The 144,179-nt window shown below is 46.1% G+C and overlaps 1 protein-coding gene across 6 annotated transcripts; it reads right to left on the bottom strand.

Moving 5' to 3' along the window:
• Nucleotides 1–80,057: 80,057 nt before the first annotated feature.
• Nucleotides 80,058–140,165, bottom strand: LOC134966191 (uncharacterized). 6 transcript variants are annotated; one of them, XM_063942753.1, is made up of 5 exons: nt 139,862–140,165; nt 101,521–101,881; nt 96,115–96,173; nt 91,638–92,655; nt 80,058–83,305 (listed from the first exon to the last, which is right to left on the bottom strand). In XM_063942753.1, the coding sequence occupies exons 2-5, from the start codon at nt 101,846–101,848 to the stop codon at nt 80,430–80,432; spliced, it is 4,281 nt and encodes a 1,426-aa protein (XP_063798823.1). In that variant the 5' UTR covers nt 101,849–101,881; nt 139,862–140,165; the 3' UTR covers nt 80,058–80,429. The 6 variants fall into 6 exon arrangements, with proteins under 6 accessions (XP_063798823.1, XP_063798825.1, XP_063798824.1 ...); XM_063942755.1 differs by lacking the exon at nt 139,862–140,165 and adding an exon at nt 139,575–139,823; XM_063942754.1 differs by lacking the exon at nt 139,862–140,165 and adding an exon at nt 108,399–108,517.
• Nucleotides 140,166–144,179: the final 4,014 nt, after the last annotated feature.

Here is a 144,179-nt window from a genome sequence, read left to right as displayed (position 1 = left end):
TATTCCATGTTATACGGTGTGAATGGTGTGGCTGGTATGAATCTTGCCCTTGGATTTCCAAAATCCTTTCCTCGTACTGTACGTCTCCTCTGGGCACAGTTTCTCTGAGGTCTGGAGGAGGGGCATAGAGGGAGGAGCCAGTGCACACCCATACCTAAAGTTCTTTTTTAGTGCCCATGTCTCCTGCGGAGTCCGTCTATTCCCCATGGTCCTTACGGAGTCCCCAGCATCCTCTACGGACTAGGAGAAAAAGATTTACCGGTAGCTTTAAAATCTTATTATAACCGCTAAGTGGTGTATATAAGTTGCGTATACATGCCGACACGTTATGCGCACAGTGGGGGTAATTCTGAGTTGATCGCAACAGCAAGTTTGTTAGCAATTGGGCAAAACCATGTGCACTACAGGGGGGGGGGGGCAGATATAACATTTGCAGAGAGAGTAAGATTTGGGTGGGTTATTTTGTTTCTGTGCAGGGTAAATACTGGCTGCTTTATTTTTACACTGCAATTTAGATTTCAGTTTGAACACACCCCACCCAAATCTAACTCTCTCTGCACATGTTATATCTGTCCCCCCTGCAGTGCACATGGTTTTGCCCAATTGCTAACAAACTTGCTGCTGTGATCAACTCAATAGGCAGTGGGCATACTTTTGCACCTCATTTTGCAGAGCAGAGCAAAAACAAGTTTATAATTAGTGGAGTGGAATTATTTTTTTGAGAATAGGGGTGGAGATTCCTCATTTCAAGGGGTCATTCCTAGTCTGTAAAAGGATTTAACATCATGCAATTGTGCCTTGACTTACTATATTCTTTTAATAAGAATCTACACCTGCATTTTGCACTTTGTATTTACATTACAATACAGAGTATTGCAAATACATACATCTCTTACGAAAATGCAACTGTTATAAAGACTGCATGTTTATATATAAATGGACAACATGTCCCCCAAATATTCAGACAAGGAGTCTGTGATCTCTGTGCCATACTGAAAGCCAGCTTCGAGTTGGTTAACACATGAGTGGTCCCTCTCTGCTGAGGGGTGGTGGTAACAAAAACATTATTCCCGTCCCAAGGGCTACGTAAAAAAAAAAAATAACCATCCCTTTGATTTGGTCCCATTATAATTGACATCGGTCCACAAGATTTCATACCATTATCCCAAAAGGATTTAAAAGATCCAGATGCTCAGAATGCAGATGGATCCCAGTAAGTATTTTAACCCTACTCCTAACCCACCCTTAATGCAGCCTAACCCTTTAACCTCCAACCCTCCCCCCCCCTACAGCCTAACCCTAACCATGCCCTCTTGCAGCCCAACCCTAACCGTTCCCCCAAAGTCTAACCCTCCCCCCCTAGTGCCTAAGACTAACCCTAATCCAAACCCTAATACTCACCTAGGACAGCTGTTGGCATTATGAGGATCGGTATGCTGACCATTGGGATCCTGACTATATCCCCAAGGACAGTCCTGGCGCTTGTCACATAGCGTTATTCATTGTATGTTGACAGGCTTGGCAAAGGGTATGGTCTCCGTTTTATAATGGAAATCATGCTAGACCGTTTACCCTAGGGGTTGTTTGACAATTTGTGGATGGAGGCACAGTTAGGAAAGGAAACAAACAGTTGTCAATTTTGAAACGTTGGGATGAATGGGGACTGCCTTTATTTCACGTGCTAATTTTGCATGTGATGTATTACATTACTTGATGCATGCCTGGAAATGTAATGTTTAGGGACAAAGTAACAACTAATGTAACAAAAAGTTTTGCAAAAGTGAGACATAAATTAAAATTAGTCCAGAAGTCCATTTGGTCATGGGTTGTATAGGGCCTTGTTCGGAGGTGGGAGTAAAGAAAAAAAAAACACCTTTGCAAAACAACGCTGTACTGCAGTTGGGGCAGATGTAACATGTGCAGAGAGATTTAGATTTGAGAGGGTGTGTCCAAGCCAACTTTATGTTTCTCCTCTCCGGCAGAAGTCCAGAAAAGAGATCCACCTAACCACATCAGGGGTGTGGATGGGCACCCTGTTATTAGGCCTGACCTTATGTGATTCACATAACTTTAGCCCTACCCTCTCTAAAATGTGGGCACATGCGCAGGTCGGGTGCTGAGCATGCGCCCGTATCTTTTTCTCAAAAATTGCGGTTGGATCACTTACTGCGATCCAACCTGAATTAGGCCCGATATACTCACTATTCTGGACAGGTTCCGGGGTAGTAGGTAAGTATGGCACAAACTCAAATCTAAATTGCTGTGTAAAAATAAGCTGCCCAGCATTTGTGGTCTGCATGCAAATATAGCCAGCAATTTTCCTGCCTGCAAAAAAATTAATAAATGTACACTGTATTTGCTCCCTGTGAATTGCAAAATGGTTTATCCAGGTGCAAAGCTAGTTGTTCTGTTTTGCTTTAATCCCACCCCAGAATCTGGTCCATAGTCAGAAATGAAGATAAATGAAGAAGTATATCTTAAGAGAAAAAAATAATAATTTGATACAATTAAAAGGTGAGGTTGTAGGCTGGCTTTTGATGTCATGATTATACCTGGCTGCCAGGTTTACGTTTACTTGCAGAAGTTGCTCTTTGTTTAAAGACTCTGAGTATTCCTAGATTTGTCTGGGGTGACCCAAGGTTTTTCTGGGGTACATTGGATGCATTTCATCAAACAATATATTCTTTTAAATTTATTAAATAAATGTAAATATTAAATTTCAAAACAAAATGTGAACCAAAACATATTAATTCATATTTCTAATTTACTATACTGTGACTGCAATATTAAAATAATTACGTCTATTGAGAATCACTGACTAGTTATTCAATTAAAATGTTAGCTCGAGGCTTGACTTAACATTCTATCAGACCAGACTGGTACAGTACTTTACTTTCCTGAATGCAATATGCTAGCAGTTGGTGTCTGAGCACTTACAACTGTAGAGGAGTGTGTGCTGCTTTTCATTGGTCCTCCTGCTCACAACCCCTGTCTCCCACTCAGTGGCATAGCTAGAGAGGGTGCAAGGGATGCAATTGCTGTGGGGCCCGGCCAAGCAGGGGGCCCCGTCAGCCTAGAAAACAACCCCACTTCACCATTTTTTTTTTATTTTTTTATATAACATTACGCTGTTAACACTGCGGAAGGGGGAGTGTCACCAGGACTCTACAGTCATTCCCTTTCTGCCCGGAGCCGCCTGGAGACTGGAAGTAACTGCAGCAACACGGATCCTGGGGGCAGAAGTATTAACTTGGAGAAGGCATAAGGAGGTGATAAACCAGTGATAAGTGCAAGGTGATAAACGAACCAGCCAATCAGCTCCAATATGTAAATTAACAGTTAGGAGCTGATTGGCTGGTTCCGGGAAGCCCTGGAGGACCAGCAGTTGGATAGACCTGCACTAATGTATATTGTGGGCCTCAGAGCAGATTTCCATTCTGTGTGTACCCACTGAGACATAGAATAATTTTCCTGTATGTGTATATCTACATAAGAATCTCACCTACTTATTTATTGTCTGTGTCTAGCAGGAATCAGTTTCAAATGCTGGCGCTTGGGATCCCGGCGGTCAGAAGACTGTCGCCGGGATCCCGGAGGTTGTAATGCCGAATGGGGTGAGTAGGGGGCATTCTCCTCTAGCCACTAACCCTAGCCCTCCCTTCCCGCAGCCTAACCCTAACCTCCCCCTATAATGCCTAACCCTAACCTTCCAGCTGCGTGGCCTTTACCTAACCCCCTCTTGCTGCTGCCTAAATCAAACCCCCCCTTTCCTGCAGCCTAACCCTAAACCTCCCCGTAAATGCCTAACCCTAAACCCACCCCCTCCCCGCAGCCTGACCCTAACCTCCCCTCCCCCTGCAGCCTAACTAGAACTTCTCTGGGAAACGGCTAAACTAACCCCCCGGCCTAAACCTAACGCTGGCGCTATACTTACATAGGTCGGGATGCCGCCGACGGTCTCCTAACCAATTCGGGGTGGGATTCTATCAGCAAGGATCTCGACTGTCGTAAATTAACCGCAACCCATCTAGCATACCCCAGTGAAAGTGAGCCATATCACAGTGACTTAAGTGTCTGGGGTGCAATCCTGTCCTCAGGCTCTCTACCTGCACCCTCCAACCCCTGGTGTCATTCTACCCTGTACCCTTGCATCACTCTGCCCTGTATCCTGCTTCCCTACTGCCACTCTGCCCTGTATCCTGCTTCCCTACTGCCACTCAGCCCTGTACCCTGCTCCCCCTACTGCCACTCTACCCTGTACCCTGCTTCCCTACTGACACCCTTCCCTGTAACCTACTCCCCATACTGCCACTCTGCCCTGTACCCTGCGCCCCCTGCTGCCACTCTCCCCTGTACCCTGCACCCCCTACTGCCACTCTGCCCTTTACCCTGCTCCCACTACCGTCACTCTTCCCTTTACCCTGCTTTCATTCTGCCCTGTACCCTGCTTCCCTACTGCCACTCTGCCCTGTAACCTGCTCCCACTACTGCACTCTGTCCTGTACCCTGCTTCCCTACTGCCACTCTGCCCTGTACCCTACTGCTACTCTGCTCTGCACCCTGCTCCTGATGCTGCCACTCTACCCTGTATCCTGCTGCCACTCTGCCCGGCAAGTGGTTTCCAAACTGTCTTAAATGGCAGCTCTGAAATTTTTTTATGGCACCCCTAGGTGAAATGTTTCCCCACATTATATCCTCAGAGCTCCAAACATACCGTGTACAATGGTCATCAGACCCCTCTCAGACTTCTCCATACGCCATTTATGTGATCATCAGACCAGCGAGTATCAGGTAGAGCACCACGTTGTCATCCCATCACTCTCACAGAGTGCAGAGGTGGGGGTGGGTGTGTGGGTGGGGGTGCCACAAAGGGACCCACAAAGGTCTAGTTACGCCCCTGCTCCCGCTACAGCATTACAAGGCCCCTATTTTCAGTCATGCCTCTGAGGTGAATTACTGTACAAAGAGCTGCACTGGCAAGCACCAGTTGAAAGTTGCTTCTCAAATATTCATAATGGATTCCAAACAGTTGCTTTAAGAGAGTGTTAACCACTTAACTGGCAAATTTTCCCCCCGAAAACTGTTCAGAAATTCTTGGGTTTTTTTTATGATTGAATTAGGTTAAGAACATATATTTAAAACTTGAGATACAAAAAATAAGAGATAACCCCTGCGCACTCAAGAGCTGCTACTATAGATGTTCATGTGAATGTGTCGCCGTACACGAACTCAAATACAAACAACAAATAATGATGGTCAACACCCTCCGTTGCGCTCTTAAATCAACACAACACTACCAAATGGTGGTCAATGTCCATTCCAAGCTTTTGTCCACAGTTGTTTAGTCCTTTCGTTCTCGTGAAGCATTAGGAAACAATAAGACAAAAAAAAGCTGTTTTTAGTTCCTAATTCTGATATAATAATGCCAACAGCAATATAATGTTCCACAGTTCAAAAGAATTCATCCAGATGATGGGTAGTGTTGGTTTTTATTCAAATTTAAAGGTTCACCCTGGTGTTGTCAGAACGGAAAGGGATGCTCACACTCTGCTTACATGCATCTATATAGTGGTACACATATAAAGGTTTCACTTTTATGCTTACATATGCATGGAGGATTTAAAGCACATAAAGGTATCTTTAGCTACGCCTTCCTTTTGGTCCCCAATAATCAGCTGAGACCCTTGTTGCAAGGAAACAATAAAGAGATGTCATGTGTTAATCCTACGTGGTCATAAAAACCTCAAAATTCTTTCACTCCTGTATTCTGCCCCTATAGTACTTATGGGATGTGTAGTAGTACTATTTAAAGGGTCACCCTTAGTGAAGTTCAATCAACTTTCTCACATGTATGCTTACAGGTGGGATAGTAGTGCCTTGTGTATAAAAGTATCTTTGTGTATATGAAAGCAGACCAAATTACACCGCCACCCAAAATCTTCTGATGCTCACTTTATGAAAGAAGATGCCAGGGAAGTCCTGGATGGGCGGCAGCCATGACAAATAGGCCACTGCCCCCAGGGTGAAGGTGCTGCACAATAACATATTAAAACATTGTTTTTTATTTTATTTTAATATTTCTTTTACAGGGAGCCTATAGGTACCAGCAGGCCCTTAATGCCCCGCATGCTGGTAGTTGTGGTTCTCCAAGTACCAGCATGCAAGGGATCTTGCTGGGACCTGTAATCCTCCTGTAAATGACAATATTGTATTCTTAACTATTGGACTATCAACTCGACACCCACAGCCCAGGGGTGCTGGGGATAGCCCGGGGCTTCAACCCTGGAGAGGGGGGACCCCTTTATTTGGGGGTTCCCACTTCCCCAGGAATTGCCGCCCAGTGGTACAGGGGAAACCCCCGGTGGGTCCTATCTTTTCCTCGAGGGATCAGGTGAATTATACATATCTTACATTGTATTGCACATGACTATGGTGTATTTTCTACAGGGCATTGCTGTTATTAATCTAGTACACTGTCATGCATGCTCTAGTAGTGTGTACTATATATATTTATCAAGGGGCCAAGACCATTCACTCACTAATGGTTTGGCAAACTAATGTGGCTGCTGGCCACACCCCCCTCTGGAGACTGTCCACACCCCTAAACATGGGCCCCTACCAATGCATTCACCTGGTGGGCTGTAGATGCCCGAGTCCGACACTGTGTGGATGCTTCAGCCACGGGCCCCCTTCAAGTGTGTTACCTGGCTTTGCAGAGGTGGATTTAGGGGACTGGCCATCCCTAGGCACAACATTATTGGCCTAGGGGTGATTTTAAAAAGCGACATCTGGTGGATGATCTTAGATATTACACTCAAAGGTAACGCCAAACGATCTGTGCGCCTCCCTTCGACTAGGCGCGCCTCCTTGCGCCCAGGCATGCTGCGTATGCCTGATCGCAACTAACGCCTCAGTCACCCAAGATAATGGAGGACCCATCTGGCACACACATGCACACACCTATTACCACATATAGCAGCAGCACACTGGTGCACACACACCTATAATCACATATATCAGCAGCACACTGGTGCACGCACACACACACACACACACACACACACACACCTATTACTACAGTACATATAGCAGCAGCACACTGGCATACACACACACCTATTACCACATATAGCAGCAGCACACTAGCATACACACACGCACACACCTATTACCACATATAGTAGCAGCACACTGGTGCACGCAAATACACACACCTATTACCACATACAGCAGCAACACACTAGTGCACGCACACACACACTTATTACCACATACAACAGCAGCACACTGGCGCACGCACACACATCCACGCATCTCTTACCACATAAAGTAGCAGCACGCTGGCGCATGCACACACCTCTTACCACATATAGCAACACACACACAAATCAGATAATGATGAGTGACGGCAAGTATAGGTGCACAGTGCAGTGGTCACAAGACACACCCTGCAGAGTATCATAGCATGGACATTCCATAGAGCAGTGATCCCAAGACATGCTCTGCAGAGCATCACACCTTGAACATTCATCAGAGCAGATACTGTGACACACAGGTCTGCAGAGCATCATACCTGGGTCATTCTGCAAAGATGACATAACAGAATCTGCCTCTCTGTGCCCAGTGAATCACAGGGAACAGTATACTAATACACTGGGTGGGATCTGTAGTATAGAGCCACACTGCACCCATTACACTAAAGTAAAAGAGACATGTCACAGCCCAGAACATATCACTGTCACATATGGTCCTTCCTTACCAGTCCTAGGCAGCTACTATCCATTTAGTCCCCAGCAGCTAAAATTTCAGCCAGTCCAAGACTAGTTCCCAACCCAACAAGTCCCTGGCAACTCAGATTCAAACCAGTCCAAGATCTGCTGCCATCAAAGCCATTCCCAAAGCAGCTGCCATCCATCCCATCCAGCACACTGGCGCACACACACACACACACACACACACACACACACACACACACACACACACACACTGAACTCACATGCTGTCCTGCTCCAGCGGCGGACATCTTTATAGTGTGCAATGCATCATGGGATTTGTAGTTTTTTTTTTTTTTAACTGCTCAGTGTCTGAGCAGTAAAATTGAAAGTACAAATCCCATACCACCCCTCTTCATTCTGTGCATGGGCAGGGCTGTGTGGCGCGGTGACCGTTGGCGGATGGGATGGGGGAATCTGTGGTGGACGGGGGTGTGGATGGTGCAGATACAATGCTGTGGGTGGCTGTGTTGGCAGGCGGGAGCCAGGGGCAGTCAGCAGCATCTGTGGGTGACTGGTCATTTTCTGCGAGTGGTAGCTGGGAGGATTTGCTGTGACACCCCCAGGAGGTGCTGCCCATAGGCACGTGCCTAGTGGGAAATCCAGCACTGTGGCTGTGGCATTACTCCCCTGCTAGTGGAGCCTGGTGCTGATTCTGAAAATATAGGGGACCCCTACTCATTTTGTTCCCCTTTTTTTTAAAACTAGGGCCAACTCCAAGAACCCACTGCTGGTTCATTAAATCATTAAATACAGGGGACCAGTACTGTTCTGGGCTGGTTATGCATTTTTGGGGACACACATATATATATATACTGTATATATATATATATATATATATATACTGTATATATATATATATATATATATACATACATACATACATATACTGTGTATATATATATATATATATATATACACACTTTTTTTTTTTAAAGGAACATTAAAATGCTCTCACCATCCCCCCATGACCATTATAATTAATGACATGCCTCATTATCCCACAGCTGAATTCATTTTTTCAGCAGAATTGGTCAAGTGTGGTCAAGTGTGTAGCGAGGATTGGCTGTAGAAGGTCTGCATTAGGATTGTATAAACAGTCTGATCTGCCGAGGACTGGACAACTGTGTACCCAAACCCTAACCCCCACTCCCAGCAGCCTAAACCCCCGGGTGGTGTCTAAACCTATTCTCGCCCCCCGCACAATAAACCTAAACCGCCTGCTATACATATGTTCGGGATGGCAGCTCTCTGGATTTCGTTGTCGGTCTACTGACCCTTATTGGGTTTCAGACGTCAGCATTCGGAAGGGTGTCAGGATTTTCTTGTCGTATTCTGACTGCTGGGATCTCAACAGCCGATATCTTAACCGGATCCCAGCTAAGCACATATAAATGAATAGCTATTAATTGTGAATATATGAGCTTAGTATGATGTACAAGCTAAGGTATGCATATCTACTGAATATATCTTTTTCAAATATAAAGAGTAAAAAACTGAAATGCAAGTATACATTTTTTTTTACTATCAGTCCCAGGATAACATTTTTACGTACAGTATATAGAGCTCCTTTTGCACTTAAACATATAGAACTGGTATGGCAAATGCGGCACTAAAGGTGGTAAATGAATAAGTGAAAAATTAGGAATTGAAAGTCCCGGTAATTGAATAATGTAAATATAGTAGTGTTCACAGACTTACAGTGTCACATGAGAGGGGTCGACTTTACCAGTATAAACCGGCTATATTTATTGACTTTTTGATAAAGATTCCAGGAAAGAGGCAAAACCTGTCAGAGTTGATGACATGTATTTTGCCCATGCATTGGAGCCGCTACTTGGATTAACTTCTCCACATTTTGCAGCCAATTTGGGACATTCTCTGTCGAACTCTCTAGCCTTGTTTAGTAATGTACCAACAGCTTCTGCTGCTGCAACTCTGAAACCAGAATTTTAGCACTTGCCTTATAGTTCATACAGCCATTCATAGCACACAGTCGGCAGTGCATTATACCCTGCTCAGCAGCCACAGTTTACCAGATGCACCACAGGACTCCAGTGAGTATAGGCGGATTATACTGGTAAAGTGGACCCCTCTCATATGACAAGTCTGTGAACACTATTTACATTAATCAGTTACCGGGACTTTACAGGACTTTATGGGGGGTATTCAATTGTTTGAAAAGTCAGTGGTGTCTGTTTTTCCCTATGTAATAGACAGGAAAAAAATAGGATTTTAATTACCTACCGGTAAATCCTTTTCTCATAGTCCGTAGAAGATGCTGGGGTCCATATTAGTACCATGGGGTATAGATGGGTCCACCAGGAGCCATTGGCACTTTAAGAGTTTAACAGTGTGGGCTGGCTCATCCCTCTATGCCCCTGCTACCAGACTCAGTCTAGAAACTGTGCCCGAGGAAACGACATATTTCGAGAGAAGGAAATACACAGATAGTGGCGAGATTCATACCAGCTCACACAAGGCAAATCCGGCCAACAGGCTGGAGAACAGCAATAGCTGAAACAGTACTGAAACAGGAACGAACACAGAACTTACCTAGGAACCAGGTAGTACTGAACCAAAGAACCACTGCGGGATAAAGAAGCGTTGGGCGGGCACCCAGCATCCTCTATGGACTACGAGAAAAGGATTTACCGTTAGGTAATTAAAATCCTATTTTCTCTTATGTCCTAGAGGATGCTGGGGTCCATATTAGTACCATGGGGATGTACCAAAGCTCCCAGAACGGGAGGGAGAGCGCGCAGGCTCCTGCAGAACTGCTTGACCAAACTTGAGGTCATCAGAGGCCAAAGTATCGAACTTTTAAAACTTAGCAAACGTGTTCAAACCAGACCAAGTAGCTGCTCGGCAAAGCTGTAAGGCCGAGACACCTCGGGCAGCCGCCCAGGAAGAACCCAATTTACGAGTAGAGTGGGCCTTAACCGATCTTGGACACGGCACTCCTGCCGTAGAATATGCATGCTGGATGGTGAACCTGATCCAGCGAGAAATCAACTGCTTAGAAGCAGGACACCCAATTTTCTTGGGTTCATAGAGGAAAAACAAGGAGTCAGATTTCCTGAGACGAGCAGTCCTCTTCACATAAATCTTCAAAGTCCTCACAACATCCAAGGCCTTTGAAGCAATTGAGGAGTCAGTAGCCACTGGCACCACAATAGGTTGGATGATATGAAAAGCCGACACAACCTTAGGAAGGAACTGTGGACGAGTCCTGAGTTCCGTCCTATCTTCATGGAAGACCAGATAGGGACTTTTACAGGACAAAGCCCCCAATTCCGACACAAGTCGAGCTGAAACCAAGGCCAACAAAGTTACCACCTTCCATGTGAGAAACTTGATTTCAGCCTCCTGTAGAGGCTCAAACCAATCCGATTGCAGGAACTGCAACACCACATCAAGATCCCATGGTGCCGTTGGCGCCACAAAAGGGGGCTGGATGTGCAGAACCCCTTTCAAAAACGTCTGAACCTCAGGGAGGATAGCCAATTGTTTCTGGAAGAAAATGGATAAGGCCGAAATCTGGACCTTAATGGAGCCCAATCTCAGGCCTAAATCCACACCTGCTTGCAGAAAAAAGAGAAACCGTCCAAGTTTAAACTCCGCCGCAGGAAACTTCTTGGATTCACACCAAGACACATATTTTTTCCAAATTCGATAGTAATGTTTAGACGTTACCCCCTTCCTAGCCTGTATCAGGGTAGGAATAACCTTGCTCGGACTACCCTTCTGAGCTAAGATCTGGCGCTCAACCGCCATGCCGTCAAATGTAGCCGTGGTAAGTCTTGATAAGCGAACGCTCCCTGTAGTAGAAGATCCTCCCGAAAAGGCCTTGGATCTTCCAGCAGTAGATCCAGCAGATCCGCGTAACAAGCCCTCCTTGGCCAGTCCGGAGCAATGAGGATTGCCAGAACCCCTGTTCTTTTTACAAGTTGTAGAACTCTTGGGAGGGAACACATACACCGACGTGAACACCAATGGTGTTACTAGTGAGTCCACCGCAACTGCCTGTGGGTCTCTCGACCTAGAACAGTACCTCCTCAGCTTCTTGTTGAGGCGGGAGGCCATCATGTCTATGTGAGGAACCCCCCACCAACCGGTTACCTCCTCGAACACCTCCGGGTGGAGGCCCCACTCTCCTGCATGGAGATCGTGTCTGCTGAGGAAGTCCGCTTCCCAGTTGTCTACTCCCAGAATGAAGATTGTTGACATCACTACAGCGTGCCTTTCTGCCCAGAGGAGGATCCTTGTCACCCCTGACATAGCAGCCCTGGTCTTCGTTCCGCCTTGTCGGTTTATGTAGGCCACTGTGGTCACATTGTCCGACTGCACCTGAACAGCCCGACCCTGTAGAAGGTGTGCCGCTTGAAGAAGCCGTTGTATACGGCTCTTAGTGTTACGATTCCTGTACTCCAGACTGGAGAAGATCTTATGGCAGAGATCTGAGTACAGGAATGAAATACAGGTTGTGGGAGCTGGAGAGCCTAGTAACCCCTGGCGCCCTAACTCCGTTGTCTCGCCCGTGTTATCAGAAATCCCCTGCGAGACTATGGTTGCTTGAGCCCATGGCAGCCGCGTTCGAAGGGCGGATTATGTCTGCCCAACCCCGATGCCCCCGCAGGTCTTAATGGGAGACAAGGGGAAGTCCGAGACAGGGAGATAACAAGGGGCCCTCTGACTAAGCAACCAAGCCAGGGGTTACAAGCTAACTTAACTAAATCAAAAGGTATGTGCGGACTAGCCGCCAGGGAAAAGGACAACCAAGGATCCACGGATCCGACACTCCTATCCGGCACCGCTGGACACCAGAGTGGATCTTGTGGAAGCGGAATCCTCCGCAAAGCTCCAGAACTCAAAATAAACACAATAATAAATAGTAGCGGACAAGCCGCAACACACGGCTGCGCCGCGACTCACGAACACCACCAGATGTTAAAGGTGCTCGGTCAGACTCCAGGAACAGATGGTAACTTCCGAGTACTGGATCACTGAGAACAGGAACAAACGAACAGACCGGGACTGGGAACTCTCTCTGCAGCAGAATCAGGCAAACAGGAAGCTATCACCGGCGTCTGTGAGGAGTCCTGGGAGTGCTTTTAACAGAGAGTCTTCCAATCAGCTGTTTGGAGGCTGATTGGATTAAATGCCATGCAGCTGACAAGCTGCATGGCCAGGGAAACAGATGAGTGATAATTACAACATGCCGTGCAGCTGCATGCTACACAGCCAGGAAACCAGTGATGATATAAACTTAGACCCAGCAACGGGGAACACGATCCGACAGTGGCGTCCCCGTTGCTAGGCGCCGGCCGCACTGACGAGCGGACCCTCGGCGCCTAACAGTACCCCCCCCTTGAGGAGGGGTCAAGGAACCCCTAAATCCGGGTTTCTGAGGAAATTCTTGAAAAAATGCCCTTTTGAGCCTTGGGGCATGAAGGTCTTCATCTAGGACCCACGACCTTTCCTCAGGACCATAACCTTTCCAATGCACCAAAAAATAAAGCCGACCCCGGGACAGCTTGGAATCGAGAACCTTCTCAACCACGAACTCCTGCTGACCCTGTACATTAACTGGTGATCTCCCCTGAGGTTTTTTACGAGGAAATCTGCTAGATGAAACATATGGTTTGAGCAAAGAGCAATGGAAGGTATTTCCGATTCGTAACGTTTTTGGTAGCTGTAACCGGAAAGCAACTGGATTGACTTTTTTGATAATGAGAAATGGTCCAATAAATCTAGGACCAAATCTGGCTGAGGTTTGTCGAAGTTTGATATTGCGAGTCGACAGCCACACCCTGTCTCCTACTCTAAAAGTGCACGGCCGCCGGAACCTGTCCGAAAAATCTTTTTCCTTGAAAGCTGCTTTTCTGAGAGCTATGTGCACTTTTTTCCAAATAAGTTTAAGATGAGAGGTCAGGGCCAGAGAGGAGACAGAGGAATGTTGGAAAAATGAATTAGCTCTGGGGTGGAAACCAAAAACTGCAAAAAATGGAGACACATTGGTGGAGGAATGACAGGCATTATTATAAGCAAACTCTGCCAATGGAAGAAACTCAGACCAGTCATTTTGGAGTTTGGCCGAGTACAAACGCAAATATTGTTTTAAGGATTGGTTCACTCGCTCAGTCTGTCCATTTGATTGTGGATGATAACCGGAGGTTAATGATAATTTCATTTTTAACGAAGCACAAAAAGACTTCCAAAACTGTGCAATGAATTGTGGACCCCTGTCAGAAACAATATCAGTGGGTAACCCATGGAGTCTGAAAACATGACGGAGGAACAAGACTGCCAATCCCTGGGCAGATGGCAATCGGGGAAGACCAATAAAATGAGCCATCTTACTAAAACGGTCCACTACCACCCATATGACTGTGCATCCAGCTGACAGAGGGAGATCCACCACAAAATCCATGGAGATATGCGACCATGGTCTAAGAGGAACATTCAATGGCATAAGTTGACCAATAGGCAAAGAACGGGGAACTTTATGCTGTGCACAGACCTGACACGAAAAAACAAACTCTTTAATGTCTTTAGAAAGACCAGGCCACCACACTGAGCGGGATACCAATTCAAAAGTTTTAGCGACTCCCAGATGCCCTGCAACTTTGCTATCATGAAATTCCTCCAAAACAGTTGCTCTCAAAAACTCAGGAACAAAAAGACGACCAGCAGGAGTATTTCCCGGAGCTTGATGTTGAAGCAGCTTCAATTGAGAAAAAACATCCTGTGTGAGACCTGCCTGAATGACTGAAGGCGGAAGTATGAGAGTAACAGGACTGTTGTCTTGAGCGGGAAGAAAACTGCGTGAGAGGGCATCTGCCTTGGTATTCTTGGAACCAGGTCTGAAGGTGATAATGAATTTGAAACGAGTGAAAAATAAAGCCCAACGAGCCTGTCGGGCATTCAGTCGCTTAGCTGATTCAATGTATTGAAGATTTTTGTGATCTGTCAAAACAGAAATGGTATGGGTCGCTCCTTCAAGCCAATGTCTCCACTCCTCAAAAGCCCATTTAATAGCCAGCAACTCCCGATTACCAACATCGTAGTTGGATTCAGCAGATGAGAATTTCCTGGACATAAAGGCACAAGGATGTAACTCAAGGGAATCTGGATCCTTCTGAGAAAGGATAGCCCCTACACCAACCTCCGAGGCATCTACCTCAACGATGAAAGGCAATTCTGGGTTGGGATGTCTAAGGACAGGGGCTGAGACAAAGGCTTGTTTCAAGGCCTGAAAAGATACTTTAGCTTCACATGACCAATTGGTAGGATCTGCTCCCTTCTTAGTGAGTGCCACAATGGGAGCAACTATGTCAGAGAAAGAGTGAATAAACCTTCTGTAGTAGTTTGCAAACCCTAAAAAGCGCTGAATTGCTTTTAAGTTGGTGGGTTGCGCCCAACTCAGGATGGCTTGGAGCTTCTTAGGTTCCATTCGGAATCCCCGAGGGGAAATAATGTACCCTAAAAAGGATACCTCCGTGACGTGAAATTCACACTTCTCCGGTTTGGCATACAAGTGATTTTCACGTAATTTCTTAAGTACCTGACGCACCTGGGTAACATGTTGTTCTATAGAGTCAGAATAAATCAAAATGTCGTCTAAATAGACCACAACGAATCTTCCCAGAAACTCACGGAGCACATCATTAATGAGATCCTGAAAGACTGCCGGAGCGTTAGATAGGCCGAAAGGCATGACCAGATACTCATAGTGACCTGATTGAGTACTGAATGCCGTTTTCCACTCATCCCCCGATCTGATTCTAATGAGATTATATGCTCCTCTCAGGTCAATCTTGGAAAAAATAACAGCCGAACGTAGCTGATCAAAGAGGACAGAGATCAGAGGCAGAGGGTAAGTATTCTTTACTGAGATTTTATTCAGGGCTCGAAAGTCAATGCAGGGTCTGAGGGAACCATCCTTCTTCTCTACGAAGAAAAAACCTGCACTTAAAGGGGATTTAGATGGCCTGATAAACCCTTTCTCAAGACTTTCTTTCACATACTCATTCATGGCCACAGTTTCAGGACCAGACAATGCATATAACCTTCCTTTAGGCAACGTGGCACCAGGAATTAACTCAATGGTACAATCATAAGGCCTATGGGGAGGCAAAATATCCGCATTGCCCTTGGAAAACACATCCAAAAAATCTTGGTACTCTCCAGGAATATGTGCGGACCTGGCAGCAGCTACTCGGATAGGAAGTGTAATACATTCTTTATCACAGATGGTACTCCATTGTAGAATCTCCCCAGACTGCCAATCTATGATGGGATTATGAAAGGCCAGCCAAGGGTGACCCAGAACCACAGGAACTGCTGGACAATGGGTAAGAAAAAACTCAATCTTTTCAGAATGTAGAGCTCCCACCGAGAGCAAAACAGGAGGTGTACATAGAGAAATAACCCCATTGGATAAGGGACTCCCATCTAAACCATGCATGGTGATACACCTACTTAAGGTTAACTGAGGAATACCTAAGGCCTTGGCCCATGTTAAGTCCATAAAGTTTCCTGCAGCTCCACTGTCCACAAAAGCAGAGACCGAGGAACAGAGGCTGTCATAAGAAACTTTAGCAGGAACCAATAGTGAATTATTTGAGGAGATGAGCTGTAGACCAAAGTGAACCCCCTCACTATTCACTTGGTCAGGAAGTTTCCCGACTTGTTTGGGCAACTACGGGCAAAATGTCCCTTACCTCCGCAGTACAAACACAGACCAGAATTTTGCCTCCTGGTTCTTTCTTCCGGAGACAATTTGGAGAGACCAATCTGCATAGGCTCCTCCATGTCTATCGGAACGGAAGAAACACAGGGAAAAGAAACTACAGATGCCCCTTTCTCAGTCCTCCGCTCTCTGAGCCGACGATCTATTTTAATAGAGAGCTCCATGAGTTTATCAAGGTTCTCAGGAGCGGGATACTGAAGGAGGCTGTCTTTTATAGATTCAGATAAGCCGAGGCGAAACTGACTGCGCAGGGCAGGATCATTCCAGCCACAGTCGTTCGACCAACGGCGAAACTCCGTACAATAATTCTCTGCAGGATTCCTACCCTGTCTTAGAGCACGCAACTGACTTTCTGCGGATGCCTCTCTATCAGGGTCGTCATACAATAGCCCTAAAGATTTCAAAAAAGCGTCTACAGACGATAAGGCCGGATCGTCTGTCTTTAAACCAAAAGCCCAGGTCTGAGGATCCCCCTGAAGCAGAGAAATTATAATTCCAACCCGCTGAGCCTCCGTACCTGAGGAAACTGGTCTTAAACGAAAATACAGTTTACAAGACTCTTTAAAATTAAAAAACTGTTTTCTATCCCCAGAAAAACGGTCAGGCAGATGCATTTTTGGTTCAGGGATGACCCTCGGGGAAGTCCGTAACAGATCTTCCTGTGAGCTCACCCGGAGGGACAGATCCTGAACCATCTGGGTAAGTTCCTGAATCTGACTAACAAAAAACTGGCCAGGATTTGGCCCAACACCGGTGGGATTCATGAGGCCGACAAAATTCTCCCTACTGGATAAGTGAAAAAATTAACTCCTGTTGAAATTTTTTCTTTTGTCTGGCCGGTGATAATGTTACGATTCCTGTACTCCAGACTGGAGAAGATCTTATGGCAGAGATCTGAGTACAGGAATGAAATACAGGTTGTGGGAGCTGGAGAGCCTAGTAACCCCTGGCGCCCTAACTCCGTTGTCTCGCCCGTGTTATCAGAAATCCCCTGCGAGACTATGGTTGCTTGAGCCCATGGCAGCCGCGTTCGAAGGGCGGATTATGTCTGCCCAACCCCGATGCCCCCGCAGGTCTTAATGGGAGACAAGGGGAAGTCCGAGACAGGGAGATAACAAGGGGCCCTCTGACTAAGCAACCAAGCCAGGGGTTACAAGCTAACTTAACTAAATCAAAAGGTATGTGCGGACTAGCCGCCAGGGAAAAGGACAACCAAGGATCCACGGATCCGACACTCCTATCCGGCACCGCTGGACACCAGAGTGGATCTTGTGGAAGCGGAATCCTCCGCAAAGCTCCAGAACTCAAAATAAACACAATAATAAATAGTAGCGGACAAGCCGCAACACACGGCTGCGCCGCGACTCACGAACACCACCAGATGTTAAAGGTGCTCGGTCAGACTCCAGGAACAGATGGTAACTTCCGAGTACTGGATCACTGAGAACAGGAACAAACGAACAGACCGGGACTGGGAACTCTCTCTGCAGCAGAATCAGGCAAACAGGAAGCTATCACCGGCGTCTGTGAGGAGTCCTGGGAGTGCTTTTAACAGAGAGTCTTCCAATCAGCTGTTTGGAGGCTGATTGGATTAAATGCCATGCAGCTGACAAGCTGCATGGCCAGGGAAACAGATGAGTGATAATTACAACATGCCGTGCAGCTGCATGCTACACAGCCAGGAAACCAGTGATGATATAAACTTAGACCCAGCAACGGGGAACACGATCCGACAGTGGCGTCCCCGTTGCTAGGCGCCGGCCGCACTGACGAGCGGACCCTCGGCGCCTAACACTTAGCTCCAGGATGTTTATCAGAAGATTTTAAACTAGGAGCCTGGGGGGAGGGTTTAGCTAGAAACTACGGGTCATGCAGTGAGAATAGTGGGGATGGCGGTAGTAAACGAAATGGGGGAGAAGTTGGGGGGAGGGTAAGAGCAGGTGGTAAGGTTACTAACATGGGTACAAAAAGAGATTTTACCAAAGCACTAACCAATGACGATTACAGGTCGTCATTGCTACATAAGTTGAAAGATGTCCCTAACGCAAGGGAAAATACTTATCTTAGTTGTATGTATGTAAACGCCAGAAGCATTACTGGTAAAAAGGGTGAACTAGAAATACTTGCAGCAAGCAAACAGTATGATATTATAGGTATTACTGAAACTTGGTGGGACGAATCTCATGATTGGACAGTCAATCTAGAGGGCTATACACTGTTTAGGAGAGACAGACTAAATAAAAAGGGTGGAGGGGTGTGTCTTTACGTAAAGCCGTTTTTAAAACCTGATATACGGGAAGATATTCAGGAGGGGACTGTAGACACTGTCGAGACATTATGGGTAGAAATTGCATGCGGGGAAAAAGGAATAAAAAAGTTAGTATTGGGTGTATGCTATAGGCCGCCTGGTATCAACGCATCTGATGAGGAATTGTTACTAAAGCAAATTGAAAGAGCAGCAGGAGTAGGAGACATAGTAGTGATGGGAGATTTTAACTATCCAGAGATAAACTGGAAAAACGATTCATGTGATACTGCTAGGGGCAATATGTTTTTAAACACACTTAATGATAACTACTTAGTTCAACTAATTGAGGAACCAACTAGGTACAATGCAATCTTAAACCTGGTATTAACAAACAATGGGGATTTGGTATCAGGTATTATAGTAGGGGAACCCATAGGAAACAGCGACCACAATATGGTCACATTCAATATCAGTTTCCATAAACAGCCCTATACTGGCTCAACTAGGACTCTAAACTTTAGCAAAGCAAATTTTGATAAGATGAGGGTATTTTTCAGGGATATTGAATGGGAAGGTTTGTTTTTAGGAAAAAATACTACGGAGAAATGGGAGATACTAAAATTCCTGCTAGCTAAAAATACACTCAAATTTATTCCTACGAGCAGCAAAAAAAGGAATAAAAATCATAAACCGATGTGGCTTAACAAAAAGATTAAGGAATTTATGGGCAAGAAAAGGCGAGCATTTAAAAAATACAAATCTGACGGGGAAGCAGAGTCATTTCAGCACTATAAGGAATGTAACAAAATATGCAAAAAGGAAATAAGAGCGGCTAAAGTAGAAACTGAAAAACTAGTAGCAAAGGAAAGCAAAGCGAATCCCAAAAAATTCTTTAAATACATTAATAGCAAGAGATTAAAGAAGGAGAATATAGGCCCTTTAAAAGACAAGTTGGGAGTCTTAAGCAAAAATGATAATGACATAGCGGACACACTAAATGAGTTTTTTTTCAACAGTATTTACTAGAGAGGACCCAATTCAGGGACTAACATATAATCTCAATAATGAGAATATCCCACTGATAGGTACTTATTTAAGCGAGCAAGTAGTCTGTGACCGATTAAAACATTTAAAGATTAATAAGTCACCAGGTCCCGATGGTATTCACCCAAGGGTTCTAATGGAGCTTCATTCTGAACTTGCAAAGCCGCTATTTTTGATCTTTAAGGATTCAGTAATATCAGGTATGGTTCCCAAAGACTGGCGTATAGCAGAAGTAGTGCCTATATTCAAAAAGGGAAGTAAAGCTGAACCAGGTAATTATAGACCAGTTAGTCTTACATCTATAGTGGGGAAAGTATTGGAAGGTATTCTAAGAGATAGTATTCAGAAGTTCCTTTAAGTCAATAAGGTCATTAAAAGGAATCAACATGGGTTTATGAAGGACAGATCCTGTCAAACCAACTTACTTGGCTTTTATGAAACAGTAAGCGCAAACCTAGATCAGGGTAAAGAGGTGAATGTAATCTTTTTAGATTTTGACAAAGCGTTCGATACTGTACCACACATGAGACTTATCTACAAGCTACAAGAATCAGGGCTCGGAAGCACAATATGCACTTGGGTCAAAAACTGGTTAGATAATAGGGAGCAGCGCGTTGTGGTTAATGGATCTTTTTCAACTTGGACTGAAGTGCTAAGTGGTGTGCCGCAAGGCTCAGTATTAGGACCGCTATTGTTCAATATTTTCATTAACGACCTAACAGAAGGTCTAGAGAGCATGGTGTCAATTTTTGCAGATGATACCAAATTGTGTAAAGTTATAAATGCGGAGGGGGATGCTGAGTCGCTTCAGAATGACTTAGTTAAATTAGAAGCATGGGCAGCGAAATGGAGAATGCGCTTCAATACAGACAAGTGTAAGGTAATGCACTGTGGTAGCAAGAACAAAAATAACACCTACCTACTAAATGGGGTAAAATTAGGGGATTCTGTACTGGAAAAGGACTTAGGTGTCCTCATAGATAGCAAACTAAGCAGTAGTACCCAAAGTAGGACTGCAGCAAAGAAGGCTAATAAGATATTAGCATGCATAAAACGGGAAATTGATGCTAGGGACGAGAGTATTATACTCCCGTTATATAAATCACTTGTGAGGCCACACCTTGAATACTGTGTACAATTCTGGGCACCTTACTACAAAAAGGATATCCTGGAGTTAGAAAAGGTTCAAAGGCGGGCGACCAAACTAATTAAGGGTATGGAGACGCTGGAATACGAGGAAAGGCTTGCAAGACTAGGCATGTTTACACTGGAAAAGAGGAGATTAAGAGGGGACATGATCAACATTTACAAATATATAAGGGGACAATATACAGATCTTGCGCAGGACCTGTTTTTGGTTAGCTCAACACAGAGAACTCGTGGACACTCGCTCAGGTTAGAGGAGAAGAGATTCCACACAATACGGCGTAAAGGCTTTTTTGCGGTAAGGACGATACGTGTTTGGAATTCCCTGCCTGAGGGAGTTGTAATGGCCAACTCAGTCAACACCTTTAAGAATGGGTTAGATAAATTCCTAATGGATAAGGATATCCAGGGTTACGGGGCATAGTCACTCACTATGGTTATTATAAAAAAGAGGGGTTAATCGGAACGGCAGTCAGCAACTTCAGTCAAAATTTTATACAAAATAATCGTGCATAGGAGACCACAAATAGGTTGAACCCAATGGACAATTGTCTTTTTTCAACCTTAGATACTATGTTACTATGTAGAAGAAGGGATTCCTGACTTGACCACCTTCCTTGGATGGTTTCACCTTGAGTGACTGCTCCCCAACCTCTTAAAATTGCATCAGTGGTTAGAAGTATCCAGTCCTGAACCCCGAACCATCGGCCCTCCAGAAGGTGAGGTAGTTGCAGCCACCAGAGGAGCAAAATTCTTGCTTTCGGCGACAGACGTATTCTCTGGTGCATATGTAGGTGAGATCCTGACCACTGGTCCAAGCGATCCAGTTGAAAGGACCGAGCATGAAACCTTCCATACTGCAGAGCCTCGTAGGTGGCAACCATCTTTCCCAGAAGGCGGATGCACTGATGAACCGATACCCGGGCCGGCTTCAAGACATCCTGGACTATTGTTTGAATCACCAACGCTTTCTCACCGGTAGAAACATCCTCTACACCTCTGTGTCGAGGATCATCCCCAGGAAAGACAGCCTCCTTGTCGGCTCCAGATGAGACTTTGGAAGGTTCAGGATCCAACCGTGCTCCTTGAGCAGATGCATCGTGAGAGCAATAGATCTTAACAACTTCTCCCTGGACGATGCCTTGATCAGCAGGTCGTCCAGATACAGAATAATGTTCACCCCCTGCTTGCGGTGGAGAACCACCATCTCTGCCATCACCTTGGTGAAGATCCTCGGTGCTGTGGAGAGACCGAATGGCAGTGCGTGAAACGGATAGTGATCGTCTAACAGTGCAAACCTGAGTTAAGCCTGATGCGGCGACCAAATGGGAATGTGAAGGTACGCATCCTTGATGTCCAGGGACACCAGGAACTCCCCCTCTGTCAGTCCTGAGATAACCGCTCGCAGAGACTCCATTTTGAATTTGAAATCCCTGAAATAAGGGTTCAGTGATTTCAAGTTCAGAATTGGCCTGACCGAACCATCCGGCATCGGTACCACAAAAAGGTTTGAATAGTAACCTTTGTTCAACTGATGAGGTGGAACTGGAACAATGACCTCCGACAATACCAATTTTCGGATAGCATCCAGTAAAATAGCTTTGTCTGCCAGCAAAGCCGGCAAGTCTGATTTGAAGAATCGGTGCGGTGGGAGAGTTTGAAACTCCAGCCTGTACCCCCGGGACACAATATTCTGTATCCAGGGATCCAGGCCGGACGACACCCAGACGTGGCTGAAAAGCCAGAGTCTCGCTCCCACCTGACCTACCTCCAGGCTATGCAGTCCACCATCATGCTGAGGACTTTGAGGCACCAGAAGAAAGGCTTCTGGGAACCTGCAGGAGCAGGCTTTTTGGATTTGGCACGACCACCTCTAAAGAAGGTGTGAGAGGGCTTGTTCTTTCTAGTCCTAGTGGGCTGAAAGGACTGTGACGTGTTGGGAGAAAAAGGCTTCTTCGTAGTTGGTACAGCTGAGGGGAGAAAAGGAGGTTTACCCACTGTAGCTGTGGCAATCCACGCATCCAGCACCTCCCCAAACAGAGCCTGACCTGTATAGGGTAGGCTCTCTACACTTTTCCTGGATTCCGCGTCCGCAGACCATTGGCGCAGCCAGAGACCCCTGCGAGCTGAGACGGACATGGAGGAGATCCCCGCAGCCATGGAACCCAGATCCTTCATGGATTCCACCAGAAACCCTGCAGAATGATGTATGTTACGTAAAAACAAATCAACGTCACCTTTATCCATCGTAGTCAAGTCCTCCTGCAGAGTGATTGACCACTTTGCTTATTGCTTTTGAAATCCATGCACAGGCAATAGTAGGCCGCAGTATCGCCCCTGAAGCCGTGTATATGGATTTGAGCATAGCATCCACCTTGCAATCCACCGGGTCTTTCAACGCGGTAGATCTAGGGACAGGCAAAACCACTTGTTTGACAGCCTGGAAACAGAGGCGTCAACTATAGGCGGGGACTCACATTTTTTTTCTATCGTCCTCCGGAAAGGAAAAAGCAACCAGAACCCTTTTAGGTATCTGGAATTTTTTCTCCGAGTTTTCCCAGGCCTTTTCAAAAATGCCATTTAATTCCTTAGAAGCAGGGAAGGTGAGAGGGGCTTTCTTACGGTCTGTGAAAAAAGCCTCCTCAACCTGCTCAGGAGGTGTGTCAGAAATATTTAACACATCCCGCATGGCCTCAATCATCAACTGCACCCCCTTAGCAAGTGATGCCATCACCCTTGACACATCCCCATCACCGTCTGCTGTATCAGAATCGGTATCCGTGTCATCCTGCGTAATTTGGGCAAGAGCACGCTTGTGAGAATGTACCGCAGGGGGCCCTGGGGAAGCAGTATCGGACCATACAGCCATAGAGGACTGCAATACCTGACTTGCATGCTCAGTCCTTGCAACCCTTTCAGAAATCTGAGAAATAGCCCCCCTAAGAGAGGCTAACCACTCCGGTTCCCTAGCCGGGATCTGCGCTACAACAGTGCAATCCTGATTACATGGGATGGAATCTTCCTGAGAAGATATATCCTCTGCAGCATATGAGACAGAGTCTCTAGACATGGTTGCCTGCACATCCCACATACACACAGGGTACAGGGCAGACAGAGTTTCCCCCCCAAGAATGGCAGAGAGACACAGAGATTGGAGCCAACCTACACACAGCGCTATACAGGTATAGGGAGACCCTTAACCAGCGCTGACTGTGTCCCTTAATAGGTGACACAGTCTGTACACAGCCTCCCCTCCCTTCTACAACCCCCTGGTAGAGTACAGATAGCTGGAGTTGCACTGGAGGACTGCTCTTCACAGGCAGCGTGTCTGTAGGCAGGAAAATGGCGCTGAACGCTGCTGGGTCCGCTCTGAGGAGAAGCTCCGCCCCCTTAATGGCGCTGTCTTCCCGCTCTTCCAAGATTATACTGGCCTGAGGATTTTCTGCTGGCTGAGATCCGAGGACCCCGACACGCTTTCTGGTCAGTGTAGGGTTAAGGCACCGGCTCAGAGCGCCCCACCATGTACCGCTGAGCCCCCGGAGCGCAGTCAGTACTGCGCTCCCTACCCTGTAGCCGCCATGTTTACATGGGCTCCCCGCTTGCCAGGGAGCCGATGACTCACTCGCCACACTTCAGCTCTGCAAGGGGGTGGCGGCATGCTGCCGAGGTGAGCGTTCCCCTGCGGCAGGGAGCGATCTATCCCCTCTGGAGCTCAGTGTCCAGTCAGCGGAGACAGTGTCTCAGACCCCGCAGGGCGGACACTACTCCCCCCCTCAGTCCCTCAATGCAGGGAGGCTATGGCCAGCAGCCTCCCTGTAAAATAACAAACTCTAAAAAAAAAACTTTTACTAAAGAAGCTCTGTAGAGCTCTCCTAGCTGTGACCGGCTCCTCGGGCACATTTTCTAAACTGAGTCTGGTAGGAGGGGCATAGAGGGAGGAGCCAGCCCACACTGTTAAACTCTTAAAGTGCCAATGGCTCCTTGTGGACCCATCTATACCCCATGGTACTAATATGGACCCCAGCATCCTATAGGACGTAAGAGAAAACAGACACCCAACTGACTTTTCAAACAATTGAATACCCCCTATATGCTTATTAATATATAGAAATTATCTATATGAAATTCTATTGATGTGGCTTGTATTTGTTCTGCCATATTAGCTGTACCATATTTTATATAAGCACATTTCCACTAGTGGTTATCTTTTTGCTAATTGTTTCAAGTGTGCACATTTGGAGTTTGCAGCTATAGTAATTTTAATATACAATTTTGATGCTCTATTTTTGTAAAAGTTTATTTATTCTGTATTTTACTATCAGCGCCTGGTTACTTATTGGGGCGGATTCTATTAGCTGCGGTTGATTACCATGGGCTAATTGATCTGCCGGGGGAATTCTGTTGATCTGCCAGGACAATTCCGGCTAATTGAGCTGCCCGTAGGCTGCAGTTAACGCAGATTTCTCTTTGAGGCCGATCGCAGGTGCTGCAAACCTGTTCACCCATAGCTGTGGGAATTTATGCTGGATTATATAAATTAATGCATCATAGTGGGTAATTTTACCACGAGAGGAAGAGGTGCTGCAATTGAACAGCCTCGGACATTAAAGCCTAAGTCTACCACCCTTTTCCTGGCATGACACTGATCAGTGCAGAATTGGTGTCCTTAAATTATGAAGGGGGCGGGGGAAGAAAATCACTGTTTACAAGTTTAGTAAAAATAATCTTAATATATAAAAACTAGAAATGAGCAGTTCGGATTACTCGGAATACGAACACGCCCGAACATCCGGGATCCAAGTAAATTCGAGCCCTGATTCGAATTCCCACAAGGCAAAACATCATCCTCCCAGTGCCGGATTCTCGTGGGTTTTGAATTCTATATAAGGACCCGGCAGTGGTGAATCGAGCTAATTCACTCCAGTCACGCTGCTGTGTACTGTGCTCTTCTGTGTACATCCAAGGGTTGTGCAGTGTCCATCTAAGTAGCTGTGCAGTCAGAGCCGTTTCTAGCGTGGCACCTGCCACGACTCCTGCTGGCTGCTATTCTACTCCCCCTCCTTCCTCCCATAGTACTCTGCTCGGATACAACCATGTAATTTAACAAAAATCTGCCCCCCGAACGCAGTATTATGGGCAGGACGAGCAGGCTAGCAGCCTGGTGTCAACAAGTATACACCCCTGGCAATGAGCATTACACACCTCTGGCAACTAGAATGGAACACCTGGCAATGAGCATTAAACACCCCAGGCAACAGAGTCTTAAATCACTGGCAATAAGCATGGAACCCAGAGCACAAAACCCCTGGCAATGAGCATGAAATCCAGAGCATGAAACCCCTGGTAACGAGCAGGTAATTTAAAAGTAATTAAAAGCCCTACACTAGGGAAAAATGTATCACAGGCATTGCGATGTGTGGCATAATATATCACGAGCATTGTGGTGTGTGGCATAATATGGTGCAGGGGGCATTATACGGTGTAAGTGGCATTAATGTGTGGTGATTAATATGTTGGATTTTTTTTCTTTTCCGTAGTGGCTGAGGTCTGTTGGTGTAGGTTCAAAAACTGGGGTGTAAGATAGTCTTTTTCTGCAGGGCCACGCCCATTCCAGAGATGCTACACCCATTTAGTGAGGCCACACCTTCGCTGGGAGTGCGGTGTGTGCAAAATATTTTTTATATGTTGGAGGTGTCTGTTCGAGCCTATTTTTGTACTGTTCTGTGCACTATACCTACCCCAGTATGCTCTGTACCCCAGTATTCTTTGTTCACTTCATGTAAACCCTGTGACTCCACACAGTGTGAGCCGAGCTGCCAGTTAAAAAAAAGGAAAAATAGGATTTTGGTACCTACCGGTAAATCCTTTTCTCGTAGTCCGTAGAGGCTGCTGGGGTCCACATTAGTACCATGGGGTATAGACGGGTCCACCAGAAACCATTGGCACTTTAAGAGTTTTAGAGTGTGGGCTGGCTCCTCCCTCTATGCCCCTCCTACCAGACTCAGTCTAGAAACTGTGCCCGAGGAGACAACATACTTCGAGAGAAGGACTTAACACAGATAGTGGTGAGATTCATACCAGCTCACACATGCAAGGCACGTTAAAACAATTAGCTTGAACTAATCAGCAACTGCTGAAACATTACTTACCAAGTAACAATGCAGTACTCAACTAAAACCAAGTTGTACTGAACCAAATAATATTTGCAGGAAAACAAAGCGCTGGGCGGGCGCCCAGCATCCTCTACGGACTATGAGAAAAGGATTTACCGGTAGGTACAAAAATCCTATTTTCTCTTACGTCCTAGAGGATGCTGGGGTTCACATTAGTACCACAGGGATGTACCAAAGCTCCCAGAACGGGAGGGAGAGCACGGAGGCTCCTGCAGAACTGATTGACTGAACTTCAGATCATCAGAGGCCAAAGTATCGAACTTGTAAAACTTTGCAAACGGGTTTGACCAAGACCAAGTTGCAGCTCGCTAAAGTTGCACTGCCGAGACACCCCGGGCAGCTGCCCAGGAAGACCCCACCTTAGGAGTAGAGTGGGCCTTAACAGATTTTGGACACGGCAGTCCTGCCGTAGAATAAGCGTGCTGGATAGTGAACCTGATCCAGCGAGAGATCGTCTGCTTAGAAGCAGGACACCCAACTTTCTTGGGATCATATAGGACAAATAGAGAGTCTGACTTTCTGTGACGAGAAGTTCTCTTCACATATATCTTCAGAGCCCTTACGACATCCACGGACTTTGATGTAATTGAGGAGTCAGTAGCCACTGGCACCACAATATGCTGGTTGATATGAAATGCCGACACAACCTTTGGAAGAAACTGCTGACGTGTCCAGAGCTCAGCTCTATCTTCGTGGAAAATCAAGTAAGGGCTTTTATATGATAAAGCCCCCAGCTCGGACACACATCTAGCAGAAGCTAAGGCCAACAAAGTGACCGCCTTCCATGTAAGAAATTTGAGCTCTACCTCCTGTAGAGGCTCAAACCAATCCGACTGGAGGAACTGCAACACCACGTTAAGGTCCCAAGGCACCGTAGGCGGAACAAAGGGAGGTTGGATATGCAGAACTCCCTTCAAAAAGGTCTGAACCTCAGGGAGGGCAGCCAATTGTTTCTGAATTAAAATGGATAGGGTTGAAATCTGGACCTTCACAGATCCCAACCGCAGGCCCATATCCACTTCTGCTTGCAGGAAGATGAGGAAACGTCCCAGTTGAAACTCCACCGTAGGAAACTTCTTGCGCCAAGAGACATATTTCTTCCAAATACGATGGTAATGTTTAGACGTTACCCCTTTCCTAGCCTGTATGAGAGTAGGAATAACCTTCTTCGGAATGCCCTTCTGAGCAAGAATCAGGCGCTCAACTTCCATGCCGTCAAACATAGCCACGGTAAGTCTTGATAGGCGAACGGCCCCTGCTGCAGCAGGTCCTCCCGAAGAGGAAGAGGCCTCGGCTCTTCTTGCAGTAGATACAGAAGGTATGCGTTCCAAGCCCTTCTTGGCCAGTCTGGGGCAATGAGGATCGCTTGAACCCTTGTTCTCCTTATGAGCTTTAGGATTCTTGGGATGAGTGGGAGTGGAGGAAACACGTGCACTATCTAGAACACCCACGGAGACACCAGGGCATCCACTGCCACTGCCTGTGGGTTCCTCGACCTTGAACAATAACGCCGAAGCTTCTTGTTGAGAGGAGAGGCCATCATGTCTATTTGGGGTAAGCCCCAAAGATCTGTTATTTCCTTGAACACCTCCAGATGGAGTCCCCACTCTCCTGGATGGAGATCGTGTCTGCTGAGGAAGTCTGCTTCCCAGTTGTCTACTCCCAGAATGAAGATGGCTGACAGCGCCAACGCGTACTTTTCTGTCCAGAGGAATATTCTTGCCACCTGCGACATCGCCGCTCTGCTCTTCGTTCTGCCCTGTTGGTTTATGTAAGCCACTGCTGTTAAGTTGTCCGGCTGCACTTGAATGGCTCGAAGTCTCAGAAGAGGGGCCGCCTGAAGAAGACCGTTGTAGACGGCTCTTAGTTCCAGAATGTTGATGGGCAGGCTGGCTTCCAGGCTTGACCACCTTCCTTGGAAGGTTTCTCCTTGAGTGACCGCTCCCCAGCCCCTGAGGCTCGCATCCGTTGTTAGCAGGACCCAGTCCTGAATCCCGAACCTGCACCCTTCCAGGAGGTGAGGCAATTGGAGCCACCAGAGGAGTGAAATCCTCGCCTTTGGCGACAGACAAATTCTCTGGTGCATGTGGAGGTGAGATCCCGACCACTTGTCCAGGAGATCCAGTTGGAAGGTCCGAGCATGGAACCTCCCATACTGGAGAGCCTCGTAAAAGGCCACCATCTTTCCCAATAGGAGAATGCATTGATGAACTGACACCCGGGGTGGCTTCAGGACATCCCGGACCATGGCTTGTATCACCAACGCCTTGTTCTGTGGAAGAGACACCCGCTGCACTTCCGTATCCAGGATCATTCCCAGAAATGACAATCTCTGGGTTGGTTCCAAATGTGACTTTGGAAAGTTCAGAATCCAACCATGACTCTGGAGCAGTCGCTTTGTGAGAACAATGGACTGCAGCAGCTTCTCTTTGGACGATGCCTTTATCAGTAGATCGTCCAGATATGGAATGATGTTCACACCTTGCTTGCAGAGGAGTATCATCATTTCCGCCATCACCTTGGTAAACACCCTCGGTGCTGTTGAGAGGCCAAATGGCAGGGCCTGGAACTGAAAATGACAGTCCAGCAAAGCGAAGCGGAGATAAGCCTGATGCGGGAGCCAGATTGGAATGTGAAGGTACGCATCCTTGATATCCAGTGATACCAGGAATTCCCCCTCTTCCAGACTTGATATCACCGCCCTGAGAGACTCCATCTTGAACTTTAACTCCTTTAGAAAGGGATTCAATGATTTTAGGTTCAGAATGGGCCTGACCGAACCATCCGGTTTCAGTACCACGAAAAAGTTAGAATAGTAACCCTTGTTCAGCATGTGAGGTGGTATCGGCACAATGACCTGTGCCTCCACCAGCTTTTGGACAGCATCTTGGAGAATTGTGCTGTCCTCCAACAGAGTTGGTAAGCCTGACTTGAAAAAGTCATGACTGAAATGTCTGAGTCTCGCTCCCACTGGCCCCACCACCGGGGCGTGCAGTCCACGGTCATGTGGAGGACTTTGGGGTACCCGAAACAGGCTTTTGTTCCTGGGAACCTGCAGTAGCAGGTTTCTTGGACTTAACTTGACCTCCCCTAAGGAAGGTATTGGATGTTCTGGCCTTTCTAGGCTTATTAGGCCGAAAGGACTGCGGTGCAGCTGAGGAGAAGGATTTCTTTGGAGCAGGTGCTGCTGAGGGAAGAAACGGAGACTTACCCGCTGTAGCGGTGGATATCCATGCGTCCAAAGCTTCCCCAAAGAGAGCCTGACCTGTATAGGGTAGCTACTCCACACTTCTGGATTCCGCGTCGGCCGACCACTGGCGCAGCCATAGTCCCCGACGAGTTGAAACACATGGAAGAAATTCCCGCAGCCATGGAACCCAGGTCTTTCATGGATTCTACCATAAAACCTGCAGAATCATGTATGTTGCGTAAATATAATGCAACGTCATCCCTATCCATCGTATCCAAATCCTCAAGCAAGGTAGCCGACCACTTCACTATTGCTTTTGCAATCCATGCACTAGCAATAGTGAGACGTAATATGGCCCCAGAGGCAGTATACATTGATTTAAGCGTGTTATCAATCTTTCTATCAGCCGGCTCCTTTAAGGCGTTAGATCCTGGGACAGGCAAAACCACCTTTTTTGAGAATCTGGACACAGATGCGTCAACAATCGGAGGATTTTCCCACTTTTTTCTGTCCTCGTCAGGGAAAGGAAAAGCCACCAGAACCCTCTTAGGGATCTGAAATTTCTTTTCAGGGTTTAGCCATGCTTTTTCAAAAATAGCATTGAACTCCTTTGACGCAGGGAAGGTTAGCGAGGCTTTTTTATTTTCAGTGGAAAAAGTCTCCTCAACCTGCTCAGGTGTGGTATCATTAACATTTAACACATCCCTGATAGCCTCTATCAACAATTGCACCCCCCTTGCAAGAGATGCGGACCCCGTAACACATCCCCATCATCATCTGTAGTGTCAGAATCGGTATCCACGTCGTCTTGTGTGACATGCACAAGCGCACGTTTGTGGGGGTATATAGCGGGGTGTCCTGAGGTACCAGACATGGGCCATACAGCCATAGAGCTCTGTAATACCTGGGTTGCGGATTCATTGCTAGCAACCCTATCAGAAATCTGAGAAATCCAAGTTATGATAGAGGAAAACCACTCTGGTATATGTGCTAAACCAGTGCTAACTAGTGATGTGCACCGGAAATTTTTCGGGTTTTGTGTTTTGGCTTTGGATTCGGTTCCGCGGCCGTGTTTTAGATTCGGACGCGTTTTGGCAAAACCTCCCTGAAAATTTTTTGTCGGATTCGGGTGTGTTTTGGATTCGGGTGTTTTTTTTACAAAAAACCCTCAAAAACAGCTTAAATCATAGAATTTGGGGGTCATTTTGATCCCATAGTATTATTAACCTCAATAACCATAATTTACACTCATTTCCAGTCTATTCTGAACACCTCACACCTCACAATATTATTTTTAGTCCTAAAATTTGCACCGAGGTCGCTGGATGACTAAGCTAAGCGACCCAAGTGGCCAACACAAACACCTGACCCATCTAGGAGTGGCACTGCAGTGTCAGACAGGATGGCACTTCAAAAAAATAGTCCCCAAACAGCACATGATGCAAAGAAAAAAAGAGGCGCAATGAGGTAGCTGTGTGACTAAGCTAAGCGACCCAAGTGGCCGACACAAACACCTGGCCCATCTAGGAGTGGCACTGCAGTGTCAGACAGGATGGCACTTCAAAAAAATTGTCCCCAAACAGCACATGATGCAAAGAAAAAAAGAGGCGCAATGAGGTAGCTGTGTGACTAAGCTAAGCGACCCAAGTGGACGACACAAATACCTGGCCCATCTAGGAGTGGCACTGCAGTGTCAGACAGGATGGCACTTCAAAAAATAGTCCCCAAACAGCACATGATGCAAAGAAAAATGAAAGAATAAAGAGGTACAAGATGGAATTGTCCTTGAGCCCTCCAACCCACCCTTATGTTGTATAAACAGGACATGCACACTTTAACAAACCCATCATTTCAGCGACAGGGTCTGCCACACAACTGTGACTGAAATGACTGGTTGGTTTGGGCCCCCACCAAAAAAGAAGCAATCAATCTCTCCTTGCACAAACTGGCTCTACAGAGGCAAGATGTCCACCTCCTCCTCATCGTCCGATTCCTCACCCCTCTCACTGTGTACATCCCCCTCCTCACAGATGATTAATTTGTCCCCACTGGAATCCACCATCTCAGGTCCCTGTGTACTTTCTGGAGGCAATTGCTGGTGAATGTCTCCACGGAGGAATTGATTATAATTCATTTTGATGAACATCATCTTCTCCACATTTTCTGGAAGTAACCTCGTACGCCGATTGCTGACAAGGTGAGCGGCTGCACTAAACACTCTTTCGGAGTACACACTGGAGGGGGGGCAACTTAGGTAAAATAAAGCCAGTTTGTGCAAGGGCCTCTAAATTGCCTCTTTTTCCTGCCAGTATACGTACGGACTGTCTGAAGTGCCTACTTCGATGCGGTCACTCATATAATCCTCCACCATTCTTTCAATGGTGATAGAATCATATGCAGTGACAGTAGACGACATGTCAGTAATCGTTGGCAGGTCCTTCAGTCCGGACCAGATGTCAGCACTCGCTCCAGACTGCCCTGCATCACCGCCAGCGGGTGGGCTCGGAATTCTTAGCCTTTTCCTCGCAGCCCCAGTTGCGGGAGAATGTGAAGGAGGAGCTGTTGACGGGTCACGTTCTGCTTGACTTGACAATTTTCTCACCAGCAGGTCTTTGAACCTCTGCAGACTTGTGTCTGCCGGAAAGAGAGATCCAACGTAGGTTTTAAATCTAGGATCGAGCACGGTGGCCAAAATGTAGTGCTCTGATTTCAACAGATTGACCACCCGTGAATCCTGGTTAAGCGACTTAAGGGCTCCATCCACAAGTCCCACATGCCTAGCGGAATCGCTCTGTTTTAGCTCCTCCTTCAATCTCTCCAGCTTCTTCTGCAAAAGCCTGATATGGGGAATGACCTGACTCAGGCTGGCAGTGTCTGAACTGTTTTCACGTGTGGCAAGTTCAAAGGGTTGCAGAACCTTGCACAACGTTGAAATCATTCTCCACTGCGCTTGAGTCAGGTGCATTCCCCCTCCTTTGCCTATATCGTAGGTAGCTGTATAGGCTTGAATTACCTTTTGCTGCTCCTCCATCCTCTGAAGCATATAGAGGGTTGAATTCCACCTCGTTACCACCTCTTGCTTTAGATGATGGCAGGGCAGGTTCAGGAGTGTTTGCTGGTGCTCCAGTCTTCGGCACGCGGTGGCTGAATGCCGAAAGTGGCCCGCAATTCTTCGGGCCACCGACAGCATCTCTTGCACGCCCCTGTAATTTTTTAAATAATTCTGCACCACCAAATTCAATGTATGTGCAAAACATGGGACGTGCTGGAATTTGCCCAGATGTAATGCACGCACAATATTGGTGGCGTTGTCAGATGTCACAAATCCCCAGGAGAGTCCAATTGGGGTAAGCCATTCTGCGATGATGTTGCTCAGTTTCCGTAAGAGGTTGTCAGCTGTGTGCCTTTTATGGAAAGCGGTGATACAAAGCGTAGCCTGCCTAGGAACGAGTTGGCGTTTGCGAGATGCTGCTACTGGTGCCGCCGCTGCTGTTCTTGCTGCGGGAGGCAATACATCTACCCAGTGGGCTGTCACAGTCATATAGTCCTTAGTCTGCCCTGGTCCACTTGTCCACATGTCCGTGGTTAAGTGGACATTGGGTACAACTGCATTTTTTAGGACACTGGTGACTCTTTTTCTGACGTCTGTGTACATTTTCGGTATCGCCTGCCTAGAGAAATGGAACCTAGATGGTATTTGGTACCGGGGACACAGTACCTCAATCAATTCTCTAGTTCCCTGTGAATTAACGGTGGATACCGTAAACACGTTTCTCACCACCCAGGCTGCCAAGGCCTGAGTTAACCGCTTTGCAGCAGGATGACTGCTGTGATATTTCATCTTCCTCGCAAAGAACTGTTGGACAGTCAATTGCTTACTGGAAGTAATACAAGTGGTCTTCCGACTTCCCCTCTGGGATGACGATCGACTCCCAGCAGCAACAACAGCAGCGCCAGCAGCAGTAGGCGTTACACTCAAGGATGCATCAGAGGAATCCCAGGCAGGAGAGGACTCGTCAGACTTGACAGTGACATGGCCTGCAGGACTATTGGCTTTCCTGTCTAAGGAGGAAATTGACACTGAGGGAGTTGGTGGTGTGGTTTGCAGGAGCTCGCTTACAAGAGGAAGGGATTTAGTTGGCAGTGGACTGCTTCCACTGTCACCCAAAGTTTTTGAACTTGTCAATGACTTATGATGAATGCGCTCCAGGTGACGTATAAGGGAGGATGTTCCTAGGTGGTTAACGTCCTTACCCCATCTTATTACAGCTTGACAAAGGCAACACACGGCTTGACACCAGTTGTCCGCATTTCTGTTGAAATAATTCCACACCGAAGAGGTGATTTTTTTTTGTATTTTGACCAGGCATGTCAATGGCCATATTCGTCCCACGGACAACAGGTGTCTCCCCGGGTGCCTGACTTAAACAAACCACCTCACCATCAGAATCCTCCTTGTCAATTTCCTCCACAGTGCCAGCAACACCCATATCCTCATCCTGGTGTACTCCAACAGTGACATCTTCAATTTGACTATCAGGAACTGGACTGCGGGTGCTCCTTCCAGCACTTGCAGGGGGCATGCAAATGGTGGAAGGCGCCACCTCTTCCCGTCCAGTGTTGGGAAGGTTAGGCATCGCAACCGACACAATTGGACTCTCCTTGGGGATTTGTGATTTAGAAGAACGCACAGTTCTTTGCTGTGCTTTTGCCATCTTAACTCTTTTAAGTTTTCTAGCAGGAGGATCAGTGCTTCCATCCTCATGTGAAGCTGAACCACTAGCCATGAACATAGGGCAGGCCCTCAGCCGTTCCTTGCCACTCCGTGTCGTAAATGGCACATTGGCAAGTTTACGCTTCTCCTCAGACGATTTTGATTTAGATTTTTGGGTCATTTTACTAAGCTTTATTTTTTTGGATTTTACATGCTCTCTACTATGACATTGGGCATCGACCTTTGCAGACGACGTTGATGGCATTTCATCGTCTCGGCCATGACTAGTGGCAGCAGCTTCAGCACGAGGTGGAAGTGGATCTTGATCTTTCCCTATTTTACCCTCCACATTTTTGTTCTCCATTTTTTAATGTGTGGAATTATATGCCAGTAATATATCAATAGCAATGGCCAACTACTATATATACTGCGCACAACTGAAATGCACCACATGTATGGATGGATAGTATACTTGACGACACAGAGGTAGGTAGAGCAGAGGCCTACTGTACCGTACTGCTATATATTATATACTGGTGGTCAGCAAACTGTGCAAAACTGAAATGCACCACATGTATGGATGGATAGTATACTTGACGACACAGAGGTAGGTAGAGCAGGGGCCTACTGTACCGTACTGCTATATATTATATACTGGTGGTCAGCAAACTGTGCAAAACTGAGATGCACCACAGGTATGGATGGATAGTATACTTGACGACACAGAGGTAGGTAGAGCAGTGGCCTTCTGTACCGTACTGCTATATATTATATACTGGTGGTCAGCAAACTGTGCAAAACTGAAATGCACCACAGGTATGGATGGATAGTATACTTGACGACACAGAGGTAGGTAGAGCAGTGGCCTACTGTACCGTACTGCTATATATTATATACTGGTGGTCAGCAAACTGTGCAAAACGGAAATGCACCACAGGTATGGATGGGATAGTATACATGACGACACAGAGGTAGGTAGAGCAGTGGCCTTCTGTACCGTACTGCTATATATTATATACTGGTGGTCAGCAAACTGTGCAAAACTGAAATGCACCACAGGTATGGATGGATAGTATACTTGACGACACAGAGGTAGGTAGAGCAGTGGCCTACTGTACCGTACTGCTATATATTATATACTGGTGGTCAGCAAACTGTGCAAAACTGAAATGCACCACAGGTATGGATGGATAGTATACTTGACGACACAGAGGTAGGTAGAGCAGTGGCCTTCTGTACCGTACTGCTATATATTATATACTGGTGGTCAGCAAACTGTGCAAAACTGAAATGCACCACAGGTATGGATGGATAGTATACTTGACGACACAGAGGTAGGTAGAGCAGTGGCCTTCTGTACCGTACTGCTATATATTATATACTGGTGGTCAGCAAACTGTGCAAAACTGAAATGCACCACAGGTATGGATGGATAGTATACTTGACGACACAGAGGTAGGTAGCGCAGTGGCCTACTGTACCGTACTGCTATATATTATATACTGGTGGTCAGCAAACTGTGCAAAACTGAAATGCACCACAGGTATGGATGGATAGTATACTTGACGACACAGAGGTAGGTAGAGCAGTGGCCTACTGTACCGTACTGCTATATATTATATACTGGTGGTCAACAAACTGTGCAAAACTGAAAGGCACCACAGGTATGGATGGATAGTATACTTGACGACACAGAGGTAGGTAGAGCAGTGGCCTACTGTACCGTACTGCAATATATTATATACTGGTGGTCAGCAAACTGTACAAAACTGAATGCACCACAGGTATGGATGGATAGTATACTTGATGACACAGAGGTAGGTAGAGCAGTGGCCTACTGTACCGTACTGCTATATATTATATACTGGTGGTCAGCAAACTGTGCAAAACTGAAATGCACTACAGGTATGGATGGATAGTATACTTGACGACACAGAGGTAGGTAGAGCAGTGGCCTACTGTACCGTACTGCTATATATTATATACTGGTGGTCAGCAAACTGTGCAAAACTGAAATGCACCACAGGTATGGATGGATAGTATACTTGACGACACAGAGGTAGGTAGAGCAGTGGCCTACTGTACCGTACTGCTATATATTATATACTGGTGGTCAGCAAAACTGAAATGCACCACAGGTATGGATGGATAGTATACTTGACGACACAGAGGTAGGTAGAGCAGTGGCCTTCTGTACCGTACTGCTATATATTATATACTGGTGGTCAGCAAACTGTGCAAAACTGAAATGCACCACAGGTATGGATGGATAGTATACTTGATGACACAGACGTAGGTAGAGCAGTGGCCTACTGTACCATACTGCTATATATTATATACTGGTGGTCAGCAAACTGCAAAATTGAAATGCACCACAGGTATGGATGGATAGTATACTTGACGACACAGAGGTAGGTAGAGCAGTGGCCTACTGTACCGTACTGCTATATATTATATACTGGTGGTCAGCAAACTGTGCAAAACTGAGATGCACCACAGGTATGGATGGATAGTATACTTGACGACACAGAGGTAGGTAGAGCAGTGGCCTACTGTACCGTACTGCTATATATTATATACTGGTGGTCAGCAAACTGTGCAAAACTGAAATGCACCACAGGTATGGATGGATAGTATACTTGACGACACAGAGGTAGGTAGAGCAGTGGCCTTCTGTACCGTACTGCTATATATTATATACTGGTGGTCAGCAAACTGTGCAAAACTGATATGCACCACAGGTATGGATGGATAGTATACTTGACGACACAGAGGTAGGTAGAGCAGTGGCCTACTGTACCGTACTGCTATATATTATATACTGGTGGTCAGCAAACTGTGCAAAACTGAAATGCACCACAGGTATGGATGGATAGTATACTTGACGACACAGAGGTAGGTAGAGCAGAGGCCTACTGTGTACCGTACTGCTATATATTATATACTGGTGGTCAGCAAACTGTGCAAAACTGAAATGCACCACAGGTATGGATGGATAGTATACTTGACGACACAGAGGTAGGTAGAGCAGTGGCCTTCTGTACCGTACTGCTATATATTATATACTGGTGGTCAGCAAACTGTGCAAAACTGAAATGCACCACAGGTATGGATGGATAGTATACTTGAAGACACAGAGGTAGGTAGAGCAGTGGCCTTCTGTACCGTACTGCTATATATTATATACTGGTGGTCAGCAAACTGTGCAAAACTGAAATGCACCACAGGTATGGATGGATAGTATACTTGACGACACAGAGGTAGGTAGAGCAGTGGCCTACTGTACCGTACTGCTATATATTATATACTGGTGGTCAGCAAACTGTGCAAAACTGAAATGCACCACAGGTATGGATGGATAGTATACTTGACGACACAGAGGTAGGTAGAGCAGTGGCCTACTGTACCGTACTGCTATATATTATATACTGGTGGTCAGCAAACTGTGCAAAACTGAAATGCACCACAGGTATGGATGGATCGTATACTTGACGACACAGAGGTAGGTAGAGCAGTGGCCTACTGTACCGTACTGCTATATATTATATACTGGTGGTCAGCAAACTGTGCAAAACTGAAATGCACTACAGGTATGGATAGTATACTTGACGACACAGAGGTAGGTTGAGCAGTGGCCTACTGTACCGTACTGCTATATATTATATACTGGTGTTCAGCAAACTGTGCAACACTGAAATGCACCACAGGTATGGATGGATAGTATACTTGACGACACAGAGGTGGGTAGAGCAGTGGCCTACTGTACCGTACTGCTATATATTATACACTGGTGGTCAGCAAACTGTGCAAAACTGAAATGCACCACAGGTATGGATGGATAGTATACTTGACGACACAGAGGTAGGTAGAGCAGTGGCCTTCTGTACCGTACTGCTATATATTATATACTGGTGGTCAGCAAACTGTGCAAAACTGAAATGCACCACAGGTATGGATGGATAGTATACTTGACGACACAGAGGTAGGTAGAGCAGTGGCCTACTGTACCGTACTGCTATATATTATATACTGGTGGTCAGCAAACTGTGCAAAACTGAAATGCACCACAGGTATGGATGGATAGTATACTTGACGACACAGAGTAGGTAGAGCAGTGGCCTACTGTACCGTACTGCTATATATTATATACTGGTGGTCAGCAAACTGTGCAAAACTGAAAGGCACCACAGGTATGGATGGATAGTATACTTGACGACACAGAGGTAGGTAGAGCAGTGGCCTACTGTACCGTACTGCAATATAATATATACTGGTGGTCAGCAAACTGTACAAAACTGAATGCACCACAAGTATGGATAGATAGTATACTTGATGACACAGAGGTAGGTAGAGCAGTGGCCTACTGTACCGTACTGCTATATATTATATACTGGTGGTCAGCAAAACTGAAATGCACCACAGGTATGGATGGATAGTATACTTGACGACACAGAGGTAGGTAGAGCAGTGGCCTTCTGTACCGTACTGCTATATATTATATACTGGTGGTCAGCAAACTGTGCAAAACTGAAATGCACCACAGGTATGGATGGATAGTATACTTGATGACACAGACGTAGGTAGAGCAGTGGCCTACTGTACCATACTGCTATATATTATATACTGGTGGTCAGCAAACTGCAAAATTGAAATGCACCACAGGTATGGATGGATAGTATACTTGACGACACAGAGGTAGGTAGAGCAGTGGCCTACTGTACCGTACTGCTATATATTATATACTGGTGGTCAGCAAACTGTGCAAAACTGAGATGCACCACAGGTATGGATGGATAGTATACTTGACGACACAGAGGTAGGTAGAGCAGTGGCCTACTGTACCGTACTGCTATATATTATATACTGGTGGTCAGCAAACTGTGCAAAACTGAAATGCACCACAGGTATGGATGGATAGTATACTTGACGACACAGAGGTAGGTAGAGCAGTGGCCTTCTGTACCGTACTGCTATATATTATATACTGGTGGTCAGCAAACTGTGCAAAACTGATATGCACCACAGGTATGGATAAATAGTATACTTGACGACACAGAGGTAGGTAGAGCAGTGGCCTACTGTACCGTACTGCTATATATTATATACTGGTGGTCAGCAAACTGTGCAAAACTGAAATGCACCACAGGTATGGATGGGATAGTATACTTGACGACACAGAGGTAGGTAGAGCAGTGGCCTTCTGTAACGTACTGCTATATATTATATACTGGTGGTCAGCAAACTGTGCAAAACTGAAATGCACCACAGGTATGGATGGATAGTATACTTGACGACACAGAGGTAGGTAGAGCAGTGGCCTACTGTGTACCGTACTGCTATATATTATATACTGGTGGTCAGCAAACTGTGCAAAACTGAAATGCACCACAGGTATGGATGGATAGTATACTTGACGACACAGAGGTAGGTAGAGCAGTGGCCTTCTGTACCGTACTGCTATATATTATATACTGGTGGTCAGCAAACTGTGCAAAACTGAAATGCACCACAGGTATGGATGGATAGTATACTTGAAGACACAGAGGTAGGTAGAGCAGTGGCCTTCTGTACCGTACTGCTATATATTATATACTGGTGGTTAGCAAACTGTGCAAAACTGAAATGCACCACAGGTATGGATGGATAGTATACTTGACGACACAGAGGTAGGTAGAGCAGTGGCCTACTGTACCGTACTGCTATATATTATATACTGGTGGTCAGCAAACTGTGCAAAACTGAAATGCACCACAGGTATGGATGGATAGTATACTTGACGACACAGAGGTAGGTAGAGCAGTGGCCTACTGTACCGTACTGCTATATATTATATACTGGTGGTCAGCAAACTGTGCAAAACTGAAATGCACCACAGGTATGGATGGATCGTATACTTGACGACACAGAGGTAGGTAGAGCAGTGGCCTACTGTACCGTACTGCTATATATTATATACTGGTGGTCAGCAAACTGTGCAAAACTGAAATGCACCACAGGTATGGATGGATAGTATACTTGACGACACAGAGGTAGGTAGAGCAGTGGCCTACTGTACCGTACTGCTATATATTATATACTGGTGGTCAGCAAACTGTGCAAAACTGAAATGCACCACAGGTATGGATGGATAGTATACTTGACGACACAGAGGTAGGTAGAGCAGTGGCCTACTGTACCGTACTGCTATATATTATATACTGGTGGTCAGCAAACTGTGCAAAACTGAAATGCACCACAGGTATGGATGGATCGTATACTTGACGACACAGAGGTAGGTAGAGCAGTGGCCTACTGTACCGTACTGCTATATATTATATACTGGTGGTCAGCAAACTGTGCAAAACTGAAATGCACCACAGGTATGGATGGATAGTATACTTGACGACACAGAGGTAGGTAGAGCAGTGGCCTTCTGTACCGTACTGCTATATATTATATACTGGTGGTCAGCAAACTGTGCAAAACTGAAATGCACCACAGGTATGGATGGATAGTATACTTGACGACACAGAGGTAGGTAGAGCAGTGGCCTACTGTACCGTACTGCTATATATTATATACTGGTGGTCAGCAAACTGTGCAAAACGGAAATGCACCACAGGTATGGATGGGATAGTATACTTGACGACACAGAGGTAGGTAGAGCAGTGGCCTTCTGTACCGTACTGCTATATATTATATACTGGTGGTCAGCAAACTGTACAAAACTGAAATGCACTACAGGTATGGATGGATAGTATACTTGACGACACAGAGGTAGGTTGAGCAGTGGCCTACTGTACCGTACTGCTATATATTATATACTGGTGTTCAGCAAACTGTGCAACACTGAAATGCACCACAGGTATGGATGGATAGTATACTTGACGACACAGAGGTGGGTAGAGCAGTGGCCTACTGTACCGTACTGCTATATATTATACACTGGTGGTCAGCAAACTGTGCAAAACTGAAATGCACCACAGGTATGGATGGATAGTATACTTGACGACACAGAGGTAGGTAGAGCAGTGGCCTTCTGTACCGTACTGCTATATATTATATACTGGTGGTCAGCAAACTGTGCAAAACTGAAATGCACCACAGGTATGGATGGATAGTATACTTGACGACACAGAGGTAGGTAGAGCAGTGGCCTTCTGTACCGTACTGCTATATATTATATACTGGTGGTCAGCAAACTGTGCAAAACTGATATGCACCACAGGTATGGATAAATAGTATACTTGACGACACAGAGGTAGGTAGAGCAGTGGCCTACTGTACCGTACTGCTATATATTATATACTGGTGGTCAGCAAACTGTGCAAAACTGAAATGCACCACAGGTATGGATGGGATAGTATACTTGACGACACAGAGGTAGGTAGAGCAGTGGCCTTCTGTAACGTACTGCTATATATTATATACTGGTGGTCAGCAAACTGTGCAAAACTGAAATGCACCACAGGTATGGATGGATAGTATACTTGACGACACAGAGGTAGGTAGAGCAGTGGCCTACTGTGTACCGTACTGCTATATATTATATACTGGTGGTCAGCAAACTGTGCAAAACTGAAATGCACCACAGGTATGGATGGATAGTATACTTGACGACACAGAGGTAGGTAGAGCAGTGGCCTTCTGTACCGTACTGCTATATATTATATACTGGTGGTCAGCAAACTGTGCAAAACTGAAATGCACCACAGGTATGGATGGATAGTATACTTGAAGACACAGAGGTAGGTAGAGCAGTGGCCTTCTGTACCGTACTGCTATATATTATATACTGGTGGTTAGCAAACTGTGCAAAACTGAAATGCACCACAGGTATGGATGGATAGTATACTTGACGACACAGAGGTAGGTAGAGCAGTGGCCTACTGTACCGTACTGCTATATATTATATACTGGTGGTCAGCAAACTGTGCAAAACTGAAATGCACCACAGGTATGGATGGATAGTATACTTGACGACACAGAGGTAGGTAGAGCAGTGGCCTACTGTACCGTACTGCTATATATTATATACTGGTGGTCAGCAAACTGTGCAAAACTGAAATGCACCACAGGTATGGATGGATCGTATACTTGACGACACAGAGGTAGGTAGAGCAGTGGCCTACTGTACCGTACTGCTATATATTATATACTGGTGGTCAGCAAACTGTGCAAAACTGAAATGCACCACAGGTATGGATGGATAGTATACTTGACGACACAGAGGTAGGTAGAGCAGTGGCCTACTGTACCGTACTGCTATATATTATATACTGGTGGTCAGCAAACTGTGCAAAACTGAAATGCACCACAGGTATGGATGGATAGTATACTTGACGACACAGAGGTAGGTAGAGCAGTGGCCTACTGTACCGTACTGCTATATATTATATACTGGTGGTCAGCAAACTGTGCAAAACTGAAATGCACCACAGGTATGGATGGATCGTATACTTGACGACACAGAGGTAGGTAGAGCAGTGGCCTACTGTACCGTACTGCTATATATTATATACTGGTGGTCAGCAAACTGTGCAAAACTGAAATGCACCACAGGTATGGATGGATAGTATACTTGACGACACAGAGGTAGGTAGAGCAGTGGCCTTCTGTACCGTACTGCTATATATTATATACTGGTGGTCAGCAAACTGTGCAAAACTGAAATGCACCACAGGTATGGATGGATAGTATACTTGACGACACAGAGGTAGGTAGAGCAGTGGCCTACTGTACCGTACTGCTATATATTATATACTGGTGGTCAGCAAACTGTGCAAAACGGAAATGCACCACAGGTATGGATGGGATAGTATACTTGACGACACAGAGGTAGGTAGAGCAGTGGCCTTCTGTACCGTACTGCTATATATTATATACTGGTGGTCAGCAAACTGTACAAAACTGAAATGCACTACAGGTATGGATGGATAGTATACTTGACGACACAGAGGTAGGTTGAGCAGTGGCCTACTGTACCGTACTGCTATATATTATATACTGGTGTTCAGCAAACTGTGCAACACTGAAATGCACCACAGGTATGGATGGATAGTATACTTGACGACACAGAGGTGGGTAGAGCAGTGGCCTACTGTACCGTACTGCTATATATTATACACTGGTGGTCAGCAAACTGTGCAAAACTGAAATGCACCACAGGTATGGATGGATAGTATACTTGACGACACAGAGGTAGGTAGAGCAGTGGCCTTCTGTACCGTACTGCTATATATTATATACTGGTGGTCAGCAAACTGTGCAAAACTGAAATGCACCACAGGTATGGATGGATAGTATACTTGACGACACAGAGGTAGGTAGAGCAGTGGCCTACTGTACCGTACTGCTATATATTATATACTGGTGGTCAGCAAACTGTGCAAAACTGAAATGCACCACAGGTATGGATGGATAGTATACTTGACGACACAGAGGTAGGTAGAGCAGTGGCCTACTGTACCGTACTGCTATATATTATATACTGGTGGTCAGCAAACTGTGCAAAACTGAAAGGCACCACAGGTATGGATGGATAGTATACTTGACGACACAGAGGTAGGTAGAGCAGTGGCCTACTGTACCGTACTGCAATATAATATATACTGGTGGTCAGCAAACTGTACAAAACTGAATGCACCACAAGTATGGATAGATAGTATACTTGATGACACAGAGGTAGGTAGAGCAGTGGCCTACTGTACCGTACTGCTATATATTATACACTGGTGGTCAGCAAACTGTGCAAAACTGAAATGCACTACTGGTATGGATGGATAGTATACTTGATGACACAGAGGTAGGTAGAGCAGTGGCCTACTGTACCGTACTGCTATATATTATATACTGGTGGTCAGCAAACTGTGCAAAACTGAAATGCACCACAGGTATGGATGGATAGTATACTTGACGACACAGAGGTAGGTAGAGCAGTGGCCTACTGTACCGTACTGCTATATATTATATACTGGTGGTCAGCAAACTGTACAAAACTGAAATGCACCACAGGTATGGATGGATAGTATACTTGACGACACAGAGGTAGGTAGAGCAGTGGCCTTCTGTACCGTACTGCTATATATTATATACTGGTGGTCAGCAAACTGTGCAAAACTGAAATGCACCACAGGTATGGATGGATAGTATACTTGACGACACAGAGGTAGGTAGAGCAGTGGCCTACTGTACCGTACTGCTATATATTATAGACTGGTGGTCAGCAAACTGTGCAAAACTGAAATGCACCACAGGTATGGATGGATAGTATACTTGACGACACAGAGGTAGGTAGAGCAGTGGCCTTCTGTACCGTACTGCTATATATTATATACTGGTGGTCAGCAAACTGTGCAAAACTGAAATGCACCACAGGTATGGATGGATAGTATACTTGACGACACAGAGGTAGGTAGAGCAGTGGCCTACTGTACCGTACTGCTATATATTATATACTGGTGGTCAGCAAACTGTGCAAAACTGAAATGCACCACAGGTATGGATGGATAGTATACTTGATGACACAGAGGTAGGTAGAGCAGTGGCCTACTGTACCGTACTGCTATATATTATATACTGGTGGTCAGCAAACTGTGCAAAACTGAAATGCACTACAGGTATGGATGGATAGTATACTTGACGACACAGAGGTAGGTAGAGCAGTGGCCTACTGTACCGTACTGCTATATATTATATACTGGTGGTCAGCAAACTGTGCAAAACTGAAATGCACCACAGGTATGGATGGATAGTATACTTGACTACACAGAGGTAGGTAGAGCAGTGGCCTTCTGTACCGTACTGCTATATTTTATATACTGGTGGTCAGCAATCTGTGCAAAACTGAAATGCACCACAGGTATGGATGGATAGTATACTTGACTACACAGAGGTAGGTAGAGCAGTGGCCTTCTGTACCGTACTGCTATATTTTATATACTGGTGGTCAGCAATCTGTGCAAAACTGAAATGCACCACAGGTATGGATGGATAGTATACTTGACGACACAGAGGTAGGTAGAGCACTGGCCTACTGTACCGTACTGCTATATATTATATACTGGTGGTCAGCAAACTGTGCAAAACTGAAATGCACCACAGGTATGGATGGATAGTATACTTGACGACACAGAGGTAGGTAGAGCAGTGGCCTTCTGTACCGTTCTGCTATATATTATATACTGGTGGTCAGCAAACTGTGCAATACTGAAATGCACCACAGGTATTGATGGATAGTATACTTGACGACACAGAGGTAGGTAGAGCAGTGGCCTACTGTACCGTACTGCTATATATTATATACTGGTGGTCAGCAAACTGTGCAAAACTGAAATGCCCCACAGGTATGGATGGATAGTATACTTGATGACACAGAGGTAGGTAGAGCAGTGGCCTACTGTACCGTACTGCTATATATTATGTACTGGTGGTCAGCAAACTGTGCAAAACTGAAATGCACTACAGGTATGGATGGATAGTATACTTGACGACACAGAGGTAGGTAGAGCAGTGGCCTACTGTACCGTACTGCTATATATTATATACTGGTGGTCAGCAAACTGTGCAAAACTGAAATGCACCACAGGTATGGATGGATAGTATACTTGACTACACAGAGGTAGGTAGAGCAGTGGCCTACTGTACCGTACTGCTATATTTTATATACTGGTGGTCAGCAATCTGTGCAAAACTGAAATGCACCACAGGTATGGATGGATAGTATACTTGACGACACAGAGGCAGGTAGAGCAGTGGCCTTCTGTACCGTTCTGCTATATATTATATACTGGTGGTCAGCAAACTGTGCAATACTGAAATGCACCACAGGTATGGATGGATAGTATACTTGACGACACAGAGGTAGGTAGAGCAGTGGCCTACTGTACCGTACTGCTATATATTATATACTGGTGGTCAGCAAACTGTGCAAAACTGAAATGCCCCACAGGTATAAATGGATAGTATACTTGACGACACAGAGGTAGGTAGAGCAGTGGCCTTCTGTACCGTACTGCTATATATTATATACTGGTGGTCAGCAAACTGTGCAAAACTGAAATGCACCACAGGTATGGATGGATAGTATACTTGACGACACAGAGGTAGGTAGAGCAGTGGCCTTCTGTACCGTACTGCTATATATTATATACTGGTGGTCAGCAAACTGTGCAAAACTGAAATGCACCACAGGTATGGATGGGATAGTATACTTGACGACACAGAGGTAGAGCAGTGGACTACTGTACCGTACTGCTATATATATAGTTATACTGGTGGTCAGCAAAATTCTGCACTGTCCTCCTACTATATACTGCAATGCAGCACAGATCTGGAGCGTTTTTCAGGCAGAGAACGTATAATACTGGTGGTCGCTGGTCAGCAAAACTCTGCACTGTCCTCCTACTATATAATACTGCTGGTCCCCAGTCCCCACAATAAAGCAATAAGCACACTGAGCACAGATATTTGCAGCACACTGAGCACAGTTATGAAGCGTTTTTCAGGCAGAGAACGTAGATATTTGCACTTGCAGCACACTGAGCACAGATATTTGCAGCACACTGAGCACAGATATCTGCAGCCCACTGAATATAGAAACTGAGAGGACGCCAGCCACGTCCTCTCACGATCATCTCCAATACACGAGTGAAAAATGGCGGCGACGTGCGGCTCCTTATATAGAATACGAATCTCGCGAGAATCCGACCGCGGGATGATGACGTTCGGGCGCGCTCGGGTTAACCGAGCAAGGCGGGAGGATCCGAGTTGCTCTGACCCGTGCAACAAAAGGTGAAGTTCGGGCAGGTTCGGATCCCGAGGATCCGAACCCGCTCATCACTAGTGCTAACCTGATTACATGGAATGGGATCATCCTGGGAGGATACATCCTCTGCAGCATATGACACAGTGTCCCTGGACATAGCTAAAGGAGATCACCAAACACTCCACACACACACACACACAGGTGGGGCAGACAGAGTTTCCCCCCCCAAGAAAGGAAAGAGAGACACAGAGATCGGAGCCAACCCACACGACAGCGCTTTTAGCAAAAGGCAACCCCTTACCAGCGCAGACTGTGTCCCTTAATAGGAGACACAGTTGCTTTGCAGCCTCCCCTCCCTTCTACAACCCCCTGGTACCATTTTACAGTCAGTAGAGCTGCTGTGAAGGGACCTGATCTTCCATCCAGCGTTGTGCAGGCAGGAAAATGTCGCTGGAACGCTGCTGGGTCCGCTCTGAGGAGAAGCTCCGCCCCCTTAATGGCGCTGTCTTCCCGCTCTTCAGATGCTTATACTGGCCTGAGGAAAGTCGCTGGCTGAGATCCACAGACCCCGACAGGCTTGCTGACCAGTGTGTGGGGCAAGCGCTGGCGCAGGGTGACCCTCACAGCGCCGCACTGTGTGCCTCTGGTACCGTCCCAGGAGTGCAGTTAATACTGCGCTCCCTCCGCATTGCTGCCATCTTCACACCGGCCCCCCGCTTGACAGGGGGGTCGGTGACTCACTCACCACTTCTTCAGCTCTGTAAGGGGTTGGCGGCATGCTGCTGGGGCGAGCGGTTCTCCTGTGGCAGAGACCGATCTGACCCCTCTGGAGCTCAATGCCCAGTCAGCGGAGTCAGTGGCTCAGACCCCACAGGGCGGACACTGTTCGCCCCCTTAGTCCCTCGCTGCAGGCAGGCTGTTGCCAACAGCCTCCTGTAAAAAAAAAAATGCTAAATAAACTTTTACTAGAAAAGCTCAGTAGAGCTGTGACTGGCTCCTCTGGGCACATTTTCTAAACTGAGTCTGGTAAGAGGGGCATAGAGGGAGGAGCCAGCCCACACTCTAAAACTCTTAAAGTGCCAATGGCTCCTGGAAGACCTGTCTATACCCCATGGTACTAATGTGGACCCCAGCATCCTCTAGGACGTAAGAGAAAAATGTATATCGTAAACATTTTAGAATCTGGTTGGGTCTAAAAGAATTGCCCAAAAGTAGTGACACCTCTATCGTAACTCCATCTGATATGGTACCCATCCAAAGAATGGTGGAAGATTATTTTCAACACACCATACAAAAAGGCAATTTGAAGGGATTACATATGATTTCCTGGTGCTATTGATGCCAGCTGTCAAAATACTGACAGTGGTATCCTGGAGATTAAAATTCTGACATTGCCTAATACAGAAAGCTAACCCTGATCCCTAAATCCCCCTGACCCTAACCCACCTTTTTCACAGCCTGACCCTAACTCTACCCCCGCAGCCTAATCCTAACCATCCCCGATGGTGTCTAATCCTAACTCCCCTTCCTGCAGTCTAAACCTAACCCTCCCTCCCCGCAGTCTAACCCTAACCCTCCAATCCTGCAGCCTAACTGTAACCCTTCCCCCGCAGCCTAAACCTAACCTCCCCGTGGCTTACCTCTCTAGAGTTCTGGCAGTCCTTCATTGGGGATACACGCATCAGTATTTGGATCCGTGTTTGGATCCGTTGGTATTCCGAGCAATGTTGGTATTTGGCATCGGTATTCCGACTGCCGGGATTCCAAATGTTGGGATCCTGACCGCATCCCATTTGGAGGCCCTCCTACAAACTGGCTTTGCTTTACTTAAGCTGCCCACCATCCAGTGTATACTCAGAAACAGTTCTCAGCACAGCCTGGGGACAGATCAGCGATCGGCGTAGTAGGATACTTCCCCAAAACGTGGAAAAGATTATGTTCATCAAAATGAGCTATAAATTCCATGAGGAAGACCTTTGCTAGCAATTACATCAAAGTACAGAGACTTCTGTAATGCTGAATTCCAGTGGGGATAAATTGATATTGTGTGAGGATGATGCACACTCTAGTGAGGGTGAGGATGGTAGTGACGATGACATCTTCTAAGTGCACAGCTGTTAGTTTAGCTGCCTTAAGCCCATTGGTAGTTAATTTTGTGGGGGTACAAACAAACCAAGCACTTCAGCCACAAAAGTGGCAGTCCCTGTGGCTGAAGTGCTTGGTTTGTTAAACTGTGCATGTTCTTTTTGATATCTAACGTAAGGGTGGGTAGGAGGACCCAAGGACAATTCCATCTTACACCACTTTTCATTTCTGCCACTGCTGTGTGGCAATGTTTAATAGATGTGCTATAAATTCACTTAGTAACCAGCCAGCTCGCTGCAGGCTTTGGCCTAAACTGGATCAAAACAATATGGTGAGCTGTAAAGTTGTCAAAATTGATAAATAATAAGCTTTTTTCATAATGTAGAAAAAATCAAAATACAAAACCAAAATCAGTAACGGTGTTTAGACAAAACCAAAACCGGATGACGAATTAGAACCAAAACCAGCAAAAATGGTCCAATACACATTTCTACTAAAAACAGATGTCCTGACTGACTGACTCATCAACACCCAGACCAAACCCCTGGACCTAGAAACATGAAATTCGGGGAGCATATTGCTTCCATGACATAAGCACCCATTAAGCAGGGATTTTGTTGAAGTATGACCCCTAAGGGGGTGAAAAGGGGTATATGTTTTCACAGATTCCTCAATATCTCTTACGCCCGGTGATATATTGACTTGGTTTTGGCTTACAAAGTTTCCCACACAAATACCTTCTGTAGAAACTTAATTCAAGATTTTGTCCTAATCAGCAGCAAAAGGGGCAAATCTGGATTCGGTGGTGGATTATATAACCATTTGTATCTGTGTTTTTTAAGTTAAAAAAATAATTTTGTGGCATATACTGTAGGTGCATTTTAATTTTGAAAGCTCTTACTCAAAATATGGGACAGAGAGCATCCTGAGTCCAAGGGAAGAGTGACTATCCCTGCAGGCCTAGGCTCAGTGGTGACAACCCTAGCAGACTTCACAGCCAGGATATATCCTGATATCACAGATATTAAAAAGAAGTCCATGAAGTGGCTGTGCAAGCATGCCATTCTGACCCCCAAGAATGACATAGCTACCGTCATTAATCGCTCTCTACTTCAGTCATTCGAAGGTGCAAAAATGGAGTACAGGTCTGTGGTGCAAATGGATGACGCACTCCAATACCCCATGGAGTTACTCAATACCCTCAACCCTACTAGCCTCCTAGTTCAAAAGCTTCTCCTTAAAGTGAAGGTTCTAGTGATGTTGCTGCAGAACCTCAACCTACCCAAACACTGCAATGGCACCAGGCTGCAAGTGAAGGCCCTCCACAGGAATGTTCTAGGCCACAATGTTCACCAGCTGTACTCAAAGGGAGTCAGAGTTCATACCCTGCATACCACTCAAACCATCAGAGTACCACTTTTGAGTTCAAGAGGCTACAGTTCCCCCTAAAAGTCTGCTTTACAATGACCATCAACAAGGGGCAGTTGCTAAAGATGGCAGGGATTGACTTGAAAGAGGACTGCTTCTCACATGGACAGTTCTGTGTGGCCTGCCCCAGAGTAAGTTCTAGTGATCTAGTGATTCTGTCACCTGACGGGAGAACCACCAATGTGGTTTACAAAGATATCCTTAAGTAGAGAAAAAAAGGTTTTCATACATCTTATAACCCACCTTCAATTCATTCATATTAAAAAAAGCTTAAATACACTGCTCAAAAAAATAAAGGGAACACTTAAACAACACAATGTAACTCCAAGTCAATCACACTTCTGTGAAATCAAACTGTCCACTGAGGAAGCAACACTGATTGACAATCAATTTCACATGCTGTTGTGCAAATGGAATAGACAACAGGTGGAAATTATAGGCAATTAGCAAGACACCCCCAATAAAGGAGTTGTTCTGCAGGTGGTGACCACAGACCACTTCTCAGCTCCTATGCTTTCTGGCTGATGTTTTGGTCACTTTTGAAAGCTGGCAGTGCTTTCACTCTAGTGGTAGCATGAGACGGAGTCTACAACCCACACAAGTGGCTCAGGTTGTGCAACTCATCCAGGATGGCACATCAATGCGAGCTGTGGCAAGAAGGTTTGCTGTGTCTGTCAGCGTAGTGTCCAGAGCATGGAGGCGCTACCAGGAGACAGGCCAGTACATCAGGAGACTTGGAAGAGACCGTAGGAGGGCAACAACCCAGCAGCAGGACCACTACCTCCGCCTTTGTGCAAGGAGGAACAGGAGGAGCACTGCCAGAGCCCTGCAAAATGACCTCCAGCAAGCCACAAATGTGCATGTGTCTACTCAAATGATCAGAAACAGACTCCATGAGGGTGGTATGAGGGCCCGACGTCCACAGGTGGGGGTTGTGCTTACAGCCCAACACCGTGCAGGACGTTTGGCATTTGCCAGAGAACACCAAGATTGGCAAATTCACCACTGGCGCCCTGTGCTCTTCACAGATGAAAGCAGGTTCTCACTGAGCACATGTGACAGACGTGACAGAGTCTGGAGACGCCAAGGAGAACGTTCTGCTGCCTGCAACATCCTCCAGCATGACCGGTTTGGCAGTGGGTCAGTAATGGTGTGGGGTGGCATTTCTTTGGGGGCCGCACAGCCCTCCATGTGCTCGCCAGAGGTAGCCTGACTGCCATTAGGTACCGAGATGAGATCCTCAGACCGCTTGTGAGACCATATGCTGGTGCAGTTGGCCCTGGGTTCCTCCTAATGCAAGACAATGCTAGACCTCATGTGGCTGGAGTGTGTCAGCAGTTCCTGCAAGACAAAGGCATTGATGCTATGGACTGGCACGCCCGTTCCTCAGACCTGAATCCAATAGAGCACATCTGGGACATCATGTCTCGCTCCATCCACCAACGCCACATTGCACCACAGACTGTCCAGGAGTTGGCGGATACTTTAGTCCAGGTCTGGGAGGAGATCCCTCAGGAGACCATCCGCCACCTCATCAGGAGCATGCCCAGGCATTGTAGGGAGGTATACAGGCACGTGGAGACCACACACACTACTGAACCTCATTTTGACTTGTTTTAAGGACATTACATCAAAGTTGAATCAGCCTGTAGTGTGTTTTTCCACTTTAATTTTGAGTGTGACTCCAAATCCAGACCTCTATGGGTTAATAAATTTGATTTCCATTGATAATTTTTGTGTGATTTTGTTATCAGCACATTCAACTATGTAAAGAACAAAGTATTTAATAAGAATATTTCATTCATTCAGATCTAGGATGTGTTATTTTAGTGTTCCCTTTATTTTTTTGAGCAGTGTACTTTTATTTAATTTTGATATTACCACGCACCTGTACCCGAGGCATAAGATGACCAAAGCTTATAAATTAAAATGGGGTGAAAAAAATGGAAAATAAGATTTTACTTACCGGTAAATCTATTTCTCGTAGTCCGTAGTGGATGCTGGGGACTCCGTAACGACCATGGGGATAGACGGGCTCCGCAGGAGACATGGGCACTTTAAGAAAGAATTTAGGTTCTGGTGTGCACTGGCTCCGCCCTCTATGCCCCTCCTCCAGACCTCAGTTAGAGAAACTGTGCCCAGAAGAGCTGTCAGTACAAGGAAAGGATTTTGGTAATCCAGGGCAAGATTCATACCAGCCACACCAATCACACCGTATAACATGTGAAAACAACCAGTTAACAGTATGATAAACAACAGAGCATCAGGTCAACCCTGATGCAACCATAACATAACCCTTATTGAAGCAATAACTATATACAAGTATTGCAGAAGAATTCCGCACTTGGGGCGGGCGCCCAGCATCCACTACGGACTACGAGAAATAGATTTACCGGTAAGTAAAATCTTATTTTCTCTAACGTCCTAGTGGATGCTGGGGACTCCGTAAGGACCATGGGGATTATACCAAAGCTCCCAAACGGGCGGGAGAGTGCGGATGACACTGCAGCACCGATTGAGCAAACACAAGGTCCTCCTCAGCCAGGGTATCAAACTTGTAGAACTTTGCAAAAGTGTTTGAACCTGACCAAGTAGCCGCTCGGCAAAGCTGTAATGCCGAGACCCCTCGGGCAGCCGCCCAAGAAGAGCCCACCTTCCTAGTGGAATGGGCCTTAACTGATTTTGGCAGCGGCAATCCAGCCGCAGAATGAGCCTGCTGAATCGTGTTACAGATCCAGCGAGCAATAGTTTGCTTTGAAGCAGGAGCACCAAGCTTGTTGGAAGCATACAGGATAAACAAAGACTCTGTTTTCCTGACCCTAGCTGTTCTGGCTACATAAACCTTCAAAGCCCTGACCACATCAAGTAACTCGGAATCCTCCAAGTCAGTAGTAGCCACAGGCACCACAATAGGTTGGTTTATATGAAAGGATGAAACCACTTTCGGCAGAAATTGTGGACGGGTCCGCAATTCTGCTCTATCCGCATGGAAAACCAGATAGGGGCTTTTATGTGACAAAGCCGCCAACTCTGACACACGCCTAGCCGAAGCCAAGGCTAATAGCATGACCACTTTCCACGTGAGATATTTCAACTCCACCGTTTTGAGTGGTTCAAACCAGTGGGATTTCAGGAAACTCAACACCACGTTAAGATCCCAAGGTGCCACTGGAGGCACAAAAGGGGGCTGAATATGCAGCACTCCCTTTACAAACGTCTGAACTTCAGGTAGAGAAGCCAACTCCTTTTGAAAGAAAATGGATAGGGCCGAAATCTGGACCTTAATGGAACCCAATTTTAGGCCCAAATTCACCCCGGACTGTAGGAAGTGAAGGAAACGGCCCAGCTGGAATTCCTCCGTAGGAGCATTCCTGGCCTCACACCAAGCAACATATTTTCGCCATATACGGTGATAATGTTGATCTGTCACGTCCTTCCTAGCCTTTATCAGCGTAGGAATGACCTCATCCGGAATGCCTTTCTCTGCTAGGATCCGGCGTTCAACCGCCATGCCGTCAAACGCAGCCGCGGTAAGTCTTGGAACAGACAGGGCCCCTGTTGCAACAAGTCCTGTCTTAGAGGAAGAGGCCACGGGTCCTCTGTGAGCATTTCTTGCAGATCTGGATACCAAGTCCTTCGTGGCCAATCTGGAACAATGAGGATTGTTCTCATTCCTCTTTTTCTTATTATCCTCAGCACCCTGGGTATGAGAGGAAGAGGAGGAAATACATAGACCGACTGGAACACCCACGGTGTCACCAGGGCGTCTACAGCTATCGCCTGAGGGTCTCTTGACCTGGCGCAATACCTCTGTAGCTTTTTGTTGAGGCGGGATGCCATCATGTCCACCTGTGGCAGTTCCCACCGACTTGTAATCTGTGCGAAGACTTCCTGATGAAGTCCCCACTCTCCCGGGTGGAGGTCGTGTCTGCTGAGGAAGTCTGCTTCCCAGTTGTCCACTCCCGGGATGAACACTGCTGACAGTGCGCTTACGTGATTCTCCGCCCAGCGAAGAATTCTGGTGGCTTCCGCCATCGCCACTCTGCTCCTTGTGCCGCCTTGGCGGTTTACATGAGCCACTGCGGTGATGTTGTCTGACTGAATCAGAACCGGTTGGTCGCGAAGCAGGGTCTCCGCTTGACGTAGGGCATTGTATATGGCCCTTAGTTCCAGGATGTTGATGTGAAGGCAAGTCTCATGACTTGACCACAGACCTTGGAAATTTCTTCCCTGTGTGACTGCACCCCAACCTCGGGGGCTTGCGTCCGTGGTCACCAGGACCCAGTCCTGAATGCCGAATCTGCGGCCCTCGAGAAGGTGAGCGCTCTGCAGCCACCACAGGAGTGACACCCTGGCCCTGGGGGATAGGGTGATTAACCGATGCATCTGAAGATGTGATCCGGACCACTTGTCCAGTATGTCCCATTGAAAAGTCCTCGCATGGAAGCTGCCGAAGGTAATGGCCTCGTATGATGCCACCATCTTTCCCAGGACTCGAGTACAGTGATGCACTGACACCTGTTTTGGCTTTAATAGGTTCCTGACCAGTGTCATGAGTTCCTGAGCTTTCTCCATCGGGAGATAAACCCTTTTCTGGTCTGTGTCTAAAATCATGCCCAGGAAAGGCAGACGAGTCGTAGGAACCAACTGCGACTTTGGAATATTTAGAATCCAGCCGTGTTGCCGTAACACTTCCAGAGAAAGTGCTACGCTGATCAGCAACTGCTCTCTTGATCTCGCCTTTATGAGGAGATCGTCCAAGTATGGGATCATTGTGACTCCTTGCTTCCGCAGGAGTACCATCATTTCCACCATTACCTTGGTAAATATTCTCGGTGCCGTGGAGAGACCAAACGGCAACGTCTGAAATTGGTAATGACAATCCTGTACCACAAATCTGGGGTACGCCTGATGAGGTGGATAAATGGGGACATGAAGGTATGCATCCTTTATGTCCAGAGACACCATAAAATCCCCCCTTTCAGGCTTGCGATGACCGCTCTTAGCGATTCCATCTTGAACTTGAACCTTTTCAGGTACATGTTCAGGGATTTTAAATTCAATATGGGTCTGACCGAACCGTCCGGTTTCGGGACTACAAACATGGTCGAATAATAACCCCTTCCTTGTTGAAGGAGGGGAACCTTGACCACCACCTGTTGAAGATACAATTTGTGAATTGCAGTTAACACTATTTCCCTCTCGTGGGGGGAAGCTGGTAGGGCCGATTTGAGGTATCGGTGAGGGTGCATCTCCACGAATTCCAGCTTGTATCCCTGAGACACAATATCTATTGCCCAGGGATCCAACTGGGAGTGAACCCACTTGTGACTGAAATTTCGAAGATGTGCCCCCCACCGGGCCTAGCTCCGCCTGTGGAGCCCCAGCGTCATGCGGTGGATTTTGTAGAGGCCGGGGAGGACTTCTGTTCCTGGGAACTAGCTGTGTTGTGCAGCTTCTTTCCTCTGCCCCTGCCAAGAAAAGACGCACCTCTGACTTTCTTGTTTTTCTGTGATCGAAAGGACTGCATTTGATAATACGGTGCTCTCTTAGGCTGTGAGGAAACAAACAAACAAATCCTCACCCTTGTAAGGTAAAACCTCCATATGCCTTTTTGAGTCGGCATCACCTGTCCATTGCCGAGTCCACAGGACCCTTCTGGCAGAAATTGACATAGCATTTATTCTAGAACCCAGTAGACTAATGTCTCTTTGAGCATCTCTCATATATAGGACAGCGTCTTTAATATGCCCCAAGGTCAACAATATAGTATCCTTGTCTAAGGTATCAATTTCCTCAGATAAGGTATCCGTCCATGCTGCTACAGCACTACCCACCCAGGCCGACGCGATCGCCGGCCTCAGTAAGGTACCTGAATGTGTATAAATGGACTTCAGAGTAACCTCCTGCTTGCGATCCGCAGCATCTTTGAGGGTAGCCGTATCCTGTGACGGCAGGGCTACCTTCTTGGATAAGCGTGTTAAAGCTTTGTCCACCTTAGGGGAGGATTCCCAGCGTAACCTGTCCGTTGGCGGGAAAGGATACGCCATAAGAATCCTTTTGGAAATCTGCAGTTTTTTATCTGGAGATTCCCAAGCCTTTTCACATAACTCATTTAGCTCGTGTGAGGGGGGAAAGGTTACCTCCGGCTTCTTTTCCCCATACATATGTACCCTCTTGTCAGGGACTGGGGTTTCCTCTGTGATGTGCAACACATCCTTAATTTCTATAATCATATAACGGATGGATTTAGACAATTTTGGCTGTAACTTTGCATCATCGTAATCGACACTGGAGTCAGAATCCATGTCGGTATCTGTGTCAACAATTTGGGATAGTGGGCGCTTCTGAAACCCTGACGGCCTCTGCGACATAGGATCAGGCACGGGTTGGGACCCTGACTGTCCTGAGGCTTCAGCTTTTTCTAACGTTTTATGCAAGGAATTAACATTATCATTTAAAACCTTCCACATATCCATCCAATCAGGTGTCGGCGCCGTCGGCGGAGACACCACATTCATTTGCTCCCGCTCTGCTTCCACATAGCCTTCCTCATCAGACATGTTGACACAAGCGTACCGACACACCACACACACAGGGAATGCCCTTTTTGAAGACACTTCCCCCACAAGGCCCTTAGGAGAGACAGAGAGAGAGTATGCCAGCACACACCCCAGCGCTATAAACCCAGGAATAACACAGTAACTTAATGTTAACCCAGTAGCTGTTTATATATTGTTTTTGCGCCTAATTATGTGCCCCCCCTCTCTTTTTACCCTCTTCTACCGTGTATCTGCAGGGGAGAGCCTGGAAAGCTTCCTCTCAGCGGAGCTGTGGAGAAAAAATGGCGCTGGTGAGTGCTGAGGAAGAAGCCCCGCCCCCTCAGCGGCGGGCTTCTGTCCCGCTTAAATATGCAATTTTTGGCGGGGGCTCATACATATATACAGTGCCCAGCTGTATATATGTTTAACTTTTGCCAAAAGAGGTCCCAAATGCTGCCCAGGGCGCCCCCCCCTGCGCCCTGCACCCTTACAGTGACCGGAGTATGTGAGGTGTGTGGGAGCAATGGCGCACAGCTGCAGTGCTGTGCGTTACCTCAGTGAAGAACTCTGAGTCTTCTGCCGCCGGCTCTGCGAGGGGGACGGCGGCGCGGCTCTGGGATCGGACGGCGAGGGTGAGATCCTGCGTACGATCCCTCTGGAGCTAATGGTGTCCAGTAGCCTAAGAAGCAGGACCTAACTTCAGAGAGTAGGGCTGCTTCTCTCCCCTCAGTCCCACGATGCAGGGAGTCTGTTGCCAGCAGAGCTCCCTGAAAATAAAAAACCTAACAAAATACTTTCTCTCAGCAAGCTCAGGAGAGCTCACTGAAAAGCACCCAGCTCGTCTGGGCACAGTAAAAAACTGAGGTCTGGAGGAGGGGCATAGAGGGAGGAGCCAGTTCACACCAGAACCTAAATTCTTTCTTAAAGTGCCCATGTCTCCTGCGGAGCCCGTCTATCCCCATGGTCCTTACGGAGTCCCCAGCATCCACTAGGACGTTAGAGAAACAGGAAATATCAAAGGTCTACCTAGGTGAAACTGGGCATATCAGCTAGCATGAAATATTGGTTTTTTTCTTTCTTGATCCATCCATCCAAATTGGGGGGAAAAAAACACCTAAAACTGATAAAATTTGCATAAAAACAATTTACATTAGAATGAACAACAGATGTGAAATGACTATGAATGAGAGAAACCAGGATGTCAGTTTACGTATAAGATAATCACAAATTGTTTCTCACAATGGTCACTTCTGATTGGGTGACAGTGAAAGTATGTTTCACAGGGTCCCTACCAATCATTTTCAAAATCAGATTCTGGGGATTAATCTAATGTAAAGCTGCTCAAAACTGGCTACTGTCCCCCTTCCTCTGTACTGTTTCTAGTAAATCTCGCATTTAATTCCCTCCCCCCTAACTCTCCCTCCTTGCAGCCTAAATCTAACCCTCAGTTCTCTCACCCTAACCCTAGTCTCTCTTCCCCACTGCCTAACCCTAACCCTCTCTCCAAGCAGCCTAAATCTAATCCCCCCCAGCAGCTTAAACCTAACCCTCCACCCGCAGCCTAACCCTAACCTCCCCAGGATACTTACATTCGGGATCACGCCTGTCGGTATGCCGGTGTCGGCAGTGTCAGACTGGGGCATGAAGGGCCCACCGGGGGAATGCAGTTATAGAAGACCATACTTAGGAGTGTGGCCAGCCTACAAAGGGGGTGTGGCCAGCCTCCACAGAGGCTTGAAATACACAATAGTTCAGTGCAGTGTAATGCAACATATCTACCATGTATAATACAAGTGCACAGTCTGGAACCTGATCCGTAGAGGAAGGAGTGGGCCCTCAGGCAGTGGGGCCTACCAGTGGTTTCCCTGGTACCCCTGTGGGCCAGTCCGACCCTGGGTGTCGGTATTGTAAAAAGGTGTCGGGATTCCGGCGCCAGCATTCTGACTGGCAGGATCCCAAGCGCCGGGATCCCAACTGCATCCCACTTTAACCAATCCATAAACCTGCTAGAAGAGTGCTGTGTTAACATTACAAATGCAGCTATTGTGTGAAGGGTTAACTCTGCTGACTAACAAAATTCAGAGTGTGCATAATTGTGTAGAGCAAGTTTTCAGGGTCTTATTGACCTTATTTAATACCAGGGTGGCGGTGCTGTTTTAAGTTCAAAACTAAGGGTGGAACTTGTATTATTGGCAGATGCCTACAAGTTGTTAGGTGCGTATCGAGGTGAGAAAGGTTAGTCCACATGTTAAATCCACATTTACAGTATCTTGTGGAAGATAACATGATACAAATTCTAGAAAATAAACAACAGTCAATACGATAAGGTATCAATCTCTCCTGGGATAAATACTATAAAGCCATGTACAGCACTGTTATGCTCGAATAACACAGTGACAGGCTTTGGAATATGCAGACTCTTTTATAGACACAAGTAAACAACATGCACCTGTAGTCTAATTAGCATAATTTTTTTTGAAAATAAATTGCTGTGTCAACAACCAAATCTATTAATATATCATATTACATACTTATGTTATTATTTGTAATCATTACTGCACAGAGGCATCCAAATTTTAAAAATGAATAGTTTATTAATTAGCTGCTGATAAAACGGATATGTTCATATAAAATTAATACATGATATGTATGATAAATAGATACATATTATGGACACCTATCAGTCTATAAAATACTAAGTGATCAGTATGCATGTGTTGCATACATTTTAGTCATCTGACATTTACAGTATGGGTTTGTCAAAGTGCCATCTTGTGGCAGATAACTGTATTACAGGGAATTTAAACATTACTTGTCTGGCATGAAAACGCCCAGTTGGCGGCTGCCGGAAAATTATCTTTCAGCCACAGCCTTTCTCAGAGAGACCTCCCAGCCCCTCTGCAACCTTGCTACCCCCCATAGCATCTGCCGATCACTGCTGGTTGCCAGGTAAATGTGTCCACACAGCGCCTTTTCCCCAGCGTATTCTTGGTGGTTGCAGAAAGGTGCAGCCACTGGTGAAATGCAGCCAGCTAGCGCATTGTCCACCTTAGTATACCCAGTGATTGCAGAGAGGAGCAGCCACTGGGAGAAATATTAATAAGCAGGGCCTCAGCCGCCCACCTTAGCGATGATCAACAATAGTTATAATTTCCCTGATATAACATTATTAATGTTATTTTTTTTATTTGAAGTTCAGCTTCATGCATACTATAGCATACTAGGGATGGTCTATTACCATACATCCCAACTGTCACGATTTTGGCGGGACAGTCCTGTTTTTCTGGGACTGTCCCGCTGCTCCACTTGAGGGTCGCAGTGTGGGGGTGTGGAGTTGGGAGACCCATGCTGAATACTCACTAGGAGAGAGGGACAGGGAGCATGCTAGCTGTTCACAGAGCGCTGGCCATGCCCCCAAAGCAGCAAAAATGGGGGTGTGGCCAGCGACTGTGGCACCTTATGTGAGGCCACACCCCTACACATGAGGCCACACCCCCTAATTTCAGCCGCGCATCTGTGTCCTTCCTACCAGCTTTCTGTAGTTGGAAGGTATGCTATGACCATCAGCGAGCAGATTGACAATCGATGGCAATGCAGGTTGTCAAGTAAACATCAGCATTGCTGGCCCAATGGATGCACATAAATCAACCACTGTAACTTAACAATGGCTGCAGCATTGATGTGTTTCTATCAATGGGTTTAAACCATCGACCATAAATGGCTCAGCAGTCGATGGCCATCACTAGAGCAAACCATAAAAAAAAATCACATTTTATGGTATACTGTGTTACAATTTTTTTTTGTCATACAATTGTGTTTGATAACTGTTCTTGACCTAATTCAATCATAATAAAACTGTCAATTTCTGAGCGGTTTTTAGAAAAAAATCTTAGCAATAGCCAGTTACTGTAAGTGGTTAATAGTTATGCCTGCTCAAAATTAGACTGACTTTATTCAGCCATGTGAGAAAGAGAAATTAGAAAAACCTGTACAGGGCAGGGTTAGTAGGAGGAGTAGTAAAATTATTTATAGGTGAAGGTATATTGTGGCAAGAGGATGTGGATGAGGGGGTGTAGTTAAGGGTGGCAACGTAGTAAAAGAAATGGGTTACCCATGGGGACTGCTGGAGGGGATTAAGGTGGAGGTAAGTGAGTGACTGAATAAATGAATGGGAGAATGGGTTAGTTAGAAAGAGGTGAAGATTGATGTAGGATGAGGCAGAAAGGTATGGAGGAAACAATGTGGAGCAATGCAAAGTTATGGGAAATAGAAGGAATAAGGCATTGTAGAATAAAATCCTAATGTATCAAATAATAATTGAGATAGTGATCAGTAGGAGAACACTGAAGTATGTCAAAGATAGAGCTAAGCATGGACAGTGGCAGACCTACATTTTTGGAGGCCCTGAAGCTTGAACTGTTATGGGGACCCCTTCACAACCGAAAAAAACAGGGCAACAACCAACAAGTTTCAAAGGGCCTTGTTGCCATTGCAAGGACCTCAAGGCCCAAATGGCAGAGAACAGGGTGATGGGATGGAGTCCTTAAAAAAGTGGGCCATACAGTGAGCCCCTTCCCACCAGCCTGTATCTGCAGGGCCAGGTATTGGGCATGGTGAGAGAGTCTGCGGGGGCAGATTAGGTGGGTGATGGGGTGAGAGAGTCTGCAGGGCAGATGTGGTGAGTGACAGGGTGAGAGTCTGTGAGGCAGGTCATCTTACAATATCATCCCTCCTGGTCCCTTTAATGTCTACCTCTCACAGCACTCTCCTCCTTCAATATTCAGCCAACAGAACCCCTTTTAGTAATAACCTCACAAGCACCCCCTTTCAATAATCCCCTCACAGAAGCCCCATTTCATGAATCACCCCACAGCACTCTGCCCCCCCCCCTTAATAAACACCTGACAGCACACATTGCTCAGCGCCACAATATTACCTCTTTAGATGCCTCATTGTTCCGGCTCTTTCTTACTTTTCATTGCTCCCAGCCTCCTTCCTAGGACGGGCCCTCTCAGGCTCTGCCGTTCCTGGGAATGTCACAAAGGCAAGTTCTGCCGGATGTCGGGAGTTGTAGTTTAAAACAGATTTAAAAATGCAGCTGTATCTGTATATGAAATGCTACATTCCAGTGATATCCAGCAAATTAATGTAACGTTCCATTTTGTATGCAGATACAGCCGCAGGTCACACACAGAATATAGGCATGCCGCATATAATTTTAATCAGTTGAACCTGCTTGTACGTGCTAGTCACATGATGTGAATAAGACACACTTTCGGCAAAAAAAAATGTCTGAAGTTAGCAGAGCCGCCCAAGAGAGGCCGGCTGACTCACGCTAGGTATCTCCTGCTGCATAGCATATTGAGGCAAGATGTAGGAGGACACATCTGTATAACGGGACCCTTTACTAATATAAAGATAAAATCAATGGTCATGCTTAAAAAGAACTTTACTGTGCAGATTTGTTACACAGAATGTATAAATTACTTCCACTGCATACATAACAATCAGCAACAAAAGTATTCCCACAAATGGAATTCCAAACTATGGGTAGCGCTGTCCTATTAGCAGCTGTAATTTTTCTCGCAGAAAAAAAAATGCCTTTTTTTTCTGCAATATTTGCCTGATGGTTATTTATTATTATTATTATTATTATTATTATTATTATCATTTATTTATATGGCGCCACAAGGGTTCCGCAGCGCTCAATTACAGAGTACATATGCACATAATCAAAACAGGAAAACAGTGACTTACAGTTGAAGACAATATAGGACAAGTACAGGGTAACTAAGCATAACTACACCAGTAAATGACAGAGATAAGTTCCAGGTGGCCAAAAAACTGCGTGATTTGGGCAGTTGAGGATTATTAAAGTAACAAAAGGATAAGCACATGAGGGAAGAGGGCCCTACTCGCGAGAGCTTACATTCTAAGGGGAGGGGTAGACAGACAGGGGTGACACAGATGGGGTACGTAGAGAGCGTGGAACAGAGGGATAGGATGAGATTTGGCTGGGTTTGGTAAAGAAATGGGTCTTAAGAGCCCGTTTGAAGTTTTGTAGAGAGGTGGAGAGTCTGAGGGGGAGAGGTAAAGAATTCCAGAGGAAGGGAGCAGCACGTGAAAAATCTTGGAGATCGGAGTGGGAGGAAGTAATCAGAAGACAGGAGAGTCGGCGTGCATTAGCAGAGCGAAGAGGACGTGTGGGAGAGTAAAGGGAGATAAGGTCAGAGATGTAAATGGGAGAGGAGTGGGTGAGTACTTTGTAAGTGAGTGTGAGAAGTTTGAATTGGATTCTGAAAGGGAAGCCAGTGAAGGGCTTGTAGGAGAGGGGAGTTGGACGTAGTGCGTTTGGTGAGGAAGATAAGCCGGGCAGCAGCATTGAGGATAGATTGGAGTGGAGAGAGGTAATTGTCAGGGAGGCCAGTTAGGAGGAGATTACAGTAGTCCAGTCTGGAAATAATCAGTGAGTGAATAATGATCTTAGTGGCATCCTGGGTTAGAAAAGGTCTGATCCTGGAAATGTTTTTGAGATGAAAATGACAGGTTTGTGAGAGGTGCTGAATGTGTGGTTTGAAGGAGAGGGAGAAGTCAAGGATTACACCAAGACAGCGTACTTGGGGGCTAGAGGAGATAGTCGTGCCATCAATGGATAGTGAGATTGTGGGAGGTGAGGTTGTGCGGGAGGGTGGGAAGATGATCAGCTCAGTCTTAGACATGTTGAGTTTAAGAAAGTGCTGGGACATCCAGGAAGAGATAGCAGAAAGACTGTTAGAGGTACGAGTGAGGAGAGATCAGGGGAGGAGAGGTAGATTTGAGTGTCATCAGCATAGAGGTGATACTGGAAGTTAAAAGAACTAATGAGTTCACCTAAAGAGGACGTAAAGAGAGAGAAAAGGAGAGGACCAAGAACAGAACCTTGGGGGACACCAACAGTTAGTGGAAGTGGGGGGGAGGTAGCATCATGAGAGGAGACAGAGAAGGAACGATCAGAGAGGTAGGAGGACAGCCAGGAGAGGGCAGTATTGCGTAGACCAAAAGAGTGAAGGATTTTCAGAAGGAGAGGGTGGTCCACAGTGTCAAACGCAGCAGAGAGGTGAAGAAGAATAAGCAGAGAGTAGTGGCCCTTAGATTTGGCTGCATGGAGGTCATTGCAGACTTTTGTGAGGGCAGTTTCAGTGGAGTGGAGAGAGCGGAAACAAGACTGGAATGGGTCAAGCAGTGAGTGAGAGGAAAGAAAGGCAGTGAGGCGATTATAGACAATACGCTCAAGAAGTTTGGAGGCAAAGGGGAGGAGATGGGTCAATAGTTGGAGAGAGTGTTAGGATCAAGGGTAGGTTTTTTAAGAATAGGGGAGACAAGAGCATGCTTGAAGGCAGAGGGGACAGTGCCTGATGAGAGGGAGAGATTGAGAAGGCGGGCAAGATGGGAACAGGCAGAAGGAGAGAGGTAGCGGAGGAGGTGGGAGGGGATAGGGTCGAGTGGGGAGGTTGTGTGTGTGGGGGGGAGTGTATGAGGGCCATGACTTCCTCGACAGATACATGGGAGAAAGATGTCAGAGTTGGTAAGAGGGAAGGGGGGGGGGGGGGTGGCAAAGGATGTGTGGTGGCTGGTTGCTGGTCTGGTGGGATGTGATGTCTTGACGTATGGAGTCAATCTTGGATGTGAAATAAGTGGCAAAGTCAAGAGCAGGCAATGAGGAAGGGAGAGGAGGTGGTGGTGGGCAGAGGAGGGAGTTAACAGTGGCAAAGAGGCGCCGGGGGTTGGAAGACTGGATAGGGATGAGGATTTTGAGGTGTGATTGTTTAGCGAGGGAAAGGGCAGCACTGAAGGATGAGAGCATGAATTTGAAATGGAGGAAGTCTGCTTTAGAGCGTGATTTCCTCCACTGTCGCTCGGCAGTACGTGAGCATTTTTGTAGATATCTGGTGCATTTGGTGTGCCAAGGTTGAGGTGTTGATCTGCGAAGGTGAATAGTGGTTAGTGGAGCAACAGAGTCAAGGGCTGAAGTAAGAGATGCATTGTATAGGGATGTGGCTTGTTCAGGGCATGTGAGAGAGAGAAGAGGAGAGAGAAGTGAGTCAAACAGGGAGGATAGGGATGAGGTGTCAATAGCCTCAATGTTACGCTTAGTGATGGTAGCCTTAGGAGGGAGAGATGGAGGAGCAGAGATAGATAAGTTAAATGAGAGCAAGCAGTGGTCAGAGAGGGGAAAAGGGGAATTGGAGAAATCAGAAATATCACAGCAGTGAGTGAAAACCAGATCCAGTGAGCTCCCATTCACATGGGAGGGTTAGGTGGTCCACTGGGAGAGACCAAGTGAAGAGGTGAGGTTAAGGAGTTTAGAGGCAGGTGGTTTTGTGGGGTTATCGATAGGGATGTTGAAATCAGCTAGGATAATGGAGGGAATGTCAGAAGAGAGGAAGTGAGGTAGCCAGGAAGCAAAGTTGTCGAGGAATTTGGAGGAAATGCCAGGTGGACGGTAAATGACAGCAACTCGAAGATTAGTAGGTTGGTAGAGGCGTATTGCATGGTTACTATCATTATCCAATTATAGCATGTTTGGGTTTTTTTGCAAGAAAATTGACCCTTTTTAATGCAAAAACACATAGGATTTGCGAAAAGCCACGGATCTATATGTTTTGACGGCAGTGATCACAGAAAAAATGCTTACGTATCAGTAGAGATGAGCGGGTTCGGTTCCTTGAGAACCGAACCCCCCCCCTAACTTCAAGCTCCAAGACCGGATCAGAGTCCGGCTCGGGACTTCCTGCAAGACTCGGAAACCAGAATGAGGCAAAACATCATCATCCCGCTGTCGGATTCTCGCGGGATTTGGATCCCATATAAACAGCCGCTCGTTGACGCCATTTTCAATCCGAACTTCGAGAGTGAGAGAGATTGACCTCTGTCTCTCTCTATGGGTGGTGGCATCGGGTGGGGTGTATGCTCTGTAGGGGTGCTGCTGCAGTCACTGTGTTGTACCTGTGCTGTGTTAGGGGGTGCTGTCCTGGCTGTCACTGGTGTTTCATGTGCTGCAGCTGTACATGGGTGCTGCTGTCCTGGCTGTCACTATGTTGTACAGGGTGCAGGGGCACTGTCCTCCTGTATGCTGTAAAATATAGGGGTGCTGCTGGCCCTGTATGTTGTAAAAATTCAGGGGTGCAGTTGTTAAAAATTAAAAGCACACTGCTCCTGTATACTGGAAAATATAGGGGTGCTGCTGGCCCTGTATGTTGTAAAAATTCAGAGGTGCAGTCATTAAAAATTAAAAGCACACTGCTGTATCCTGTAAAATATACGGGTGCTGCTGGCCCTGTATGTTGTAAAAATTCAGAGGTGCAGTTGTTAAAATTTAAAAGCACTGCTGTATGCTGTAAAATATGGGGGTGCTGCTGTTCAAATAACATTACACTGGCCCTGTATGCTGTAAGTATACAGGGGTGCTGTGAAAAAAGGGGCACTGTTCTGTGTGCAGTAATAACAAAGGGGTGCTGTCCTGTGAAATGGAGAACAACAATTTGGAGGAAAAAATAGTGGAAGATCAGGAACCACTTCCAGTTCCAAGTACTAGTGCTGAAGCTGCTGCTGCCACCAGTCATGACAATGATGATGCAATTCCATCAATGTCGTCTGCTAAGGCCGATGCCCAATGTCATAGAGGGCATGAAAAATCCAAGAAGCAAAAATTAATAATCAGAAACAAAAATAAATTATCTGATGAGAAATGTAAAATTGGCAGTATGCCATTCACGACAAAGTCACACGGAAAGGCTAAGGCCTTGGCCTATGTTCATGTTTGGTGGCTCAGCTTATCATGAGAATGGAAGCCTTCCTTCCTCTCGAAAAATAAAATTAAATAAGCTTGTTAGAGCACATGAAAATACAACACAATACCACAATATCACAAATCTCCAGGGAGAGTCCAAGAACGTCTGCGGTTGCGATGTCTAGGCCTGACCTTCCCAAGACTGTATGGAAAGAGGAGGCTCCTACCACCATTTGCACGCTGCCTGCAAGTGCTGGGAAGAGCACCGCCATGAGGAAGTAGACGATGAGGATTCTGATGGTGATGTGGTTTGTTTGAATAAGGCACCGGTGGAGACAGTTTATGTCCGTGGGACGAGAAAGCACATTGTCATGCCTGGGCAAAATACCAAAAAAGCCACCTCTTCGATGTGTAATTATTTCTCCACAAATCCGGACAACAGGTGTCAAGTCGTATCTTGCCTTTGTCAGTCCGCAATAAGTAGGACGTTAACAACCTAGGAACATTCTCCCTTGTACATCACCTGCAGCGCATTCATCAGAATTCATTGTCAAGTTCAGAAACTTTGGGTAAGAGCGTAAGCAGTCCACTGACACCTAAATCCCTTCTTCCTCTTGTACACAAGCTCCTGCAAGCCACACCACCAACTCCCTCAACGTCAATTTCCTCCTTAGTCAGGAACATCAGTAGTCCTGCAGGCCATGTCACTGGCATGACTGACTAGTCCTCTCCAAACCGGGATTCCTCCGGAGGATCCTTGAGTGGTACTCCTACTGCTGCTGTTGTTGCTGCTGGGAGTCGATCGTCATCCCAGAGGGGAAGTCGGAAGACCACTTGTACTACTTCAACTAAGCAACTGACTGTCCAACAGTCCTTTGCGAGGAAGATGAAATAGGACAGCAGTCACCCTGTTGCAAAGCGGATTACTGAGGCCATAACAACTATGCTGGTGTTAGACGTGCATCCGGTATCCGCCATTAGTGCAGTGGGATTTAGACAGTTGATGGACATGCTGTTTCCCCGGTACCAAATCCCGTCTAGATTCCACTTCACTAGGAAAGCAATTCCCGGACTGTACAGGGACATTAAGAAGTGTCCTCAAAAATGCGGTTGTACCCAGTATCCACTTGACCACGGACATGTGGACAAGGGGAGCAGGGCAAACTAAGGACTGTCTGACTGTGACAGCTCACTGGGTAGATGTTTTGCTTCCCGCAGCAACAACAGCGGCGGCACCAGTAGCAGCGTCTCACAAACGCCAACTCATTCCTAGGCAGGCTACGCTGTGTATCACCGGTTTCCGTAAGAGGCACACCGCTGACAACCTCTTACGGAAACTGAGGTACATCATCACACAATGGCTTACCCCACTTAGACTCTCCTGGGGATTTGTGATATCGTACAATGTCACCAATATTGTGCATGCACTGAATCTGGGCAAATTCCAGCACGTCCCATGTTTTGCACATACAATTAATTTGGTGGTGCAGAATTTTTTGAAAAATGACAGGGGTGTGTAGGAGATGCTGTTGGTGGCCCTGAAAAAATGCGGGCCACTTTCGACATTCAGCCACTGCATGTCAAAGACTGAAGCACCAGCAAACACTTCTGAACCTGCTCTGCCATCACCTGAAGCAAGAGGTTGTAACGAGGTGGAATTCAACACACTATATGCTTCAGAGGATGGAGGAGCAGCAAAAGGCCATTCAAGCCTATACATCCACCTATAATATAGGCAAAGGAGGGGGAATGCACCTGACTCAAGCGCAGTGGAGAATGATTTTCGTGTTGTGCAAGGTTCTCCAACCCTTCAGACTTGCCACATGTGAAGTCTGTTCAAACACTGCCAGCTTGAGTCAGGTCATTCCCCTCATCAGGCTTTTGCAGAAGCAGCTGGAGAAATTGAAGGAGGAGCTAAAATGGAGCGATTCCGCTAAGTATGTGGGACTTGTGGATGGAGCCCTTCATTCGCTTTGCCAGGATTCAAGGGTGGTCAATCTGTTGAAATCAGAGCACTACATTTTGGCCACCATGCTCGATCCTATAGTAGGTTTTACGTTGTATCTCTCTTTCCGGCAGAAACAAGTCTGCAGAGGTGCAAAGACCTGCTGGTGAGAAAATTGTCAACTCAAGCAGAATGTGACCAGTCAACGGCTCCTCCTTCATTTTCTCCCGCAACTGGGGCTGTGAGGAAAAGGATAAAATTTCCTAGCCCATCCGCTGGCGGTGATGCAGGACAGTCAGGAGCAAGTGTTGACATCTGGTCCAGACTGAAGGACCTGCCAACGGTTACTGCATGTCTACTGTCACTGCATGCTGTCACCATTGAAAGAATGGTGGAGGATTATATCGGTGATAGCATCCAAGTAGGCATGTCAGACAGTCCGTACGTATACTGGCAGGAAAAAGAGGCAATTTTGAGGCCCTTGCACAAACTGGCGTTATTTTACCTAAGTTGCTCCCCCTCCAGTGTGTACTCCGAAAGAGTGTTTAGTACAGCCGGTAACCTTGCCAGCGATCGGCATAGGAGGTTACTTCCACAAAATGTGGAGAAGATGATGTTCAACAAAATGAATTATAAATTCCTCCGGGAAGACCTTTACTAGCAATTACCTCCAGAAAGTACACATGGACCTGTGTTGGTTGATTCCAGTTATGGATTCTGTGAGGATGAGGATGTACACACTGAAAGGGGTGGTGATTCAGAGGATGAGGACGACATCTTGCCACTGTAGAGCCAGTTTGTGCAAGGAGAGATTAATTTCTTTTTTGGTGTGGGGATTAATTGCTTCTTCTTTTGTGGGGGCCCAAACAAACCAATCATTTTAGCCACAGTCGTGTGGCAGACCCTGTCGCTGAAATGATTGATTTGTTAAAGTGTGCATGTTCTCTTTATACAACATAAGGGTGGTGGGAGGGTCCAAGGACAATTCCATCTTGCACCTCTTTTTTTCTTTGCATTATGTGCTCTTTGGGGCCTAGTTTTTTTTAAAAGTACCATACTGTCTGACACTCCTAGATGGGCCAGGTGTTTGTGCCGCCCACTTGTGTCGCTTAGCTTAGTCATCCAGCTACCTTGTTGCACCTCTTTTTTTTCTTTGTATTATGTACTCTTTGGGGCCTGTTTTTTTAAAACTGCCATCCTGTCTGACACTGCAGTGGCACTCCTAGATGGGCCAGGTGTTTGTGCCGCCCACTTGTGTTGCTTAGCTTAGTCGTCCAGAGACCTCGTGCAACCTTTTGGCCTAAAAAAAACAATATTTGGAGGTGTTCAGTGTTCAGAATAGACTGGAAGTGAGTGGAAATGAATGATATTGAGGTTAATAATACCGTAGGATTAAAATTACCTCCAAATTCTGTTATTTTAGCTGTTTTTGTGTTTTTTTTCTTTTCAAAAAATCATCCAGATCCAAAACCAAAACCCAAAAGGGTGGTTTTGGCAAGACCAATCCAGATCCAAAACACGAGTGGGGATCCAGATCCAAAACCAAAACACAAAAAGTGCGCGCCGTACATCTCTACTTATCAGGGATTTGGTTTCCCCTGCCTGAGGATAACTAATAGTATAGCCCCTGACGAGTCAATTAGCCGTGGTAAGAGGATACCGCCCTATGTTGGACTAGAGGTATATAGTCAAGGTTTCACCTGAATACAAGGCCACTGCAACAGTCCAGTCAGTTGCCAATGTCACTATGCACCTCCATCCCAAAACAAATTGCATTTTTGAGCCAAGGCTCCCTTTTTTCAAGATCTCTGGGCAGCTCATAATCCCAATGATCAGAGCAGATAAAAAAGGTAAAAAAAACATTTTTGTGTATTGATCATACACACTTCCCGATATGCACAATATGTTGTTCCGATTTGCCCGGAAACTACATATTGTGCCGATATTGGTGTAGTGTGTACCCATCCTAAGAAGAGTGGAAGCTAGTCATTCAAACTTGACATCAGTAAATATAGTGCACTGATCACTAGGTAAAAAGCCTATTTCTCAGTTTCTCTATATAGAAATACTGATAGCATTAGAAGCCTGTAGACTAACAGCAGTGCCATTATTTTCAGTCTATATTGTCACAGACTTTTCAATATTTAAGTAAAGTATCACAGCTGATGCCAACTTTACTATGGTGGCCACAAGGTTTAGGACCACTCTGGCAACTCCTATTCTTGTGGGAACTGGGGTCCAGGGGTGGCAGAGGAGTGAGGTTGGTCAGTGTTGTGATCTCTGACTATAGACAGGTAGAGTGTCTCAAATAAAATTGTGGTGGCGCCCAGAAGGTGGTGCAACATGGCTGCTGCAACGCTTATACTGGTCCGGGGTCAGATTCCTGGATGAAAAGGGGGCAGGTACAGCGGTCAGCCTGCTCTGCTCATGGAGCTTAATAATGTAGCAAGGTCAGTGCGGCAGCCTTGGCCCCTGCAGGGATCAGTGCATCTATTATACAGCCTCAGTAAGAGGATGTTAGTGGGGGTTTTAGCACAATTTCTTGAATTGGGATTTCTCCAGGGTTTTTGGATTTTTGCTCAGGGTTTTGTTCTGACCAGTACTCCCCATAATTTGAAATCTGTGTATGGGAACTAATTTGTTTATGTTCTTCTGTTGGTGTGTTTGGTTTTTAGAGTGTGTTGTTTTATTTTATTCTTGTGGGTGGCAATATTTTGCTTGCTACTGTCTGCTAAAGATGGACTAGTGGAGTGTGCATAAAGTTTTTTGCAGTTGTAATGATGTGGTTTTGTCCATCTTATGACACTGGAGATTGTGATTTGGTAAGATTGGGGTTGGTACATCTTACAGAGTCTGTCCCATTTTTGTTGCGTTATTGTGGTTTAGTTTAGTTTGGAGTTGGGTTTGTTTCAATGTATGGTGGCAGTGCTGCGGCAAAATGCCTCGCTGTGGTGTAAAGAACATATTTTTATTTGTGAATAGGGGTATTTTTATATTAGTTAGGTGTGCTCTCCCTAAAAATGTTGTTTGAGGCCAGTATTTTCACAACTGAGAAATAGGATTCTGCCTTTCCAGGCATACTATGTGCATTAGAGGAGAGTTGAACACCAATGATTGAAATGTTATACAGTATGCAAGTTATTGTCCTAACATTTTAATAATTACATTTGAAATATAAAAATAGGATTTTGATAACCTACCGGTAAATCCTTTTCTCCTAGTCCGTAGAGGATGCTGGGGACGACATCAAGACCATGGGGTATAGACGGGATCCGCAGGAGACATGGGCACTCTAAAGACTTTTCATTGGGTGTGAACTGGCTCCTCCCTCTATGCCCCTCCTCCAGACCTCAGTTGTAGGAACTGTGCCCAGGGAGACTGACATTTCCAGGTAAGGAATTACTTAACTAGTGGTGAGATAGCTACCAACTCACACCCTCAACCATGCCGCACATATGGCATTCAACATAACGCACGCCAACAGGCATGAACCAAATGCAGCAACATGCTGAAACCAAGATAACACAACTTGTGTAATTCTAATAACTAAACTGCAGGTTAAGTACGTACTGGGATGGGCGCCCAGCATCCTCTACGGACTAGGAGAAAAGGATTTACCGGTAGGTTATCAAAATCCTAATTTCTCATACGTCCTAGAGGATGCTGGGGACGACATCAAGACCATGGGGTCTATACCAAAGCTCCAGTACGGGCGGGAGAGCGCGGATGACCCTGCAGCACCGATTGACCAAACTTGAGGTCCTCATCGGCCAAGGGGGGTAATTCCAAGTTGATCGCAGCAGGATTTTTGATAGCAATTGGGCAAAACCATGTGCACTGCATGGGAGGCAGATATAACATGTGCAGAAAGAGTTAGATTTGGGTGGGTTATTTTATTTCTGTGCAGGGTAAATACTGGCTGCTTTATTTTTACACTGCAAATTAGATTGCAGATTGAACACACCCCACCCAAATCTAACTCTCTCTGCACATGTTATATCTGCCTCCCCTGCAGTGCACATGGTTTTGCCCAATTGCTATCAAAAATCCTGCTGCGATCAATTTGGAATTACCCCCAAGGTGTCAAACTTGTAGAACTTAGCAAATGTGTTTGACCCTGACCAAGTATCTGCTCGGCAAAGTTGTAATGCCGAGACCCCCCGGGCAGCCGCCCAGGATGAGCCCACCTTCCTAGTGGAGTGGGCCTTTACCGACGTCGGTAACGGCAATCCAGCCGTAGTATGAGCTTGCTGAATTGTATTCCTAATCCAACGTGCAATAGTCTGCTTGGAAGCAGGACAGACAATCTTGTTGTGATCATACAGGACAAATAGAGTCTCTGTTTTCCGTATACGAGCCGTTGTAGCAACATAGATTTTCAAAGCTCTAACCACATCTAGAGATTTTGAATCAGTGAATGTGTCAGTAACTACTGGCACTACAATAGGTTGGTTTATGTGGAAAGATGAAACCACTTTCAGAAGAAAATGTTGACGAGTCCTCAACTTTGCCCTATCTTCATGGAAGATCAGGTAAGGGCTCTTGTGAGACAAGGCCCCCAATTGAGACACCCGCCTTGCGGATGCCAAAGCCAAGAGCATCACCACTTTCCAAGTGAGAAATTTCAGCTCTATCTTTTGTAGAGGCTCAAACCAATCTGATTAAAGGAACCGCAATACCACGTTAAGGTCCCACGGTGTCACTGGAGGCACGAATGGAGGCTGGATGTGCAGAACCCCTTTTACATAGGTCTGAACCTCTGGAAGAGAGGCCAATTGTTTCTGGAAGAACAGTGACAAGGCCGAAATCTGGACCTTGATTGATCCCAATCGGAGGCCCGCCTCCACACCATCCTGCAAAAAATGGAGAAAATGTCCTAAGTGAAACTCTTCCGTAGGAGCTTTCTTGGATTCACACCAAGATACATATTTTCTCCAAATACGGTGGTAATGTTTCGACGTTACTCCCTTTCTGGCCTGAATAAGGGTGGGGATGACTTCCTCGGGAATACCCTTCCTGGCTAGGATACGGCGCTCAACAGCCATGCCGTCAAACGTAGTCGCGGTAAGTCTTGGTACACACACGGCCCCTGCTGCAGCAGGTCCTCTCGAGGAGGAAGAGGCCGAGGATCTCCTATGAGTAACTGCTGAAGATCTGGGTACCAAGCCCTCCAGTCTGGGGCAATGAAGATTGCTCGAACCCTTGTTTTTCTTATGATCCTGAGTACTTTTGGGATCAGCGGAAGTGGAGGGAAGACATACACTGATGGAAAAACCCACTGGGTCACCAGTGCATCCACTGCTACTGCTTGAGGGTCACTCGACCTGGAACAGTATCTCCGAAGCTTCTTGTTGAGACGAGACGCCATCATGTCTATTTGAGGAACTCCCCAAAGACTTGTCACCCCTGCGAAGACTTCTTGGTGGAGGCCCCACTCTCCTGGATGGAGATCGTGTCTGCTGAGGAAGTCTGCTTCCCAGTTGTCTACTCCCGGAATGAATATTGCCGACAGAGCTTGTAGATGTTTTTCTGCCCAGCGGAGGATTTTTGTCGCCTCTGCCATTGCCGCTCTGCTTTTCGTTCCACCCTGCCTGTTTATGTATGCGACTGCTGTTACATTGTCCGCCTGGATCTGCACGGGACGGTCTTGAAGAAGATGTACCGCTTGTTGAAGGCCGTTGTAAATGGCTCTTAGCTCCAGAACGTTTATGTGAAGGCAGGCTTCCTGTTGTGACCAACGTCCCTGGAAGTTTTCTCCCTGAGAGACTGCTCCCCAGCCTCGGAGACTTGCATCCGGGGTTACCAGGACCCAGTCCTGAATCCCGAACCTGCATCCCTCTAGTAGGTGAGAGCTGTGTAACCACCACAGGAGCGAAATCCTGTTTTTTGACGACAGGATTATCTTTCTGTGCATGTGTAGGTGTGACCCCGACCACTTGTCCTACAGGTCCCACTAGAATACTCTGGCATGGAACCTGCCAAACTGTATGGCCTCGTAGGCCGCCACCATCTTCCCCAACAACCGAATGCACTGATGGATCGACACACTGGATGGTTTCAATATCTGTTTTTACCATTTTCTGGATTTCCAGAGCCTTTTCCAGCGGAAGAAATACTCTTTGAACTTCTGTGTCCAGAATCATCCCGAGGAAAGACAACCTTGTCGTCGGTTCCAACTGTGACTTTGGGTAATTTATGATCCACCCGTGTTGTTGGAGTATTGACAGAGAGAGTGATATGTTTTGTAACAACTGCTCGCTGGATCTCTCCTTTATCAGGAGGTCGTCCAGATAAGGAATTATATTGACTCCTTTCTGACGCAGGAGAACCATCATCTCCGCCATCACCTTGGTGAATACCCTCGGCGCCGTGGAGAGACCGAAAGGTAACGTCTGAAATTGATAATGACAATCCTGAACTGCGAATCTCAGATAAGCCTGGTGAGGAGGATAAATGGGAACATGCAGGTAAGCATCCTTTATGTCCACCGACACCAAGTAGTCCCCCTCCTCCAGACTGGCAATCACTGCCCGAATTGATTCCATCTTGAACTTGAACCTTTTTAGGTAAAAATTCAGATCCTTTAGAATTAGGATCGGTCTGACCGAGCCGTCCGGCTTCGGAACCACAAAGAGGCTTGAATAAAAACCCCTCCCTTGTTGTGACAGTGGTACCAGGACTATGACCTGGTCTTGACATAATTTTTGGATTGCCGCTGTTACTGCTTCTCTTTTTGACGGAGAAACTGGCAAGGTCGATTTGAAAAATCGGCATGGGGGAACGTCTTGAAACTCCAGCTTGTACCCCTGGGATACTATTTGCAACACCCAGGGATCCAGGCCAGACAGAATCCAATCCTGGCTGAAGAGTCTGAGACGTGCCCCCACCGAACGGCCTTCCGCAAAGGAGCTCCAGCGTCATGCTGAGGATTTGGCAGAAGTAGGGGTAGACTTCTGCTCTTGGGAACCTGGAGCTGCTGTGGGCTTCTTTCCCCTTCCCCTACCTGCAAAGAAGGGAGAACCTCTCGTCTTTTTGTATTTATTGGGCCGAAAGGACTGCATTTGCGGGTGATAGGCCTTTTTTGCCGGTGCAGGCGCAGAGGGCAAAAATGCTGATTTACCTGCGGTAGCCGCCGAGACTAACGCATCCAGGCCATCGCCAAATAAGGCCTCACCTTTATATGGGAGAGCCTCCATGTTTCTTTTGGAATCTGCATCCGCGTTCCACTGGCAAATCCACAACGTCCGCCTAGCCGATACTGTCATGGTAGCGGCCTGTGAACTCAAGAGTCCAATATCCTTCATTGCTTCCAGCATGTAGGCGGCAGCGTCCTTGATATTCCCTAACTTAAGGAGTATCTCATCTTTATCAATCGTGTCAATTTCTGATGACATGCTTTCTGACCATTTTTCAATAGCGCGACTCACCCATGCGCAGGCAATAGTGGGCCTAATCAGTGTACCATTGGTAACATAAATGGATTTCAATGTCGTTTCCATTTTGCGGTCTGCCGGCTCTTTAAGAGAAGCCGGGCCAGGAGCAGGGAGAATTATCTTCTTTGTCAACCTGGAAAGTGCACTGTCTAACACAGGGGGTGACTCCCACTTTTTCCTGTCCTCAGCCGGGAAAGGATAAGCTACATAGGCGTGCGCAGCACATTTTATTAGGGGGTGCACCGTCGGAGGGGTGCGTCTAGCACCGCCTTTTGGGCGTGTCTAGCACGATCTATTGACGGTCAGCGCAATATAAAATATCCACCCTTGTACCAATCCTAATAAAGCAGATACATTGTCAGATGTTGTGGCGTGCACCAAACAAACACCCCTGATGGCACTCACTGCAATTACAGTGTTTCTCCTCAGCCTGATCTGGCTCCCCCACTCTTTCCCCTGCAATCTGCAGCAGCTTACTTACAAGTCAGTCACTCACTGACACTGACAGTCGCAGACTAGTACTGCTGCTGCTGGAAAAACAAGTGACGTGCCAATGCTGCTGACGACCGTCTGCTAGTATTGAATTTGTCTTCCTAAGAGGAACGCTGGTTGCATGCTGCAGCTCATCAGTGGCTGGCGTTGGCATAGCATAGAAAGAGAGAGGTGGGCGTGGGGCGGGTGTGACGAGTGGGTGTGCGAGCAGCATGACGTAATCATGTCACACCACGCTGTTTTTGTACATGGAGGTGGAGCCGGGAGTTTGAAAGCCGGTGGCAGTGGCACCCTTGATTAACCCAGGCGTCTGGTCAATAATGCAGTCCTGACAGTGTGCAGCGCAGAGGGTACAGTAATCAGCCTGCTCGGCGATCGCTGCATCAGGCATGTGAGATCAGGGTACCTACCGGACATTAGGGGGTGCCTGTGCGCACCAGGAACCCCCCCCTGCGCCCACCTATGGTAAGCTATGTGAATCCTTTTGGGAATACGAAATCTTTTATCAGGATTCACCCACATCCCTTCAAACAGAGCATTTAGTTCGTGTGAAGGCGGGAACGTGACTTTTGACTTCTTTTCCTTACATAAATACGCCTTCTCCTGAAGTACAGGAGTGGTTTCTGTAACCTCCAACACGTCCCTTATAGCCACAATCATATATTGTATATTTTTTGCCAATTTATGATCTATCTCTCTGGATTCACTATCGTCGACACAAGAGTCAGAATCCGTGTCGGTATCAGTGTTTACAACATTTGCAAATGGTCTCTGATGTGACCCAGAGGGGCTGCCCGCATAAGGAATAACAGCATCCTGAAAAATCACATCTTCCACAGATTTTCTCCAGCATGCAGCCTTAGATTCAGACTTATCTAATCTACGGTTAATCAGATGCATACTGTCACGTATCTCTTTCACCCATGCAGGCTCTTGGTGTGCCTGTAGCGCCACCACATTACAACTCTGTGTCCCTAAAATGGCTTCCTCCGGGGAAGAACTCCCTGCCTCAGACATGCCTCACTCGTGTACAGCACACCAACAGACACACTGGGACTTATTTTGGGGACAGACCCACAGTAAAATCTGTCAGAGGGACACAGGATAGGAGCAGCCAGTTCACAACCCCAGCGCCAGTATTCCTTGTGAACACAGAATGTCCACAGCCAAATAGCGCCTTTAAACACTATTAAATGCACCACAATCGCTTTGTACCCCCCCTTAATAGCACCCTGTACTTGTCAGAAGTGGGGGAGAGGACCAGCGTGTTCTCTGCAGCCTGAGGAGAGAGAGAAACTGGTGCTGAGTAGTGTGCTGGCTGCCTGAGGAAGAAGCTCCGCTCCCGCAATGGCGCGTCCTTACAGTCATATAAACACTGTAATATTTATACTGGCGGGGGTAGGGCTGTGCCAGCGGCAACTTAAGCCCCCTTTTAGCCAGTTTTGAGGTATTTTTCTTGCTGCCCAGGGCCCCCCGCGCCCTGCACCCTGTAGTGCCTGTGTGTGTGGGCAGCAATGGCGCGCTGCGCTCCCGCCAGCCGCGCCGCACCTCAGCCGTCACTTACTTGATAGAAGATCATTCTTCTTATACTCACCTGTCTTCTGACTTCTGGCTCTGTGAGGGGGGTGACGGCGTGCTGTGGGAGTGAGCATCTAGACACGGCTAGCGTTCAGTTCCCTTCAGGAGCTAATGGTGTCCTGTCAGCCAGCAGCAGAGCCATGAAACTCTGAGGAAGTTGGTTCTGCTTCTGCCCCCTCAGTCCCACGAAGCAGGGAGTCTGATGCCAGCAGATCTCCCTGAAAATAGAAAACCTAACATAAGTCTTTTCAGAGAAACTCAGTAGAGCTCCTCAGAGTGCATCCAGTCGACCTGGGCACATTTCTAAAACTGAGGTCTGGAGAAGGGGCATAGAGGGAGGAGCCAGTTCACACCCAATGAAAAGTCTTTAGCGTGCACATGTCTCCTGCGGATCCAGTCTATACCCCATGGTCTTGATATCATCCCCAGCATCCTCTAGGACGTATGAGAAAATAAATTTGATCAATAAATAAAGACACATGACAACTCCAGTTGTCATGTGTCTTTATTTATTTAGTTATTTATTACCAGTTACTTATATAGCGCACACATATTCCACAGCGCTTTACAGAGAATATCTGCCCATTCACATCAGTCCCTGTCCCAGTGGAGCTTACAATCTATATTCCCTATCATATGTACACAGACACATTCACAGTAGGGTTAATTTTGTTGGAAGCCAATAAACCTACCAGTATAATTTTTGGATTGTGGAAAGAAACCGGAATACCCGGAGGAAACCCACGCAAGTATGGGCCACAGTTAGGGCCATGGTGGGAATCGAACCCATGACCATAGTGCTGTGAGGCAGCAATGCTAACCATTACACCATCCGTACTGCCCGGATGGTGCAATGGTTAATATTTTACTTATTATATTAATTAAAGGAGCCAAATGAGAGACTTCAACCATTAAGGAGTTTAAGGTTTGAATAATTTAAACTCTAGCTGACATACATTTACCTCTGTAATTTTACAGCAAAAATTCACAAACTTGGATTAAAAAAAAAAGTGCTTTTATTTATGTAGTGGTCTGTGGTATGCAACTTTTTTTACATTACAATATAAATATGCCTCAAAATTATCACATCTGAAAATGCTCTCTAATTAAATTAAGCACATATTTATCTCTCCTATGCCATGTTTACACCCCTGGCAAAATAAAGATGGTATATACTATGCCACCTCTGCCACTGTTAAATTAATATGAATTAATAAATAAATAACATATTTCTTCTATTTCTTATACGTTTGTTTAACGTTGTGACATTTGGAAAATATAGTGTTCTAGTTCAAGTCTACATTAATTTGTTCAGATCCATAATCTGTTGTTTTTGGGGGGGTTTTACGCCAAGCATTGAAGAAGTCAGATCATAAAATACAACAGTATTGCTTCTTGTCTGTTTGCCAGGTTCCAGTATCTTTATGTCCAGAACCATTTTCAGAACTGTTTTGCAGACCAGTCTGTACAGGTGGAGACACAAGATCATCGCAACGTTTAGGAACAGACCATTTACGGATCGGTTGTGTCATGGGAGGAGATCCATTTTGTGCAGCTGTGCTGATACAGGATTGAGGTGCTTTCTGATGTAATTGTGAAGACATTAACTTGGCTTGTTCAGAGTTGCAGATGTGTTGAATTTCACTTCTCTGTTGTGAAGATGGAGATTTTTTCTGTGAAAATAGTGAAGATGTTATTCCAATTGTGGTTTTATTTTGGAAATCCAGCACAATCTTACTTGACTGTATTGCCAAAGATGTGTTTTGCATATGAGCATTTTCGGTCACCCAGTCAGGTGTTTTCTCGTGTATATGTGAAGCTGGAGCTGTTACTTGCCCCAAAACATTGCTGTTTGGTGTATCTGAAGACTGAGTTCCAATTTTCCCACTGACATTTTTAGTATGTAGACCATACACATGCTCCTGTGTTTGTGATTCTACAGATTCTGTTTGTCTGTGCTCATTTGTAATCTTAGAGTTGTTCACTTGTTGTTCTGCCTGTGAAGCTACAGCCACAGTTTGCTGGAAGTCAGTCATGGTCTGGGAAGACAATACTGCTTCTTGGGAATTAAAAAATAAAGTCCCAGTTTGACCAAGGTCATTTTCTATTGGCAAATGATCCAGTATACTGTGCGAGTGCATGGCTCCTGCTTGTTTGGACTCATTTGCCACCACATAATTTGCCACTTTCTGTTGCAGTTGAGGTGAAACTATTTGTCCAAATATATCGAAGGCCTGATCATTAGGTACTTTGTGTTCTATACTAGAAGATGGAAATTGTTTCTGTTGAAATAGTGAAGATGTTATTCCAATTGTGTTTTTATTTTGGATATCCAGCACAATTTCACTTGACTGTAATGCCAAAGATGTGTTTTGCATATGAGCATTTTCAGTCACCCAGTCAGGTGTTTTCTCGTGTATATGTGAAGCTGGAGCTGTTACTTGCCCCAAAACATTGCTGTTTGGTGTATCTGAAGACTGAGTTCCAATTATCCCACTGACATTTTTAGTTTGTAGACCAAGCACATGATCTTGTGATTGTGAGTTGACAGATTCTGTTTGTCTGTGCTCATTTGTAATCTTAGAGTTGTTCACTTTCTGTTCTGACTGTGAAGCTACAGCCACAGTTTGCTGAAAGTTAGTCATGGTCTGGGAAGACGATACTGCTTCTTGGGAATTAAAAAATGAAGTCCCAGTTTGACCAAGGACATTTTCCATTGGCAAATGATCCAGTATACTGTGCGAGTGCATGGCTCCGGCTTGTTTGGACTCATTTGCCACCAAATAATTTACCACTTTCTGTTGCAGTTGAGGTGAAACTTTTTGTCCAAATATATTGATGGCCTGATCATTAGGTACTTTGTGTTCTATACTAGAAGATGGAGATCCTGTTTTTCCAAAGACACCTGTAGTCTGTAGGTAATGCACTTTATCATGTGGGTGTAATGATGAAGACCCTGTTTGTAGAAGTGCATGTTCAAAGAGGGAATTTATCCTTTTCAGTTGGGTCTCGGGTTCTGGTGATGCAAAATTCCTTAGCACAGTATTAGTCATGTTTTTCTGTGGTTGTGAAAATGGATATTCCACTTGCTCTTGTCTACTTCTACCCTGGGAGTCATCTAACTTATGGTATGATTTTGTAAGCAGAGATTCAGTTTTATCAGACACTGCAACATAATGTGAGTCGTGAACAGTCTGGTGTGGTTGAGACAATGAATGTTCTGTATTTTGGGTTATCTTGTTTGCATGTGAAACAGACATTTGACTCATTGTTTCATGTAACATTTCTGAATGGGTGTCAGATACCACTTTGTGTGTATGTGCAGAAAGTATTGATCCAACAAGCATTCTGTTGTCAATACCTGATTCTATTTCTGATGAGTCTTTAGGAGAACTTGAGCGGTCTACAGTAGGATAGGTCACTTTAATTTCAGAGGCTTCTTTGACATTAGGCACGTTATTCTTTCCTGTTACAATTGAGAAGCCCGATAAATGTAGAATTAATTGAGCTGGATCTGAAGACTGAGATGCATTGTGTTCGGGTCCATATTTGGTAATTGTTCTATGCACGTCCTGCTCTGTTTGACTATGCTTCATGTGCTGGTGGGTATGAGAGAAAGGAGGACCCATGAGGTCCCCTGCCTTCTTAATTCTGGAATGCAACAAAGTTTCCGTTGGTGTTACAGCAAATATTTTTTCTCTTGGCATTTCAGCCAAATTTGTGTTGCATGATTGATCCTGTGAGAGTTGGCTTTGATTGGGTTTAGAGGCAATGTGGGCTTTGCTTTCAATGTTATGTGGTTGAACAGAAGCAACAGCAAATTGCTTGATGTCTTTCATAGCATGAAGTTTTGAAGTAAGGACAGGCCATTCTGCCTCATCCAGCTCTTTGGCAATTCCAAGGCGATTTGGTGGTTCAACCATTTTGGTGCCTTTATATTGCACTGTAGAAGGTATGCTGGTCATGGTAGAAAAGCCTGTCAGTGCGAACTTGGTTTTGCCTTCCTCCAGAGTTTGTTTGTCTTGTAAGATCTGCTGCTTGTGACATGTCTGTCCTAAGTAGTTTATGACCTGTCCTCCTGTGAGCTTCATTTGATTCTGTCCAGATGAGGTAGATTGGTCATTACAAAGAGGCAGCGATACAGTCTGGTGCTGGGTACTGTCCTTTTTATTCAAAGAACTTGAAACACGTGGAGCAGTTAACACTGCACCCTTTGTCTTGTGTTCTTTAGCATACACAGAATCTTCTGAAAAACAAACAAAAGACTACTCAATGGCTATATAGTAAAAGAAAAGTACAGTGCATAATTCTTGTTCAAATATCTCTTGTATGCACAACCCCATTTGACATCTTGAAAGTGCCATAGTCTGGGCACATTATGCCTTCATTTGCAAAATTTGTGGACTACGGACCTTTCAGGTTGGATCGCAAATCGCGATCCAACCGCAAAAAATACAATGACGATGCGGGCGCATGCACAGTGCCTGTCCTGCGCATGCATTTTTAGTGGGTGACCTGCAGTAAATGCGAACGCCTCTGCCTGATCAACAGGCAGAGGTGTTCGTGGGGCGGGAGGGAGCGGCAATTCTGTGATTCCAAGGCGAAGATGGAGCGTTGCGGGGGCAGCAGCAGGGAAATGGGGCGGCAGCTTCTGAGTGGGGGGCTCAAAAAATTTTTTAGTAAATATTTAGGAAAACATGTTGAGGAAGCATGGAGGTAGTCTGCAACATTGTGATCTGCGCTGCTGAAGGAAGGAGGACATTTTTTTTGTAAGACTCACACAGCACCCAGAGTTGGATTAGGGGGGGACCCATGCAAGAGGACCTCCTAGAAGCAAAATAATGATTTGCTGCCCGTACTTTCCGCACGAGTCAGACAGAAGGCTGCATTGCTTGGATGGAAAGTGGCACAATGCTTCAGAGGCGTCCCATCATCCTCCAGCTGCTGCTAGTACTTCTGGCAATCGGGTTCAGTATGGTATGCCAGCGGCCGGGCTCCCAGCAACCAGCATACCGGCGCCGGGAGCCCGACCGCCGGCTTACCAACAGTGTGGCGAGCGCAAATGAGCCCCTTGTGGGCTCGCTGCGCTCGCCACGCTACGAGCACGGTGGCGCGCTACGCTATTTTATTCTCCCTCCAGGGGGTCGTGGACCCCCACGAGGGAGAATAAGTGTCAGTATGCCGGCTGTCGGGATTCCTCCACTTTTTCTCTCTCCAAGGTTTGATACATATCACTCAAGAGAGGTGGAGCGCTGCACCAGAAATCTAGTAGAATGGTGCTTGAAGAGGGAAAGGCAGGGGTGGTGGGGAGAGCTGTGTGCATAAGCTGTTTGAGGGGGGAGAACAGTATGAGTAGGGTTACCATACTATCCTTTAAAACCAGGACAATAATAGGATTTTGGTACTTACCGATAAATCCTTTTCTCCTAGTCCGTAGAGGATGCTGGGGACTCCAAAAGGACCATGGGGTATAGACGGGATCCGCAGGAGCTTGGGCACACTAAAAAGACTTAATCTGGGTGTGAACTGGCTCCTCCCTCTATGCCCCTCCTCCAGACCCCAGTTATAGGAACTGTGCCCAGGAGAGACGGACATTTCAAGGAAAGATTTTTGTTTTAACTAAGGGCTACCAAACTACCAGCTCACACCATAAACATACCGTACAACCGGAATAACCTCAAACCAGATAACAGTATGCATTAATGCCAGCAACAAGCTGCAACAAACCAATACACAACCCGTGTATAAACTAAATTAACCAGCAAGAAAAAACACTGCAAGTAATAGTCCGCACAGGGACGGGCGCCCAGCATCCTCTACGGACTAGGAGAAAAGGATTTATCGGTAAGTACCAAAATCCTATTTTTTCTTACGTCCTAGAGGATGCTGGGGACTCCAAAAGGACCATGGGGATTATACCAAAGCTCCAGAACGGGCGGGAGAGTGCGGACGACTCTGCAGCACCGTCTGAGCAAACGCCAGGTCCTCATCTGCCAGGGTATCAAACTTATAGAACTTAGCGAACGTGTTAGAACCCGACCAAGTAGCCGCTCGGCAAAGTTGTAACGCCGAAACGCCCCGGGCAGCCGCCCAAGATGAGCCCACTTTCCTGGTAGAATGGGCTTTTACCGACTTCGGTACCGGTAGTCCGACCAAAGAATGAGCCTGCTGGATCGTACTACAAATCCAGCGTGCAATAGTCTGTTTTGAAGCGGGATGACCAAACCTGTTGGCAGCATACAAAACAAACAACGCCTCAGTCTTCCTAGTAACAGCTGTCCTAGAGACGTAGATTTTCAACGCTCTTACAACATCTAGAGATTTCGAATCGCCACCGTTTCCGTAGCCACCGGAACCACAATAGGTTGGTTAATGTGAAATGAAGAAACCACCTTCGGTAGAAATTGTTGACGAGTCCTCAATTCCGCCCTATCCGAATGAAAAATCAAGTACGGGCTCTTATGAGATAAAGCCGCCAACTCCGACACCCGCCAAATGCATAACCACCTTCCAGGTGAGAAACTTCAACTCAACCTTACGCAAAGGTTCAAACCAGGAAGACATGAGAAACCGTAAGACGACATCAAGGCCCCATGGAGCTACAGGAGGTACAAACGGAGGATTGATATGCATTACTCCTTTCACAAAGGTCTGAACCTCCGGGAGGGCAGCTAATTCTTTTTGAAAGAAAATAGATAAAGCCGAAATCTGCACTTTGATGGAACCCAATTTCAGGCCTGCATCTACGCCCGCCTGTAAAAAGTGGAGAAAACGACCCAAGTGAAAAACCTCCGCAGGAGCCCTTTTAGCCTCACACCAGGAAACATACTTCCTCCAAATACGGTGATAGTGTTTCGCCGTAACCTCCTTCCTAGCCTTAATGAGAGTTGGAATGACCTCCCAGGGAATACCCTTACGAGCTAAGATCTGGCGCTCAACCTCCATGCCGTCAAACGCAGCCGCGGTAAGTCTGGAAACACGCATTGACCCTGCAACAACAGATCCTCTCTTAGAGGAAGCGGCCACGGATCTTCCACCAGTAAGTCCTGAAGATCCGGGTACCAGGCCCTTCTTGGCCAGTCTGGAACGACGAGAATCGCCTGAACCCTTGCTCGTCGAATGATCCCCAGCACCTTTGGAATGAGAGGAAGTGGAGGGAACACATACACCGACTGGAACACCCACGGAGACACCAGGGCGTCCACTGCAGTTACTTGTGGGTCCCTTGACCTGGAACAATACCTCGGGAGCTTCTTGTTGAGCCGAGACGCCATCATGTCTATCAACGGAATTCCCCAGCGTCTTGTCACCTCTGCAAAAACCTCTTGGTGAAGAGCCCACTCTCCCGGATGGAGATCGTGTCTGCTGAGGAAATCTGCTTCCCAGTTGTCCACCCCCAGCAGGAAAACTGCTGACGTGTTGTTCCGCCCAGCAAAGAATCTTTGTGGCCTCCGCCATTGCCGCTCTGCTCCTCGTTCCGCCTTGCCGGTTTATATGCGCCACCGCTGTGATGTTGTCTGACTGTACCAGAACTGGTCGACCCTGAAGAAGGCTTCTTGCTTGTAGCAGGCCGTTGTAAATGGCTCTTAACTCGAGAATATTTATGTGGAGACAGGCTTTCTGGAGCGACCATTTTCCCTGGAAGTTTCTTCCTTGGGTGACTGCGCCCCAGCCCCAGAGACTTGCATCTGTTGTCAGATGTACCCAATCCTGGATACCGAATCGACGTCCCCCTAGGAGGTGATGACCCTGTAGCCACCACAGGAGAGAAATTCTGGCTCTGGGAGATAGACTTATCTTCCGGTGAATGTGTAGGTGAGACCCGGACCATTTGCTCAGCAAGTCCCACTGAAGCACCCGGGCGTGAAATCTGCCAAATGGTATGGCTTTGTACGCCGCAACCATCTTCCCCAGAACCCGAGTACAATGATGGATCGACACACTCGTCGGCTTCAGAAGTTCCCTGACCATCGTCTGCAGTTCCCAAGCCTTTTCTTCTGGAAGAAATACCTTTTGTAAATCAGTGTCCAGAATCATGCCCAGAAAAGGAAGACGAGTGGTCGGAATCAACTGGGATTTCGGCAAATTGAGCACCCAACCGTGCTATCGCAGAACCGAGAGTGACAACTCTACACTTCTCAGCAACCGTTCCTTGGACCTCGCCTTTATCAGGAGATCGTCCAAGTACGGGATAATTGAAACCCCTTGTTTGCGGAGAAGAACCATCATTTCCGCCATGACCTTGGTGAAAATCCTCGGAGCCGTGGAAAGCCCAAACGGCAACGTCTGAAATTGGTAATGAGAATCCTGTATCGCAAACCTGAGGAAAGCCTGATGCGGAGGATATATCGGCACATGTAAGTAGGCATCTTTTATGTCGACTGACGCCATAAAATCCCCCCCCTCCAGGCTGGCAATCACCGCTCGAAGGGATTCCATCTTGAACTTGAACACTTTCAAGTATGGATTGAGGGATTTTAGATTTAGAATTGGTCTGACCGAACCGTCCGGTTTCGGCACCACAAAGAGGCTCGAGTAGAACCCCTCCCTCCCGCTGGGACGGGGGGACGGGAACAATGACCCTCTGCAGACACAATTTTTTAATTGCTGCCCGGGCCACTTCCCTATCCGGAAGAACTACAGGTAATGCCGAAATGAAGAACCGGTGAGGGGGCATCTCGCGAAACTCCAGTTTGTATCCTTGAGACACGATCTCTAACACCCAAGGATCCAGGTCTGATTGAATCCAGACCTGACTGAATATCCGAAGACGGCCCCCCCACCGGTCCGGACTCCCCCAGGGAAGCCCCAGCGTCATGCGGTGGACTTGGTAGCAGCAGGGGAGAACTTTTGGTCCTGTGCGCCTGAGGCTGCAGGAAGTTTCTTTCCCCGTCCTCTACCCTTTGAGGCGAGGAAAGATTAACCTTTCCCACGCCTGTATTTGTTGTGACGAAAGGACTGCATTTGTTGGTGTGGTGCCTTTTTCTGTTGTGTGGGAACATAAGGAAGAAAAGAGGACTTACCCGCAGTCGCGGTCGAGACTAGGTCCGCCAAGCCGTCCCCAAACAAGACCGTACCTTTGAAGGGTAGTGCTTCCATAGACCTCTTGGAGTCGGCATCAGCATTCCATTGATGGATCCACAGGGCCCTCCTAGCAGATATCGACATGGCATTGGTCCTTGAGCCCAAGAGACAGACGTCCCTCGCCGCGTCCTTTAGGTAATCTGCAGCGTCCTTAATATAACCGAGAGTTAAAAGGACATTATCTTTATCAAGAGTATCCATGTCACTAGCTAAATTCTCTGCCCATTTAGCAATAGCACTACTCACCCATACCGACGCCACAGCGGGTCTGAGCAGAGCCCCCGAATTAGCGAAAATGGACTTCAGACACGTCTCCAACTTGCGATCCGCCGGATCCTTGAGAGCTGCCATGTCAGGAGACGGAAGCGCCACCTTCTTAGACAAACGGGATAGAGCTTTATCAACGGTTGGAGATGTCTCCCATTTTTCCCTGTCATCAGAGGGGAAAGGATACGCCATATAAATCCTCTTGGGAATCTCCCATTTCTTATCCGGCGACTCCCAAGCCTTTTCACAAAGAGTATTCATTTCACGAGAGGGGGGAAACTTTACCTCAGGTTTTTTTCCCTTGAACAAACAAATCCTTGTTTCCTGTACCGCAGGTTCATCAGAAATGTGTAAAACATCTTTTATAGCCACAATCATGTACTGAATACTCTTAACTAAACGTGGATGTAACGCAGCCTCAGTGAAATCGACCTCGGAATCAGAGTCTGTGTCGGTATCAGTATCCCCACCTGAGTAAATGGCCTCTTATGGGACCCGGATGTGGTCTGTACCTGAGACAAAGCCTCCTCCGTGGACTTTTTCCACACCTGCGTCTGTGACTCAGACTTATCTAACCTCTTCGATAAAGAAGGTACATTGGAATTGATCGCATTAAGAAGTGCTAGTAAGTCAGGTGTCGGCTGCGTCGTCAGTGCCAATTCTAGCCCCGCATCCACACCTCCCATAACCTCCTCTGGTGAATAACAATCAGCCTCAGACATGTCGACACTTAGTACCGACACACACAACACACAGAACGTCCCAGCAAGGTGACAGGCCCACACTGCAGCCCAGAAAGAGGAGACAGAGGGAGTATGCCAGCTCACACCCCAGCGCCCATATATCGGTATAACGATATATGTACCCAGCGCTGCCTGTTTGATAAAAAAACCAGCACCCCACTGCGGCTCCCCTCTGGAGATGCCCCCGTTACTTGTTGTGAATCGTGGAGGTCCCGGCAGCCTCTCTCCCTCAGCCGCGTGTAGGGAGAAAATGGCGCGTGTGAGCAGCGGACCGAAGCTCCGCCCCCTTCCCGGCGGCCACGAACCGCCAAATTCAAACTAACTAAAAATGCCGGCGGGGGTCTGTAAAGGGTGCCTAGGCACCCACTACCATAATATGCCGCCCTGAACTCCAGTAACATGCCTCCCAGGGCGCCCCCCCAGCGCCCTGCACCCAGTGACTACCGTTGGTGATGTGTGTGGGAGCATGGAGCACAGCGTTACCGCTGTGCTTTACCTTCCATTACTGAAGTCTTCTGCCGTCCTGAAGTCTTCTAATCTTCTCATACTCACCCGACTTCTGGCTTCTGTGAGGGGGCGACGGCGTGGCTCCGGGAACAAGCAGCTAGGCGCACCAAGTGATCGAACCCTCTGGAGCTAATGGTGTCCAGTAGCCGAGAAGCAGAGCCTTGAAACTCACAGAAGTAGGTCTGCTTCTCTCCCCTCACTCCCACGCTGCAGGGAGCCTGTAGCCAGCAGGTCTCCCTGAAAATAAAAAACCTAACAAACGTATTTTCTAGAGAAACTCAGTAGAGCTCTCCTAGTGTGCATCCAGTCACTCCTGGGCCCAAAGTCTAACTGGGGTCTGGAGGAGGGGCATAGAGGGAGGAGCCAGTTCACACCCAGATTAAGTCTTTTTAGTGTGCCCAAGCTCCTGCGGATCCCGTCTATACCCCATGGTCCTTTTGGAGTCCCCAGCATCCTCTAGGACGTAAGAGAAAATTAATTACACAGGTTCTGTGGCTGATTAAAACCAGGTGAAATGCCGGCTTGAAGTCAGCTAGCCACAGAACCTGTGTATTTCAGAAGTGTCCCGGTTTAAAGGGATAGTATGGTAAGCCTAGGTATGAGAGAGTGTGTGAGTGGAGAGAACTGTGTGAGGGGGGAGATGTGTGAGGAATAACCTGTGTGAGAGGGATATATATATACAGTATGTATTTATATGTACACTAATAGGGGGCCCCAACCAGTTTCTTGTCTAGGGCACATAGGGTCTTAATCCAAATCTGCAAAGGGTGGAGGTTTCATTATACCAATGCAGATTTCTCTTTTTGTAATGAAGTGTCATTTCTAAAAGGACTAGTTACCTATGACACATTGAAGTTGAAATGGAAAGGTATTTGCATCTTTTACCACTGGGCAGCCTCCTTCAGAGAAAAAATATGAGAAAAGGGGACTTATCCTGCGCTCCACAATGAATAGTCGCTTCAAAAGGTCCCAGAGTTAATTGCAAACTCTTGCGAATGTCATAAAAAAGAAAAAGATTTTGTATACATAGTGAAGTACAGTTTTAATCATATGTATAACACAAATTCATCAAGCATTAAAAAATTCCTCAAGTATTAAAAAAATTCCATATATAATCCAATAGGATATATAGCAGCACTGGAAATTACAATGATTTTATAAACACAGTGTAAATTGAAATAGCAGCATATGGAACTGGGGGTGCACCTTGAAAAAGACCTCTGTTAGAGGTGGAAACGCGTTGGTGATTACAGGACGCTGAGGAGGGTAGCAGGAGAGGAACGTTCCATTCCAGTACAGCGAGGCACAGGGGATTCCCGGGTTTCCCTGCACCAATTAAACCCGCAAGCTGGCTTTGAACTGTGTATACAGTTCATACTATCTGGTAATTTCCTCACCACTCCCCACCCCAGTTCCATATGCTGCTATTTCAATTTACACTGTGTTTATAAAATCATTGTAATTTCCAGTGCTGTTATATATCCTATTGGATTATATATGGAATTTTTTTAATACTTGAGGAATTTTTTAATGCTTGATGAATTTGTGTTATACATATGATTAAAACTATACTTCACTATGTATACAAAATCTTTTTCTTTTTTATGACATTCGCATGAGTTTGCAATTAACTCTGGGACCTTTTGAAGCGACTATTCATTGTGGAGCGCAGGATAAGTCCCCTTTTCTCATATTTTTTCTTTGACACGTGTGGTGAAGGATTTGGGAACCTTCTTTGGAGAAGGGGGGTGCTATCCAGCAGCTAAGCCTTTGCGCACTGAGACCTCCCTTGTATTTTATTTGCATTGAGCCTCCTTCAGAGGGTTGAGAAAAGAAGCCACTGTTCTAGCAAAAATAATTGCACATTACAATATTCTAGCATGGTAATGTACTGTATAAGCTCAAAAATGTTTGTAGTTCTGCTATGCATTCTTAGTGCATGTATTTACAGATATGTTCAGAACATTTGATACGTACCAAGATGTCTGTCTGCTGTGTTCGATGGAATATCCTCTGCAGGTACTGGATACACATACATTTGGACTCCTACACCTTGCATTTTTACCACATCGTTCATTCCCAGCAGGAGTTGTTTTATTGAAGGCAAACCTTTGGGAGCAAGAGGTTGCCGGAATTTAAAAAGGTAGACTTTTTGTAATTGGAAAATGGACATTCCATTCGCATGCTGCTTCAACAGAGCTCCAATGTTTTCTCTGACGATGGAGTTTGCCATAACACCGAGTTGTGATCTAGGCTGTGCTCTAGACTGTATTACACCGGGGGGATGTATATTAAAGCTTACATTGTTGTTAATAAAATGTTGTCTGTTTTGATTGCATTGATCCATATTACTTCTGCAGGCTCCCGCGTAGGACAGGTTTGGGCGTATTCCTTCCTGCAGCTTCTGTTTTTGGTTTATCACATCAGAAAAACAGTTTTTTAGTGGAATCTGTGGCGTGGGCAGAAGAGTTATTTTCTGATTTGGTAAAGGTTTTGTAGGGCACATTTTGCCTAGTGCTGCTCTTGGGTTAATTGAACTGGCATTTGGCTTGCGACTTGCAGAATTAGCATTTTTCATAGACGTATTATTATTTGTTTTATTTTTAATAGCTGATGTTGTAGATTTGTTTTTAGATTTTGCAGATTTAACATTAGCGTCAGTGAAACTGCTTCTAACTGATTTAAGCTGTGTTTTTGCAGGAATGGAGCTTGATGCTGGACTTCCGGCTTTTAATTTGTTTGAAGCTACAGTATTTCTTGAAGATTTAGGTTTTGTTGATGGACCAGAGTTGGTTGAAGAAGCAGAACTTGAAGCACAGTCAATTCTCGTTGCAGATTTAGGTTTTGTTACTGGTGCAAAGCAGTTTGAAGGCCCAGAGATCGAAGAACAACCAACGCCTTTTGCAGGTTTAGTTAATGTTTGCCATTCAGATCCGATCGATGCAGGGCCAGGGCTTGTTTCAAATTTGGGGCTTGACATGACCAGACTGTTGACCTGATAGAGAGGTATACAATCAGCATTTTTTATTTACAACACTTGTTTATATTTATAAATCATTGGTGTCACAGATTGAAGGGATATCATGGCAGGCATGTATGTATATGTGTGTATATATATATATATATATATATATATAAAAACAAAAATAAGACGGCACTCTAGGTGTTTTACCAAGGTTGCAATTAGGTAGTAAAATTTTACAAACACATGTCTACATTTCAATGTTCGCAGACACCGTCGTCAGGATCATAATAAAATTAGAATGTAGAAATTTATGTAATTTATGTGTACATTTATTATGGTTCTGGCGTCGAACACTGAAACGTAGACGACATGTTTTTGTAAAGTTTTACTACCCAATAGCATCCTTTGTAAAAAACCCTGAGTGCTGTCCATTTTTGTTCAACTGCAGATTGGGGCAGCATGACTAACCGGGGACAAGACAGCAGGGCAGTTACCTATAGGTTTCTGGCCTATGTCTGTTTTGCTAAATAGACTTGATTAGAGTTTTGGCTTTTACTAAAAGTTGGATAATGGGTCCTGGTGGTGTGGATGTGAGAGAGGAGGGAGGGCTCCATCCGTGAGGCCCATTAGGGGTCTTTAGGCCTCAGCCTGAGTGCAGGCTAATTAGTGCCTGCACCTGTAGAAGGCAGATATTAGCTGTGTCAGGGCTTGGCTCAGAGTCTCACTACCTGGGGAAACAGGCAGCAGCCAGTTATGGTACAGTACATTGACTGTAAGTACTGTACATATGCCTGTGTTTGTGGTAGAGGCATTAGATCTTAACGGATTTGCTGTCTTCCTGGCTGCTGTGTGTATGTAGGTGCCCATCACCCCGATCTCCTCACTAATATTATATATATATATATATATATATATATATATATACACACACACGCACACCTGTATGAAGCTTATGTGAGGGAGCTTGCTGGCTATCCTGGGATCTGCATCCAGGCAAAAAGTATAAGCAAAAGTTCATCACTAATTTCCATAAATAATTTAAATACCTTGGTGCCTTCGTAATCTTAAAACACCAATGCAGTCTGGTTACATAAAATAACTCAAGCGGCACTCATTTAGGATTTTTCTACAAGTTCCATAATTTCACACTGTAAAGTACAGTACATATAGAGCATAAGAAACTATGGGCCTAATTCAGATGTGATCACAGCAGCAAATTTGTTAGCTACTGGGCAAAACCATGTGCACTGCAGGGGGGGGGGGGGGGGCAGATATAACATGTGCAGAGAGTGTTAAGATTTGGGTGAGTTATAATGTTTCTGTGCAGGGTAAGTACTGGCTGCTCTTTTTTTCCACTGCAATTTAGATTTCAGTTTGAACACATCACACCCAAATCTAACTCTCTCTGCACATGTTATGTCTGCCACCCCCTGCAGTGCACATCAGGTCTAAACTGTGAATGCATATGCACCGCAATGCGCAGGCGCGTCGCACGGGTACAAAGTGGATCGCCGCTCAGAGATGGGTTTGTGCGAAGGATCCATTCGCACGGGTGTTCGCAAGGAGATTGACAGGAAGGTGTTTGTGGGTGTTACCTGACCGTTTTCTGCGAGTGTTTGTAAAAACGCAGGCGTGTCCATGCGTTTGCAGGGAGGGTTTCGGATGTGAATTCCAGTCCCGGACAGGCTGAAGTGATCGCAGCAGATGAGTAAGTCCTGGGCTGCGCAGAGACTGCACAAGATCTATTTGTACAGCTCTGCTACACATGCATTCGCACAGCTAAAATACACTCCTCCTGTAGGCGGCGACTATCTGTTCGCTGCAGTGCAAAAATCGCCTGCAAGCGATCAGGTCTGAATTAGGCACATGGTTTTGCCAATTAGCTAACAAATTTGCTGCTGCAGATCTGAATTAGGACCAATGTATCCATTGTCAAATTCAACTGTATCAATCAACAGTCTCTGAAGTTCTTGTGTAATAAAAAGGCTCCATACATAAACACCTTGTCACATCATATACATTATTTTTTTGCTTGACATTCTGGTGCCTACGTTGCATAACCTAGTTGTTAGCTATACACGAGGGTCAAGTTTACTTGCAGGATGACAAAGCTTTAATGCTCCTTTCTGCGACCGCCCTGACATCTGTGATTGATAACTACCTTTAGTTCATGCGGTCATTCCTGCAGATATTGTTTATCATTGTTTCTTACCTTTGGTATTATACAATGTTTTATATTTTGATAAATTTAGCACCTTATTTAGCTGTCTTGTATGCAGTTTTATATTTTTGTCGATTGACTGCTCTGGCTTCTGAACTCTGATTCCCAAGTGTTTTATCCCATTGTAAGCTAAGAAATCTATTTCCAGGAAGCTGTCCTCCCACCAGATAATGATGAATATTAAGCACACCCTACTATCCACCACTTCCCTGTGCTTTAAACACCCTACCACCCTGGAAGTTATGTGCTGGGGCCCCATTCCTTCAGCCCAATGCCATACAGTTTAGTATTCTCCCTCCCACCCCATCTCCAATCATCTGTGCAGTAAACGAGTCATTAGCAGAAATTACTGTCACGGTCCGGTGGATTGGGTTCCGGGAGTCCCGCTACTTACCCGTCCAGCCGCTCTGGCGCGGTCCCTCCGGAGGGGGAGCAGGCTGCTGGCGGTGGTCACAGCTTGCAGGCAGGTCTGGGAGGCCAGGGAACAGAGGCAGCAGCGAGTGTGTGTGCAGCTTTCAGCTGCAGAGTTGCGGTATGGCGCCGCCATCTTGGAAGGGTCAGTTGAACCAATTCACCTAGTGATCAGCAAGGCTAGCAAAGCCAATGAGAAGCCAATGAGAAACTGCCTGCAGGTATAAATTTGAGGCTTTCTGAGCAAGAGATTGCCAGTGCAACGTCTCTCACACAGCCTTGTGTGTGCTAGTTAATCTGTGCTCAACAGCAGTGTTATTGCAACATCCAGTTCCTGGAAACTATTCCTATTTCTGTATTCATGGTTACCAATACACTTGCTGATCCTTCAGATACCTTCGCTCTCTGTGAACCTCAGTTTGTCCAAGCCTCCAGCCGACCTACCTGCGGGGTTCCGCCAGGCGTTTGCTCTCAGGCAATCGGGTTCTGCCGAACCATCTACTTCTACAGTCTTCTCAAACACAGCACCAGCAGTACCTTCATAGGAGATCTATGAAAAAGACCTTAATTCAGCCTGCCCGGCTAATCCTGTCAAGGGCTGCCGACACCGAGCCTCAAGCCGCAAGTCCGGATTCCCAAAACCAAGTACCCTGACAGACTGCTCCAGGTCCTACATGCTGTGCGAAAAATAGAACACCCCCTATCGCCCGTGGGACATCAAAGCAGATACATAGCATAATATAGTACAGAAAATAATGAAGTACATTTTCATAAAATACAGAATATAGATCACCATAAAAAAAGAAATATGTCTCTCAATAGTGGTGGCCTCTAAGAAATTACAGTAAAATGTTCACCTTTGTGCAGTCCACTTGGGAAGAGTTAGGCTGTGCATGGTAACTTGTGCTGGCGACTCCTAAAGAAAAAAAAGTAAGACAAGCTATTTTTGATTTGCAATGAAATAAAAATATAGTACAGGTTGAGTATCCCATATCCAAATATTCCGAAATACGGAATATTCCGAAATACGGACTTTTTTGAGTGAGAGTGAGATAGTGAAACCTTTGTTTTCTGATGGCTCAATGTAACAAACTTTGTTTAATACACAAAGTTATTAAAAATATTGTATTAAATGACCTTCAGGCTGTGTGTATAAGGTGTATATGAAACAAAAATGAATTGTATGAATGTAGACACACTTTGTTTAATGCACAAAGTTATAAAAAATATTGGCTAAAATTACCTTCAGGCTGTGTGTATAAGGTGTGTAAGTAACATAAATGCATTCTGTGCTCAGATTTAGGTCGTATCACCATGATATCTCATTATGGTATGCAATTATTCCAAAATACGGAAAAATCCGATATCCAAAATACCTCTGGTCCCAAGCATTTTGGATAAGGGATACTCAACCTGTATTTGTACAGACTTTAATTGAGGATGCTGTACAGAACAAGGTGTCTCTAAACATAAATGCTAACTATTAAAAATTCTGTTCATCTACATCTTGTGTATGGAGCACCATTTATCATACGCAACAAGTTTAATCATTCACAGCGAGTTTTAGCACTCTTTGATAAATGGGACCCATAGATTGTTGGGAGAGGTGGGCATCATCATGCTACATATCAGCGCATTGTTGGACTGGATCTTGAAGGGCCAATCAAGGAATGCAGTGGTAGGGGCTATGCTTAAGTGGTAGGGGCCCATGCTTAAGAGTGCAGTCAGTTACCCTGGGGTACGGCCTCCCCCTACAGAGGCTTGGACAGCCATTGGAGACTATGGGGGAGATTTATCAAAGCTTGGATAGAGATAAAGTAACAACCAATCAGCTTCTGCCATTTTTCAAACACAGCCTGCAAAAATGACAGCTAGAAGCTAATTGGTTAATATTTTATCTCTCCACTTTATCTCTCTCTAACCTTTAATAAATCTCCCCCATGAAACTGATCCTCTAATAGAGTAACAATGTATAATTTAAGTGCACTGTCTGGACTCTGACACATTAGAGGAAGGGGTGGAGCCCTCTGCCAGTGGGGTAGGGATGGCCATCGGTGTGTTCACCATCGATGGTTGCCATCGATGGCAAAACTGTTAGTGGTCACAAAAAATGTTATGGGAGAGCATCAATGGTTTCACCCATCGGTGGTCATCCCCCTTTATTTCTGTGACCGACCCGTGGGCCAATCAAAGCCTGGGAGCGGGGCTTCATGGGCGTCGGGTGCGGAGCTATGCTCCGAGTCCCGGCACCTTGAAAAAATTAAAAAATAAAATATACTTGTTAATGCTGTGCCATCGATGGAGGGAAACCATCTGGTTCTCTCCCATCGATGGCAAAAGCATTCGGCCATAAACCATCGATGATTAGGAATCATCGATGTCCAAAGGCCATCCCTACAGTGGGGCCCACCAGGGTTTCCCCCTATTCCCCTGTCGGCCAGTCCGACCCTGTGTCAGTGGAAGAGGGAAAGTATTATCTTATCTCAATAATAGGGCAGCAGATGTCTCCAGGAAGAACATGGTTATAAGGCTGGAGGACATTTTAGTTGGATTGGGTGAGGAGAAGACAAGACAAATTGTAAGCAATGAGCCTAATTCAGATATGGGTGCAGTGTCAATCTTTTACGCAGTGGATCAATTATTGAAGAGCCTTTGGGTTTACTTGTTATATTGTGACCAGCTCAGACTGTCAGGATCAGTATGCTTTGCCGACAGTCATGATGATCACAATCAGCTGACAATCAGTTTGTCGGCAACATGATGTCAAGCACACTATGCCGACATGGGGGGTCATTCCGAGTTGATCGCACGTAGCAACTTTTTGCTGCTCGTACGATCAACTAGACGCCACCTATGGGGGAGTGTATTTCTGCATAGCAGGGCTGCGATCGCTTGTGCAGCCCTGCTATACTAAAAAAGTTTTGTGTAAAACAAGACTAGCCCTTGACATACTTACCTGGTGCGATGATTTCAGCGATGCAGGTCCTGGAATTGATGTCAGACATCCGCCCTCCTAACGCCCGGACACGCCTGTGTTCGCCAAACCACTCCGGGAAAACGCTCAGTTGCCGCCCCGGAACGCCTTCCTCCTGTCAATCTTCTTGCGGTCGCCGCTACGACCACTTTCTTCGTATGCGGCAATGACGTGCCTGCGCAAATGCGGCTGCCGCGCATGCGCAGTTCCGACCCGATCGCACGGCTGCGAAGAAGTGCAGCGTGCGATTGGGTCGGAATGACCCCCATGGTACTAATGTTATTTAAAGCACTGTAATCGTGTCGGCAGTATACGTTTAAACATGACAGGACAGCAATATGTTTAAACTTATACTGCTTACATGGTTACAATGTCCTATGTATGATTAGTACCATGTTGGCATACTGTGCTTGACATCATGTTTGACGGATGCGGTTTTATTGTCTGTATTCATTTTAATTGAATAGAAGTGAGTCATCATCATCAAGTGGATGTTGGTGACTGGTGTATCCAGCAGACGGCCACATCATGACACACTTAAAGCATTTCCTGATGTGGGTGCATTATTTTGAATTGCACAACTCTTAAATAGGATCTGCAATGTAGTCTGGAGCTCAGTATTTAAAAGACAGATGTAAACAGCTTGTTACATGTGGGTCAATAACAACTATGGTATATATTAAAAAAGTACCCCAGCATATACCAGAGATATCAGATATTGATTATAAATACAGTCCCCATAGGTATCTCTGAGGACTGCAAAAATGGCAATTGTACCAAGCTCCAAAATGCTTGACTTTTAGCTTCATTCTCCATAGCTAATCCCCAGTAGCAAATGCCATCTCTTGATGGTCTTTGCCTTTATAATCTGTTGGAATACCAGAAGTAAAGTGATTGCTTTTTTCCTCTCCACATGCATATGTTCATCCAGGAGTTTTTGTGATGTGAAAAGTGGCTATAAGATATTATCCCTATCAGGTGTAAATAATATATGGAACCCTGAGAGGTGTGCACAGCAACTACAACACAACCATTGATGTAAAAAGAGACTATACATGTTTTTTTGCCATACTTCCCAACCATCCCAATTTCAGTGGGACAGTCTCTATTTGAGGTCTCTCTGTCATGATCAGGACTGCATTGTCCCCATTGCTAGGTAATCGTGGAGCTATGTCCATCCTTAGCAGCAGTAACTGGGTGCCGTGTGCACCTGCCACTGGTCCACACAGCAATTAAAGGGTCAAAGGAGGGGTTCCAGCAATAATCATGGGGCAGCCCAATGCCTTTTGGCACTAGCTATGCCCAGGCGCGTGGCCACGCACCTCAGTGATGCAGACATCTGTGACATGCCCATGCCCCGTCTCCTGAGATTCCCACCTGTTGGGAGATATGTTTTAACTGGGATGTAGTTATGTGACCGGAAGTCAGGAGACCGCTGGTCACAATACCGACGCCTGCATCCCGAACCCTCAAAATCCCTACAGTCGGCATGCCGACTAACAGGGCTTCGTTGCGCTTGCCTCCCCGCCGGCATTCTAAACCCCAGGATCCCGGTGTCGGTATGGGATCCCATATGTCGGTCACCCATTCCCAACCTGTTTTAACTATAGCACAACACTTTTGGGATGCAAGAAGTATAATTTTCATTACACTACAGATATGCAGTATATTGGGGGTCATTCTGACCTGAACGCAGCCGCGCATCTGCACGCAGCGGCTGTATTCGGAAAGTCTGCATATGTGCACCGGCCTCAGTGCACGTGCATGACCCTTCACCTTGCGGCTGCATCCTGGAAGGTGATTGACAGTGGTGGCCGGTCGTTTTGTGGGTACGTCCAGACAATGCAGGTGTATCTGGACTGTTTTCGGGTGGTTGCGTAACGTCACACGCAGCTGCTACGAGCAAAAAAAATGGTGGCGGACGGCCTGGCAGCGCAAGCAGGGGTTGACTTTAAATCGATGCGTGCGCGGACGCATCGTTGGGTGGTGCCACACACATGCTGGGCGGCCCCCAGCAAGTGAGTAGATGGACACAGATATTGCTGTGGATGCAGCGATCTGCATCCTTCTCTGAATGAGGTCATTTCGGAAAACCATACAATTAATGTCACATTTTACATGACATGCTAATCTATACCTGTTGTTTTTGCACTAGTCGCACTGACAAGTCTCATATTGTGAAAACAAATACATATCAAGTTAGCAAATCTAAATCAGTCAGATAATAGCCCCTATATAGCCTCATATACAAGACCATACCGCTCTTATGCTGGGGTGAGCACCTACTGTTAGCCAGCAGAACATTATGTATAGCTGAGATGCCTTTCCTCCTGGCCACCAGCCTGTTTCCAACTCTTCCCAGCTACTCTCTTTATACACAGTCAAACCATATAGAAGCACATGGTTACAGACAGACCCATCACCTACCGCAATCTGGAGGAAGTGCCTTTCCTACACGGAATGCAGAAGGAGAAGCAGTGCATGCATACATGAAGTGACTGTGTGGAGAGGTCAGGAGTAGACGTACTGGATAAGAGCAGTGTGTCTTTGGTGTTAGAGTTTGTAGTTGCATAACTCCCTACTTGCAAAGTTTTGACGAGACAGACATGATTTTGGAAGACGGTACTACTGTTCTGAAATCCTGAGTTTAGTTCGAATATGAAGGGGCTGGGAGGTACATTATTCCTTTGTGTATAGTACAAAAAATAAATTTTTCATGTCATTGCAAATATATTTTTCATGCCAATGCCTTCCCCCACCCTGTCCTGCTAAACAACCAATGCTTTAATATTGTTGCTTAGAGTTATCAATTTATAGCGTTGCGTCAGCACTTAGGTACCCACGTGAAATACACCTACTAAGAGGTGCATCTAGGAATGTGTTCACGTCTGCTTATGTTGCAATTATCCAGACATGCGCTCAACTTCTGTCTGCCTTCGAAGTGTAATGTGACACAGGTCTACTTTATGCAACAATCTACAGTGGAATACATGCGCCGTATGGAAATTACTTTATTTATATTATACTAGAAAACCCTTGTATGCTCTAAACCACAGGTTCTCAAACTTGGTCCTCAGGACCCCACACGGTTCACGTTTTGCAGGTCACCTGTAGATTTTTAAAATGTGACAGTTGGTGATACACAGTGCAGCTGCTGGGTGACATGGAAAACGTGATCTGTGTGGGGTCCTGAGGACCGAGTTTGAGAACCACTGCTCTGAACAGCACCACTAATGTGAATGTGGGGGTTTCCTTCTGTTTAGCGCTTATGAAGTCTATTCACGATTACCTGCTGAAGGTCCGGAGGTAGGTAAAGATACACTGCATAACTGTGGAATATTAAGACTTTTTTGAGATGGATCGTTTCTGTTGAAGAACACAACATGATACTCGGCAGGTGATCGTTTTTTTATGAACGGTTGCCCTTTTATCGTGTATAGCGTAACTAAGTCTTTCATGTCTTCCAATAAACTTCTTAGTGAATTGTAACCATAGTTTGACAGCTTAAACTCATATCCATGGATCTGACGAAACAGGCCAGCAAATTCTTCAAAAGATACACTTCCTCTCTTCTCCAACACAACGGTCAAAATCTCTGACTTTAGAATCTCGTCCATGTTACAGCTGAAGAAATGCCATACACAAAGATGCTGCAAAAAGATAAAACAATTGTAAAATATATCAATTTGGAAAGCAAAACAATTATCTTTGTAAATGTTTCAAACTAACAAAAAATCAATTCAAATATTTGAATCACATTAAAGTGAAGCAGATTGCGATTTACAAAACACAAAGTCTGCAGAGCTGCAAGTGCACCTACTTGTTCCCCAAGCACATTTCAAATATAAAGCACACCAATATAAAACAGTACTTCAAAATCATTATTATTATGAATCATTATTATCCTTTCTACGGTGCCAAAAGGGGTCCGCAGCGCCATGTAGGGCTGTTTCTACTGGGGGCACCCGCCGCGATACCTGCTGACTGCTATTACCTGCTCGTGTCATTCGCAAAACTCTGCTCAGCGAGCGGAGTACTATGGGTGGGAGGAAGGGGAGCAGGTAATAGCAGTAAGCCACTGGTGCCAACGAGCATTATACACCCCTGGCAACGAGCATGACACCCAGAGCATGAAACCCCTGGCAATGAGCATTACACCAAGAGCATGAAACCCCTGGCAACGAGGATTACAGCCAGAGCATGAGACTCCTGGCAATAGCAATTATACCCCTGCCAACGAGCATGACACCCAGAGCATGAAACCCCTGGCAATGAGCATTACACTCAGAGCATGAAACCCCTAGCAACGAGCAATACAGCCACAGCATGAAACCCCGGGCAATAGCAATTATACCCCTGCCAACGAGTATGACACCCAGAGCATGAAACACCTGGCAACGAGCATTACCCCCTGGCAATGAGCATGACACCCAGAGCATGAAATCCCTGGAAACGAGCATGGAACCCAGAGCATGAAACCCCTGGCAATGAGCATGGAACCCAACGCATGAAACCCCTGGCAATGAGCAGGAAAATGAAAAAATAATTAGAATCCTTACTGTGGGGCATAATGTATATGAAGGGCATTGCGGTGTGTGGCATAATATGGTGCACGGGGCATTATTGTGTGGAGCTTAATATAGTGGAATTTTTTTCTTTCCTGTGGTGGCAGAGGCCTGTTGGTGCAGGGTCAAAAACTGGGGTGTAATGTAGTCTCTTCCTGCGATGCTACACCCATTCTAGTGAGGCCACACCCATTTTCACACACACACACACACACACACACACACACACACACACACACACACACACACACACACACACACACATATATATTATATGTAAGATACTCCTGAGGAAGTCCCGTTTTTTGGCGTGAAGGGATAAAACGCATTAAGCTATACACTACTACCTCTCCGCGGCTGTATGATAACAGATAAGCATAATATGATTTCTAACATTGTACGAGTCCACCTTTAATTTATATGTTTGTGTGAATAGTTTATTAAACTCTGTTAAAAACTTTATTACACCATAAGAGTTTTTCTCCCCATTGGGAAAATTTTGGTTTTAAGGTACACAGTGTGCAGCTGTGGAAAACAAGAAGGACCTTTGAGCAAAAATATTTGTGAGTTGTCATATATTTATGTACTCTTTGGGTGCTTACAGTGAAAAGGCACAACCTGTCCTGCCATTTGAATTATAAGGTTGTACTTTGGCTCTATTTGCACTTGGCACTTTATTCTTTGTGTGATTGCACAAGTCACTATATTTAATGTGAAAGTTTGTGGTACTGATACTTCCTTCCTCTTCCATTGTGTGTAATAATGCATCTATTGAGCACGTCTGCACAGTAACAAGGGACAGAGGAACGACCCCCAAAAAAGACGAACCACAAGCTCTTACTCCTTGGACATCTGGTACGAATGTTTATGTACTGTATAAGAATTTACACTGACTAAAGCACTGAATCACTTTAAAAAGCACCGAAGGCGCAGAAGTTTTACCACCTATGAACATATATCTATATCTATATATAAAAGAAAGCAGAGCCAGCACCTCCTGTTTGCTGCAAAAATCGTGTTTTTACTGTTTAAAACATCCAAGTTTTTTGACAAAGGCGCAATGGAGGCGCCGAAACAGCTGTCGGGTTCACTGCCACTTTGTTAGCAGGAGGATGTCTCTATGCATTTATGACCACCCTGGCATGATGAGTATACAACTATTTCTGTGATCCTCTGCTATGTATTCCTTCTTGCATGGATTTTTTGCACATTAGGATGCTATGGAAACTTGGATGTTTTAAACAGTAAAAACACGATTTTTGCAGCAAACAGGAGGTGCTGGCTCTGCTTTCTTTTATGAATACCACTATTTGTGCCTTGCACTCCTCCCTATGAACTTTTAATGTGTGCGGCTGGTTCTTTTAGCATATATATATATATATATATATATATATACACACACACACACACACACACACACACACATATGAAACAATACCAGATGGCACCACTCCAGGACTTAAAAGAATATATGTGTATGTATAAATACATATATGTTCGTTTGGGCACCCAATTTTTCTTTACCTAATGTACACAATCTGGCCACCTGGTTCAGGAAGCAAGAAAGTCTGCAGAGATAAAAAGAGTTGTGCCTCTGTGGCAAGTCCACACCACATCATATTGTGCCACCATGTCAAAGGAGAGATAGCCAATTATCACCCTACCCGTCCCACATAAGGAAAACTTGTTTCAGCACTTCAGTGCAAAAGTAGGCATGCCAGTTGATCACCCTCATCACATCTACAACCATCACTCCCCATTGGTCTTCATGGTACAGTTTCCTATCAAACTGCTGCTTCGTGTATTCACCTCTGGCCAATCCTTCTCTCTACACTTCCATTTTCTTTTGGGCTTCCACAAGTATCTGTTTTTGGAAATGTACTTTTTCTCAGCACAGAGTGGCGTATGCGCAATAGCCCACATGCAGGCCAGCCAGGAGTGATGATGTACATGCGTGTCTTTATATTGTCATCCAGAGCTGTTTCTTGTGGCGGGCGAGATGCGCCGTCGAATGGGGCGCCCGACGTGGCACTTTCCGATGCTCTGGACGCTCCCCCTCTCTGTCATTAGAACTCCGCTCGAGGTTGAAGTTTTGCGGAATGACGCGTTTGCATCGTGACGTCACAACGCAACACGTGATTACGCGAAACACTGCTCCCCCAAGCGGAGTACTATGACAAGGAGGAAGGGGAGCAGGGAAGCTGCTGGCGAGCGGGCTGGCCGGCGCTGTACACACCCATGACAACGAGCACTACAGTACACACCCCCGGCAACTAGCTGGCAACTAGCACACACTCCTGGCTCTACACACTCCTGGCAGCTAGCACACACCCCTGGCAACTAGCATTACACACCCCTTGCAACTAGCATTACACATCCCTGGCATTACACACCCCTGAGCCCTGACAATGAGCATTACCCCTGGCAACGAGCATTACACACCCCTGGCAACGATCATGACACCCATCCCAGAGCATGAAACCCCTGGCGACGAGCATGGATCCCAGAGCATGAAAAACCTGGCAACGAGCATGACACCCAGCGCGTGAAACTCTTGGCAACGAGCAGGTAATTTAAAAGTAATTAGAAGCTTTACTGTAGGGCATAATGTATCACAGGCTTTGCGGTGTGTGGCATAATGTGGTGCAGGAGGCATAATATAGTGCATGGGGCATTACTGTGTGGGGCTTAATATGGTGGAATTTAATTTTTCTCCCTAGTGGTAGGGGAGGTCTGCTGGTGCAGGGTCAAAAACTGGGGTGTAAGGTGTTCTTTTCAAATCATTTTTGAATCTCGCACTGGGAGCCAAATTGGCTAGAAATAGCTCTGTTGTCATTCAACACACTAAGGATACTAGAAGATAGGTGGGCTTTAGAATAACAGGCTCTGACAGAGTTATATACTGTACCTATAACTGCATATGGATCAACATCTGCAGTGATTTCTATATATAATTTGAGACACTGATTGTGATTTGATATATCAATATTGGTACTGGACTGAGATATTGTTATATGCATGGAAGTAGAGACGTTGCTACATAATGTAATTAGAGAGAACTATTAAGTTTTGAAATTTTCAAGGTTTGTAAATTACTTTTTCGATCACATAATATAATTTTCCCAATGCCTGGAGAAGTGTTGTCACCTTGCTATCAAAAGGCTATGCACATTTAATAGATCTGAACAGACAACACATAGCTTCAGTAAACATATGCTACAATTACTCTGTGTTAAAGCTGTACAGTTTTTCTCTACAGTATATTCATCTTTTAACATACCAGCATGATAAAAAGGCAATTATGAATATTTAGGTCCCATCAGGTGTATTAATGTTTTAAGAGCCCAGGTTCCCATTGCATGACATTACAAAGCTTCCAGCTTGCGTTATATTGCTTCCTATTGATCACGAGATTTAGTCCACATAAACAGCTCATGGAAATCATGCTTCAAATATATAAAAACTAAAATATTTATAACACAACTAGTGAATAGTAAATATAAACTGGTGGCTCAATACACCATTGTGCATAGCAACATAAATGCCAAATTTTTCAATGTGAGACAAATATTTAAATCTACACTATCACCTAGTAAAATGCGGTTGCGTACGAAGCCCCCCCCCCCTTTCTTTCCCAAGGTGCCAACATGAAGGGAATTTTGACTGACTGACAAACAGCTGGAACCATGAGTGGGATCTAGCTGCTTAAATACTGGTGAGTACAACCAGATGTCAATGTAAATAGTTATAAATCCTTCATTTTTTCTTTTCTGTCCTAAAATCAATGTGGAAGATCCATCTCTCATTGCACACTGCTTTGTGCGTCATGCACCCTTTCTTGTGCACCTTTAGTACCTCCAGAGTGAATTACAAACCTTTCGGTCCATAATGCATGTGCAGAGCGCGCTCAGTGAGTCAACAGATAGTCCTTAAATTGCTCAAAGACCACTTCTTATAATAGGTAAAATCCAAAATTGCTCAATTCACCCTATACCTAATTTATACATGCCACTAAATAAAGAGATGAGGGGTTAACGCTGACACATGTAGAAACGGGATGTGTTTATGTGACTGGCGGCACAATACAGACGCTGGGATCCCGGCATCTGAAAATCCCGCCGGTCAGCATGCCGACCAACAGGTACTATTCCCACTCATGGGTGTCCACAACGCCCATACAGTGGGAATAGAACCTGTGGCAAGCGCAGCGAGCCACTGAGCCTGCAATGGGCTTTGGTGCGCTCTCCCCTCCACCCCCCCCCGGCCATGTAACAACCGGGATCCCGCCATCGTTTATTGTGACCGGCGGTCACACATACCCAATCACACAGATTTTAAATTGTAAAAAGTCATTTTAAGCCTTTGGGAAATTAGATATTCATTTTATTTATTTTCAACAAAACTCATAAGGTTAATCCTGCAATATATTTAAAGCAAAAATTCTAAACTGTTTGCTTCTAAAGCACCAGCAGAGTAAACAGGATACAGTGAGCCTGATTCAGAGGCGGGCGCAGTATCACATCCACCGTGGCTTTGTACCTGGTGGCTATGCTAAAACAAGTTATGCCGCAGGAGGTGTCTTGTGGAAATAGATGCCTCCTTCCACCTCCTGTGATCCACTGTTGCTTCCGAGGACTCAGAATCAGATCACTTATGTGAACAACGGTCATCTGAGTAACTCTCAGGGTACTCAAGATGGCCGGTGTTTTCACAGTCAGGGCCAGTGAAGCCTCCACTGGTCTCGGCACGCCCAGACACGGGACCAACGTGCCCCATTTTCTGATACGTTGTCTGCTGCCCCCAAATGGCTGCAGCATGTCAAACATGCTGCGGATTAGGAGGCACAATGACCGTCGTTGCAGACACATCTGTACATATGTAGTATAGAGATGTGTACATCTCTGAATTAGGCCCATGAGACTCGAGAGTATGCAAAGAATGTAAACACATTGATAAAAAGGTATAGAAATTGGTTTGCAATGGTGATCCGATTCTATATCTTCATACGCATGCTGCAGATCTGAGAAGGCGCAGGTAGGTGTCGCAATCAAAAGACGATACCTGCATCATTTACATTGCTTCTCAGATCCGCTGCTACTGAAGACGCAGCACCGATCATTCCTGCCTCCACCTCTCAACCAAGCTCATTGTTAGGGTTCCATGATCTTGTAAACCAGACACTAAAGGCATACTGGCATGAATACAAGTGAAGCACTTGCCCATAAATGCAGAAATGAGATGACATTGAGGATAAATAAGACTAAAGGGAGATCGTAGTTATCCCATAGTAGTGAATAGGCAATTAATACAAGGTGACACTCCTCAACATAAGGAACAAAACAAATAAATAAGCACAGTGAAGGAATAAAAAAGCATACCGAAGGTTACATTGTAATAATAATAATAATAATAATAATAATAATAATAATAATAATAAATAAAACATTTGGAAAATATTATTGGAAAGGAGTAAGTAGGTAGCAGCTTTGAGAGAAGATTTGATTGTCTGGTCATGTATATAATTTTTAAATCACTATAATTCCATAACTAATAATACTGGATAGTAGAATATAAAAGTGTTACAAAGTAGTAGAATTTTTACCTACAGGTAAGAGTTACATGCTGTAATCTCCGCCTGACTGCAACGAACAGATCTTCCTCCGTCCTCACAGTGTGCTAACAACAATGAAGAGAGCTGATCTTTCCTCTTCTGCAGCTTGAGTTTCGTTTCAGCAGCATAACACAGAGTCACATGTTTTGGACAGCCAATCACCACGCTTCCTCACAAACAGTCAGCTTGTCTGACATGCAGGAAGACGTATTATGCCTTGGAAAGAGTTAAAGTACCAACCAATCAGCTCCTAGCTTTCGTTTTAAAGGCTTTACTGGAAAAATGACAATTAGAAGCGGATTGGTTAGTCTCTCTCTCCAAGGCTTGATACATCTCCTCAATAATGTTAATTCAAGCACTGAAACTTTTAAAGCAAATTGTGAAAGATAACTGCAGGTCCTGTATATGAAGATTTTCTGCCCCGTAAATCACAAGATGCTCAAATACCCCCAACAGGTTATGATTTTATTATTTCCCTCTGTGGAAACAGGTGCAATAATTACTAACCCAGCAAAATAATAATAAGAATTTACTTACCGATAATTCTATTTCTCGTAGTCCTAAGTGGATGCTGGGGACTCCGTCAGGACCAAGGGAATAGCGGCTCCGCAGGAGACAGGGCACAAAAGTAAAAGCTTTAGGATCAGGTGGTGTGCACTGGCTCCTCCCCCTATGACCCTCCTCCAAGCCTCAGTTAGGATACTGTGCCCGGACGAGCGTACACAATAAGGAAGGATTTTGAATCCCGGGTAAGACTCATACCAGCCACACCAATCACACTGTACAACCTGTGATCTGAACCCAGTTAACAGCATGATAACAGCGGAGCCTCTGAAAAGATGGCTCACAACAATAATAACTCGATTTTTGTAACAATAACTATGTACAAGTATTGCAGACAATCCGCACTTGGGATGGGCGCCCAGCATCCACTACGGACTACGAGAAATAGAATTATCGGTGAGTAAATTCTTATTTTCTCTGACGTCCTAAGTGGATGCTGGGGACTCCGTCAGGACCATGGGGATTATACCAAAGCTCCCAAACGGGCGGGAGAGTGCGGATGACTCTGCAGCACCGAGTGAGAGAACTCCAGGTCCTCCTCAGCCATGGTGTGCCCCTGACCAAGTAGCAGCTCGGCAAAGTTGTAAAGCCGAGACCCCTCGGGCAGCCGCCCAAGATGAGCCCACCTTCCTTGTGGAATGGGCATTTACATATTTTGGCTGTGGCAGGCCTGCCACAGAATGTGCAAGCTGAATTGTACTACACATCCAACTAGCAATCGTCTGCTTAGAAGCAAGAGCACCCAGTTTGTTGGGTGCATACAGGATAACAGCAAGTCAGTTTTCCTGACTCCAGCCGTCCTGGAAACCTATATTTTCAGGGCCCTGACAACATCTAGCAACTTGGAGTCCTCCAAGTCCCTAGTAGCCGCAGGTACCACAATAAGCTGGTTCAGGTGAAACGCTGACACCACCTTAGGGAGAAACTGGGGACGAGTCCGCAGCTCTGCCCTGTCCGAATGGACAATCAGATATGGGCTTTTGTGAGACAAAGCCGCCAATTCTGACACTCGCCTGGCCGAGGCGAGGGCCAACATCATGGTCACTTTCCATGTGAGATATTTCAAATCCACAGATTTGAGCGGTTTAAACCAATGTGATTTGAGGAATCCCAGAACTACGTTGAGATCCCACAGTGCCACTGGAGGCACAAAAGGGGGTTGTATATGCAGTACTCCCTTGACAAACTTCTGGATTTCAGGAACTGAAGCCAATTCTTTCTGGAAGAAAATCGACAGGGCCGAAATTTGAACCTTAATGGATCCCAATTTGAGGCCCATAGACACTCCTGTTTGCAGGAAATGCAGGAATCGACCGAGTTGAAATTTCTTCGTGGGGCCTTCCTGGCCTTACACCACGCAACATATTTTCGCCACATGTGGTGATAATGTTGTGCGGTCACCTCCTTCCTGGCTTTGACCAGGGTAAGAATGACCTCTTCCGGAATGCCTTTTTCCCTTAGGATCCGGCGTTCAACCGCCATGCCGTCAAACGCAGCCGCGGTAAGTCTTGGAACAGACATGGTACTTGCTGAAGCAAGTCCCTTCTTAGCGGCAGAGGCCATGAGTCCTCTGTGAGCATCTCTTGAAGTTCCGGGTACCAAGTCCTTCTTGGCCAATCCGGAGCCACGAGTATAGTTCTTACTCCTCTACGTCTTATAATTCTCAGTACCTTAGGTATGAGAAGCAGAGGAGGGAACACATACACCGACTGGTACATCCACGGTGTTACCAGAACGTCCACAGCTATTGCCTGAGGGTCTCTTGACCTGGCGCAATACCTATCCAGTTTTTTGTTCAGGCGGGACGCTATCATGTCCACCTTTGGTCTTTCCCAACGGTTCACAATCATGTGGAAGACTTCCCGATGAAGTCCCCACTCTCCCGGGTGGAGGTCGTGCTGAGGAAGTCTGCTTCCCAGTTGTCCACTCCCGGAATGAACACTGCTGACAGTGCTATCACATGATTTTCCGCCCAGCGAAGACTCCTTGCAGTTTCTGCCATTGTCCTCCTGCTTCTTGTGCCGCCCTGTCTGTTTACGTGGGCGACTGCCGTGATGTTGTCCCACTGGATCAATACCGGCTGACCTTGAAGCAGAGGTCTTGCTAAGCTTAGAGCATTGTAAATTGCTCTTAGCTCCAGTATATTTATGTGGAGAGAAGTCTCCAGACTTGATCACACTCCCTGGAAATTTTTTCCTTGTGTGACTGCTCCCCAGCCTTTCAGGCTGGCATCCGTGGTCACCAGGACTCAGTCCTGAATGCCGAATCTGTGGCCCTTTAGTAGATGAGCACTCTGCAGCCACCACAGAAGAGACACCCTTGTCCTTGGAGACAGGGTTATCCGCTGATGCATCTGAAGATGCGATCCGGACCATTTTCCCAGCAGATCCCACTGAAAAGTTCTTGCGTGGAATCTGCCGAATGGAATCGCTTTGTAAGAAGCCACCATTTTTCCCAGGACCCTTGTGCATTGATGCACTGACACTTGGCCTGGTTTTAGGAGGTTCCTGACTAGCTCGGATAACTCCCTGGCTTTCTCCTCCGGGAGAAACACCTTTTTCTGGACTGTGTCCAGAATCATCCCTAGGAACAGCAGACGTGTCGTCGGAGACAGCTGCGATTTTGGAATATTTAGAATCCACCCGTGCTGTCGTAGAACTACTTGAGATAGTGCTACTCCGACCTCCAACTGTTCTCTGGACCTTGCCCTTATCAGGAGATCGTCCAAGTAATGGATAATTAAGACGCCTTTTCTTTGAAGAAGAATCATCATTTCGGCCATTACCTTGGTAAAGACCCGGGGTGCCGTGGACAATCCAAACGGCAGCGTCTGAAACTGATAGTGACAGTTTTGTACCACGAACCTGAGGTACCCTTGGTGAGAAGGGCAAATTTGGACATGGAGGTAAGCATCCTTGATGTCCAGGGACACCATATAGTCCCCTTCTTCCTGGTTCGCTATCACTGCTCTGAGTGACTCCATCTTGATTTGAACCTTTGTATGTAAGTGTTCAAATATTTCAGATTTAGAATAGGTCTCACCGAGCCGTCTGGCTTCAGTACCACAATATAGTGTGGAATAATACCCCTTTCCTTGTTGTAGGAGGGGTACTTTGATTATCACCTGCTGGGAATACAGCTTGTGAATTGTTTCCAATACTGCCTCCCTGTCGGAGGGAGACGTTGGTAAAGCAAACTTCAGGAACCTGCGAGGGGGAGACGTCTCGAATTTCCAATCTGTACCCCTGGGATACTACTTGTAGGATCCAGGGGTCCACTTGCGAGTAAGCCCACTGCGTGCTGAAACTCTTGAGACGACCCCCCACCGCACCTGTTTGTACGGCCCCAGCGTCATGCTGAGGACTTGGCAGAAGCGGTGGAAGGCTTCTGTTCCTGGGAATGGGCTGCCTGCTGCAGTCTTCTTCCCTTATGGGGACGAAAGGACTGAGGCTGAAAAGACGATGTCTTTTTCTGCTGAGATGTGACTTGGGGTAAAAAGGTGGATTTTCTAGCTGTTGCCGTGGCCACCAGATCCGATGGACCGACCCCAAATAACTCCTCCCCTTTATACGGCAATACTTCCATGTGCCGTTTGGAATCTGCATCACCTGACCACTGTCGTGTCCATAAACATCTTCTGGCAGATATGGACATCGCACTTACTCTTGATGCCAGAGTGCAAATATCCCTCTGTGCATCTCGCATATATAGAAATGCATCCTTTAAATGCTCTATAGTCAATAAAATACTGTCCCTGTCAAGGGTATCAATATTTCCAGTCAGGGAATCCGACCAAGCCACCCCAGCGCTGCCCATCCAGGCTGAGGCGATCGCTGGTCGCAGTATAACACCAGTATGTGTGTATATACTTTTTAGGATATTTTCCAGCCTCCTATCAGTTGGCTCCTTGAGGGCGGCCGTATCTGGAGACGGTAACGCCACTTGTTTTGATAAGCGTGTGAGCGCCTTATCCACCCTAAGGGGTGTTTCCCAACGCGCCATAACTTCTGGCGGGAAAGGGTATACCGCCAATAATTTTCTATCGGGGGAAACCCACGCATCATCACACACTTCATTTAATTTATCTGATTCAGGAAAAACCACATGTAGTTTTTTCACACTCCACATAATACCCTTTTTTGTGGTACTTGTAGTATCAGAAATATGTAACATCTCCTTCATTGCCCTTAACAAGTAACGTGTGGCCCTAAAGGAAAATACGTTTGTTTCTTCACCGTCGACACTGGAGTCAGTGTCCGTGTCTGTGTCTGTGTCGACCGACTGAGGTAAAAGGACGTTTTAACGCCCCTGACGGTGTTTGAGACGCCTGGACAGGTACTAATTGGTTTGCCGGCCGTCTCATGTCGTCAACCGACCTTGCAGCGTGTTGACATTATCACGTAATTCCTTAAATAAGCCATCCATTCCGGTGTCGACTCCCTAGAGAGTGACATCACCATTACAGGCAATTGCTCCGCCTCCTCACCAACATCGTCCTCATACATGTCGACACACACGTACCGACACACAGCACACACACAGGGAATGCTCTGATAGAGGACAGGACCCCACTAGCCCTTTGGGGAGACAGAGGGAGAGTTTGCCAGCACACACCAAAAACGCTATAATTATACAGGGACAACCTTTATATAAGTGTTTTTCCCTTATAGCATTTTAATATATATATACATATCGCCAAATAAGTGCCCCCCCTCTCTGTTTTAACCCTGTTTCTGTAGTGCAGTGCAGGGGAGAGCCTGGGAGCCTTCCCACCAGCATTTCTGTGAGGGAAAATGGCGCTGTGTGCTGAGGAGAATAGGCCCCGCCCCCTTTTCGGCGGGCTTCTTCTCCCGTTTTTCTGAGACCTGGCAGGGGTTAAATACATCCATATAGCCCCCAGGGGCTATATGTGATGTATTTTTAGCCAGAATAAGGTACTATCATTGCTGCCCAGGGCGCCCCCCCCAGCGCCATGCACCCTCAGTGACCGCTGCTATGAAGTGTGCTGACAACAATGGCACACAGCTGCAGTGCTGTGCGCTACCTTATGAAGACTGAAAAGTCTTCTGCCGCCGGTTTCTGGACCTCTTCACTTTTCGGCATCTGCAAGGGGGTCGGCGGCGCGGCTCCGGGACGAACCCCAGGGTGAGACCTGTGTTCCGACTCCCTCTGGAGCTAATGGTGTCCAGTAGCCTAAGAAGCCAATCCATCCTGCACGCAGGTGAGTTCACTTCTCTCCCCTAAGTCCCTCGATGCAGTGAGCCTGTTGCCAGCAGGACTCACTGAAAATAAAAAAACCTAACAAAACTTTTACTCTAAGCAGCTCTTTAGGAGAGCCACCTAGATTGCACCCTTCTCGGCCGGGCACAAAAATCTAACTGAGGCTTGGAGGAGGGTCATAGGGGGAGGAGCCAGTGCACACCACCTGATCCTAAAGCTTTTACTTTTGTGCCCTGTCTCCTGCGGAGCCGCTATTCCCTTGGTCCTGACGGAGTCCCCAGCATCCACTTAGGACGTCAGAGAAAAGATTTTACTTACCGGTAAATCTATTTCTCGTAGTCCGTTGTGGATGTTGGGGACTCCGTAAGGACCATGGGGAATAGACGGGCTCCGCAGGAGACAGGGCACTCTAAGAAAGAATTAGGACTACTGGTGTGCACTGGCTCCTCCCTCTATGTCCCTCCTCCAGACCTCAGTTAAGGAAACTGTGCCCGGAAGAGCTGACAGTACAAGCAAAGGATTTTGGAATCCAGGGTAAAACTCATACCAGCCACACCAATCACACCGTATAACTCGTGATAAACTTACCCAGTTAACAGTATGAACAACAACAGAGCATCAGACAAACCTGATGCAACCATAACATAACCCTTATTTAAGCAATAACTATATACAAGTATTGCAGAAGTCCGCACTTGGGACGGGCGCCCAGCATCCACTACGGACTACGAGAAATAGAATTACCGGTGAGTAAATTCTTATTTTCTCTAACGTCCTAGTGGATGCTGGGGACTCCGTAAGGACCATGGGGATTATACCAAAGCTCCCAAACGGGCGGGAGAATGCGGATGACTCTGCAGCACCGAATGAGCAAACACAAGGTACTCCTCAGCCAGGGTATCAAACTTGTAGAATTTTGCAAACGTGTTTGAACCCGACCAAGTAGCTGCTCGGCAAAGCTGTAATGCCGAGACCCCTCGGGCAGCTGCCCAAGAAGAGCCCACCTTCCTTGTGGAATGGGCTTTTACAGATTTTGGATGCGGCAATCCAGCCGCAGAATGAGTAACTGTAATACTGGTCGCACAGGTTACTTCTTATTATGAAAATGACCCCAATTTATATTATCCAGAGCACATCTGCGTTATTCGTAACCATTTAGGGGGTGCTACCACAGGCAAAATAAATCTGCATGAAGGAAGAAGAGAGAGGGTTCGAAATGCCTTAAAGTGGTGCACTTAATCTTTAATTAAAATATAACTTTTATTATAATATATGGTAAAACCAGCGAATATTAAAAGGAAAAGTAAAGTAGTGTGAATAAGAAAGAAATCGTGATTAAAATTGAAAGAGCTGCGCACTAGATGTCACCCAAATGATTTATATATTATTCATATGGTTTCAGGATAATGAAGAGTGTGTCAAAGGTATATGTTTCCTATATAGCTGTGTCTCTACTAGCCATAGAGGAACTCCTTAAATAAATGTCTCAAGTTTTCCAATCCTTCCCAGGATACATAATATGAGACTACTGTGGAAACAGGACTCCAATTTTCCTAGTGTGTGTTATACTAATAGTGATACTCTAATAGTTTGCTGTGTTCTTATAATAGCAGTAATAAACTTAATAAAATGATCTCCCAAAGCTGTGAGCTATGCTTTCAGTATATCACAGAAATGGTAACAGAACTCTGGCTGAGCTACAAATATATCTCATAAACATCTGAGTGCCCTCCTGAGCTTCGTAAATATTGTTACATCCTTTAGAGAGGAACCATAAACATATGATACATTTGTATCACATGAGAGAAAAACAACTGCTGTCAGTTCACGGACTGAACTCTGGCAGCCTGAGATCTTTTGGCTGTTAATACGTGACAGTCTTATCTTGTTAAGTTGTGACTGGATGAAGGGGCTCGTTTACAGCTATTGTCGCTGCTGACAGAAGTTAATCAGTAGTCCCTAGTCACAATATTATTTTCTCAACACTTGACCTCTATATATGGCTATATTAGGACTTTATTTGTGTAGTCCATATGGGATCATTCAGGATTTAATCTCTCTGTTATTAGAACAGGAGATAATAATAATGAGATAATGAGGGCTCACTCAGTGCTAATCATCTTCTGTGCACTGTTCATTTCTTTATTAGGATAACCCAAAAATTGCAATAGTAACCAAGCCTTTATGATTATGTTCTGATACCTGGATGTATTAAGCGCCCACAATATCACAGTTTTTAGACATTTAATGTAATATTTCTAAAAAGAATTACATTAGCATATGCTTTCAATAAGTCAATAATAGCTGTGAGATCATTACATATATGAGCCGTGTCACTGATGTTCTGACGTGTATATAATCCTTTATCAGGCAATTTTCAATATATACACATATGCATCGAGTGTTTAATACCGTTCATGTCAGAACTAAGTACTGCAATCTAAAAGAACACCTTTCACATTGACTGCACACAGTGTGTTTCAGTATGCACAATGGAGTCTGACATAAATTTCTAATACAACTGTTTCCTATACATATCCCCGCAGCTTGCATGGGATATGCCACTCTTCACTTATTCAATCCTTCCTAATCTGACATAGTAAGGTGACTATCTGCAGTGCGCAGCTAGCCTGACGCACGCTTCGCTGTTCGCTTCATCAGAGGCAGAACCAGATTGCCTCCGGGTTCACCTTTAAATACCGGCGGTTGCCGCAATCCGCCAATAGGAATTCCTTTTCTTAGTAAAAAATCCAGTGACGTGATGACAGCTCGTCTCCCGATGTACAGGTCACGTGATCAGCCCTCACTGTGTTTCCCTGCGTCATCATCCCAGGGAATCTCAATCAATCTCAGTGAGGCAGGCTAGACCATTTGTTCAGGCTAGATGCTGCGAGTGCCTATCCATATAGAGAGATATCAGACTTAAAGTGACCTTTATTACCCTCAAAATGTCAGGTCCATATACTGAAGTGTATATCTAAAAGAGCCCTGGTGTCTGACCTTACATGTATTGAGTCTTTTGTCCACTCAATATCCTGAACAGCAAGAAGGCTTACAGTTATACAAAATAGATGATTAATATAGTATTTAAATTATTTTTCAATTTAATAGGCTTACAGTTATACATAATAAATTATTAGTACAGTATTCAAATTATTTTTTTATTTTATTTTTCCAATTTGATTATTATTTTGTTATAGCAAGTAATCTTATCCAAGTTAATAATGAGTAAATACAAATCATTTCCAAACAAATGTTTGCATATGTGTAGATCAGTCCACAATTATATTGTGCTGAGATGTTAAATAGATGAATATGTATAGAGGGAGCATTAAGTGGATGCTCCCATTCTGGAGCAGATAATGATTCATAATAACATCAATAAAAGCTGGAATGCTTTTTAATATCCTTAAGGCATATATCTTATTCTATTCGATTGTCCAAGTGAGTTATGATTCCAAAAATTCCATTGGGTCCAGTTACTATATAATAACCTAATTGCGTGATAATTAATGTGCAGTGAGTTGAAACAGAAATAGTCAAAATATCCAAGAAAAGAAGAAGGTGTATGATACTTAGAGAAAGACCAACAGGTAATTCCTATTCTGTTGGATTGTGCAAGTCCCTACTAGTCATAATGTGAATCTGTGCACTATTAGATCGAGATACTCAATCTCTTATTTTTGATGTCTTTAAATCAATATATGTGTGATAGAAATCCAACATAAATAAAAAAAATAAAATAAAAAAAATAAAAAAAATAAAAATTTTATTTTTTTATTTCTTATATAAGAAATATGTAAATGTGAGATGAATGTTCCTTATTAGGGAGCAAATAATTAATCCCAATTACATAAAAGGTCGAGAGTAATCTCTCATATCTTTAAAGTAGTTTCAGGGTACTGATTCCTAGTTATGTATTAGTGATGGTATTGGGAGAATTGGTGAAATAGCTCTATTGATTAAAAAACGGACAGTGATTAGAAAAATGTGATCACACAGCAAAATAAAATAAAAAAGTGTGTACGGTGACAAAAATATAAAAAATTGAAAATTGAAAATATTGAGAAAGGTTATGAAGATACTTTCATTATTAAGGGTACTCAATTCCATTGGTGTATGAAAAACCTCTAGTGCATTATAATCTGGGAACACCGTCCAAGAATTACATATAGATAGGAGAGTACTCCCCCAATGGATTTTCAGAAAAAGATTTTTTCTCTCAGGTCCATATTCAGTGAATTCAGTAGATGTTTGCAGTTCATCAATTACATAAGAATTATAGAATCATCTCTGGGTTACAGAAACGATGTGTAGTTGTTTTCTTCGTTTAATCCCTTAGGTGTGAGGGTATCCATCAAGAAAATCAACCTGGTCTCTTGTTTCAGAAGCTCCAGGTCAATATCGCCTCCTCTAATATTCAGGATAATTCTCTTCATGCCAAAGGCTGTCAGGCATATGAATAATATATAAATCATTTGGGTGACATCTAGTGCGCAGCTCTTTCAATTTTAATCACGATTTCTTTCTTATTCACACTACTTTACTTTTCCTTTTAATATTCGCTGGTTTTACCATATATTATAATAAAAGTTATATTTTAATTAAAGATTAAGTGCACCACTTTAAGGCATTTCGAACCCTCTCTCTTCTTCAGCCGCAGAATGAGCCTGCTGAATCGTGTTACAGATCCAGCGAGCAATAGTTTGCTTAGAAGCAGGAGCACCCAGCTTGTTGGATGCATACAGGATAAACAGCGAGTCAGTTTTCCTGACTCCAGCCGTTCTGGCTACATAAATCTTCAAAGCCCTGACTACATCTAGTAACTTGGAATCCTCCAAATCACGAGTAGCCGCAGGCACCACAATAGGTTGGTTCAAATGAAAAGATGACACCACCTTTGGCAGAAATTGCGGACGAGTCCGTAATTCTGCCCTGTCCATATGGAAAACCAGATAGGGGCTTTTACATGACAAAGCCGCCAATTCTGACACACGCCTAGCCGAAGCTAAGGCCAATAGCATGACCACTTTCCACGTGAGATACTTTAACTCCACGGTCTTAAGTGGCTCAAACCAGTGAGATTTCAGGAAACTCAACACCACGTTTAGATCCCAAGGTGCCACTGGTGGCACAAAAGGGGGATGAATATGCAGCACTCCCATTACAAATGTCTGAACCTCAGGAAGAGAAGCCAGTTCCTTTTGAAAGAAAATGGATAGGGCCGAAATCTGGACCTTTATGGACCCTAATTTTAAGCCCATAGTCACTCCCGACTGTAGGAAGTGAAGGAAACGGCCCAGCTGAAATTCCTCTGTAGGGGCCATCCTGGCCTCACACCAAGCAACATATTTTCGCCATATACGGTGATAATGTTTTGCTGTCACATCCTTCCTAGCCTTTATCAGCGTAGGAATAACTTCATCCGGAATGCCTTTTTCCGCTAGGATCCGGCGTTCAACCGTCATGCCGTCAAACGCAGCCACGGTAAGTCTTGGAACAGACAGGGCCCCTGCTGCAGCAGGTCCTGTCTGAGCGGCAGAGGCCATGGGTCCTCTGAGATCATTTCTTGAAGTTCTGGGTACCAAGCTCTTCTTGGCCAATCCGGAACCACAAGTATAGTTCTTACTCCTCTCCTTCTTATTATTCTCAGTACCTTGGGTATGAGAGGCAGAGGAGGGAACACATAAACCGACTGGTACACCCACGGTGTCACTGGAGCGTCCACAGCTATCGCCTGAGGGTCCCTTGACCTGGCGCAATATCTTTTTAGCTTTTTGTTGAGGCGGGACGCCATCATGTCCACCTGTGGCCTTTCCCAACGGTGTACAATCATTTGGAAGACTTCTGGATGAAGTCCCCACTCTCCCGGGTGGAGGTCGTGCCTGCTGAGGAAGTCTGCTTCCCAGTTGTCCACTCCGGGAATGAACACTGCTGACAGTGCTAACACATGATTTTCCGCCCATCGGAGAATCCTTGTGGCTTCTGCCATCGCCATCCTGCTTCTTGTGCCGCCCTGACGGTTTACATGGGCGACCGCCGTGATGTTGTATGACTGGATCAGCACCGGCTGGTGTTGAAGCAGGGGTCTTGCCTGACTTAGGGCATTGTAAATGGCCCTTAGTTCCAGAATATTTATGTGTAGGGAAGTCTCCTGAGTCGTCCATAGTCCTTGGAAGTTTCTTCCCTGTGTGACTGCCCCCCAACCTCGAAGGCTGGCATCCGTGGTCACCAGGAACCAGTCCTGTATGCCGAATCTGCGGCCCTCTAGAAGATGAGCACTCTGCAGCCACCACAACAGCGACACCCTTGTCCCTGGAGACAGGGTTATCAGCCGATGCATCTGGAGATGCGATCCGGACCACTTGTCCAACAGATCCCACTGAAAGATCCTTGCTTCTGGCTCTGCAAGGGGGACGGCGGCGCGGCTTCGGGACCGGACGACCGAGGCTGGGCCTGTGTTCGATCCCTCTGGAGCTAATGGTGTCCAGTAGCCTAGAAGCCCAAGCTAGCTGCAAGCAGGTAGGTTCGCTTCTCTCCCCTAAGTACCTCGTAGCAGTGAGTCTGTTGCCAGCAGATCTCACTGGAAATAAAAAACCTAAATATACTTTATTTTCTAGAAGCTCAGGAGAGCCCCTAGTGTGCATCCAGCTCGAGCCGGGCACAGATTCTAACTGAGGTCTGGAGGAGGGGCATAGAGGGAGGAGCCAGTGCACACCAGGTAGTCCTAATTCTTTCTTAGAGTGCCCAGTCTCCTTCGGAGCCCGCTATTCCCCATGGTCCTTACGGAGTTCCCAGCATCCACTAGGACGTCAGAGAAACTCTAATCCATGCACTCATCATTTCCCGCATTGATTATTGTAATAGTCTCCTTACTGGTCTTCCCAAACATAAGCTATCACCACTTCAATCCATTTTAAATGCAGCTGCGAGGCTAATCTTCCTCGCCAGACGTTCTTCATCTGCTGATCCGCTCTGTCAGTCCCTCCATTGGTTACCGGTATTCTACCGTGTCAAATATAAAATACTTTTACTTACATACAAGGCTATTAACCAAACTGCACCATCATACATCTCCTCACTCATCTCAAAATATCTCCCTACCAGACCTCTCCGCTCTGCACAAGATCTGCGTCTCTCATCCACATGTATTACCTGTTCCCACTCAAAATTACAGGACTTTACCCGGGCTTCACCCACTCTGTGGAATGCACTCCCACGCACAATAAGACTCTCTTCTAGTCTCCAAACCTTTAAACGTTCTCTGAAAACTCATCTCTTCAGACAAGCCTACCAAATTTCAGACCCACACACATAACCTTCACAGCTTCCCTATCAAGTTACATCCCCTCTGTACAGTCCACATAAACTCACATTTTGTCTTCCAACATTGCTGGGTGATCATATCATATACAACCCGTTAAGAACCTAGCAACCTGGGGAACCATTATGTAACAGGTAGCATCTATCCTTGTGTATCAATGCCTATTTCCCTACAGATTGTAAGCTTGCGAGCAGGGCCTTCCTACCTCTGTCTGTCTGTCTGTCTTTGCCCAGTTTTGTTCTATAATTGTTGTTCTAATTGTAAAGCGCAACGGAATATGCTGCGCTATATAAGAAACTGCTAATAAATAAATAATAAATTAGTATGACAGGAAAGGCTCTGCCTCACCTCACCGCACGTCACTGGTCCTTTGTGCATTAGAGTATAGAGTATTAAAAACATGGTGGTGATTCAATTAATTTTCCTTTGTAATAATTAATAGAAAAAGCTTTCATTCTTGTATCAAACCTATACAAGTTCCTGTAATGCCTCTGAAATGTGCAACAACAGCCAAATGCAGCAACATATAATACGAGAATGATAACACTCAACAAGAGGGTGTAGTATTGTATGCCGGCGGCCGGGCTTCCGGCGACCAGCATACCGGCGCCGGAATTCCGACCGCCGGCATACCGACAGTGTGGCGAGCGCAAATGAGCCCCTTGCGGGCTCGCTGCGCTCGCCACGCTGCAGGCACGGTGGCGCATTATTCTCCCTCCAGGGGGGCGTGGACCCCCAAGAGGGAGATAAAGTGTCGGTATGCCGGCTGTCGGGAATCCGGCGCCGGTATACTGTGCGCCGGGATCCCGACAGCCGGCAAACTGAAGACCACCCCAACAAAATCTAATCCACCATTATTAACCTCTAGCAAGATCCAATATGTTGTCCATAATGCTGCAATGTAAATGAATGGCAGATTACGTTTGCCAGTGATAATGCTGATTAAGGTGCTTATTGGTTATAGTAATGTCCAGTAATAGGCACAGTAGTAGCAATAGGGCCCTGTAAAATTAACATAAACAGCCGTAATGTCCAATATAATATTCATTAATACTGCTCGGTAAAATGCCAAATACTAATAATAATGCCTAGAAATATGCCCATAAGAACCAGGCAGTGATGCACAATATACTGGCATTAGTAGCAGTTTTCAGTAATGTACAGGATGATGCCATTGAAAGTACCCTTTTTGATACTCATAAGAGTCACAAATGACTAATTAGCTACCGACAGCAAAAGTAATGCCTAGCAGGAGCTACTATTGTTACAACAATGTCCAGCAAGTAGCCTTTCAGTAAGGAAACTGAGGATTCCCCAGATCTCCTTCTATCTATTAATGATACACTTATCACTCTAGATCCTGCGCACAGGATACCCCCCTTAGGGGTAAACGCAGGATTAATGGGGAAGGGGGGGGGTGTTACTTCTATGTGCGCACGAGTGTGTTCGTGCGAACACACACACACACACGTAGATATATATAATACATATATTACATAGATCACATACACAGACAAATGCACACATAGAACACACACAAACATACATATATACAGTATACACACTCATAGAACACATCAATACATACATAGATATACATACACAGAACACGTACACATAAATACACACATGGAACACATACATATACATACACACACACACACACACACATAGTGTTCACTCTAGGAATTTTTTAGGGCAGGGTGCTGATCACGGGTAGGGCACATTTTTCATTCGGGAGGGCACATTTTTCGTTCGGGAGGGCACATTTTTCAATTAGAAGGGCAAAATTAGGTACATACTATAATGCTTGGTCCTCCCATTCCCACATGATAAAGAATGGGCAGTGCGCGCCAAAGGCGAAAATTTAGGGGCGTTGTTTTTCGTGGGGTTAGGGGCATGGCCACATAATAGTGGCAATTCACATTACACCACACAATAGTGCAGCTAATACACACTGCACCAGGTAGAACCTCCTATACACACTGCGACAGGTAGAGCACGTTATACATATTGCGCCAGGCAGAGCACATTCTACACTTTGCGCCAGGCAGAGCACGTTATACACATTGCGCCAGGTAGAGAGCACTGAGACACACTGCACCAGGTAGAGAGCACTGAGACACACTGCACCAGGTAGAGAGCACTGAGACACACTGCACCAGGTAGAGAGCACTGAGACACACTGCACCAGGTAGAGAGCACCGAGAAACATTGCACCAGGTAGAGAGCACTGAGAAACATTGCACCAGGTAGAGAGCACCGAGAAACATTGCACCAGGTAGAGAGCACTGAGAAACATTGCACCAGGTAGAGAGCACCGAGAAACATTGCACCAGGTAGAGAGCACCGAGAAACATTGCACCAGGTAGAGAGCACTGAGAAACATTGCACCAGGTAGAGAGCACTGAGAAACATTGCACCAGGTAGAGAGCACCGAGAAACATTGCACCAGGTAGAGAGCACCGAGAAACATTGCACCAGGTAGAGAGCACCGAGAAACATTGCACCAGGTAGAGAGCACCGAGAAACATTGCACCAGGTAGAGAGCACCGAGAAACATTGCACCAGGTAGAGAGCACCGAGAAACATTGCACCAGGTAGAGAGCACCGAGAAACATTGCACCAGGTAGAGAGCACCGAGAAACATTGCACCAGGTAGAGAGCACCGAGAAACATTGCACCAGGTAGAGAGCACCGAGAAACATTGCACCAGGTAGAGAGCACCGAGAAACATTGCACCAGGTAGAAAGCACTGAGACACATTGGAGGAGGAGGGGGGGGGGGGGGTAGATGGTTCCGCACACACATAAGACAAGGGGTAGTGGGGCCACACACAGGGGGTTGGGGGGGGCAGGAGGGCACAAGGTGTCACACACACGGGGGGGGGGGGGGGGGCGCACAAACCAGGGTGAGGGGGGTAAAGTGTGCCACACACAAAGGCTGGGGGTAATTGGGGTCACATGCAGGGGGTGGGGGCAGGATATGGCAATGCATTAAAATACATGTTCATTACTTTGTGTGTATCTACTTACTCACACTCTGGCAGCTGAGGGTCACACTCCGGTAGATGGGTACGCTGGCCAGTGGCACTGGCTGGTGGGAGATGGGGGCTGCCCGCGGGTGTCTGGCCATGCACACAGAGAGGAGGGAGGGCTGGGTTTGCCTCGGCGGGAGAGGCAAACCCAGCCCTCCTGTCTCTCGCAGAGGAGGGGAGATGCGGCGGCTGACAACTAAGGACGGACGAGGTGGGCGGGCGGGACGGACGAGGTGGGCGGGACAGATGGGGCGGTACAGACGGGGCGGGCCGCGGAGGTCTCTGTCTCTCATGCAGGGAGACAGTGTGACTGTGATTAAGCACACTGGATTACTGCAGTAATGTGTCCGGTGGCTTGGCGGGGTCCGGCGGGCAGCAAAGTGCGGGGCGGGGGGGCGCACACAAATGGGCAGGGCGGCATTCAGGTGTCTAAAAAAGGGGCAGGGCGCAGCGCCCTGTGAAAGACACCTAGAGTGAACACTACACACACACACACACACACACACACACACACACACACACGCATAGAACACAAACACACATATATACACAATTACACACCATATACAGTACACTTACATTTGGAAACTGCCCTGTCCTGAAGGAAGAGGATGCTGCAGTTGTCATTAATGCAGGGCTGGACTGGGGCACGTTTCATCAATAAGCCCCCATGGCATAATTGGTCTGGCAACTGTAGCCCCGCCCCCTCATATAAAATGCCGCGATTCGCGGGTCAGCGTTGAGGGGGAGGAGCCAATATGACTCAATTACATGAGAATCTCGTCATATTGGCCCCGCCCCCTCCCGACAGACTCTGCCATCTGGACCACAGCTGAAAAAAAAAAAGTTTGGTCCATCAGGGGGGTTTCTGGGTACTCAGAAACCTCCCCTGCGTGCGCTACTGGTTGCGGGTACTTGAGGACTGTATCTGAGAACCACCGATCTAGTGTATAATAATGGCGTTACCATGTTATCGCCTTCATTAAACATGTACTGCCGTTCCAATACAATGTATCCCCCATTTCATTTCTGCAATTTACAGATGTGTGCATTTGCATCATTGTCCCATTGCGTAAGCATTGCGGCATGCTACTCTTCAGATTCCCAGGGGCATGCATAAGTTCGCACCCACGATCCATGCGCACTGCATTGGAAAATCATGGGTGCGAGCATATGCAGTCTGTCACAGCATTGCGATGCGTGTGCCATATGTAAGTATTGCGGCAACAATGTGAAAGATCACATCTGTTTCCAGCACCAAAAGAAACAAATGTTTTTTGGTTCTTTGACTCTTGGGGGTATATTTACTAACGGTCGATTTCCATCAATTTTTTATCAATTTAAATTAAATGAAAATTGATCAAAACTGATGCGTTTCCAGGGCTAAAACATACGTTTATTAACATTTTAAAAATTTATATAAAAAAATAATAATCTGTTAGTAAATGGGCGTTTTAGCCCATGAAACACATCATCGATTTGGAACAGTTGAAATTCCAAGAAAATCGACTTTTAGTAAATATACCCATTAAACCTGCAATTGTTAGGGTTTGTGTGTATATATGTAACAAAGACAAAATAGGATTTTAAATACCTACCAGTAAATCCTTTTCTCGTAGTCCATAAGGGATATTGGGGACAGATTAGTACGATGAGGTATAGGCGGGTCCAAAGGAGCCAGTGCACTTTAATTTTCTTCAACTGGGTGTGCTGGCTCCTCCACTCTATGCCTCCTCCTACAGGTCAGTTATAGGTAAAACAGTGCCCGAAGGAGAATGACATACTTGAGAGAAGGAACATAACAACAATAATTGTGGTGAGATTTACACACCAGCACACCAAAACATAACCGGGCCAGCAATGGATGGCAACATTAACAGCAACAGCTGAACAGGTAACACCTAACAGAGAACCTGCAGAAAGTCACCGCACAGAGGCGGGCACCCAATATCCCTTATGGACTAAGAGAAAAGGATTTACCGGTAGGTATTTAAAATCCTATTTTCTCTAGCATCCATAAGGGATATTGGGGACAGATTAGTACGATGGGGATGTCCCAAAGCTTCCAGAACGGGCGGAGACGTCTGCAGTACCGCCTGCCCAAACTGGGTATCCTCTTTGGCCAGGGTATCAAATTTGTAGAACTTCACAAAGGTGTTCATCTCCAACCAGGTAGCAGCTCAGCACAGTGGGAGGGCCGAGACGCCACAGGAAGACGCCCAGGAAGATCCCACCGATCTCGTAGAGTGGACCTTCAGTGACTGTGGAACAGGTAAGGCTGTCGACACATAGGCCTGTTGCATAGCAAGCCAAATCTAACGAGCACTAGACTGCTTTGAAGCAGGTCAACCCTTCTGTGCATAATACAGCACAGAAGAAGGGTTGACCTGCTTCAAAGCAGTCTATTGCTCGTTGGATTCTATTGCTCGTTGGATTTTCAAGGATCGCACCGTCGAACTCCAGCTTATGTGCCAGAACTAGACGGAATCACAATAGGTTGATTTAAGTGAAACACGGAGACTACCTTCGTCAGGAACTGCTGTCTAGTCCTGAGCTCCGCTCTGTCCTCGTAAAAGACCAAGTAGGGACTTTTACACGATAAGGCCCCAAATTCTGAGACACGTCTAGCAGAAGCCAGTAACATCACCGTCTTCCACGTGAGGTACTTGTCTTCTACCGTCATCAGAGGTTCAAACCAAGAGGAATGTAGAAAGCGTAACATATCCAAATCCCAAGTTGCCGTAGGCGGCACAAACGGAGGTTGTATGTGAAGCACCCCTTGCAAGAAGGTCTGAACTTCTGGCAGAAGAGACAACTTCTTCTGGAAGAAGACGGAAAGAGGTGAAATCTGGACCTTAATGGATCCAAGACGTAAACCTTTATCCACTCCCATCTGCAGGAAAAAAAGTAATCTCCCCAAGTGCAATTCCGCAGATGGATATGTGTGTTCCTCGCACCAAGAGACATATATCCGCCAGATATGATGATAGTGTTTTGAAGTCACAGGTTTTCTGGCTTGCACCATAGTGGCAATGACCTTTTTGGAAAGCTCTTGTTGAGCTAGGATGTTCTGCTCAACTTCCATGCTGTCAAACGAAGCCGCCGTAAGTCCGGGTAGATGAATGGTCCTTGCTGAAGAAGATCTCTTCTTAGCGGCAGAGGCCAAGGATTCTCTACGGACATGCTCTTCGGGGCCAATCCAGGGGCAATCAAGATTGCCTGCACTCTTTGATGCCTGATCCTCTTGAGTACACTGGGGATCAACGGAATCGGAGGAAATAGGTAGACCAGCTGGTAAGGCCAAGGCGTTGTCAGCGCATCCACTGCGCTCACCTGAGGGTCTCTGGTTCGAGAGCAATAGCAACAAAGCTTCTTTTTGAGGCGAGAGGCCATCATGTCTATCTATGGGCAGCCCCACCTGTCGATGATCTGTTGAAACACCTGAGGGTGTAGTCCCCACTCCCCTGGTGGAGATCGTGGCGACTGAGGAAGTCCGTTTTCTAGTTGTCCACCCTCGAAATGAAAATTGCGGACAGTGCTCTTGCATTTCTTTCTGCCCAGAAAAGTATTCTTGACACTTCTCGCATGGAGGCTCTGCTTTTTGTCCCTCCTTGTCGATTGATGTACACCACAGCCGTGGCGTTGTCCGACTGGACCTGGATCGCCCCGATTCCTGAGTAGAGGAGAGGCCTGAATCAGAGCATTGTAGATGACCCGAAGTTCCAGGATGTTGATCGGAAGGAGGGCCTCTTGGGCAGACCACCTGCCCTGGAAATGCGCCCCCTGGGTGACAGCTCTCCATTCTCTCAGACTCGCATCAGTCGTGAGGAGGATCCAATCCTGAAGCGTCGACCTTCCTGCAGGTTGGAAGACTGTAGCCACCACAGGAGTGAAATCCTGGCCTGGGGTGACAGCCGAATCATCCGATGCATCTGAAGATGGGAGCCGGACAACTTGTTCAGGATATCCAATTGGAATGGTCTGGCATGAAACCTTCCGAACTGTATCGCCTCATACGAGGCCACCATCTTTCCCAACAATTTTATGCAAAGATGAATGGATACTCGAGCAGGTCGGAGCACCATGCGAACCGTTTCTTGAAGCACTCTAATTTTTTCCTCTGGGAGGAACACTTTCTGAGCTTCCGTATCCAGGAGCATCCCCAGAAACAGGAGCCGCTGAGACGGTTCCAAGTGGGACTTCTGCAGATTGAGGATCCACCTGTGGTGATACAGAAGTTGGATAGTGCGATCTATATGGAGCAATAGAAGCTCCCTGGAACTCGCTTTTATCAGGAGATCGTCCAGGTATGGAATTACGTTGACCCCCTAGACCTGAACTGAAACATCATTTCCGCCATCACCTTCGTGAACACCCTCGGAGCTGTAGACAGGCCGAAGGGTAATGCCTGAAACTTGTAGTGGTCGTTCAGTAGGGCGAACCGCAGATAGTCCTGATGAGGAGGCCAAATTGGGATATGGAGGTAAGCTTCCTTGATATCCAGGGACACTAGGAATTCCTGTTGGTCCAGGCCTGCCATCACTGCTCTCAAAAATTCCATCTTGAATTTGAAAACCTTCAGGAAAGGATTCAAGGACTTCAGATTCAGAATGGGTCTCACAGACCCATCTGGTTTTGGTACTACGAACAGACTGGAGTAGTAACCTTGTCCTCGTTGTAGTAGGGTTACTGGAACAATGAACTGGGACTGGACCAACTTGTTTATGGTCAGTAGTAGCATACCACACATATTTTCCAAAGCTAGTAAGCCTGATTTGAAAAATCGCTGGGGAGGAGCACCGTCGAACTCCAGCTTGTAACCCTGAGAGATAAGGTCCCTTACCCAAGCATCTTGGCAGGAACCGTCCCAGATGTGGCTGTAGTTACATAACCGAGCTCTCACCATCAGATCCCATCAGGATGGGTGGGCACCGTCATTCTGAAGTCTTAGCGGAAGCAGAACTGGTGCTCTGGTCCTGAGATCCAGCAACGTCTGGTTTCTTAGGTTTTCCTCTGGAGCCTCTAGCTGCGTTGGAGGCCCCCCTGGCTCTAGATTGAAATCTGGAGGACCGAAAGTACTGAGTTGACGGTCCCAGGTAGGTACGTCTAGCAGGCGGAGCCCCCGAAGGGAGAAACGTGGATTTCGCAGCAGTAGCTTTGGAAATCCATGCATCCAATTCACCTCAAAAAAGCCATTCACCTGTAAAGGGAAGAGATTCCACATTACGTTTGGAGTCAGCATCAGCAATCAACTGACGCAACCATATGGCTCTGCTCGCAGACAGCCATAGCCATGGTCCTAGCATTAATATTGCCAATCTCTTAAGGGAGTCACAGAGGACTCTTGCCGTGTCCTGAATGTGTTTTAGGAAAGTTACAGTAGTAACTAAGGTCATATCACCCGATAGACCTTCCTGAATTTGAGTAGCCCAGGAATGATTTGTCTGTGTCATCCAGCAACCTGCAATGACCGGTCTTTGAGCTACACCTGCAGTAGTGTAGATAGATTTCAGAAAGGTCTCAATTTTCCTATCTGCCGGGTCCTTTACCGTAAAGGAGCCCGGAGCAGGAAGTACCACATTTTTAGAAAGGCGAGATACTGAGACGTCTACTGCTGAAGAGTCTTCCCAGAATTTCCTGCCTTCAGGGGCAAAGGGGAAGGTGTGCAAAAACCACTTGGACACCTGATATTTTTATCTGGATTTTTCCAGGCTATTTTAAATAAATCATCCAATTCTTTGGAATCAGGAAATGTGACTGTCATTTTGTCTTGTGGGAAGAAAAATTACTGCTGATTATTAGCATCCTCCAGGGGGAGCTTTAACATCGCAAATAGCCAATATGAGGGGTTCAATACCTTGTGTAGGTGTGGCGTCCCCACTTATGGGATCCACATCATCCTGTATATCATCATCAGTATCTGACAGTAGTGCAGGTAAAGCACGTTTCTGTGCACCTGAAGTAGACAGGGGGGATGTTTAACAGCTAGATTTGACACTGCTTGTTGCAGTTCCTGAGTTTTATTGGCATTTGCAGTGAGTTGAGATGACATATCAGACATCATAGTTTTGATAGCCCCCAGCCAGGCGGGATCTCAACTCTCCCCCACATCGTTATCAGCATTTTGTGATGACTGACTACACTGCTCAAATGATATTGATCAAAATGAGATAGGAGAGAATCTAGCATTACATACACTACATAACTTCTGTTTTACCATTGTGAAAAAGAAAAACAGGTACAATACACATACAACACAGCCTGAAATACAATACAAGCCTGCCCTATTGCATGTGAGAGGAGACACAGGAGAGAGGACACCAGCGCACCCAACGCTGCACAGCCCCAGTGAGGCTGTCAGCGTATTAAATATACATAACCAACAGTGAGATTGTCTTATGAAAATTCCCTCAGAGGAATGATATTTGTGCACAATAAAGTGGCTCTCCCCCTCTACACCCGGTACCAGTAATCCGGTATGTGACCGTTATGGAGGAGCTGTATGAGGCTGCTGCTTATGCAGAGGAAGGCACCAAAATGCAGCTGAGCTCGCTCTGATGTAGCTCCGCCCCCCGTAATGGCGCCGGAGCTACTGTGTAATATTTATACTGCCCATGTCTCCCTATGTGTTTGTAGCCTCACATAAATGCTTGGTACAAGAATATTTAGCCAGTCTCATGCAGTCCCACCCTCATGTCTTCCAGGCATCGCGGTCCAGCCCTGTTCCTGTGAACCAGCAGTCACCGGTTTGCGTGGTTTATCTCTAGCACATCTGGCGGCGGTAGAAGAACCTCTGGCCTTGCCCCTAAACTTGGCAGTCCGAAAGGACTGTAGATTAGGTCCTGAGTATGCCTTCCTAGCTGGTGGAGCTGCAGGTACAGATGGGTCCACAGTTAACTTGACTAGTTTTCTGCGACTAGGCACAACATGACTTATTAGCATAAACCCTTCATCTATTGTTCTCAATTGCAATACAATACAGAGAACAATACAGCAGGAGATTAAGTCATTACAGCAGAGGATTAAGTCCGACTGGCCAGTCTCAGTTAATCCTATTAAAGGTCAAGATAAATGTGGACCCATCTGTAGGTATGTGGACTTACCCGCAGTAGCTCGGGAGATCCATTTGTTGAGTTCATCTCCAAATAAGGCCTCTCCTGTGAAAGGTAGGCCTTCCACTGCTTTCCTGGAGTCTGCGTCAGCAGTCCATTGACTCAGCCATAATCCTCTGCGTGCCGACACTGCCATAGCTGTAGTGCGTGCATTAAGCAAACTTATTTCTTTTATGGCTTCCACCATAAAGTTTGCATAGTCTTGTATATATTGCAGAAGCAAAATAATTTCCTCTTGAGGTAAGGTGTCTAACCCCTCTATTAAATTACCTGACCATTTAGCAATGGCTCTTGTAATCCACCAACATGCTATATTGGGTCTCTGGGCCACCCCGGCAGTAGCATACAAAGATTTGAGTGTTGTCTCAATCTTGCGATCAGCCGCATCTTTTAGGGAGGCTGCACCAGGCACAGGTAGTACAATTTTACGTGAGAGCCTGGAGACTGACGCATCCACGATCGGTGGATTTTACCATTTTTTCCTATTCTCATGAGGAAAAGGAAAAGATGATAACAACTGCCTAGGAATTTGAAATTTCTTATCTGGATTAAACCACGGTTCTTCAAACAGGGTATTTAGTTCATTTGACACAGGAAAAGTGGCTGAGGATTTTCTCTTAATATTAAGCAAAGATTCCTCACTATCCTCTGTCACCTTATCAGGGATATTTAGAATTCTCTGAAAGCATCTATGAGAGCCTCTACACCCTGTGACAGAGTACCCTCCCCTACTTCTGTATCCACCTCACCTTCCTCCATTTCTGACCCTTTATTATCAGAGTCAGAATTCAGGATATGGGCCCAGGTACGTTTTTGCGGACAAATGGTAGAGGACTGAGACGCTGGTCTGGGTACTGAATCATTTTTCATAAATTCATCAATAGACTGCCTTAAGTATTGCGTCTCTTTCTCATTACGAGATAATTTTGTAGAAATAGTGGAAATCATTCCCCTACTGTAGTCCAGCCGTGCTGGTTCTGTCCCACTATCCTGGGAAGTGATACTACACTGAGTACACACTAGTGAACCCCCTGGAGATGAGGAACACTGTGCCTTACATGAAACACACTCCTTGCCTGACATACTGCAGAAGTGAAAACACACACACAGGAAAAGATTAAAGCACAATTAACCCACAAAGAGCACCTCCAGAGAGACACAGAGAAAGTATGGAACCAGCACACGTTGCTCTTATCGCTAATGCCAAGCTTAGCCGGGTCACAGACTAAGTACCTAGATTAGGGACTTAGTACACTAGTAAACCGCTCCCCCCTGCTATAACCCCCTGGTACCGCTGAGGTAAACTGAAGGCTTTCCGGAGGAGCTGCGCGTCCCTGTCAGTCAGCGTCTACGTCAGCTGCAGTAGGAGAAATGGCGCTTGTGAGCTGCTGGATCCGCTCATAGTGAAGCCCCGCCCTTTCAATGGCGCGGTCTTCCCGCTCTTCTTTATACTGGTTTATGTGTCTGTGTGTATAAAATGGAGACATTCCCCTTTTATGGCTGTAGTGCCAGTCTGGCTACTGTGTACACTACAGTGCATTTAGTCAGGAGACTCAGTCCGCCCGGTGTAGAAGCCATGAGTCTCCATACCCTCATTTCGCCATAATGGCCGGCGACCCGCTAACCGGGACACTGCCTTAGTACTCACCACGCTTCATTCTTCTGGCTCTGTTAGGGAATGCGGGAATGTATGCTCGCTGTGGCGGGGCTTGCGAATAGTTCCCTCAGGAGCTAGTGTCCTATCAGCAGGGAACTCCCCCCCCCCCCCCCCCCCCCCCCCCCCCCGTCACCCGGCTCCATAGCAGTGCATGCTAATATGGACGAGATTTTCCATATTGGCATGCATGTACAAGCGACCCGGCACCAACATTGAACGAATGGGGGCCACGCATCTCTCATCGTCGGTGCCCACACACTCATTAATGAACGAGAACATTCACATCGTTTACAGTTACATCTTTAAGTGTGTAGGGCCTATAAGACTTTGCTTCATATCTGTGGTAAATTTTGACACATAGGGGGTCATTCCGAGTTGTTCGCTCGCAAGCTGCTTTTAGCAGCTTTGCACACGCTAAGCCGCCGCCTACTGGGAGTGAATCTTAGCATAGTAAAATTGCGAACGAAAGATTAGCAGAATTGCGAATAGACACTTCTTAGCAGTTTCTGAGTAGCTCCAAACTTACTCGGCATCTGCGATCAGTTCAGTGCTTGTCGTTCCTGGTTTGACGTCACAAACACACCCAGCGTTCGCCCAGACACTCCTCCGTTTCTCCAGCCACTCCCGCGTTTTTCCCAGAAACGGTAGCGTTTTTTCACACACACCCATAAAACGGCCAGTTTCCGCCCAGAAACACCCATTTCCTGTCAATCACATTACGATCACCAGAACGAAGAAAAAACCTCGTAATGCCGTGAGTAAAATTCCTAATTGCATAGCAAATTTACTTGGCGCAGTCGCACTGCGGACATTGCGCATGCGCAGTAGCGACTATTCGCTCCGTTGCGACAAAAAAATAACGAGCGAACAACTCGGAATGACCCCCATAATTACAGATTTTTATCTGTAGCAGTGAAAAGTGTAGAGAAGTATTGTGTGGAGAAGAATTTGCATACTATACAATTGTACGGAGCACCTGATTGGTTGCCATGGGCAACTTCTCCACTGGCTCACTTCACTCTTTTCACTGCCTCATGAATAGACCCCTATGGGGGTAATTCAGAGTCGATCACAGCAGCAAATTTGTTAGCAGATGGGCAAAACCATGTGCACTATAAGGGGAGGGGGGGGGCAGATATAACATGTGCAGAGAGAGTTAGGTTTGGGTGTGGTGTGTTCAAACTGAAATCTAAATTGCAGTGTAAAAATAAACCAGCCAGCAATTACCCTGCACAGAAACAAAATAACCCACCCAAATCTAAAACTCTCTCTGCAAATGTTATATCTGCCACACCTGCAGTGCACATGGTTTTGCCCAAATGCTAACAACGTTTCTGCTGCGATCAACTCTAAATTACCCCCTATGAGCAAATAAAATCTAAGCGAAAAAATTGTTGGTGGGGGGTGGGGCACTTCTGCATTAGCCTAGGAAGGCTGGAACTCTTAATCAGGCTCTGCAGGGGAGCCACACCAACTGCCACCACAAACACTGCCAAACATCGCCATCCGGGATTCACTGACAGTTGGTGTGGCTCCCCTATTGGAATTTTGGACTGTGCTGCAGCTGGCTACCAACGGTCAGCAGAATGGATCAGTTGCACCAGGTGTCTTGCACAGAACATCTGATGAAAACATAACAAAATAAATGAAAGTCATGAAAGTCCATAATCACTGATGTTGGCAAAAGCAGCAGTTAATATCATATCATTTCAAGTTTAATTCGCTATAAATCGTGCATGATAAAAAGACATCATCTTAAAAGGGGCTGATGGGTTATAAAAACATCCAGTGTACACAGTACACTAATGGGGCTTGTTTGTGACAGAAAAGTGACAAAACACCCCAAAAAAAAAAAAAAAAATTGTGTCTACCTTTTTTGTGTCTGCCATTTCCATGACCTTTCCTACTGTCTACATATTCTATGTTGACCTTTTAACTCTCGACCTAATGCATGTCTACCATTAGTGGTAGACCTATTGACTGTAGACCTTTTTAGTGTAGATCTAATAATCCACACAACAAAATGTGTATAGGAAAAGAAGGTGCAGAGAAATTGATGATATACAGTATATAAACATCAACATTTCCATTTTTAGCAACTGAATCCCCACTATAATCCATATTTGCAGAACAAAAGACAGTGACAATACAGAATACATATATCAAACCATTGAAAGCTGTTAAATGTAAGGGTTGGCATATAAGGGAATTTTTTCATCTATAATTTGCTAATAAATTACACCTTACGATAAATGACACACAATAAAATGTCAGTGATCAGAGCTACACCTATAGAATGTCTACAAAGTCCAAGAAAAAAAGTTATTTCTTGTTGTAAAATAATGTCGTAGTCATATTTTATACTCATTTTGTATTGGGTGGCGGCTATATTTTCAAAAACATGCGAGTCACTGGTGTATCTATAAGGGTGCAAGGTGTGCGGTGCACACAGACCACTGGGTTCAGTTTTGCCCCCATGTCGCACACCCTGCACCCATTTAATTATACCCACTTCTCTGTCGCCCCGGCACTGGCTGCAGAGCGGCAGATATTACTCAGAAAATGGCCACGGCGTCTATTTTCCTGTGATTCGTGCATGCATAATAGAAATGTCCCCAGGAACGTGACACGAACACCATGTTCCCGGAGACCTGCGCATGCGCAGTAGACTCGGCACAGTACACTCAAGCGTGCCAGAGTCTACTGCACCACCGTAAAGGAGGGGGCCCAGTTGGAGACTGCATACGGACCCCTCCTCTCTTAAAGCGCCTCTGATGTGAGCATAAAAATAGTAAAAAATATACAAAATATAGTGTAATGCCTATATAATATAAGGCTAACGCTGTTCCTCACCTCTGTTATGTGAGAGAGAGAGATGCTACAGCCTCTTAACTTGCTGCTGCTAATATTAATAATACTGATCAGACTGTATCACACTTGCTGCATACAAAGCGAGAGGGATAGGGAGACTCGGGGTAGGGGCAGATAGGGACTAAGGAGGGTGGAGGGTGGGGTAGGGATAGATAGGAACTGGGGAAAGTGAGGGGGGGTAGGGACAGATAGGGACTTGGGGGGTGAAAGAGGGGGGAAGGGATGGGTGAGACCCTGTGTGGGGTGAGCAGTGTGGTGACCAGCAGAAGGGGTCGGTGCTGGGGCTGCAGATGATGCGGGTGAGCAGGAGGCAGATAACCGGCTCAGCTGCTTTATATATACCGGCAGAGGGGCGGGGTCCTGTGCTCGCGGGATCCGGTCAGGGGTTACATAGTAACATAATTAATGAGGTTGAAAAGAGGCAAAATGCCCATTGGGTTCAACCTGTATTCTGTATTAAGCTGTGTACATTATAATGCACCAGCTGAAGTAATGGTTTCGTACCAATTGACAACTATATTTCATACCACTCCCAGATACCTATTGTCAATATATTAAATGCTATAGCCTTGGATACTTTTTTCAGCTAGAAAACTGTCCAATCCGTTTTTAAATGCATTTACAGAGTCCGCCATTATTACCTTCTCCGGCAGGGAGTTCCAAATCCTTATTGCCATCATGGTGAAGAACCCTTTCCTACGTTTTGTACGGAATTTTCTCTCCTCTAGCCTCAGCAAGTGCCCACGCGTCCTATACAGACTTCTATTAATAAACAAGTCCCCTGCTAACTCCTTGTAATGACCCTTTACATATTTGAAGATATTAATAATATCTCCTCTTAGACGCCTCTTTTCTAGTGTATACATATTTAACCTAGTAATCCTTTCCTCGTACTACAGTGTCTCTAACCCTTTAATTTGTTTAGTAACTCTTTCAAGTTTCCCAATATCTTTTTTATAATATGGTGCCCAGAACTGAACACAATATTCTATGTGCGGATGTACCAATGATTTGTATAGAGGCAGGATTACATCCTCGCCCCTTGTCTCAATACCCCGTTTTATGCACGCAAGCACTTTACTTGCCTTCTTTGCTGCATTTTGACATTGCGTACTGTTATTAAGCCTATTATCCATGAGCACCCCAAAATCTTTTCCCACTACTGTTACCCCTATATTTTCCCCATTACGTGTGCAGGTTACAAATTTGTTTTTAATCCCAAAATGCATAACTTTGCATTTGTCAATATTGAACCTCATTCCCCATTTAGACGCCCAGGTTTCAAGTTTAAATAAGACATTCTGTAGAACTGCACATCGATTTCTGAATTAATTACCTAACACAGTTTAGTATCATCTGCAAAGATTGACACTGTGCAGGGAGGGGTGGGGGGTAGGTTTAGGCACCACCTCCAAGGGTTAGGGTTAGGCCGCGAGGGGAGGGGGGGTTAGGGTCAGGCGGCAGGGTGGGAGTGTTGATGATATGCTACAATAGAAAAATTAGGGATAAAGCATAGCGTAATGCAGTACGTTTTTAAACAATAATAACAACCTAAAAAACACATATAATTTAATGCCAGTACATTTAATAATAAAAAAACAGCAAGCATATATTGGTACAATTAAACTATAGGTGTTAATGTGAATTTATTTTCCTAACCTCAGACCAGAAAGAACATGAAAGCCATAACTGTATGCCAGAAATGTCATGAGCCTCATTCAGCTTCAGTTGCATTTTTGCTAAAATAGCACAACTGCAACTGCCATCACTCGCATGCTAGGGGTCACCCAGCAAAGGGCAAGGCCACCCAGTATGCTAATGGCGGCCAGCGATGCGATTGCAACTCAATTGTGATTGCATCGCTGTATAAGTGAAGCCCCCCTGCCTCAGCAGCCTGGCCGCCACCATTTTTAGCATCACATCAGCCGCATGTGATGTCACGCGGCTGCCCCAAATACAGTGCCACCCCGCCCCCATTTTAGCCATCCCACTAACGCCTCTGCATGTCAATCAGGCAGAGACATTCACATCAACATACCGCCAAACTGACCTAATTTTCACTGTCCTGCTGTCCAACCCGCGAGCCGCAGTGTCTCGAGGTGAGGGGGGCAGTTGGGAGGCTTCTGCAATCGCTGCTCTGCTGTAGAGAAATAGTGAATAGACGCTGTGGGCATGCGCACACAGCTTCTAGTATTCACAGAGGCAGAGGGACTGGGGGCATACCAGCAGCTCAGAGGGCTGGCCATGCCCCCACTGTGACGAGAAACAGGGAACGTAGCTCGCGATCGCGGCATTACCACAAAACCACACCCCCTTTATCAGAAGCCACACCCCTTTTTCTAAAGCCATGCCCCTTTCTCATGGCGGGCGCGGTCCTGCAAAGGTAAAGTTGGGAAGTATGCATCAATGTGATCGCATTGGTGGCCCACGCAGAACAGTCCCTGCGCGTGGGCAATGGGCCATAAAGCGGCCAGATGCAATCGCATCACACCCAAGTGTGTGATGCTGAATAAGGCCCCAGTGGCAAACGCAGGATTTCTAGAGGGGGGTTTCCAAATGCAGTCCACAATCTCCCACTCTGCGGAACATTGGAGAAAGTAACATAGTAACATAGATTCTGAGGTTGAAATAAAGACAATTTGTCCATGGAGTTCAACCTGTTACTGATCTCATACACTGTAATATTTTTAAGACTAGTTTGAACTGTGGTGAACATTTAACCAATATGTCAATTCCTCTTTTTTTTTATTATTATTATTTTATTACTAAAGTGCATGATTTACCAACCATAACCCTGCATATATTTATCCATTAGGAATGTATCTATGCGTTTGCCTATGGGCCCTAAGCGTGTACACTCACACTTATACCCCTTTCACATCGCACAAATAACCCGGTATCGACACGGCATATTGCAGGTCAGTGTGCGATGTGAAAGCTACTTTGCAGAATTAGCGGGTCGCCTGACCCGGTAATTCGACCCGGTAATAAAGAAGGGTTATTACCGGGTTGAATACCGGGTCAGGTGCAGTGTGAATGGGAGCCGTTCCGATGCGACACGGCTCCCATTCACAGCATAGGGAGAGGCGGTGTAGGAGATGAGCTCATCTCCCAGCGCCGCCTCCACCCCCGCCCCTGCTGCTGCGCCCCCCGCTGCTATGGCAACCGACCCGGTATATTGCCGGGTCGGAAAGCCAGCAGAGGAGCGCAAATGCCGTATCCCACCCGGTAAGGACACGTTTCTCTTACCGGGTGGGATCCGGCTTTTGCGATCTGAAAGCGGCATTATATCGGACACAGGACAGGGTTAAGCTTTTTGAGGGGAGGGTTTATGTCTGTGCCAATGGAGTGGCTTGTTTCTGAATTAGGGTGTTTTTCATACTGTTGGAATTGGAGAGTCCTCCTGAGTCCTGTCTCTTTTTATATTGATGGTTGGACAGAGATGTATTGTCGGATATTTCTAGCGCTGTGCCTTTCCCTGTCATTGAATAGTGTCACAGGTCTCGTTTATCTACATATGTCTTTCCTGTCCATTGCTCATGGCTGTTTCCCACTCTCCTTCCTGTCCCTCTTTTTCAGTGTTTCTTTCCTGTTCTTCCTCTTCTCCCTTTCCCTTTGAGATAGGATGAAGTGCCCCAAGTGTGATCGGCTGCCCTTCCCGCCCGTTACCTGTCTGACGTTGGAGCGGGCGTGGGGGATCCATCCGCCGGCGTCTGGTGGCTGGTAGTGGGTGCTGGTGCGGGACGCGGCCGCTCAAGGGGTTGCGTGACCTTACCGGCTCCTCCATATCAGCGGGGATGGGCGCTTTGCAGGAGGCGGCCAGATGATCTGGGCGGCCTGGGACTGTTAGTGGTCGGTTCCACCCTCGAAATGGGGTATCCATGGGAGAGCTTTCGGGTTCCCCTGTCTGGCAGGGAGCCCAGGGTGTGCGCGCTGTGGCTGGGAGCAAGGAGTAGAGGAGTGTGGGCGGCCAGTCTGTGGACCAGGCTACATTGTCATGCGGTCCTAGAGGCGCCGGCCGGTGCTGCGCTCCGGGCACTAGGGGTCAGGTTGCCACAGGACCCCACCTTGGGTGAGGTTAGTGTGGCTTTAGGTGAGATTACCAAGGGTTCTCGTGGAGAGGGCCCCTTTAATGCTAGGCACGCTGGCAAGCTAGGCGGAGACATCATTTTGAGTCCTCAGGTGTTGGTTTAGTTGCTGTGGGAAATGGCACTGCTGATTATGCTGAGACTGTGGGTACAGTCTCTGTCAGGGACGTGCAGTCAGGGGAGGCAGTGCCTCCCCTGTCATTCATGATTACAATAATACACAGAAGATACTTATGATACAGATTCTGTGTTATAAGTGTCTTCTTTATATTATTCTGATCATTTTATTACTATAAATTCGTTTGGGAGGCACTGATAGCAAGTGCCTCCCGTTTACAATGGAAACGGGGATAGAGCAGGTGGGCGGAGCCAAACACTGGGCTGTAAAAGCCCATTGAAAAAAGCTGTGAAAGCGGCACATATACTGTACATGTGCCTCGTTGACAGGGATTGGACAGTGGATCCAGGCTGGATCCGCTGGTCCAATCACCTATACAAGGCGGCGGAACAAGGCTCCCTCCCCTCTCTTCATCCCCACTGACTGACTGCTGATGTTGATGATCCATCCTGAAAGGAGCCGCCTGTACCCGGTGCTTTCCGTTACCCGTTAGCTGGCTGCGGCGGGGAGGCTGGAGGGACAAGTGCGGCAGGAGATAATCAGCGGCAGTAAACCCGGAGGTAAGCACGGAGCTGGGAGTGCATTGCTGGCAGCGCTGGGGAGGCCGGAGAGACAAGTGTGGCAGCAGATAATTAGCGGCGGCAGACCCGGAGGTGGTGGTAAGCCCGGAGCTAGGAGTGCATTGCTGGCTCCTCAGCTCCGGGCTTACCACCGCCTCCGGGTCCGCCGCCGCTGATTATCTGCTACCACACTTGTCTCTCCGGCCTCCCTGGCGCTGCCAGCTACAGGGTAACCAGCGGCGTCTGGTGCTCTCCTCCTCCTCCCGAGGAAGCAGCCTCAGTTGCTCCGGCGCCTGCTTCACTCTCCCGGCGGCTGCATTGCACACAGGACACAGGTGAGAGGGGGGTAGGGGGCAAAGTTGCAGTATTGTGGGGGCATTACTAGTGACTGGCACTACAGGGGGCGTCAAGTGTATCTGGCACTACAGGGTGAATTATGCGTTGCTGGCACTACAGGGGGAATTATGCATTACTGGCACTACAGGGGGAATTATGCGTTACTGGCACTACAGAAGGAATTATGCGTTACTGGCACTACAGGGGGAATTATGCGTTACTGGCACTACAGGGGGAATTATGAGTTACTGGCACTACAGGGGGAATTATGAGTTACTGGCACTACAGGGGGAATTACGAGTTACTGGCACTACAGGGGGAATTATGCGTTACTGGCACTACAAGGGTAATTATGCGTAACTGACACTACAAGGGCAATTATGCGTAACTGGCACTACAAAGGGAATTATGCGTAACTGGCACTGCAGGGGGCATTTTGTGTAATTGGCACTCTACTGCGGCATTACATGTAACTTGCACTATATGTGGGGCATTCCGTGTATCTGGCACTATACTGGGATATTCTGTCTAACTGGCATTATACTGGGGACATTACGTGTATCTAGCACTGTACTGGGGCATTATGTGTATCTGGCACTGTACTGGGTCATAATGTGTAACTGGCACTATACTGGGGCATTACGTTTATCTGGCACTATACTGGGGCATTAGTTGTAAGGAGCACTACTGTGGGCATTATGTGTAAGGATGCCAATTGTGTGTGTAAGGGGGGGTGATAATACGGTATATATATTTGTAATTGGATAACACAAGATATAGTTGCAAGGCCACGTCCACTTTCCTAGGTGCGAGCGCACATTGGGGAAAGGAAAGGGTACTTCAAAGGATCTCGCTCAAGTTATTAGTAGGCCTGGAGCCAGCTCTGGCTGCTGTCTGGATACTTTGGGGTCTGTCCTGTAATCACAGTATATACACAATATGCAGTACCAAGTTACCCCCCCATGTACTCTAATGTATCTGCTGTTCAGAAAAAGTGAGCTGAGGTTTGTATTCTTTTGCTGCTGGGGATGTACTGGAGAAGCCGGTGCCTCCCCAACCGTTGACCTCACCGCACGTCACTGGTCTCTGGGGGTTATGTTCCAGCACAACCAGGGAATGCAGTTACTCCTAATAGGAGTTCTTAAACTGGGCATACACTATACAATTATCTGACAGATCTAGCGAGCTGGAATGAAAATCAGATAATGGATGAGAGCAAGTGACAACTGACCATTTGTTACCAAACAGTGGAAAATAGACAGAAACGGTCATTCATGCAAATTGGTTAAATCCGTGATTTGAACGTGTCTGAATGACATGTTTTGTCCATTTTCCAGTGTTCGGGAACTAATAACAAATGGTCGTTTGTCAGTCACTCTCATCCATGTCGAAGTCAAAAATATTAAATACAGAAAACATACAAACTCCACACGGATGAGTCACTGTGCGTGCGAAAACGCGCAGCGTGCACAGCAATATATAGTAGCATACACATTCACACAGACAAGCCACAACGATATATTCAACACATATTTCATAACACATATTAATTAAACATGTCAAGCACTAGACATTATAATGTTTTAAATTATATAACGGTATAACGTCATGTATGTGTATTGTTGGAGCGGAGCAAGATGGACATGTTGTGCTTGGTGTCAAAATGATTGGAGGAATGTGTGGATTGGTTTGGTTCCTGTGGTTGGATTGTAGCACATTGCAATGATTAGGTATGATTAAATGTAGGAATATGAAGCCACAATTCTTATTAGAACAAAGAACTTCCTGGAAGAAAGCATGTGGCCAGGAAACCAGTGGCCAACCCCTATGATATCATCTTCAAGGCTGGACATTGCTTGCATATGAACTAACCAATGACACATCATGAATGAGAAAGTTCCCTCCCCTGGACCAATAACAGAAGACTCAGTCCCAGACCTATACTACCCCAATATACACAGTGTATAGGTGATTGCAGACACAAGAAGTTTGTTTTGCTGTTATTCAGCTGCTGGTAGTTGCTGTTTGTTGGTGTTGAGGCAGATCCAGAGATGGAGTGTGCATTGAGGGACGGGAAATGGTATTGTATGCTGGCTGTGGTTGTAACTGTATGGATTCTTGCTTCCTGTGTAATTGTAACCATATATATATACTGTACATGTGATATATTGTATACATAGCCTTTTAATATCAAATATATATATTAATGAGCTTTGGCACTCAATTAAGGGATGTAGTGTTTGCGACGTACAGCGCACTTTTATCGTATATGGTAATAAGATGCGCCTTGCATCCGCAACATATATTAGCGCTGGCATTTTAATTAATTATTAGAAATTAATTTGAATCTAACATCCATTATCTGATTTTCATTCCAACCAGCCAGATTTGGCAGATAATCTGCTAGATAATTGTATATTGTATGCCCAGCTTTATGCTGATGTAACTTGATAGTGGCCTACTGGATGAAGGACACTTGCTAGGGGGGGTTGGATCAGTAGCGGGGGCAGAGCAAGGTGGCTTTGTGGATGTTTCTGCGCTGTGTGCATCAGTGATTTCGGTTGTAGTACCCTTACCGGGATCGGGGTGCAGCCGCACCTGTTAATTCCACGATGTTGGCAGCGCAGCTGGCGCAAGCAATAGGCCCTGCAGTGGCAGCTGTAATGGGGGCTGAGCTGTGCTTTCTGCTGTGTCTGTAGTGTCACAAGACATTTCCCCGTATGTATTGATAAAGCTAATTATTTACCTTTTAACATAAGCTATTTACTAATACCGTGTAGCCGTAATGGCCGCTAAACCACGTGCACGTGCTACGCACTTCGTACGCTATTTGCGTACAAAGACCTCACACGTGGTACGCAAGTTACGTACACACGCTGCGCTGG

The sequence above is a fragment of the Pseudophryne corroboree genome, chromosome 10 (assembly GCF_028390025.1).
Source record: "Pseudophryne corroboree isolate aPseCor3 chromosome 10, aPseCor3.hap2, whole genome shotgun sequence".
NCBI lineage: Eukaryota > Metazoa > Chordata > Amphibia > Anura > Myobatrachidae > Pseudophryne > Pseudophryne corroboree.
This window is presented reverse-complemented; position numbering and strand designations above follow the sequence as displayed.

Bases quoted from the DNA above. Each gene is read 5' to 3' on its own strand.
- LOC134966191 (XM_063942753.1), bottom strand. From the start codon at position 101,848: ATGGACGAGATTCTAAAGTCAGAGATTTTGACCGTTGTGTTGGAGAAG. The intron at 96,174-101,520 runs GTAATCGTGAAT...TTTTTTCTTTAG, and splicing joins TACCTCCGGACCTTCAGCAG to GAGTCGCCAGCACAAGTTAC. The intron at 92,656-96,114 runs GTGAACATTTTA...CCTCTCTATCAG, and splicing joins CCCAAGTGGACTGCACAAAG to GTCAACAGTCTGGTCATGTC.